Source organism: Oncorhynchus tshawytscha, linkage group LG26 (genome assembly GCF_018296145.1).
Source record: "Oncorhynchus tshawytscha isolate Ot180627B linkage group LG26, Otsh_v2.0, whole genome shotgun sequence".
Lineage (NCBI taxonomy): Eukaryota > Metazoa > Chordata > Actinopteri > Salmoniformes > Salmonidae > Oncorhynchus > Oncorhynchus tshawytscha.
In genome coordinates this window covers 53,080,144-53,224,322 of record NC_056454.1, presented here as the reverse complement: position 1 = coordinate 53,224,322, position 144,179 = coordinate 53,080,144, and the positions used below count along the sequence as shown (strand labels likewise).

Genomic DNA, 144,179 nt, shown 5'->3' with positions numbered 1-144,179 from the left:
CTGCCATGTTGTTGTCATGTTGTGTTGCTACCATGTTGTTGTCATGTTGTGTTGCTACCATGTTGTTGTCATGTTGTATTGCTACTGCCATGTTGTTGTCATGTTGTGTTGCTACTGCCATGTTGTTGTCATGTTGTATTGCTACTGCCATGTTGTTGTCATGTTGTGTTGCTACTGCCATGTTGTTGTCATGTTGTGTTGCTACTGCCATGTTGTTGTCATGTTGTGTTGCTACTGCCATGTTGTTGTCATGTTGTGTTGCTACCATGCCATGTTGTTGTCATGTTGTGTTGCTACCATGCCATGTTGTTGTCATGTTGTGTTGCTACTGCCATGTTGTTGTCATGTTGTGTTGCTACTGCCATGTTGTTGCCATGTTGTGTTGCTGCCATGCCATGTTGTTATCTTAGGTCTCTATGTAGTGTTGTGTTGTCTCTCTTGTCGTGATGTGTGTTTTGTCCTATATTTTTTATTATGTTTTAATCCCAGCCCCCGTCCCCGCATGAGGCCTTTTGGTAGACCGTCATTGTAAATATAAAATGGTTCTTAACTTGACTAGTTAAATGAAAGGTTAAATGAATCAAATACAAAGATGGTCTTTTAGCGCCCCGTACAGGTCAGATTAAGGATGTGCAGAGTGGGAGAGTTCCAGGTGGATTTAACATTCAAGACAGTCGCCTGACCCCACACTGAAGACGGCTCGAAAACACAAACCATCACAAATATGAGTTTCTCTGACCTGACTTCACCCTTCGACGTTTCTTCCATGAGCGAAGAACAACTCGAGGTAAAGGAGTCGACATTCTTCCAGTGGTGGCCGATGCTTCTGAGCAAACCTGACAAACATCAACAGATATTAGACCAGAGTTAATTGAGCCATTTATTTCCGAAATATTCTAGAGTTTGGTTGAACAACTTCAAGATGCCGTCAGTAATGTGAACGAGGAACTGAACATGACTAAGGAAGAGCGAGAGGCTGTAGATAAGGACGTGAAAAGACGGTAAGTAATCTACAATGTTTGACCGGTAGCGCAGTTATCACCTGTGAAGGGAATGTTCCTACTCGCTTTCCAACCAAGGTGGTTCATTTCAAGACCCGAAGTCAAATAAAAACTGATTTAGGCCCTATTGTTCAAAGCAAAACCAACGCCTTTCACATCTTCACCTTTTATGAGTTGAGGGTAAGTTTTATAGGTAAGAAAAATAACGAGGATTTGAACATGGCCTCCTGTTATTTGGTCTGATTTCTGCAACTGGTTTAACCCAAAACATCACGCCTGGTTTCTTTCGATGGAAACCTTCCCCTGATGAAGCTCTGAACGCACTGGTTCTAGTACTTTCTATAAGACATAACTGATACGATGTGCTGGAAGCACAACTATAGATGTCTTACATACTCGTATTATTGGATTTATTTCGCCCGCTCTAGAGCTTAAACAATTAAACCTATTAACACGAAACCAACTTCCAAATGTCCAGCTGCCCCAACTTGGATTGCTTGAGAAAATATTTTTGATACCATTTATACTTTTTAAAATAAAAACAATATTTAAATGAGCTCACAATGCATTTCAATAGCAAAAAAAAGGCCCATAGACTTCAATGGTAAAGAAATGTGGACCATCTCCTACACCGTTTAAGCCATCAACACCAAACCCGAAGTTGAGATGTCCAGACCTGGATTTGCTTGTCAAAGGATATTTGAAACTAGGTGTACTTTTGGAACTATAACATTTTTTTTTTATTTGCATGAATTACATTTGCTATTCAAAATGGTCCTGCTCATTGGTAAGTTGAGCTACAAGACCAACTGTAAAACATTCAGGCTATCCTAACTTCAAATCATCTAAAACCTTTTATAAAATTATAACGATTTGAAATAGCATAAACTACCTCCCCAACAGTAACTCTTGAACCGTTCAAGCTGGAGACACAAAACCTAAAACTACTTTTTCAACTATAACCAGTCACTACCATTACTACTGTAGACACTACCACTACTATAACTATAACCAGTCACTACCATTACTACTGTAGACACTACCACTACTATAACCAGTCACTACCACTACTATAACCAGTCACTACCACTACTATAACTATAACCAGTCACTACCACTACTATAACCAGTCACTACCACTACTATAACTATAACCAGTCACTACCATTACTACTGTAGACACTACCACTACTATAACTATAACCAGTCACTACCACTACTATAACCAGTCACTACCATTACTATAACCAGTCACTGCCATTACTATAACTTTAACCAGTCACTACCACTACTATAACAAGACACTACCACTACTATAACAAGACACTACCACTACTACTATAACCAGTCACTACCACTACTATAACCAGTCACTACCATTACTATAACTATAACCAGTCACTACCACTACTATAACCAGTCACTACCACTACTATAACTATAACCAGTCACTACCACTACTATAACCAGTTACTACCACTACTATAACCAGTCACTACCACTACTATAACTATAACCAGTCACTATCACTACTATAACCAGTCACTACCACTACTATCACTATAACCAGTCACTACCACTACTATAACCAGACACTACCACTACTATAACCAGTCACTACCACTACTATAACCAGTCACTACCACTACTATAACCAGTCACTACCACTACTATAACCAGTCACTACCACTACTATAACCAGTCACTACCACTACTAACCAGTCACTACCACTACTATAACCAGTCACTACCACTACTATAACCAGTCACTACTACTATAACCAGTCACTACCAACCAGTCACTACTATAACCAGTCACTACCACTACTATAACCAGTCACTACCACTACTATAACCAGTCACTACCACTACTACTGTAGACACTACCACTACTATAACCAGTCACTACCACTACTATAACCAGTCACTACCCATTACTATAACCAGTCACTACCACTACTATAACCAGTCACTACCACTACTATAACCAGTCACTACCACTACTATAACCAGTCACTACCACTACTATAACTATAACCAGTCACTACTATAACCAGTCACTACCACTACTATAACCAGTCACTACCACTACTATAACCAGTCACTACCACTACTACTGTAGACACTACCACTACTATAACCAGTCACTACCACTACTATAACCAGTCACTACTATAACTATAACCAGTCACTACCACTACTATAACCAGTCACTACCACTACTATAACCAGTCACTACCACTACTATAACCAGTCACTACCATTACTATAACCAGTCACTACCATTACTATAACCAGTCACTACCATTACTATAACCAGTCACTACCACTACTATAACCAGTCACTACCACTACTATAACTATAACCAGTCACTACCACTACTATAACTATAACCAGTCACTACCATTACTAACAGTCACTACCACTACTATAACCAGTCACTACCATTACTATAACCAGTCACTGCCATTACTATAACTATAACCAGTCACTACCACTACTATAACCAGTCACTACCACTACTATAACCAGTCACTACCACTACTATAACCAGTCACTACCACTACTATAACCAGTCACTACCACTACTATAACCAGTCACTACCACTACTATAACCAGTCACTACCACTACTATAACCAGTCACTACCACTACTATAACCAGTCACTACCACTACTACTGTAGACACTACCACTACTATAACCAGTCACTACCATTACTATAACCAGTCACTACCACTACAATAACCAGTCACTACCACTACTATAACCAGTCACTACCACTACTATAACCAGTCACTACCACTACTATAACCAGTCACTACCACTACTATAACCAGTCACTACCACTACTATAACCAATCACTACCACTACTATAACCAGTCACTACCACTACTATAACCAGTCACTACCACTACTATAACCAGTCACTACCACTACTATAACCAGTCACTACCACTACTATAACCAGTCACTACCACTACTATAACCAGTCACTACCACTACTATAACCAGTCACTACCATTACTATAACCAGTCACTACCACTACTATAACCAGTCACTACCACTACTATAACCAGTCACTACCATTACCATAACTATAACCAGTCACTACCACTACTATAACCAGTCACTACCATTACTATAACCAGTCACTACCACTACTTTAACCAGTCACTACCATTACTATAACCAGTCACTACCATTACTATAACCAGTCACTACCACTACTATAACCAGTCACTACCACTACTATAACCAGTCACTACCACTACTATAACCATCACTACCACTACATAACCAGTCACACTACTATAACCAGTCACTACCACTACTATAACCAGTCACTACCATTACTATAACCAGTCACTACCATTACTATAACCAGTCACTACCATTACTATAACCAGTCACTACCATTACTATAACCAGTCACTACCACTACTATAACCAGTCACTACCATTACTATAACTATAACCAGTCACTACCACTACTATAACCAGTCACTACCATTACTATAACCAGTCACTACCACTACTTTAACCAGTCACTACCATTACTATAACCAGTCACTACCATTACTATAACCAGTCACTACCACTACTATAACCAGTCACTACCATTACTATAACTATAACCAGTCACTACCACTACTATAACCAGTCACTACCATTACTATAACTATAACCAGTCACTACCACAACTATTACTATAACCAGTCACTACCATTACTATAACTATAACCAGTCACTACCACTACTATAACCAGTCACTACCATTACTATAACCAGTCACTACCACTACTTTAACCAGTCACTACCATTACTATAACCAGTCACTACCACTACTATAACCAGTCACTACCATTACTATAACTATAACCAGTCACTACCACTACTATAACCAGTCACTACCATTACCATAACTATAACCAGTCACTACCTACTACTATAACCAGTCACTACCATTACTATAACCAGTCACTACCACTACTTTAACCAGTCACTACCACTACTAACTATAACCAGTCACTACCACTACTATAACCAGTCACTACCATTACTATAACTATAACCAGTCACTACCACTACTATAACTATCAGTCACTACCACACTATAACCAGTCACTACCATTACTATAACTATAACCAGTCACTACCACTACTACTGTAGACACTACCACTACTATAACCAGTCACTACCATTACTATAACCAGTCACTACCATTACTATAACCAGTCACTACCATTACTATAACCAGTCACTACCACTACTATAACCAGTCACTACCACTACTATAACCAGTCACTACCACTACTATAACCAGTCACTACCACTACTATAACCAGTCACTACCACTACTATAACCAGTCACTACCACTACTATAACCAGTCACTACCACTACTATAACCAGTCACTACCATTACTATAACCAGTCACTACCACTACTTTAACCAGTCACTACCACTACTATAACCAGTCACTACCACTACTATAACCAGTCACTACCACTACTATAACCAGTCACTACCATTACTATAACTATAACCAGTCACTACCACTACTATAACCAGTCACTACCATTACCATAACTATAACCAGTCACTACCACTACTATAACCAGTCACTACCATTACTATAACCAGTCACTACCACTACTTTAACCAGTCACTACCACTACTATAACCAGTCACTACCATTACTATAACTATAACCAGTCACTACCACTACTTAACCAGTCACTACCACTACTATAACCAGTCACTACCATTACTATAACTATAACCAGTCACTACCACTACTATAACCAGTCACTACCACTACTATAACCAGACACTACCACTACTATAACCAGTCACTACCACTACTATAACCAGTCACTACCACTACTATAACCAGTCACTACCACTACTACTAACCAGACACTACCACTACTATAACCAGTCACTACCACTACTATAACCAGTCACTACCACTACTATAACCAGTCACTACCACTACTATAACCAGTCACTACCACTACTATAACCAGTCACTACCACTACTATAACCAGTCACTACCACTACTATAACCAGTCACTACCACTACTATAACTTTAACCAGTCACTACCACTACTATAACCAGTCACTACCATTACTATAACCAGTCACTACCACTACTATAACTATAACCAGTCACTACCACTACTATAACCAGTCACTACCACTACTATAACCAGTCACTACCACTACTATAACCAGTCACTACCACTACTATAACCAGTCACTACCACTACTATAACTATAACCAGTCACTACCATTACTACTGTAGACACTACTATAACTATAACCAGCCACTACTATAACCAGTCACTACCACTACTACTATAACCAGTCACTACCACTACTATAACCAGTCACTACCACTACTATAACCAGTCACTACCACTACTATAACCAGTCACTACCATTACTATAACTATAACTATAACCAGTCACTACCACTACTATAACCAGTCACTACCACTACTATAACTATAACCAGTCACTACCACTACTATAACCAGTCACTACCACTACTATAACCAGTCACTACCACTACTATAACCAGTCACTACCACTACTATAACCAGTCACTACCACTACTATAACCAGTCACTACCACTACTATAACCAGTCACTACCACTACTATAACCAGTCACTACCACTACTATAACTATAACCAGTCACTACCACTACTATAACCAGTCACTACCACTACTATAACCAGTCACTACCACTACTATAACCAGTCACTACCACTACTATAACCAGTCACTACCACTACTACTGTAGACACTACCACTACTATAACCAGTCACTACCACTACTTTAACCAGTCACTACCACTACTATAACCAGTCACTACCACTACTATAACTATAACCAGTCACTACCACTACTTTAACCAGTCACTACCACTACTATAACCAGTCACTACCACTACTATAACCAGTCACTACCACTACTATAACCAGTCACTACCACTACTATAACCAGTCACTACCACTACTATAACCAGTCACTACCACTACTATAACCAGTCACTACCACTACTATAACTATAACCAGTCACTACCACTACTATAACCAGTCACTACCACTACTATAACCAGTCACTACCGCTACTATAACCAGTCACTACCATTACTATAACTATAACCAGTCACTACCACTTCAATAACCAGTCACTACTATAACTATAACCAGTCACTACCACTACTATAACCAGTCACTACCACTACTATAACCAGTCACTACCACTACCACTACTATAACCAGTCACTACCACTATAACTATAACCAGTCACTACCACTACTATAACCAGTCACTACCACTACTATAACTATAACCAGTCACTACCACTACTATAGCCAGTCACTACCATTACTACTGTAGACATTACCACTACTATAACCAGTCACTACCACTACTATAACCAGTCACTACCACTACTATAACCAGTCACTACCACTACTATAACCAGTCACTACCACTACTACTGTAGACACTACCACTACTATAACCAGTCACTACCACTACTATAACCAGTCACTACCACTACTATAACCAGTCACCTACTATAACCAGTCACTACCACTACTATAACCAGTCACTACCACTACTATAACCAGTCACTACCACTACTACTGTAGACACTACCACTACTATAACCAGTCACTACCACTACTATAACCAGTCACTACCACTACTATAACCAGTCACTACCACTACTATAACCAGTCACTACCATTACTATAACCAGTCACTACCACTACTATAACCAGTCACTACCACTACTACTATAACTATAACCAGTCACTACTATAACCAGTCACTACCACTACTATAACCAGTCACTACCACTACTATAACCAGTCACTACCACTACTCACTACCACTACTATAGACACTACCACTACTATAACCAGTCACTACCACTACTATAACCAGTCACTACCACTATAACTATAACCAGTCACTACCACTACTATAACCAGTCACTACCACTACTAACAGTCACTACCACTACTATAACCAGTCACTACCACTACTATAACCAGTCACTACCATTACTATAACCAGTCACTACCACTACTATAACCAGTCACTCTACTACCACTACCATTACTACTATAACCAGTCACTACCACTACTATAACCAGTCACTACCGTTACTATAACCAGTCACTACCACTACTATAACTATAACCAGTCACTACCACTACTATAACTATAACCAGTCACTACCATTACTACTGTAGACACTACCACTACTATAACCAGTCACTACCATTACTATAACCAGTCACTACCACTACTATAACTATAACCAGTCACTACCACTACTATAACCAGTCACTACCACTACTATAACCAGTCACTACCACTACTATAACCAGTCACTACCACTACTATAACCAGTCACTACCACTACTATAACCAGTCACTACCACTACTATAACCAGTCACTACCACTACTATAACCAGTCACTACCACTACTATAACCAGTCACTACCACTACTACTGTAGACACTACCACTACTATAACCAGTCACTACCACTACTATAACCAGTCACTACCACTACTATAACCAGTCACTACCATTACTACTGTAGACACTACCACTACTATAACTATAACCAGTCACTACCACTACTATAACCAGTCACTACCACTACTATAACCAGTCACTACCACTACTATAACCAGTCACTACCACTACTATAACCAGTCACTACCACTACTATAACCAGTCACTACCACTACTATAGACACTACCACTACTATAACCAGTCACTACCATTACTATAACCAGTCACTACCACTACTATAACCAGTCACTACCACTACTATAACCAGTCACTACCACTACTATAACCAGTCACTACCACTACTATAACCAGTCACTACCACTACTATAACCAGTCACTACCACTACTATAACCAGTCACTACCACTACTATAACCAGTCACTACCACTACTATAACCAGTCATAACCAGTCACTACCACTACTATAACCAGTCACTACCACTACTATAACCAGTCACTACCACTACTATAACCAGTCACTACCACTACTATAACCAGTCACTACCACTACTATAACCAGTCACTACCACTACTATAACCAGTCACTACCACTACTATAACCAGTCACTACCACTACTATAACCAGTCACTACCATTACTATAACCAGTCACTACCACTACTTTAACCAGTCACTACCACTACTATAACCAGTCACTACCATTACCATAACTATAACCAGTCACTACCACTACTATAACCAGTCACTACCATTACTATAACCAGTCACTACCACTATTTTAACCAGTCACTACCACTATTTTAACCAGTCACTACCATTACTATAACCAGTCACTACCATTACTATAACCAGTCACTACCATTACTATAACCAGTCACTACCACTACTTTAACATTACAGTCACTACCACTACTATAACCAGTCACTACCACTACAATAACCAGTCACTACCACTACTATAACCAGTCACTACCACTACTTTAACCAGTCACTACCATTACTATAACCAGTCACTACCATTACTATAACCAGTCACTACCATTACTATAACCAGTCACTACCATTACTATAACCAGTCACTACCACTACTATAACCAGTCACTACCACGACTATAACTATATCCAATCACTACCACTACTATAACAAGACACTACCACTACTATAACCAGTCACTACCACTACTATAACCAGTCACTACCACTACTATAACCAGTCACTACCACTACTACTGTAGACACTACCACTACTATAACTATAACCAGTCACTACCACTACTATAACCAGTCACTACCACTACTATAACCAGTCACTACCACTACTATAACCAGTCACTACCACTACTATAACCAGTCACTACCACTACTATAACCAGTCACTACCACTACTACTGTAGACACTACCACTACTATAACCAGTCACTACCATTACTATAACCAGTCACTACCACTACTATAACCAGTCACTACCACTACTATAACCAGTCACTACCACTACTATAACCAGTCACTACCACTACTATAACCAGTCACTACCACTACTATAACCAGTCACTACCCACTACTATAACCAATCACTACCACTACTATAACCAGTCACTACCACTACTATAACCAGTCACTACCACTACTATAACCAGTCACTACCACTACTATAACCAGTCACTACCACTACTATAACCAGTCACTACCACTACTATAACCAGTCACTACCACTACTATAACCAGTCACTACCACTACTATAACCAGTCACTACCATTACTATAACCAGTCACTACCACTACTTTAACCAGTCACTACCACTACTATAACCAGTCACTACCATTACCATAACTATAACCAGTCACTACCACTACTATAACCAGTCACTACCATTACTATAACCAGTCACTACCACTATTTTAACCAGTCACTACCATTACTATAACCAGTCACTACCATTACTATAACCAGTCACTACCACTACTTTAACCAGTCACTACCACTACTATAACCAGTCACTACCACTACTAACCAGTCACTACCACTACTATAACCAGTCACTACCACTACTATAACCAGTCACTACCATTACTATAACCAGTCACTACCATTACTTTAACCAGTCACTACCATTACTATAACCAGTCACTACCATTACTATAACCAGTCACTACCACTACTATAACCAGTCACTACCATTACTATAACTATAACCAGTCACTACCACTACTATAACCAGTCACTACCATTACTATAACCAGTCACTACCACAGTCACTACCACTACTATAACCAGTCACTACCATTACTATAACCAGTCACTACCATTACTATAACCAGTCACTACCACTACTATAACCAGTCACTACCATTACTATAACTATAACCAGTCACTACCACTACTATAACCAGTCACTACCATTACTATAACTATAACCAGTCACTACCACTACTATAACCAGTCACTACCATTACCATAACTATAACCAGTCACTACCACTACTATAACCAGTCACTACCATTACTATAACCAGTCACTACCACTACTTTAACCAGTCACTACCATTACTATAACCAGTCACTACCACTACTATAACCAGTCACTACCATTACTACTAACTATAACCAGTCACTACCACTACTATAACCAGTCACTACCATTACATAACTATAACCAGTCACTACCACTACTATAACCAGTCACTACCATTACTATAACCAGTCACTACCACTACTATAACCAGTCACTACCACTACTATAACTATAACCAGTCACTACCACTACTATAACCAGTCACTACCATTACTACTAACTATAACCAGTCACTACCACTACTATAACTATAACCAGTCACTACCACTACTATAACCAGTCACTACCATTACTATAACTATAACCAGTCACTACCACTACTACTGTAGACACTACCACTACTATAACCAGTCACTACCATTACTATAACCAGTCACTACCATTACTATAACCAGTCACTACCATTACTATAACCAGTCACTACCACTACTATAACCAGTCACTACCACTACTATAACCAGTCACTACCACTACTATAACCAGTCACTACCACTACTATAACCAGTCACTACCACTACTATAACCAGTCACTACCACTACTATAACCAGTCACTACCACTACTATAACCAGTCACTACCATTACTATAACCAGTCACTACCACTACTATAACCAGTCACTACCACTACTATAACCAGTCACTACCACTACTATAACCAGTCACTACCATTACTATAACCAGTCACACTACATTACTACTATAACCAGTCACTACCACTACTACTAACCAACTATAACCAGTCACTACCACTACTATAACCAGTCACTACATTACCATAACTATAACCAGTCACTACCACTACTATAACCAGTCACTACCATTACTATAACCAGTCACTACCACTACTTTAACCAGTCACTACCACTACTATAACCAGTCACTACCATTACTATAACTATAACCAGTCACTACCACTACTTTAACCAGTCACTACCACTACTATAACCAGTCACTACCACTACTATAACTATAACCAGTCACTACCACTACTATAACCAGTCACTACCACTACTACTATAGACACTACCACTACTATAACCAGTCACTACCACTACTACTATAACCAGTCACTACCACTACTATAACCAGTCACTACCACTACTATAACCAGTCACTACCACTACTATAACCAGTCACTACCACTACTACTATAACCAGTCACTACCACTACTATAACCAGTCACTACCACTACTATAACCAGTCACTACCATTACTACTATAGACACTACCACTACTATAACCAGTCACTACCACTACTATAACCAGTCACTACCACTACTATAACCAGTCACTACCACTACTATAACCAGTCACTACCACTACTAACCAGTAACTATAACCAGTCACTACCCTACTACTATAACCAGTCACTACCACCAGTTACTATAAGACCAGTCACTACCACTACTATAACTATAACCAGTCACTACCACTACTATAACCAGTCACTACCACTACTATAACCAGTCACTACCACTACTACTATAACCAGTCACTACCACTACTATAACCAGACACTACCACTACTATAACCAGTCACTACCATTACTACTGTAGACACTACCACTACTATAACCAGTCACTACCACTACTATAACCAGTCACTACCACTACTATAACTATAACCAGTCACAACCATTACTACTGTAGACACTACCACTACTATAACTATAACCAGTCACTACCACTACTATAACCAGTCACTACCACTACTATAACCAGTCACTACCACTACTATAACCAGTCACTACCACTACTATAACTATAACCAGTCACTACCACTACTATAACCAGTCACTACCACTACTATAACCAGTCACTACCACTACTATAACCAGTCACTACCACTACTATAACCAGTCACTACCACTACTACTACTATAACCAGTCACTACCACTACTATAACCAGTCACTACCACTACTATAACCAGTCACTACCACTACTATAACCAGTCACTACTATAACCAGTCACTACCACTACTATAACCAGTCACTACCACTACTATAACCAGTCACTACCACTACTATAACCAGTCACTACCACTACTATAACCAGTCACTACCACTACTATAACCAGTCACTACCACTACTATAACCAGTCACTACACTACTATAACTATAACCAGTCACTACCACTACTATAACCAGTCACTACCACTACTATAACCAGTCACTACCACTACTATAACCAGTCACAACCACTACTATAACCAGTCACAACCATTACTACTGTAGACACTACCACTACTATAACTATAACCAGTCACTACCACTACTATAACTATAACCAGTCACTACCACTACTATAACTATAACCAGTCACTACCACTACTACTGTAGACACTACCACTACTATAACCAGTCACTACCACTACTATAACCAGACACTACCACTACTATAACCAGTCACTACCACTACTATAACCAGTCACTACCACTACTATAACCAGTCACTACCACTACTATAACCAGTCACTACCACTACTATAACCAGTCACTACCACTACTATAACCAGTCACTACCACTACTATAACCAGTCACACTACACTACCATTATACCAGTCACTACCACTACTATAACCAGTCACTACCATTACTACTGTAGACACTACCACACTATAACTATAACCAGTCACTACCACTACTATAACCAGTCACTACCATTACTACTAACCAGTCACTACCACTACTATAACCAGTCACTACCACTAGACACTACCACTACTATAACCAGTCACTACCACTACTATAACCAGTCACTACCACTACTACTATAACCAGTCACTACCATTACTACTAACCAGTCACTACCACTACTATAACCAGTCACTGCCACTACTATAACCAGTCACTCACTACTATAACCAGTCACTACCATTACTATAACCAGTCACTACCACTACTATAACCAGTCACTACCACTACTATAACCAGTCACTACCACTACTATAACCAGTCACTACTACTATAACTATAACCAGTCACTACCACTACTATAACCAGTCACTACCACTACTATAACCAGTCACTACCACTACTATAACTATAACCAGTCACTACCACTACTATAACTATAACCAGTCACACTACTATAACCAGTCACTACCACTAACTATAACCAGTCACTACCACTACTATAACCAGTCACTACCACTACTATAACCAGTCACTACCACTACTACTGTAGTCACTACCACTACTATAACCAGTCACTACCACTACTATAACCAGTCAACCACTACTATAACCAGTCACTACCTACCACTACTATAACCAGTCACTACCACTACTATAACCAGTCACTACCATTACTACTAGACACTACCACTAACTATAACCAGTCACTACCACTACTATAACCAGTCACTACCACTACTATAACTATAACCAATCACTACCACTACAATAACCAGTCACTACCACTACTATAACCAGTCACTACCACTACTATAACCAGTCACTACCACTACTATAACTATAACCAGTCACTACCACTACTATAACCAGTCACTACCACTACTATAACTATAACCAGTCACTACCACTACTATAACCAGACACTACCACTACTATAACCAGTCACTACCACTACTATAACCAGTCACTACCACTACTATAACCAGTCACTACCACTACTATAACCAGTCACTACCACTACTACTGTAGACACTACCACTACTATAACTATAACCAGTCACTACCACTACTATAACCAGTCACTACCATTACTACTGTAGACACTACCACTACTATAACTATAACCAGTCACTACCACTACTATAACCAGTCACTACCACTACTATAACCAGTCACTACCACTACTATAACTATAACCAGTCACTACCACTACTATAACCAGTCACTACCACTACTATAACCAGTCACTACCACTACTATAACCAGTCACTACCACTACTATAACCAGTCACTACCACTACTATAACCAGTCACTACCACTACTATAACTATAACCAGTCACTACCACTACTATAACTATAACCAGTCACTACCACTACTACTATAACCAGTCACTACCATTACTATAACCAGTCACTACCACTACTACTACTAGACATACCACTACTATAACTAGTCACCTACCACTACTATAACACTAACACTACTATAACCAGTCACTACTATAACCAGTCACTACCACTACTATAACCAGTCACTACCACTACTACTAACCAGTCACTACCACTACTATAACCAGTCACTACCACTACTATAACCAGTCACTACCACTACTATAACCAGTCACTACCACTACTATAACCAGTCACTACCACTACTATAACCAGTCACTACCACTACTATAACCAGTCACTACCCTACTACAGTCATAACTATAACCAGTCACTACCACTACTATAACCAGTCACTACACTACAATAACCAGTCACTACCACTACAAACCAGTCACTACCACTACTATAACCATAACCACTAGTCACTACCACTACCACTACTATAACCAGTCACTACCACTACTATAACCAGTCACTACCACTACTATAACCAGTCACTACCACTACTATAACCAGTCACTACCACTACTATAACCAGTCACTACCATTACTATAACTATAACCAGTCACTACCACTTCAATAACCAGTCACTACTGTAACTATAACCAGTCACTACCACTACTATAACCAGTCACTACCACTCCTATAACCAGTCACTACCACTACTATAACCAGTCACTACCACTCCTATAACCAGTCACTACCACTACCACTACTATAACCAGTCACTACCACTCCTATAACCAGTCACTACCACTACTATAACTATAACCAGTCACTACCATTACTACTGTAGACACTACCACTACTATAACTATAACCACCTACCACTACTATAACTATAACCAGTCATACCACTAACCAGTCACTACCACTACTATAACCAGTCACTACCACTACTATAACCAGTCACTACCACTACTATACATGGGGGGTCACTAGCCACCCTACTATAACCAGTCACTACCACTACTATAACCAGTTAATGAGGGGGTCAAACTCACCCCGGGTGATTTCCACATACAAAGCCACCCCACGGGTGAACCACGACATTCAGCCACCCCACGGGTGATTTGCTACAAGGGGGTCATACAATGGGTGATTTGACTGCGACTGTGTTGACATCAAAACGGGTGATGTGAACTAGGGGGTTTCTAGCCGCCCCACGGGTGATTTGACTCGACATGAGGGGGTAATGGCTCCCACGGGTGATTGACTGAAAAGACATGAAAGCTACCCCACGGGTGATTTGACTGCGACATGAGGGGGTCACAGCCTCCCCACGGGTGATTTGTCATGTCGGGGTCAGTACCACGGGTGATTTGACTCGACATGAGGGGGTCACTTTCATCCCCACGGGTGATTTGACTGCGACATGAGGGGGTCACAGCCACCCCACGGGTGATTTGACTGCGACATGACGGGTGATTTGGGGGTCACAGCCACCCCACGGGTGATTTGACTGCGACATGAGGGGGTCACAGTCGCCCCACGGGTGATTTGACATGAGGGGGGGTGATTTGACTGCGACATGAGGGGGTCACAGCCGCCCCACGGGTGATTTGACTGCGACATGAGGGGGTCACAGCCGCCCCACGGGTGATTTGACTGCGACATGAGGGGGTCACAGCCACCCCACGGGTGATTTGACTGCGACATGAGGGGGTCACAGCCGCCCCACGGGTGATTTGACTGCGACATGAGGGGGTCACAGTTACCCCACGGGTGATTTGACTGCGACATGAGGGGGTCACAGCCGCCCCACGGGTGATTTGACTGCGACATGAGGGGGTCACAGTCGCCCCACGGGTGATTTGACTGCGACATGATCACAGCCACCCCACGGGTGGGGTCACATGAGGGGGTCACAGCCCCACGGGTGATTTGACTGCGACATGAGGGGGTCACAGCCGCCCCACGGGTGATTTGACTGCACATGAGGGGGTCACAGCCGCCCCACGGGTGATTTGACTGCGACATGAGGGGGTCACAGCCGCCCCACGGGTGATTTGACTGCGACATGAGGGGGTCACATTTGACTGCGACATGAGGGGGTCACAGCCGCCCCACGGGTGATTTGACTGCGACATGAGGGGGTCACAGCCGCCCCACGGGTGATTTGAGGGGGACTGCGACATGAGGGGGTCACAGTCGCCCCACGGGTGATTTGACTGCGACATGAGGGGGTCACAGCCGCCCCACGGGTGATTTGACTGCGACATGAGGGGGTCACAGCCGCCCCACGGGTGATTTGACTGCGACATGAGGGGGTCACAGCCGCCCCACGGGTGATTTGACTGCGACATGAGGGGGTCACAGCCGCCCCACGGGTGATTTGACTGCGACATGAGGGGGTCACAGCCGCCCCACGGGTGATTTGACTGCATGACATGCCCCACGGGTGATTTGACTCACAGCCGCCCCACGGGTGATTTGACTGCGGGTGATTTGACATGCGACATGAGGGGGAGCCACCCCACGGGGTCGACATGAGGGGGTCACAGCCGCCCCACGGGTGATTTGACTGCGACATGAGGGGGTCACAGCCCCCCACGGGTGATTTGACTGCGACATGAGGGGGTCACAGCCGCCCCACGGGTGATTTGACTGCGACATGAGGGGGTCACAGCCGCCCCACGGGTGATTTGACTGCGACATGAGGGGGTCACAGCCGCCCCACGGGTGATTTGACTGCGACATGAGGGGGTCACAGCCCCACGGGTGATTTTGACTGCGGGTGATTTGACTGCGACATGAGGGGGTCACAGCCGCCCCACGGGTGATTTGACTGCGACATGAGGGGGTCACAGTCGCCCCACGGGTGACATGATGAGGGGTCACAGCCGCCCCACGGGTGATTTGACTGCGACATGAGGGGGTCACAGTCGCCCCACGGGTGATTTGACTGCGACATGGGGGTCACAGCCGCCCCACGGGTGATTTGACTGCGACATGAGGGGGTCACAGTCGCCCCACGGGTGATTTGACTGCGACATGAGGGGGTCAGCCGCCCCACGGGTGATTTGACTGCGACATGAGGGGGTCACAGCCGCCCCACGGGTGATTTGACTGCGACATGAGGGGGTCACAGCCGCCCCACGGGTGATTTGACTGCGACATGAGGGGGTCACAGCCGCCCCACGGGTGATTTGACTGCGACATGAGGGGGTCACAGCCGCCCCACGGGTGATTTGACTGCGACATGAGGGGGTCACAGCCGCCCCACGGGTGATTTGACTGCGACATGACGGGGGGTCACAGCCGCCCCACGGGTGATTTGACTGCGACATGAGGGGGTCACAGCCGCCCCACGGGTGATTTGACTGCGACATGAGGGGGTCACAGCCGCCCCACGGGTGATTTGACTGCGACATGCCCCACGGGGGACTGCGACATGAGGGGGTCACAGCCCCACGGGTGATTTGACTGCGACATGAGGGGGAGCCGCCCCACGGGTGGTGCGACATGAGGGGGCCGCCCCACGGGTGATTTGACTGCGACATGAGGGGGTCACAGCCGCCCCACGGGTGATTTGACTGCGACATGGGGGTCACAGCCGCCCCACGGGTGATTTGACTGCGACATGAGGGGGTCACAGCCGCCCACGGGTGATTTGACTGCGACATGAGGGGGTCACAGCCGCCCCACGGGTGATTTGACTGCGACATGAGGGGGTCACAGCCGCCCCACGGGTGATTTGACTGCGACATGAGGGGGTCACAGCCGCCCCACGGGTGATTTGACTGCGACATGAGGGGGTCACAGCCGCCCCACGGGTGATTTGACTGCGACATGAGGGGGGGTCCCCCCACGGGTGATTTGACTGCGACTGCGACATGATGAGGGGGTCACAGCCGCCCCACGGGTGATTTGACTGCGACATGAGGGGGTCACAGGGGGTCTGCGACATGAGGGGGTCACAGCCCCACGGGTGATTTGACTGCGACATGAGGGGGTCACAGCCGCCCCACGGGTGATTTGACTGCGACATGAGGGGGTCACAGCCGCCCCACGGGTGATTTGACTGCGACATGAGGGGGTCACAGCCGCCCCACGGGTGATTTGACTGCGACATGAGGGGGTCACAGCCGCCCCACGGGTGATTTGACTGCGACATGAGGGGGTCACAGCCGCCCCACGGGTGATTTGACTGCGACATGAGGGGGTCACAGCCGCCCCCAGGGGGTGATTTGACTGCGACATGAGGGGTCACAGCCGCCCCACGGGTGATTTGACTGCGACATGAGGGGGTCACAGCCGCCCCACGGGTGATTTGACTGCGACATGAGGGGGTCACAGCCGCCCCACGGGTGATTTGACTGCGACATGAGGGGTCACAGCCGCCCCACGGGTGATTTGACTGCGACATGAGGGGGTCACAGCCCCCACGGGTGATTTGACTGCGACATGGGGGGTCACAGCCGCCCCACACTGCGACATGAGGGGGCCCCACGGGTGATTTGACTGCGACATGAGGGGGTCACAGCCGCCCCACGGGTGATTTGACTGCGACATGAGGGGGTCACAGCCGCCCCACGGGTGATTTGACTGCGACATGAGGGGTCACAGCCGCCCCCACGGGTGATTTGACTGCGACATGAGGGGGTCACAGCCGCCCCACGGGTGATTTGACTGCGACATGAGGGGGTCACAGCCGCCCCACGGGTGATTTGACTGCGACATGAGGGGGTCACAGCCGCCCCACGGGTGATTTGACTGCGACATGAGGGGGTCACAGCCGCCCCACGGGTGATTTGACTGCGACAGGGGGTGATTTGACGGGTGATTTGACTGACATGGTCACATGAGGGGGTCCAGCCGCCCCACGGGTGATTTGACATGAGGGGGCAGTTCGCCCCACGGGTGATTTGGGGACATGAGGGGGTCACAGTCGCCCCACGGGTGATTTGACTGCGACATGAGGGGGTCACAGCCGCCCCACGGGTGATTTGACTGCGACATGAGGGGGTCACAGCCGCCCCACGGGTGATTTGACTGCGGGTGACATGAGGGGGTCACAGCCGCCCCACGGGTGATTTGACTGCGACATGAGGGGGTCACAGCCGCCCCCACGGGTGATTTGACTGCGACATGAGGGGGTCACAGCCGCCCCACGGGTGATTTGACTGCGACATGAGGGGGTCACAGTCGCCCCACGGGTGATTTGACTGCGACATGAGGGGTCACAGCCGCCCCACGGGTGATTTGACTGCGACATGAGGGGTCACAGTCGCCCCACGGGTGATTTGACTGCGACATGAGGGGGTCACAGCCGCCCCACGGGTGATTTGACTGCGACATGGGGGTCACAGCCGCCCCACGGGTGATTTGACTGCGACATGAGGGGGTCACAGCCGCCCACGGGTGATTTGACTGCGACATGAGGGGGTCACAGCCGCCCCACGGGTGATTTGACTGCGACATGAGGGGGTCACAGCCGCCCCACGGGTGATTTGACTGCGACATGACTGCGGGGGTCGGGGTCACAGCCACCCCACGGGTGATTTGACTGCGACATGATGGGGTCACAGTCGCCCCACGGGTGATTTGACTGCGACATGAGGGGGTCACAGCCGCCCCACGGGTGATTTGACTGCGACATGAGGGGGTCACAGTCGCCCCACGGGTGATTTGACTGCGACATGAGGGGGTCACAGCCACCCCACGGGTGATTTGACTGCGACATGAGGGGGTCACAGCCACCCCACGGGTGATTTGACTGCGACATGAGGGGGTCACAGCCGCCCCACGGGTGATTTGACTGCGACGTGAGGGGGTTACAGTCACCCCACGGGTGATTTGACTGCGACGTGGGTACGCTCCTTTGAATTTCCTCAAGTTGACATTCAGTGATCCGTGGGAACATAGACTTCTACGTTTTCTGGTTCCACAGCAAATCAATGGGTGTGGATGGTACTACCAACATCAGATGTCGCCCTCCCTCCCCAGACAAGCTGAAGATACCTTTCCCAACTTTTAAATTTTAATTTTTTTACCTTTTTATTTAATCAGGCAAGTCAGTTAAGAACAAATTCTTATTTTCAATGACGGCCTAGGAACAGTGGGTTAACTGCCTGTTCAGGGGCAGAATGACAGATTTGTACCTTGTCAGCTCGGGGATTTGAACTTGCAACCTTCCGGTTACTAGTCCACTAGGCTACCCTGCCGCCCCCGTAGGGCATGAGCCAGATCCATGCAATGCCCTATCACTGCGGGGCCAATAGGTTTAGTCTCCACCTTAGGAGTAATGGTTAAATTACAATTCTATTAAAATTTGAATTGTCACTACAGTATGTAGTGTATGGTATGGTCCCTAACTGCTGTTGGTGGACGTGAGGAAAACAACAGGTGAATATCCGTTGACTATCCAACCTGAATCTGTCTTTACTTGTTTTCTGGAAATGTTCACAGGATCCCGCATGTTAATCCCTAATCAGTTGGATACGTTTTTATCTGAATTTATTTCTGTAGGCAAACGGGAGGTTGTGTCACTAAGCACTTGTGTTTGTAGGGAGTAGTCCGAATGCAACTGAGTAAATAGTACAAATGGGAAAACTAGAGTCAAAGCAAAAAAATACACTTACCAAAGACAACAAATGTCTTGACTTAAATCAGCTTGAAAATCTATGACAAGAGTTGAAAATGGCTGTCTATCAATAATCAACAACCAACTTCAAAGAATTGGAAGAATTTTTTTAATAAGACAATAAAAAAATAATAACAATAATCTGGACAAAATTAGGCAGACACAAAGCACATTACGTCATAGTTTTATGTTTAAAAAAAATAATCTGTTAGAGTACTCAATTACTCACGCCCATGACCATCCCTGTTATGGTTCTCAATGTGTAGCACTGAAGACCTGAACCGGAGGATGGTGATGGCGACGCAGACAGGAGGAGTGGGTGAGGCCCTGTTGGAGCTGGAGCAACTGAGGCTGAGGAGGGCTGAGCTGGTCCAGCAACTGGAGGGGATTAATAGGTAATCTATGTTTATTGACATTATAAAGGATATAAGCCTAATAGATGTATTTATTATTTTACCAGGAAAGACCCTTGAGGTAAGACACCTTTTTTGTACTCTGTGATTGAGGTTGTTTTTAGAGTGTTTACTGTCTGATGAAGGTGTGTGACTGTCAGGGAAAATGGAGGGTTAGTTTCTTTAACAAGTAAAAAAAAAATGTCAATAAAAACATTTTGTCCTCAGGTCACAGGGTAAAGGATCAAAGAAGAAACTGAAGGATTTAGATAAAATTGACAAGGTGGCGGAGTCTCTAGCAGAGAAGGAGAAGAGTTTGAACCTCCAGTGTCTGGCGATAAGGAAGTCTCTAGCAGAGATCCAGTCTCGCTGCCTAGAAGGTCCAGTAACACACAACTATACTGTATGATGGAAATGTAATGAGTCAGTGAGAAAGAGATGGTCTGTGACTCACTGACACAGGAATAAGGCAACCTCAAGAGTTTTACACAATAGAGAAGTTTATTTCCAGAGGGAAGGGAAAGGGGGGATACCTAGTCAGTTGAATGCCTTCAACTGAAATGTGTCTTCCCCATTTAACCCAACCCCTCTGAGTCAGAGAGGTGCGGGGAGCTGCCTTAATCGACATCGAGGACATATGAGATGGATGTGGTTCTGTACAAAGAGATATGAATTAATATAATAAACAGCATGACAATGAATGGGTCATTTAAATACGTTATCACAAGAACAATAATATGGACTGTAAAAGGAGATGGTGACTATTACACATGGCAAAACTACTATGATCAATGATCAACTAATAGACAGAATGAAACCATGAAGAGTAAACACACACTCTGCGGAGGCTCTATGAAGATGTCCACACACCCCAACACACATGTAGAGAGTGATGTTGTAAGATGGCGCTGAGAGACATGACAGCTCTGCTTGTAGCTCCTAAGACATGACAGACATGACAGCTCTGCTTGTAGCTCCTAAGACATGGCAGCTCTGCTTGTAGCTACTAAGACATGGCAGCTCTGCTTGTAGCTACTAAGACATGACAGCTCTGCTTGTAGCTCCTAAGACATGACAGCTCTGCTTGTAGCTCCTAAGACATGACAGACATGACAGCTCTGCTTGTAGCTCCTACGACATGACAGCTCTGCTTGTAGCTCCTAAGACATGACAGACATGACAGCTCTGCTTGTAGCTCCTACGACATGACAGCTCTGCTTGTAGCTCCTAAGACATGACAGACATGACAGCTCTGCTTGTAGCTCCTAAGACATGACAGCTCTGCTTGTAGCTCCTAAGACATGACAGCTCTGCTTGTAGCTCCTAAGACAGACATGACAGCTCTGCTTGTAGCTCCTAAGACATGACACAGCTTGTATGACAGCTCTGCTTGTAGCTCCTACATGACATGACAGCTCTGCTTGTAGCTCCTAAGACATGACCGACATGACAGCTCTGCTTGTAGCTCCTACGACATGACAGACATGACAGCTCTGCTTGTAGCTCCTAAGACATGACAGCTCTGCTTGCTCTGCTTGTAGCTCCTAAGACATGACTAAGACATGACAGCTCTGCTTGTAGCTAAGACCTGCTTGTAAGACATGACAGCTCTGCTTGTAGCTCCTAAGACTAAGACATGACAGCTCTGCTTGTAGCTCCTAAGACATGACAGCTCTACTTGTAGCTCCTAAGACATGACAGCTCTGCTTGTAGCTCCTACGACATGACAGCTCTGCTTGTAGCTCCTAAGACATGACAGACATGACAGCTCTGCTTGTAGCTCCTAAGACATGACAGCTCTGCTTGTAGCTCCTAAGACATGACAGCTCTGCTTGTAGCTCCTAAGACATGACAGCTCTGCTTGTAGCTCCTAAGACATGACATGCTCTGCTTGTAGCTCCTAAGACATGACAGCTCTGCTTGTAGCTCCTAAGACATGACAGCTCTGCTTGTAGCTCCTAAGACATGACAGCTCTGCTTGTAGCTCCTAAGACATGACAGCTCTGCTTGTAGCTCCTAAGACATGACAGACATGACAGCTCTGCTTGTAGCTCCTAAGACATGACAGACATGACAGCTCCCTAAGACATGACAGCTCTGCTTGTAGCTCCCAAGACATGACAGCTCTGCTTGTAGCTCCTAAGACATGACAGCTCTGCTTGTAGCTCCTAAGACATGACAGCTCTGCTTGTAGCTCCTAAGACATGACAGCTCTGCTTGTAGCTCCTAAGACATGACAGCTCTGCTTGTAGCTCCTAAGACATGACAGACATGACAGCTCTGCTTGTAGCTCCTAAGACATGACAGACATGACAGCTCTGCTTGTAGCTCCTACGACATGACAGACATGACAGCTCTGCTTGTAGCTCCTAAGACATGACAGCTCTGCTTGTAGCTCCTAAGACATGACAGCTCTGCTTGTAGCTCCTAAGACATGACAGCTCTGCTTGTAGCTCCCAAGACATGACAGCTCTGCTTGTAGCTCCCAAGACATGACAGCTCTGCTTGTAGCTCCCTAAGACATGACAGCTCTGCTTGTAGCTCCCAAGACATGACAGCTCTGCTTGTAGCTCCTGACAGCTCTGCTTGTAGCTCCTGAAAGACATGACAGCTCTGCTTGTAGCTCCTAAGACATGACAGCTCTGCTTGTAGCTCCTAAGACATGACAGCTCTGCTTGTAGCTCCTAAGACATGACAGCTCTGCTTGTAGCTCCTAAGACATGAGACATGACAGCTCTGCTTGTAGCTCCTAAGACATGACAGACATGACAGCTCTGCTTAGCTCCTAAGACATGACAGACATGACAGCTCTGCTTGTAGCTCCTAAGACATGACATGTAGCTCCTAAGACATGACAGACATGACAGCTCTGCTTGTAGCTCCTAAGACATGACAGCTCTGCTTGTAGCTCCTAAGACATGACAGCTCTGCTTGTAGCTCCTAAGACATGACAGCTCTGCTTGTAGCTCCTAAGACATGACAGCTCTGCTTGTAGCTCTAAGACTAAGACATGACAGCTCTGCTTGTAGCTCCTAAGACATGACAGCTCTGCTTGTAGCTCCTAAGACATGACAGCTCTGCTTGTAGCTAAGACTAAGACATGACAGCTCTGCTTGTAGCTCCTAAGACATGACAGCTCTGCTTGTAGCTCCTAAGACATGACAGACATGACAGCTCTGCTTGTAGCTCCTAAGACATGACAGACATGACAGCTCTGCTTGTAGCTCCTAAGACATGCTCTGCAGACATGACAGCTCTGCTTGTAGCTCCTAAGACATGACAGCTCTGCTTGTAGCTCCTAAGACATGGACAGACATGACAGCTCTGCTTGTAGCTCCTAAGACATGACAGCTCTGCTTGTAGCTCCTAAGACATGACAGCTCTGCTTGTAGCTCCAAGACATGACAGCTCTGCTTGTAGCTCCTAAGACATGACAGCTCTGCTTGTAGCTCCTTGACTAAGACATGACAGCTCTGCTTGACATAGCTCCTAAGACATGACAGCTCTGCTTGTAGCTCCTAAGACATGTCAGCTCTGCTTGTAGCTCCTAAGACATGTAGCTCCAGACATGACAGCTCTGCTTGTAGCTCCTAAGACATGACAGACATGACAGCTCTGCTTGTAGCTCCTAAGACATGACAGCTCTGCTTGTAGCTCCTAAGACATGACAGCTCTGCTTGTAGCTCCTAAGACATGACAGCTCTGCTTGTAGCTCCTAAGACATGACAGCTCTGCTTGTAGCTCCTAAGACGTGACAGACATGGCAGACATGACAGCTCTGCTTGTAGCTCCTAAGACATGAGACATGACAGCTCTGCTTGTAGCTCCTAAGACATGAGACATGACAGCTCTGCTTGTAGCTCCTAAGACATGACAGACATGATAGCTCTGCTTGTAGCTCCTATGAAACTTTGCAGTATTGTGGTTTTTGTGTGTCATTTCTAACATTATTAGTCCAGAGAGACGTCAGGGCGAGGATCTCCTTCCAGAGAGACGTCAGGGCGAGGATCTCCTTCCAGAGAGACGTCAGGGCGAGGATCTCCTTCCAGAGAGACGTCAGGGCGAGGATCTCCTTCCAGAGAGACGTCAGGGACTGTAACATACTCTGTTTCACGGATTCATGGCTCTCTCTGGATATACTGTCCCGGTCCATACAACCAGCTGGATTCTCAGTTCATTGCGTAGACAGGGATGAAGAATTCTCTGGGGGAAAAAGAAAAGTGGAGGTGTATGTTGCGTGATTAACTACTCATGGTGTGATTGTGGTAATATACAGAAACTCAAGTTCTTTTTTTCACCCGACCTAGAATACCTCACAATCAAATGCTTGACCGTATTACCTCACAAGAGAATTCTCTTCGGTTATATTCACAGCAGTGTATATTCCCCCTCAAGCTGATCCCACGATGGCCTCAAGGAACTACACTGGGCTTTGTGCAAACTGGAAATCGTATATCCATCCTGAGGATGCATTTATTGTAGCTGGGGATTTTAACAAAGGAAATTAGTGGAAAAAGCTACTGAAGTTCTATCAACACATTGACTTTAGTACTGGCTTCGGAAAAACTCTAGACCACTGCTTCCTACAAGGCCCTCCCCCGCCCTCCCTTCGGCAAATCAAATCACAACTCCATTTTGCACCTCCCTTCCTATAGGCAGAAACTCAGTACGGGCACTTCCTGTTTTAAGGTCTATTAAACGCTGGTCTGACCAATTGGAATCCATTCTTCAAGATTGTTTTGCTATGCTCCGGGTTGCCTCTGAGAATAACATTGACATATTCCCGGACACGGTGACTGATTTTCATCAGGAAGTGTGTATGGGGTGTTGTTCCCACGGTGACTATTAAAACCTATCCCAACCGTGGCTAGATGGCAACATTCGTGTAAAACTAAAAGCGGGAACCACCGCATTTAACCATGGCAAGGTGACTGGGAATATGGCCGAATACAAACAGTGTAGTTGTTCCCTCTGTAAGGCAATCAAACAGGCAAAACGTCAGTATAGAGACAAAGTGGAGTCGCAATTCAACGGCTCAGACACGAGACGTATGTAGCAGGGTCTACAGACAATCACGGTCTACAAAGGGAAAACCAGCCACACTGACGTCTTGCTCCCGGACAAGCTAAACACCTTCTTCACCGGCTTTGAGGATAACACAGTGCCTCCGACACTGCCCAAGGACTGTGGGCTCTCATTCTACATGGCCGTCGTGAGTTTAAGCGTGTTAACCCTTGCAAGGCTGCCGGCCCAGACATCATCCTTAACCGCGTCCTCAGAGCATGCGCAGACCAGCTGGCTGAAGTGTTTACGGACATATTCAATCTCTCCCTATCCCAGTCTGCTGTCCCCACTTGCTTCAAGATGTCCACCAAGAAAGCAAAGGTAACTGAACTAAATGGCTACAGCCTCGTAGCCCTCACTTGTGTCATCATGAAGTGCTTTGACAAGCTAGTTAAGGATCATATCACCTCTACCTTACCTGACACCCTAGACCCACTTCAATTTGCTTTCCGCCCCAATATATACACAGATGGCGCCATCGCACTGCACTACCCTATCCCATTTGGGCAAAAGGAATACAGTGCATTTGGAAAGTATTCAGACCCCTTGACTTTTTCCACATTATGTTACATTACAGCCTTGTTATAAAATTGATTGAATTACTATTTTTCCTCAGCAATCTACAGACAATACCCCCATAATGACATCACAATACCCCATAATGACAAAGCAAAACCTGTTTTTTTAAATAAAAAAACATTACTTATGTAAATAAGGTTTCAGACCCTTTGCTATGAGACTCGAAATTGAGCTCAGATGCATCCTGTTTCCATTAAGCACCCTTGAGATGTTTCTATATCTTGATTGGAGTCCACCTGTGGTAAATTCATTTGATTGGACATGATTTGGAAAGGAACACACCTGTCTATATAAGGTCCCACAGTTGACAGTGCATCAGAGCAAAAACCAAGCCATGAGGTCAAGGAAATTGTCCAGAGATACAAGACCGGATTGTGTCGAGGCACAGATCTGGAGAAGGGTACCAACAAACATTCTGCAGCATTGAAGGTCCCCAAGAACACAGTGGCCTCCATCATTCTTAAATGGAAGAAGATTGGAACCACCAAGACTCTTCCTTGAGCTGGCCAAACTGAGCAATCGGGGAGGTGACCAAGAACCTGAGTCACTCTGACAGAGCTCCATAGTTCCTCTGTGGAGATGGAGAACCTTCCAGGACAACCATCTCTGCAGCACTCCACCAATCAGGCCTTTATGGTAGAGTGGCCAGACGGAAGCCACTCCTCAGTATAAGGCACATGAAGACTTTCAGACCATGAGAAACAAGATTCTCTGGTCTGATGAAACCGATTTGAACTCTTTTGGCCTGAATGCCAAGTGTCACATCTGGAGGGAACCTGGCACCATCCCTACGATGAAACATGGTGGTGACAGAATAGTGTTGTGGGAATGTTTTTAGGAGACTAGTCAGGATCGAGGGAAAGATGAACGGAGCAAAGTACAAAGAGACACATCACTGAAATTGGCCACACCGACAGTGAAGAAGGTGCAAGAGGAGGTTAAAGAAATGTGTCTCTGCCTCTAAGACAATCACAATCTTCTACAGATGCACAATTGAGCATCCTGTCGGGCTGTATCACCGCCTGGTATGGCAACTGCTCCGCCCACAACTGTAAGGCTCTCCAGAGGGTAGTGAGGTCTGCACAACGCATCACCGGGGGCAAACTACCTGCCCTCCAGGACACCTACACCACCCGATGTTACAGGAAGGCCATAAAGATCATCAAGGACAACAACCACCCGAGCCACTGCCTGTTCACCCCGCTATCATCCAGAAGGCGAGGTCAGTACAGGTGCATCAAAGCTGGGACCGAGAGACTGAAAAACAGCTTCTATGTCAAGGCCATCAGTCTGTTAAATAGCCATCACTAGCCGGCTTCCACCCGGTTACTCAACCCTGCACATTAGAGGCTGCTGCCCTATGTACATAGACTTGGACTCACTGGCCACTTTACTCATGGAACACTAGTCACTTTAATAATGTTTACGTACTGCTTTACTCATTTCATATGTGTACATACTGTAGTCAGTGCCACTCCGACATTGCTCGTCCTAAAATTTAAATATTTCTTAATTCTATTTTTACTTTTCAATTTGTGTATTGTTGAGAATTGTTAGATACTAACACAAGCATTTAGTTAGATACTACTGCACTGTTGGAGCTAGAAACACAAGCATTTAGTTAGATATTACTGCACTGTTGGATCTAGAAACACAAGCATTTAGTTAGATATTACTGCACTGTTGGAGCTGGGAACACAAGCATTTAGTTAGATATTACTGCACTGTTGGAGCTGGGAACACAAGCATTTAGTTAGATATTACTGCACTGTTGGAGCTAGGAACACAAGCATTTAGTTAGATACTACTGCACTGTTGGAGCTGGGAACACAAGCATTTAGTTAGATACTACTGCACTGTTGGAGCTGGGAACACAAGCCTTTAGTTAGATATTACTGCACTGTTGGAGCTGGGAACACAAGCCTTTAGTTAGATATTACTGCACTGTTGGATCTAGGAACACACGCATTTCGCTTCACTCGCAATAACATCTGCTAAGTATGTGACCAATCTATAATTAAATTTGATGATTTGATGTCCTCTTGGAGAGCGACTGAGGAGGCTCTGTGAAGGTCTCAATTGCATGCGCCTTGTGTCCTTCTCAAAACCCATTGGAGGAGGTCAGAGGGGAGTGACCTCTGGCTTTCTCATTCAATGGGTTTTGAGAAGGAGATGGGGAGCGAGGACACAAGTATGCAATTGAGATCTTCCCTCTGTCCTGAGCAGGCAAAAAGACTATCAGGTGTCCGCCCCCTAGCAACCACCTGACTCTAGCAACTAGTGGCCAAGTCAGAGGTCACTGGGGGTGTGGGTCGCCAGTATGACAACCTAGTCTGGCACTGTGAGTGGATGGGTGGCGTGAGCTGAAAGTAATGTCAGTCTGTGTCAGTCGCAGGCGGGGGAATCCGTGAGCGAGAGACTGACAATGTCTTTTTCTTTCAGCAGAAAATCAATCGCTACAAGTGAGTCAAGCCTCTGGTTGGGTGAAGTTGGAAAAGCTGGAGGAATCTACCAAGCCAGGCCCAAGGAGGGGTCTACAACCACAAGGCCAAACAGCAGACAACAAGCCAACAAAACACAGAAGACAGAAGTGACAAGCTGTTTACATTTGATTTGATTTGATTTTATACTGTTAGTAAGTAGAACTGATTACGTTATTATTGGTGAAATCTAGACATTTTTGTGGTAGACATTTAGAAAGATTTGTATTAGTAATTTTGATGGGTTGGGAATATAACTTGAGAAGCCGTGTTAATATTATCTCTGAGGGACTGAATATTTTTCAGTGAAATATTTACTGTTCAATAAATTAAAGTAATGAACCAATGTATGGTGACTTTTAATGGACTTTACAATGAAATGGTTTATCTAGGGGAACATTTATCGAGGGGAAAAGGAAATAAAGGTTTTCTGTTGTGACTCATCTTCTCGGCTTCCGTCGTGCCATTTGTTGGGACAGTGTTGCCAGAGATACTTATTAACATTAGATTCATATTAACACCCACTGTTTACGTTGCCAATGGGCCACGCGGTGCATTCTGGGTAAACTCAAGACAAATCTCCTTCAAGGAGTCAATGGTAGTCAATGCACGGAGGGACTGGAGCTGAGACACTCGCCCCGACCTGGGCTCGAACCAGGGACCCTCTGCACACATCAACAACAGTCATCCACGAAGCATCGTTACCCATCGCTCCACAAAAGCCGCAGCCCTTGCAGAGCAAGGGGAACCACTACTTCAAGGTCTCAGAGCAAGTGACGTCACCGATTGAAACGCTATTTAGCGCGCACCACCGCTAACTAGCTAGCTATTTCACATCCGTTACTTTGAGGAGGAGCAGTTGAAATGATGCAACATTTGTTCATGATGCGAACATTGGATGACTTGGTGAAGAGAGAAACTGTCTGTTTTCCTCCAACTGTGTTGCTCCTTCAACATAGCATTTGGAGAGGCCTGTGAACATCAACAGTCAGAAACAACTTCCTAATTGATAACTAAGATGAGGAGTAGGTGGCTGGTACGTTACAATAAACTTTAGTGGAATATTAACAGAATATATTTACAACAGAATACATAAAGTTTATTGCAATGTACTGCCTGCCTGCTCCTCTGCCTACCTGCCTTTAAGGCGCCTGCATTCCCACTGCCCTCATCTCACCTCTAATTGAGAACTGACATATTGGCATAATATATCTGATGGGTAACAGCATCACCCTCATAAAGACTATAGACATGCTTAAAGGCCTAGTCAAACATGTTGCCATGTGTTTGTTACTGACAAAAGGGAATATTAATCATAAACTTTGTTGATTGGCACATAATGCTGAGTGAAAGTGTTTTAGGTAAGTGGTGGATTTGGCAGTCATCAAATCATTGTAATTCAGATGTGGTCCTGATCAACTAAATATTCACATAAAGAAAAACAACATTACTCTCACTGTTCTTGTTACAACGCATGACTATTTTTCTGGTTTCAGATGACACTTGAATAAACACATGGTGATAGGCCCTGAGACTTTACAGCAGGTCCATGATGCACAGGGAAAAGCATGAGACAGATATCAATACAACACAACATGAGACAGATATCAATACAACACAACATGAGACAGATATCAATACAACACGACATGAGACAGATATCAATACAACATGAGACAGATATCAATACAACATGAGACAGATATCAATACAACACAACATGAGTAAATTATAATAGGCCCTCCCCCATCCCCAAAATCCCTTCCAACCCTGTCCAACATCAATGGGGTTGCAGGGTAGCCAAGTGGTTAGAGTGTTGGACTAGTAACCGGAAGATTGCAAGTTCAAATCCCTGAGCTGACAAGGTACAAATCTCTTGTTCTGTCCCTGAACAGGCAGTTACTGCCATTAGGTGTGATGTATTGTTAACTGTACCTTCTTGCCCTTGGTGCTGTTGTTTGTACCCTGTGTTGTGCTGCTACCATGCTATGTTATTGTCTTAGGTCTCTTATTATTTATTTAACTGTTTTTATTTTTACAGGTTAAACCACAACTGAGAGAGTCAAACTACTGTTCCTAGGTCGTCATTAAAAATAAGAATTCGTTCTTAACTGACTTGCAAAGTTAAATAAAGGTTTAAAAAAATGACCCTACACTTCAATCTTTCCCTCTCTTCAACGTACCTACAACAATATAACAACACATTCTCCACCTTGACCAGACACAAACCAATCACATGCTTGCCAACCAGTGCCACCCGGTTGATGTTGGACAGGGTTGGAAGGGATTTTGGGGATGGGGGGAGGGCCTATTATAATTTACTTGGGCTCTTTATTTTCTCAGAAGTATTGAGTTTGGTAGGAGGATTTAACCGTGATTGACCACACACTCCAGCACGGTAGGTGGCGCCATGCACTTTTAACGTTTGTTTGCGGACCGCCATTATATCATAGAAGAAGAAGTTGCTCAATCTGCCAGACAGATAGTGTAGGTAGAGCGCTATCAAACTGGTAACTAGAATTTGTCTTTATTCAACATCGACAAGACGTGGCATCATTTTGGTACGTTTTTAAAACAACAACACATCTGGAAATTAGCTAGCTACTATGTTCACACGTTGCCATTGATTGATATGGCTAATGTTAGCTAGCTAACTAACTAGTAGCAACCACCATAGCTAGCACGGGGTAGATAGTTAACTGTTTTACACGTGGTACGTTTATTCACGTAACGTTAGATAAGATTAAATAAAGTGGGTGTTTCAACATCAAGTGTAAATATGACATAGTTTGCTAGATTATAGCCAATCTCTGAATTAGAAAACAGACTAAACTCCACTCTATGGTGGAGGAAGTCCCCCTACAGAGTTAAGCAGAAACAGGGGCATCATTTGAGAAAGGTGCAATTCTGTGTGTTCCTTAATGTGGACCCTCCTGCTTCTGCAGGAACCCCTCTTTAATGTGGGCACCCCTGCTTCTGCAGGAACCCCTCTTTAATGTGGGCACCCCTGCTTCTGCAGGAACCCCTCTTTAATGTGGGCACCCCTGCTTCTGCAGGAACCCCTCTTTAATGTGGGCACCCCTGCTTCTGCAGGAACCCCTCTTTAATGTGGGCACCCCTGCTTCTGCAGGAACCCCTCTTTAATGTGGGCACCCCTGCTTCTGCAGGAACCCCTCTTTAATGTGGGCACCCCTGCTTCTGCAGGAACCCCTCTTTAATGTGGGCACCCCTGCTTCTGCAGGAACCCCTCTTTAATGTGGGCACCCCTGCTTCTGCAGGAACCCCTCTTTAATGTGGGCACCCCTGCTTCTGCAGGAACCCCTCTAATGTGGGCACCCCTGCTTCTGCAGGAACCCCTCTTTAATGTGGGCACCCCTGCTTCTGCAGGAACCCCTCTTTAATGTGGGCACCCCTGCTTCTGCAGGAACCCTCTTTAATGTGGGCACCCCTGCTTCTGCAGGAACCCCTCTAATGTGGGCACCCCTGCTTCTGCAGGAACCCCTCTTTAATGTGGGCACCCCTGCTTCTGCAGGAACCCCTCTTTAATGTGGGCACCCCTGCTTCTGCAGGAACCCCTCTTTAATGTGGGCACCCCTGCTTCTGCAGGAACCCCTCTAATGTGGGCACCCTGCTTCTGCAGGAACCCCTCTTTAATGTGGGCACCCCTGCTTCTGCAGGAACCCCTCTTTAATGTGGGCACCCCTGCTTCTGCAGGAACCCCTCTTTAATGTGGGCACCCCTGCTTCTGCAGGAACCCCTCTTTAATGTGGGCACCCCTGCTTCTGCAGGAACCCCTCTTTAGACTTCTATTGGTCCATTTAAAAAAAGTTGTACTGCAGAAATCGATCCTCCATTTCCTGGTTGCTGAAACCCTAATAGTAAGCCTGTTTTACTTTCACCTTTATTTAACGAGTCAGTTTAGAACAAATTCATATTTACAATGACGGCCTCCTGCGGGGACGGGGGCTGGGAGTAAAAATACAGGACAAAACACACATCACGACGAGAGAGACAACACTACGGGTGTAGGCCGTCATTCTAAATACGAATTTGTTCTTAACTTACTTGAATGAGTACAACCAAGATGTGTTGTTTGGCTCTCTCAGTTGTGGTTTAACCTGTAAAAATAGAGACCTAAGACAATAACATAGCATGCTAGCAGCACAACACAGGGCACAAACAACAGCAATACATCACGCCTAATGTCAGTTTGTGTCAAAATAAGAATTTAGTGGAGAATCATTATACCATCTAAACCGCTGTGATATATATTTTCCATCACCAAAAATATTGTTGATGCAGGAACCACTGGGGAGCTTGAGGGGGGTGAAGGTGTTCATGCAGGAACCACTGGGGAGCTTGAGGGGGGTCAAGGTGTTCATGCAGGAACCAATGGGAATGCCCACATGCGGAAACGCCCTGAATTGCGGGCTGCAGTTGCACACTATTGCCTAATTTATTCATGTTGCATGAAACAATTCTAAAATACTACTTAACGAACAATGTATAATGTTCATACATAGAAAGTGTGATTTATCAATCCTACGAGCGTCGTACACACACTGGTAGGAGATAACTGTTGATAAATGCCAATTGTTCTCAAACTCTGTGCTCGTGTACAATCTTGGCTAGTTGCATTTTCAAAACTCTCCCAGTGAACTATATGGTCAAAATCATACCTTTTTTAAAGTCTGTGGGAAACATGCGCCATTGCATGAAATATCCTACACCAACAAAAAACCATGCTAAAAAACCTTTTCCGAGACTGTAAAAGGTGCTCGTGTCAGATTTGAGTACAACCAGGATGTGTTGTTTGGCTCTCAGTTGTGGTTTGACCTGTACAAATAAAAACATAGCTAGAAAGAGAGGATCATTAGGACAATACAAGTTGCAATGGCAAATAACGTTTCATTTTTTCTACCTTTTAATTTAACTAGACAAGTCCGTTTTAGAACATTTTCTTATTTACAATGATGGTCCACACCAGCCAAACCCAGATGATACTGGGCCAATTGTGCGCCGCCCTACGGGACTCCCAATCACGGCCGGTTGTGATACAGCCTGGATTCGAACAAGGGTGTCTATAGTGACGTCTCAAGCACTGAGATGCAGTGCCTTAGACAGCTGCGCCACTCGAATGAATGAATGAATGAGTCGTGCGTCTTTTGCTCATAACAGTGCATTCGGAAAGTATTCAGGCCCCTTAAATTCTTCCTCATTGTTACGTTACAGCAGGGTAGCCTAGTGGTTAGAGAGTTGGACTAGTAACCGGAAGGTTGCAAGTTCAAACCCCCGAGCTGACAAGGTACAAATCTGTCGTTCTGCCCCTGAACAGGCAGTTAACCCACTGTTCCTAGGACGTCATTGAACATAATAAGTTGTTCTTAACTGACTTGCCTGGTTAAATAAAGGTAAAATAAACAGCCTTATTCTGAAATGGATGAAATAGTTTTTTCCCTCATCAATCTACACACAATACCCTATAATGAAAACAAAAACAGGTTAAGAAATGTTTGCAAATGAAATATCACATTTACATAAGTATTCAGACCCTTTACTCAGTACCTTGTTGAAGCACCTTTGGCAGTGATTACAGCCTCGAGTCTTCTTGGGTATGACGCTACAAGCTTGGCACACCTGTATTTGGGGAGCTTCTCCCATTCTTCTCTGCAGATCCTCTCAAGCTCTGTCTGGTTGGATGGGGAGCGTTGCTGCACAGCTATTTTCAGGTCTCTACAAAGATGTTTGATCTGGTTTAAGTCCGGGCTCTGGCTGGGCCACTCAAGCACATTCAGAGACTTGTCCTGAAGCCACCTCTGTGTGGTCTTGGCTGTGTGCTTAGGGTCGTTGTCCTGTTGGATGGTGAACCTTCACCCCAGTCTGAGGACCTGAGCACTCTGGAGCAGGTTTTCATCAAGGATCTCTCTGTACTTTGCTCCGTTCATCTTTACCTCGATCCTGACTGGTCTCCCAGTCCCTGAAAAACATCCCCACAGCATGATGCTCCACGGTAAGGATGGATGGTGTCAGGTTTCCTCCAGACGTGACGCACATTAATTAAGAGTGGAACCCTTTTTTGCTCCAATAGTTTAACTTGTTTTAGGAGGTTGCTTTTATGGCGATGTGGGGCCATCTATTGCGCCATTCGTATTTGGGAACCCATTGGTGGCAATGGGGAACGATTTCTTATGAGCCAATCTTTACTTTCTCCCCAAAAAAAGTCCCACCTGCCTCTTAAAAACATGCTCACTGCGAAATGCAGCGTATGCCAAATTTTACAACAGATTAGAGCCTCTGATTTAGCAAGATGATTACGTCATGTGGATAATTATCACAAGATGCACACAAATTATATATAGCCTGTAGAGATATGTTGCATGAATTCACAATGGAAATACAATTCAATCGAAAAAAATAAGTAAACAAAATATTTAAAAAGCTCTCATATTTTCGCCGTCCTATGCTTGACACGCAGTTCCCTTATCACTTGACACTGTGCGTACGCATGGGCATGGCTGTGCGTAACTACGTACACGCTCAAGCAAACGTTCAGAATTATAAATCTCACTTTCTGTGGGAATGATTCCACGCATGGCCAACTACATCGGTCAATATTTCAGTACCCATGTTTGTCTTTTGTAGTTAAGTGCTTTTCTTTTTCTGCTGAAATCCATACTTTTTTTTTTTCAAATTAAAGTTAATCAGAAACAACTACTGTTTCCTTGTTGAGATTCAATTGGCACATGCGCATTTGCGCCGTCTAGAGCTACAGCTATGAACAAACTGTTGGGAGAATGTATTAACGTTTACTGACAAAGGATGGATTTCAGCAAACAAAGAAAGGCACGCAACTACAGACAACAAACATAGGTTTACGGTATGTGTTTCATCATTTAAAATATGTACGTGTTGACCCTGTATTCGGAGCTAGATTCCACTACGCCTGGTCTCTGCTCCACTCTGGTGGAGTCACCAGACACTTCATTCACTATGGAGTTTAGTCCGCTATGATCTAGCAACTGTAGTAGTTACACGTTGATCTAGCTACTGTAGTAGTTACACGTTGATCTAGCTACTGTAGAAGTTACAGATTCTCACTCTCATGTTGAACTTCTTCAGATGTTTCAGAGTCCACAATGACCGCAGGTCCAGAACACCGCTCCGTGTTTGAGTACTGTCTTCAAGAGTCTGCTCTACAGGAGGTCAGAGAAGTTACCAGTGTTCATGAGCCTCCTGTACACACCAAGAATCCATCACACAGTCATGGTGGGTAGCTAGCTGTAAGCTGTGTCTATGGCTGTTGTACATCCTGAAAGCAGTTATTTGTGCCCCGGATGTTTGTTTGTCATGTAAATAGTCATTAATATAAACTCAACATGTAAAGTGTTTCATGAGCTGAAATAAAAGATCTCAAATGTTCCATACTCACAAAAAGCTTATTTCTCTCAAATTTTGTGCACAAATTTGATTACATCCCTGTTAGTGAGCATTTCTCCTTTGCCAAGATGATCCATCCACCTGACAGGTTTATCATATCGTGAAGCTGATTCAACAGCATGATCATTACACAGATGCACCTTGTGCTGGGGACAATGAAAAGCCACTCTAAAATGTGCAGTTTTGTCACACAACACAACGCCACAGATGTCTCAAGTTTTGAGGGAGTGTGTAATTGGCATGCTGACTGCAGGAATGTCCACCAGAGCTGTTGCCAGAGAAGTTAATGTTCATTACTCTACCGTAAGCCACCTCCAATGTAGTTTTAGAGAATTTGTCAGTACGTCCGACTGGCCTCATAACCACAGACCATGTGTAACCACGCCAACCCTGAACCTTCACATCCGGCTTCTTCACCTGCGGGATCATCTGAGACCAGCCACCCAGACAGTGGATGAAACAGATTATTTCTGTCTAATAAATCCCTTTTGTTGAGAGAAACTCATTCTGATTGTCTGGGCTTGGCTCCCCAGTGGCTGGGTCTGGCTCCGGAGTGGATGGGCCTGGCTCCCCAGTGGGTGGGCCTGGCTCCCCAGTGGGTGGGCCTTTGCCCTCCCAGGCCCACCCATGGCTGCGCCCCTGCCCAGTCATATGAAATTCATAGATTAGGGTCTAATGAATTTATTTCAATTGACTGATTTCCTGATATGAACATTAACTCGGTAAATTCGTTGAAATTGTTGCATAATTTTAGTTCGGTATAGTTTATCTCCCAGGTTACTCAAGTCCTGTATGTATGTCATCCTAACAGGAGTGACTGTGTGCCCCAAGGAGGATCTCCAGGATGATAAACAGCCAGAGAGCAGCCTGGGTAGAGATGTGTCTGACAGGATGGTGTGCTCGGCCTGCCAGTGCCCCTTCGACACCCGGGAGGAGCAGGTGAATAACTGACTGAGGGTTGGGATGGACTGACCAGAGACCATAAAGGAGAGATTCACCCATTTAGAATATTATATTGTTTTTTCGGCATCTTTGAGCCATGTTCTATCGATTCCCGGTTAGTGTTACGATACCAACATTTAACTAACGATACCAGGCCACGTATCACCACACCAACGATACGATACCAGGCCACGTATCACCACACCAACGATACGATACCAGGCCACGTATCACCACACCAACGATACGATACCAGGCCAAGTATCACCATACCAACGATACGATACCAGGCCAAGTATCACCATACCAACGATACGATACCAGGCCAAGTATATCACCATACCAGGCCAAGTATCACCAACGATACCAGGCCACGTATCACCATACCAGGCCAAGTATCACCATACCAACGATACGATACCAGGCCAAGTATCACCATACCAACGATACGATACCAGGCCAAGTATCACCATACCAACGATACGATACCAGGCCACGTATCACCATACCTACGATACCAGGCCACGTATCACCACACCAACGATACGATACCAGGCCACGTATCACCATACCAACGATACGATACCAGGCCAAGTATCACCATACCAACGATACGATACCAACATTTAACTAACGATACCAGGCCACGTATCACCATACCAGGCCAACGATACGATACCAGGCCACGTATCACCATACCAACGATACGATACCAGGCCAAGTATCACCATACCAACGATACGATACCAGGCCAAGTATCACCATACCAACGATACGATACCAGGCCAAGTATCACCATACCAACGATACGATACCAGGCCAAGTATCACCATACCAACGATACGATACCAGGCCAAGTATCACCATACCAACGATACGATACCAGGCCAAGTATCAGGCCCATCACCACACCAACGATACGATACCAGGCCACGTATCACCATACCAACGATACGATACCAGGCCAAGTATCACCATACCAACGATACGATACCAGGGCAAGTATCACCATACCAACGATACGATACCAGGGCAAGTATCACCATACCAACGATACGATACCAGACCACGTATCACCATACCAACGATACGATACCAGGGCAAGTATCACCATACCAACGATACGATACCAGACCACGTATCACCATACCAACGATATGATACCAGGCCAAGTATCACCATACCAACGATACCAGGCCAAGTATCACCATTTATCTACTGACCCAGAGTCAGATGGACTCCTTTATCTACTGACCCAGAGTCAGATGGACTCCTTTATCTACTGACCCAGAGTCAGATGGTCTCCTTTATCTACTGACCCAGAGTCAGATGGTCTCCTTTATCTACTGACCCAGAGTCAGATGGTCTCCTTTATCTACTGACCCAGAGTCAGATGGTCTCCTTTATCTACTGACCCAGAGTCAGATGGTCTCCTTTATCTACTGACCCAGAGTCAGATGGTCTCCTTTATCTACTGACCCAGAGTCAGATGGACTCCTTTATCTACTGACCCAGAGTCAGATGGTCTCCTTTATCTACTGACCCAGAGTCAGATGGTCTCCTGGATACCATTTTTATGTCTCTGCGTCCAGTTAACAGGAAGTTGCTAAGTAGCGCAATGACTTGAGGTATATTATATATTCTAGTGAATACTGTAGACTTCAAGTCATTGCGCAAACACTAGTAACCATCGGCTTGTGAAACTACCTCCAACTTCCTCCATACTGGACCCAGAGACCTAAAAATGGTACCCGTGAATTCATCTGACTCTGGGGAAGAAAATAAAAAGCCTCATGACAAAATCCTGAAGTATTATTTAATGTCCAGTGGCACAAACTAGCCTCAGAAGCCTGGATCCAAACGGAATATACAATCCTTTGGTTTATGAAACAAATCATTTTTGATCCAGTCTAGGGAAAAACATATCTCAGAATTGAGAATGTGGTACTAGTCAGTGTGGTACAAGTCAGTCAGTGTGGTACAAGTCAGTCAGTGTGGGACTAGTCAGTCAGTGTGGGACTAGTCAGTCAGTGTGGGACTAGTCAGTCAGTGTGGGACTAGTCAGTGATTTAGATGGAGGAGTGTAATTTTTACTTTCAGATGGAGCACTACAAGCTTGACTGGCACCGTTTCAACCTGAGGCAGAGACCATCTGGTAAAACACCAGCCACAGTGGAGGAGTTTGAGAGAAAGACCAGTGGAGGTGAGTCACCACGCATCTAATCTGGGCACTCAGAACCAAATCAGCAACTCTATGTTAAGGTTCAGGTTGTCATGGGAGATGGCCAGACGTAACTACCTCATCAAGGCAAAGAGTGGCTACTTTGAAGAATATAAAATATATGTTGATTTGTTTAACACTTTTTTGGTTACTACATGATTCCATGTGTGTTATTTCATTAGTTTTGATGTCTTCACTATTATTCTTTTTATAATTATTATTACTATTAATAGGTTGGCCCTCGTAGGCCCCCGATAGGTTGGCCACCCACCGTAGGCCCCCCGATAGGTTGGCCCCCGATAGGTTGGCCCCCGATAGGTTGGCCCCCCGATAGGTTGGCCCCCGTAGGCCCCGATAGGTTGGCCAGGGCCCCGATAGGTTGGCCCCGATAGGTTGGCCAGGTTGGCCCCGATAGGTTGGCCACCCACCGTAGGGCCCCGATAGGTTGGCCCCCACCATAGGCCCCCGATAGGTTGGCCACCCAGGTTGGCCCCGTAGGCCCCGACAGGTTGGCCCCCCGATAGGTTGGCCCCCGATAGGTTGGCCACCGTAGGGCCCCCCGATAGGTTGGCCACCCACCGTAGGGCCCCCGATAGGTTGGCCACCCACCGTAGGGCCCCCGATAGGTTGGCCACCCACCGTAGGCCCCCCGATAGGTTGGCCACCCACCGTAGGCCCCCGATAGGTTGGCCACCCACCGTAGGTCCCCCGATAGGTTGGCCACCCACCGTAGGTCCCCCGATAGGTTGGCCACCCACCGTAGGCCCCCCGATAGGTTGGCCACCTACCGTAGGCCCCCCGATAGGTTGGCCACCTACCGTAGGCCCCCCGATAGGTTGGCCCCCCGATAGGTTGGCCCCCCGATAGGTTGGCCCACCAATAGGTTGGCCCACCGATAGGTTGGCCCCCCGATAGGTTGGCCCCCCGATAGGTTGGCCCACCGATAGGTTGGCCCACCGTAGGCCGAACAGATATAAAGGCTACCGGTACTAATGCTTCATGAAAGGAGTGTATTTGGCCAGGCGATGTGAGTTTATACACTTACTGAATGGAGGTTTTACTCCGCTGGTCTGGGGAAGAAATGACGAGTCCTCACTGTCCGAGACAGAGTCAAGAACAAGTAGAAATGTATCTGACGCGTGACACCAAGGCAACACCGAGACAGTCAATATGTGGTCTGGAGACCGGACTCCCTACAACACTGGTGCTAGCTACGGGAATTGACCCACTACGACTTGGTGCGTCTATGTAATCTCGCTGAGTCTACCTTTAAACCTAACGTGACCTGACCCATCACCTTATGCATTATTACTGAAACTAAATTGAATTTCAAATAAAAAGTCTTAACTTAGTTTTTGCTAGACATGTATCAAATCAGTATCAACAATGGAATAGAATGAAGAAAGACTAGGGCTGTGTCTAATGGTACCCTATTCCCTCTATAGTGCACTACTTTCAACCATAAGTGCTGGTCAAAAGCAGTGCACTATATAGGGTGCAACCCTTGTCTCTTCTTCATTCTACTCTATCTGTACAAATGAATTTGTTCTGTCCACAGGAGACATGTCTAGCATCTCAGGTTCTGACTCGGAGGATGAGGAACCAGACAGTGACTGGGTTGTAGAGAACACCGAGGCTGCTCCTCTACAGAAGGACCACGGTGTTCTAGAAGCGGGATCCTTCGGTCGCCTCTCCAACCGGGTCGTGTTCCAGAACTGTCAGGGGCAGTACCTGGCTGTCTACCGCTGTGTTCTGCAGAGCAAGGTGGGACTCTTGGACAAGTGGACTCTTTTTAACACAAAATAATCAGCCTCCCTTGAGAAATGAATGAAGAATGGGTTGTATGTTATATGATTGAGTTACAGTGCTGCGAAAAAGTATTTGTAATTTGATCTACCTTTACATATTTTTGATACTGAATTATCAAACCTTCATCCAAAACCTAATAATAGATCAAGTGAACCTTAGTGGACAAATAACACAACAATGATGTACTTATTTCATAAACAAAGTTATGCAACACCCAATGCCCTTGTGTGACAAGTAATTGCCCCCTTTCACTCATTAACTGGTTGTGCCACCTTTAGCTGCAACGACTCCAACCCACCACTTCCTGTGGAGCTGTTGATCAGTCCACCTTTAGCTGCAAAGACTCCAACCCACCACTTCCTGTGGAGCTGTTGATCAGTCCACCTTTAGCTGCAACGACTCCAACCCACCACTTCCTGTGGAGCTGTTGATCAGTCCACCTTTAGCTGCAACGACTCCAACCCACCACTTCCTGTGGAGCTGTTGATCAGTCCACCTTTAGCTGCAACGACTCCAACCAACCACTTCCTGTGGAGCTGTTGATCAGTCTACCTTTAGCTGCAACGACTCCAACCAACCACTTCCTGTGGAGTTGTTGATCAGTCTCTCACGTCGCTGTGGAGGAAGTCTGGCCCAATTCCATTCCATGCAGAACTGCTTTAACTCAACAACATTTGTGGGTTTTCAAGGATGAACCTAATACCCTGACTACATCGCTCGCGTTGCAAAATAAATTTAGGAATCTGTTATTCAATTATTGCAACCACACTGCTCGTGCGTGTCAACGAGCGTCTGCGTTGCCAAGGGCTAAAATAGAAGTCTGACGCAGATTTCTGACGCAGATCACGCTGCAAGTCCTGCCTCTCCCATCTCCTCATGGGTTTATAGAAGCAGGTACCCACGTGTCATCTCCTCATTGGTTTATAGAAGCAGGTACCCACGTGCCATCTCCTCATTGGTTTATAGAAGCAGGTACCCACGTGCCATCTCCTCATTGGTTTATAGAAGCAGGTACCCACGTGCCATCTCCTCATTGGTTTATAGAAGCAGGTACCCACGTGCCATCTCCTCATTGGTTTATAGAAGCAGGTACCCACGTGCCATCTCCTCATTGGTTTATAGAAGCAGGTACCCACGTGCCATCTCCTCATTGGTTTATAGAAGCAGGTACCCACGTGCCATCTCCTCATTGGTTTATAGAAGCAGGTACCCACGTGCCATCTCCTCATTGGTTTATAGAAGCAGGTACCCACGTGCCATCTCCTCATTGGTTTATAGAAGCAGGTACCCACGTGCCATCTCCTCATTGGTTATACCCAGGTGGGTGATTGAAAGACGAACTGTGTTGCCGGTCGTCGTAGTAATACTATGAAAGTTTAGATGCCAATCACCAAATTAGCTAGCAACAGCAAGCTAGCTAGCCAAATTGCCATAAATGTTTAATGCTTTTTGACGTGTCCCTAAATGAATGTAATTTGTTCAGTTTGTTTTGATATTTTAACCTGCGTGTTGTGTAAATAAATGTATGCGCAATGGTGGTTTGGGTTCCGTGTTAGACATGACAGCTCTGCTTGTAGCTCCTAAGACATGACAGCTCTACTTGTAGCTCCTAAGACATGACAGCTCTGCTTGTAGCTCCTAAGACATGACAGCTCTGCTTGTAGCTCCTAAGACATGACGGACATGACAGCTCTGCTTGTAGCTCCTAAGACATGATCGCTCTGCTTGTAGCTCCTAAGACATGACAGACATGACAGCTCTGCTTGTAGCTCCCAAGACATAACAGCTCTGCTTGTAGCTCCTAAACAACTTTGCAGTATTATGTATTTTTGTGTTATTTCTTTGTTAGATACTTCTACACTGATGGAGCTTGGAACACAAGCATTTCACTATAACATCTGCTAAATATGTGTATGTAACCAATATGATTTGATTTGACATGGTGTGGCATCTCTACAGTCTCGTTAACAAGACTATATGCATTTCAGTCTGCCATAGAGGAAGACCTGGTGGCCTCTCTACAAAGTCTCAGTAACAAGACTATGTGGGTCATTCTGATGGCAGGTGGTGGACACTTCGCTGGAGCCGTGTTTCAAGGGTCAGTGATGAGAAGCCTGGCTTCATATTCTCTATTGCTATAGTGGTCTCAAATGGTACTATATTCTCTAAATGGTGCTCTGTAGGGCTCTGGTCAAATTGTGCAGTGGGTCCCTGGGCTCAGGTATAAAGTAGTGTCCTGTGTAGGGAATAGTGTCCTGGGTTCAGCTATAAAGTAGTGTCCTGTGTAGGGAATAGTGTCCTGGGTTCAGCTATAAAGTAGTGTCCTGTGTAGGGAATAGTGTCCTGGGTTCAGGTATAAAGTAGTGTCCTGTGTAGGGAATAGTGTCCTGGGTTCAGGTATAAAGTAGTGTCCTGTGTAGGGAATAGTGTCCTAGGTTCAGGTGGGGGGTAGTGTCCTGTGTAGGGAATAGTGTCCTGGGTTCAGGTATAGGGGGGTAGTGCCCTGTGTAGGGAATAGTGCCCTGGGTTCAGGTATAAAGTAGTGCCCTGTAGGTAGGGAATAGGGGGTGTCCTGGGTTCAGGTATAAAGTAGTGCCCTGTGGGTAGGGAATAGGGTGTGCCCTGGGTTCAGGTATAAAGGGGGTAGTGCCCTGGGTAGGTAGGGAATAGTGCCCTGGGTTCAGGTATAAGGTAGGGGGGTGTCCTGGGTAGGTAGGAAGGTAGGGGGTAGTGCCCTGGGTAGGTAGGTAGGGGGCAGGGGGTAGTGCCCTGGGTAGGTAGGTGGTGGGGGGTAGTGCCCTGGGTAGGTAGGTAGGTAGGGGGGTAGTGCCCTGGGTAGGTAGGTAGGTAGGCAGGCAGGGGGGTAGTGCCCTGGGTAGGTAGGTAGGTAGGTAGGGGGTAGTGCCCTGGGTAGGTAGGGGGGGGTAGTGCCCTGGGTAGGTAGGTAGGGGGGTAGTGCCCTGGGTAGGTAGGTAGGGGGGGGTAGTGCCCTAGGGGTAGGGGGTAGTGCCCTGGGTAGGTAGGTAGGGGGGGTAGTGCCCTAGGTAGGTAGGGGGGTAGTGCCCTAGGTAGGGGGGGGTAGTGCCCTGGGTGGGTAGGGGGTGGTGCCCTAGGTAGGTAGGGGGGTAGTGCCCTGGGTAGGTAGGGAAGGGGGGTAGTGCCCTGCAGGTAGGGGGGTAGTGCCCTGGGTAGGTAGGTAGGGGGGTAGGCCCTGGGTAGGTAGGTAGGGGGTAGTGCCCTGGGTAGGTAGGTAGGGGGTAGTGCCCAGGTAGGTAGGTAGGTAGGGGGGTAGTGCCCTGGGTAGGTAGGTAGGGGGGTAGTGCCCTGGGTAGGTAGGTAGGGGGTAGTGCCCTGGGTAGGTAGGGGGGTAGTGCCCTGGGTAGGTAGGGCACTACATTGCAAATTTATTTAAAAAAAACATTTATCACATTTACGTGATAAACGTTTACGCAAATCACATTTTACATAAGTATTCAGACCCCCAAATGAATTTACCACAGGTGGACTCCAGTCAAGTTGGAGAAACATCTCAAAGATGATCAATGGGACTCGAAATTGATCTCAGGTGCATCCGGTTTCCATTGATCATCCTTGAGTTGTTTCTCCAACTTGACTGGAGTCCACCTGTGGTAAATTCATTTGATTGGACATGATTTGGAAAGACACACCTGTCTATATAAGGTCCCACAGTTGACAGTGCATGTCAGAGCAGAAACCAAGCCATGAGGTCGAAGGAATTGTCAATAGAGCTCTGAGACAGGATTGTGTCGAGGCACTGATCTGAGGAAGGGAACCAAAACATTTCTGCAGCATATTGTGTGTAGATTGGTCAGGGGGGGAAAAAAACATTTAATCAAATTTAGAATAAGGTTGTAACAAAATGTGGAAAAAGGTCAAGGGGTCTTTCTGAATGCACTGTAGGTCTTCCTCTCAGTACTAAAAGATGATTCATCTCCCTCATCTCTGCTGTTCCAGGAGAGAGGTGTTGCAGCACAAGACGTTCCATCGGTACACTGTGAGAGCCAAGCGGGGGACAGCCCAGGGTCTGAGAGATGCTAAGAACAGCAGTCATGCTCCTAAATCAGCCGGAGCTGCCCTGAGGCGATACAACGAATCTGCGCTCGTCAAGGCAACACAACTACTCTTATTTTGATGTGTCTGGACTAACCGGGGAAACACATTTTGGTTTTCCTCTGATTAGCCAGAACTACTATAAGTTAAAGGATGATCTTCTCTTGCACACACATGAATGAACGCAATGTTTTGTTTGACCACACAGTGGCGCTATTTCACAGGCCACACCCTTTGTGTGATGATAATCTGACCTGATGGTAGCACATTGCTCCCCTTTAAAGGACCAGAGGACGTTGCAGCCACTATTTCCACGTATTGTCCAAAAGAGGACGTTTAGGTTCTACCTCCGAACAATGACGAAGGTTTCCATGGTAATATCTGGGGCGGCAGGGTAGCCTAGTGGTTAGAGCGTTGGACTAGTAACCGAAAGGTTGCTAGATCGAATCCCCAAGCTGACAAGATGAAAATCTGTCATTCTGCCCCTGAACAAGGCAGTTAACCCATTGTTCCTAGGTCGTCATTGTAAATAAGAATTTGTTCTTAACTGACTTGCTTAGCTAAATAAAAGTGACTTTTTTTTATATTGCAGAACAAAAACGTCCTGATACCAACCGTTCAGAAAGCCGATCTAAAGAACCTGGTGTTATAAAATGTTTATCAAGTCAGTTCTGTTTACGAATTAAATTCATTGTTTGTAAAATGTTGGCATGGTGATACTTGGCCCGGTATCGTATCGTTGGTATGGTGATACGTGGCCTGGTATCGTATCGTTGGCATGGTGATACTTGGCCTGGTATCGTATCGTTGGTATGGTGATACGTGGCCCGGTATCGTATCGTTGGTATGGTGATACGTGGCCTGGTATCGTATCGTTGGTATGGTGATACGTGGCCTGGTATCGTATCGTTGGTATGGTGATACTTGGCCTGGTATCGTATCGTTGGTATGGTGATACGTGGCCTGGTATCGTATCGTTGGCATGGTGATACTTGGCCTGGTATCGTATCGTTGGCATGGTGATACGTGGCCTGGTATCGTATCGTTGGCATGGTGATACTTGGCCTGGTATCGTATCGTTGGCATGGTGATACTTGGCCTGGTATCGTATCGTTGGCATTGTGATACGTGGCCTGGGTATCGTTGGCATGGTGATACGTGGCCGGGTATCGTTGGCATGGTGATACGTGGCCTGGTATCGTTGGCATGGTGATACGTGGCCTGGTATCATAGGTATGGTGATACTTGGCCTGGTATCATATCGTTGGTATGGTGATACGTGGCCTGGTATCGTATCGTTGGCATGGTGATACTTGGCCTGGTATCGTATCGTTGGTATGGTGATACTTGGCCTGGTATCATATCGTTGGTATGGTGATACTTGGCCTGGTATCGTATCGTTGGTATGGTGATACTTGGCCTGGTATCGTATCGTTGGTATGGTGATACTTGGCCTGGTATCGTATCGTTGGTATGGTGATACTTGGCCTGGTATCGTATCGTTGGTATGGTGATACGTGGCCTGGTATCGTATCGTTGGTATGGTGATACTTGGCCTGGTATCGTATCGTTGGTGTGGTGATACTTGGCCTGGTATCGTATCGTTGGCATGGTGATACTTGGCCTGGTATCGTATCGTTGGCATGGTGATACGTGGCCTGGTATCGTATCGTTGGTATGGTGATACGTGGCCTGGGTATCGTTGGTATGGTGATACGTGGCCTGGTATCGTTGGTATGGTGATACGTGGCCTGGTATCGTTGGTATGGTGATACGTGGCCTGGTATCGTTGGTATGGTGATACGTGGCCTGGTATCGTTGGTATGGTGATACGTGGCCTGGTATCGTTAGTAAAACATGTTTGTTAATAATAAACCGCTGCACATGTATTCCTCTTCATGCCCGAGAAGACCAAACAGTCCACCTGGGCCACGGAGCTAAACAGGAGGTGCAAACTTGTCCATTGGATCATTTGTCAATTATTGAGCTAGTCTGAATTAAAGATGTTTATCTGACTGTTTTAAAATCCTTTTTATAGTCTAAGGGGGGGGGGGGTTCTACTTCTAGTTGTCACCATACAATACCAGGCCAAGTATGTTGGAAACAGTCAAATAAAACCCTGAAACACAGGCTGAAAAATAATTTGTACATAACTTAGGAAACGCATTCACAATGATTTGCATGAAGTAGGCAGTTCTGATTTGCCACTTTAGAGCCCAAATATTTCAGATTTTAAAGCGATGACATATTGACTTAAATCATTGTGCAACATCGTGGGCAAGCTCTCGCCATCGTCTTTCAGCTCGAAAAAGGGGTGTGTGTTTAATGGCTGCTTGCAGCTTCATTGTTGCTGGTTGTAATTGATCTAATCAGTAGTTCCTCTGCTTGCAGGAGATCCAGGACTTACTGGAGAGCTGGTCTGACCACCTGACTGACGCCAGTGCCATCTTCCTGCGGGCGCCCAGCCATAACAAAACCCTGTTCTTGGGGGGTAAAGCGGCTCCGCTGGTGAAGAAGGACCCTCGGATCAGAACACTGCCCTTCCCCACACGCAGAGCCACCTTCAGGGAGATAAAGAGAGTACACGATATCCTCTCCACTCTAAATATATATGGTACGAGTTTCATCTACGGGACGGTTTCCTACAAGTATTAAGATCTAGATTCTCCATTTGAAAAGCAGTTTTCAGTCTTGGACCAGGCTTAATCTGTCCTACATGTACGTTGCTTTCTGGAAGTATTCAGACCCCCTTTGTCCACATTTTGTTACATTACAACCTTACGCTAAAACCAATTTTTGTTCCTCAATCTACACCCAATACCCCATAATGACAAAGTGAAAACAACAGGTTTTTACACAAGTATTCAACCCTGACACTCTAAATTGAGCTCAGGTGCATCCTGTTTCCATTGATCATCCTTGAGATGTTTCTACAACTGAATTCAGTTGATTGGACATGATTTGGAAAGGTACACACCTGTCTATATAAAGAGCTCCACAGTTCCTCTGTGGAGATGGTTGTCCTTCTGGAAGGACATCTCTTCAGCACGCCACCAATGAGGTTTTTATGGTAGAGTGGCCAGACGGAAGCTGCTTCTCAGTAAAAGGCCCATGAAGACTTTCAGACCATGAGAAACAAGATTCTCTGGTCTGATGAAACCGATTTGAACTCTTTTGGCTCCTTTTATTTTTTTACATTTTATTTCACCTTTATTTAACCAGGTAGGCTAGTTGAGAACAAGTTCTCATTTGCAATTGCGACCTGGCCAAGATAAAGCATAGCAGTGTGAGCAGACAACACAGAGTTACACATGGAGTAAACAATTAACAAGTCAATAACACAGTAGAAAACAATGGGGGAGTCTATATACAATGTGTGCAAAAGGCATGAGGAGGTAGGAGAATAATTACAATTTTGCAGATTAACACTGGAGTGATAAATGATCAGATGGTCATGTACAGGTAGAGATATTGGTGTGCAAAAGAGCAGAAAAGTAAATAAATAAAAACAGTATGGGGATGAGGTAGGTGAAAATGGGTGGGCTATTTACCAATAGACTATGTACAGCTGCAGCGATCGGTTAGCTGCTCAGATAGCAGATGTTTGAAGTTGGTGAGGGAGATAAAAGTCTACAACTTCAGCGATTTTTGCAATTCGTTCCAGTCACAGGCAGCAGAGAACTGGAACGAAAGGCGGCCAAATGAGGTGTTGGCTTTAGGGATGATCAGTGAGATACACCTGCTGGAGCGCGTGCTACGGATGGGTGTTGCCATCGTGACCAGTGAACTGAGATAAGGCGGAGCTTTACCTAGCATGGACTTGTAGATGACCTGGAGCCAGTGGGTCTGGCGACGAATATGTAGCGAGGGCCAGCCGACTAGAGCATACAAGTCGCAGTGGTGGGTGGTATAAGGTGCTTTAGTGACAAAACGGATGGCACTGTGATAAACTGCATTTGGTTTTACTAGCGTTTAAGAGCAGTTGGAGGCCACGGAAGGAGAGTTGTATGGCATTGAAGCTGTACTGCGTAAAGGGTCTGATAAAAAAAAAAAAATCCAAAATTCCAATGGGAAATAAATAATTGAGAAAAGGATTTTCGGTGACAACTGGTGAGAACTGGTGAGAAATCAGGTGAAACGTTGTCATTGTAAGCGACGGGTATAAATTTGATATCGGCGCGTTCGGAATCCAATTAGTCTCGAGAAAATATTAAAACTTTTCGCATACGACGAAAAATGAATTTTAACATTTTCGGGGTTCTCGCCTCGAGAGGCGTTACCTTGGTAAAAGGGGACCCCAAAATTTTCCATACAAAACATATGTGCTCATATGAAAGAGGAGGTCAAATAAATGACATCTAGGGTCAAAGGTCAAAATTCCAGGTAGTCCAGGTCAGGGTGTTGAACTTTATCCCTGTAAATGTGATATTTCAGTTTTTATTTTTAATACATTTGCAACAAATTCTAAAAACCTGTTTTTGCTTTATCATTATGGGGTTTTGTGTGTAGATTGATGAGGAAAAAAACTATTTCATCCATTTTAGAATAAGGCTGTAAGGAAATGTGGGGAAAGTCAATGGGTCTGAATACACTGTACTTATGGACATTCCTGAGCTTCAATTCTAAGAGGTTGACAAAGTGTTAATTTACTAATCTATCCCAAACCGCAGGTAAAGACACTGACATCTCCGACATCCTGAGTCCCTCTAACAAAGTGTGGAAGAAGGCACGTACACCTGTGGCTCAGCCAGAACCTTCCCAGGAGACAACGGCACCCTTAGTGGAGGAGGAGGAGAGTTCAGGAGAGGAGCTGGAGACGGTGGAGGTGACTCTGGGAACTCTGGACCTCCGGGAGCATGAGATCTACCCTGCCAGGAGGAAGAAGAGGAGACGCAGGACAGAGGACAGAGGTGAGGGAGACGGGTCGGTAGAGTTAGTTACGCCCTGTGTGCTGTATTGTGCCCTACTTCTGACCAGGGCCTATAGGAAATAGGGTGACGTTTAGGATGCCTGTTTAATTCTGACCAGGGCCTATAGGGAATAGGGCACCGTTTAGGATGCCTGTTTAATTCTGACCAGGGCCTATAGGGAATAGGGCACCGTTTAGGATGCCTGTTTAATTCTGACCAGGGCCTATAGGGAATAGGGTGATGTTTAGGATGCCTGTTTAATTCTGACCAGGGCCTATAGGGAATAGGGTGACGTTAGGATGCCTGTTTAATTCTGACCGGGGCCTATAGGGAATAGGGCACCGTTTAGGATGCCCGTTTAATTCTGGCCAGGGCCTATAGGGAATAGGGTGATGTTTAGGATGCCTGTTTAATTCTGACCAGGGCCTATAGGGAATAGGGTGATGTTTAGGATGCCTGTTTAATTCTGACCGGGGCCTATAGGGAATAGGGTGATGTTTAGGATATCTCCCTTTAATTCATAGAATTTCTACAACAGGACCGTCTATCACTTGATAATCTTTCAAAAGCTACAAAACCATTTTTTTTCTGTGTTCAGGTCTAAGTAACAGGGAAGCTGTGGGGTCTCCTGCTGCTCCTGAAGACAGTAACCAGGAGAGAGGAGGAGAGAAAAACCAGGGGAGGAGGAAACCCAAGGGGAAGAAGATGATACAACATGAAGAGGGTGAGGTCATAACCTAACTCTGTCTGCCTGTAGGCCGGTCTGCCTGTCTGCCTGTCTGCCTGTAGGCCGGTCTGCCTGTCTGCCTGTAGGCCGGTCTGCCTGTAGGCCGGTCTGCCTGTCTGCCTGTAGGCCGGTCTGCCTGTAGGCCGGTCTGCCTGTCTGCCTGTAGGCCGGTCTGCCTGTAGGCCGGTCTGCCTGTAGGCCGGTCTGCCTGTAGGCCGGTCTGCCTGTCTGCCTGTCTGCCTGTAGGCCGGTCTGCCTGTCTGCCTGTAGGCCGGTCTGCCTGTCTGCCTGTCTGCCTGTAGGCCGGTCTGCCTGTAGGCCTGTCTGCCTGTAGGCCGGTCTGCCTGTAGGCCGGTCTGCCTGTAGGCCGGCCTGCCTGTAGGCCGGTCTGCCTGTAGGCCGGCCTGCCTGTAGGCCGGTCTGCCTGTAGGCCGGTCTGCCTGTAGGCCGGTCTGCCTGTAGGCCGGTCTGCCTGTCTGCCTGTCTGCCTGTAGGCCGGTCTGCCTGTAGGCCGGTCTGCCTGTAGGCCGGTCTGCCTGTCTGCCTGTAGGCCGGTCTGCCCAGGCCGGTCTGCCTGTAGGCCGGTCTGCCTGTAGGCCGGTCTGCCTGTCTGCCTGTAGGCCGGTCTGCCTGTCTGCCTGTAGGCCGGTCTGCCTGTCTGCCTGTCTGCCTGTAGGCGGTCTGCCTGTAGGCCGGTCTGCCTGTAGGCCGGTCTGCCTGTAGGCCGGTCTGCCTGTAGGCCGGTCTGCCTGTAGGCCGGTCTGCCTGCCCTTTTTGTCTGCCTGTCTGTGTTTGTTGTATACAACAGCATCTTCTCTGCATCTCTCCTCAGAGGAGCCTGATGAGTCCTGGGACTATGGCCTGAGGGATGCTCTCTACACCGCCTGTAAGACTGGAGACCTGGACACCCTCATCAGACTGTTACCAGTGAGGAGGGGAGAGCAGGGTGGAGAGGAGGGGGACCAGGATGGACAGAGAAAGGACCAGGATGGACAGAGAGAGGACCAGGATGGACAGAGAGAGGACCAGGATGGACAGAGAGAGGACCAGGGAGACCGGGATGGACAGAGGGAGGACCAGGGTGCAAAGCAAGAGGGAGAGAAGAATCAGGGAGAGGTGAAGGAGAGCTGCTCTTCCAAGGCCCCTGCAGCCCAGAGTCCACTAGCCCTACTCAACCAGCCCAAAGACCCTGCAGCCCAGAGTCCACTAGCCCTACTCAACCAGCCCATAGACTCCTCAGGCTTCACTCTGCTTCACGTGGCCTCCGCAGCAGGGCAGAAAGGAGTGGTCCAGCTGCTGATGGATGCAGGCAGCGACCCGGCATGCAAGTATGAACCATACATATGTCGAAATTAGGCTTGGGCGGCATACCGTAATATGTCCTATACCGGGGTATTGGGAAATAGCCATGGGATGTTTTTTTCAATACATTAGGAGATAAAGCAGAGCGCGTTCTTCATGTCACCTCTCACATTATGAAGTTTACCGTAGTTTGCCAGAACAGAGCCAGAACAGAGCCAGAGCAGAGCCAGAACAGAGTCAGAACAGAGCCAGAACAGAGCCAGAACAGAGTCAGAACAGAGCCAGAACAGAGCCAGAGCAGAGCCAGAACAGAGTCAGAACAGAGCCAGAACAGAGCCAGAACAGAGCCAGAACAGAGCCAGAGCAGAGCCAGAACAGAGCCAGAACAGAGCCAGAACAGAGCCAGTCACCTGTTTGTAAATAGCACGGTGGGAGAAAGTGGTGCATTGACAGGGGGTTTATAATGAAAGTTAAACATGTTTGTTTTCTGTTCAGGGATGTGTAATTTTCCTTCACAGAAATAAATCACTACTGCACCACAATCGGCAGAAAATAGCTTAATTATCAGCAGATGATAACAGAAGTGCAACGCACTCATGAGTTGCAATAAAAGATAGTTAAAAAATGTAATACGCACAAAAATCTTCTTTCTATAAAATGTTGTTTTACATCCCTGTTAGGGAGCATTCCTCCTTTGCCAAGATAATCCATCCACCTGACAGGTGTGGCAGATCAAGAAGCTGATTAAACAGCATGATCATTACACAGGTGCACCTTGTGTTGGGGACAATAAAAGGCCACTCTCTAAAATGTGCAGGTTTGTCACACAACACAATGCCACAGATGTCTCAAGTTTTTAGGGAGCGTGAAATTGGCATGCTGACTGCAGGAATGTCCACCAGAGCTGTTGCCAGATAATTTAATGTTCATTTCTCTACCATAAGCCGCCTCCAAAGTCGTTTTAGATCATTTGGCAGTACGACCAACCGGCCTCACAACCGCAGACCAGGTGTGGGTGAGCGGTTTACTGATGTCAACGTTGTGAACAGAGTGCCCCATGGTGGAGGTGGGGTTATGGTATGGGCAGGCATAAGCTACAGACAACAAACACAATTGCATTTTATCGATGGCAATTTGAATGCAGAGATACTGTGATGAGATCCTGAGGCCCATTGTTGTGCCATTCCCTTGTAGAATATGAGTGAAGACATCAAAACTATGAATAACACACATGGAATCATTTAGTAACCAAACAAGTGTTTAACAAATCAATATATTTTAGATTCTTGAAAGTAGCCACCCTTTTCCTTGATGACAGCTTTGCACACTCTTGACATTCTCTCAACCAGCTTCACCTGGAATTATTTTCCAACAGTCTTGAAGGAGTTCCCACATATGCTGAGCACTTGTTGGCAGCTTTTCCTTCACTCTGCGGTCCAACTCATCCCAAACCATCTCAATTGGATGAGATGATAGTCTCACTAAGCGCAAACCAGATGGGTTGGCGTATCGCCACAGAATCCTGTGGTAGCCATGCTGGTTCAGTGTGCCTTGAATTCTAAATGAATGTCACCAGCAAAGCACCACCACCTCCATGCTTCACGGTGGGAACCACATATGCAGAGATCATCCGTTCACCTACTCAGCATCTCACAAAGACATGGCGGTTGGAACCAAAAATCACAAATTTGGACTCAGACCAAAGCTCCTGTTTCTTGGCCCAAGCAAGTCTCTTCTTATTGGTATGCTTTAGTAGTGGTTTCTTTGCAACAATTCGACCATGAAGGTCTGATTCACACAGTCTCCTCTGAACAGTTGATGTTGAGATGTGTCTGTTACTTGAACTCTGAAGCATTTATTTGGGCTGCAATCTGAGGCTGGTAACTCTAATGAACTTATCCTCTGCAGCAGAGGTAACTCTGGGTCTTCCTTTCCTGTGGCGGTCCTCATGAGAGCCAGTTTCATCATAGCGCTGGATGGTTTTTGCGACTGCACTTGAAGAACCTTTCAAAGTATTGACTGACCTTCATGTCTTAAAGTAATGATGGACTGTTGTTTCTCTTTGCTTATTTGAGCTGTTCTTGCCATAATACGAACTTGGTCTTTTACTAAATAGGGCTATCTTCTGTATACCACCCATACCTTGACACAACACAACTGATTGGCTCAAACGCATTATCTTTTAACAAGGCACAACTGTTAATTGAAATGCATTCCAGGTGACTACCACATGAAGCTGGTTGAGAGAATGCTAAGAGTGTGCACACGCTGTCATCAAGGCAAAGGGTGGCTACTTTGAAGAATCTCAAATATAAAATATATTTTAATTTGTTTAACAGTTTTTTGGTTACTACATGATTCCATATGTGTTATTTCATAGTTTTGATGTTTTCACTATTATTCTACAATGAGTAGGTGTGTCTAAACCTTTGACTGGGACTGTGTGTATGTGTGTTGTAAAACATTTTTATTTTTTTCAAGGTGATTGTCTTTAAATGAAGAGCACATACATTTGATGTGTTATTATAATGTTTATATGTTATGACAGAGAGGAAATGTGCTGTTGTTGCTTTGTGCCCACAGAGATCTGACCTGCCAGACTCCCTACATCGTTGCTCCTGACAAGGACACCAGGAATGTGTTTAGGAAGTACATGGCTGATCACCCTGACAAATACAACTACAGCAAGGCTCTGGTGAGCTGTTTGTCTAGTTATGTACCGTAGGCTCTGGGGAGCTGTTTGTCTAGTTATGTACAGTAGGCTCTGGTGAGCTGTTTGTCTAGTTATGTACAGTAGGCTCTGGTGAGCTGTTTGTCTAGTTATGTACAGTAGGCTCTGGTGAGCTGTTTGTCTAGTTATGTACCGTAGGCTCTGGGAGCTGTTTGTCTAGTTATGTACAGTAGGCTCTGGTGAGCTGTTTGTCTAGTTATGTACCGTAGGCTCTGGGAGCTGTTTGTCTAGTTATGTACAGTAGGCTCTGGTGAGCTGTTTGTCTAGTTATGTACAGTAGGCTCTGGTGAGCTGTTTGTCTAGTTATGTACCGTAGGCTCTGGTGAGCTGTTTGTCTAGTTATGTACAGTAGGCTCTGGTGAGCTGTTTGTCTAGTTATGTACAGTAGGCTCTGGTGAGCTGTTTGTCTGGTTATGTACAGTAGGCAGTCGCATTAAATCTGAGTAGCACTTTCTGTCAAAGCACTGTGGAACAACAACAAACGACCAGTCAATTGTCCAAAGACATTTTAAGGAGAGAGGACTTTGTGATAAAACTGTGAAGTGTAATCTTGTCCACTTGTATGTTTGGGCCTAAACAGACAGTTAGAGTGCACTTTCTGTCAATCAAATGGAATAAATCAATGGTAGGTGATTCTGTTGTCTAGGAGTTAGCAGAGAAGTAACGTGGGCCATGTCACATGATGAGCAAGGACACATTTCAAGCAGGCGAAAAACCGTTAATATAACTATGAGCGTGTAATTTTTCCAAAGATGTACGTAGACATTTTTTGAGCCCTTTGTGATTCAGCAGGGAAGTCTTAACGCTCTCTATTCCCTTAAGGTTCCTGGTCCGCTGACGGCCGAGTTGGAGTCCAAGAAGACGGAGAAGAAAAGGGCTCAGAAAGCGGCCAAGAAAACGAGGGAGAAAGAACAGAAAGAACAGAGGAAGAGACTAGAGATGGAGGCTGAGGAGAAGAGAAGATTTGCCTCCTTAAGCGATCGAGAGAAGGTCTGAAAACAGATTTTTTTATGCAGTAGATGAATTGTTCAATTTGGTTCAAAACGAGCGACTTGACTGTCAAATCTCCACCCGCAGAGAGCACAGGCTGCAGAGAAGAGGTTGGCAGAGCATCAGGCCTCAACAGGGGGAGACCTTTCAAACACCAGGTAACAGTACGAAGGCCTCAGTCATTAGTCAAACAACCTCTGCTTTTGACTCACTGAACACACAACAATGTTAGACAAATGAATACGACATGTTACTCAATAAATAGCAGAACAGTCTGTTTCTGTACTGTAGGCAAATGGTGTTCTGTATTGAGGAAACACATTTATTCATTCATCTAGTGTCCTGTCGTATACAGTATCATCTAGGAGTCTAGTGTCGTATACAGTATCATCTAGGAGTCTAGTGTCCTGTCGTATACAGTATCCTCTAGGAGTCTAGTGTCCTGTCGTATACAGTATCCTCTAGGAGTCTAGTGTCCTGTCGTATACAGTATCCTCTAGGAGTCTAGTGTCCTGTCGTATACAGTATCATCTAGGAGTCTAGTGTCCTGTCGTATACAGTATCCTCTAGGAGTCTAGTGTCCTGTATACAGTATCCTCTAGGAGTCAGTAGTGAATTGTATACAGTATCCTCTAGGAGTCTAGTGTCCTGTCGTATACAGTATCCTCTAGGAGTCTAGTGTCCTGTCGTATACAGTATCCTCTAGGAGTCTAGTGTCCCAGGTATACAGTATCCTCTAGGAGTCTAGTGTCCTGTCGTATACAGTATCCTCTAGGAGTCTAGTGTCGTGTCTGTATACAGTATCCTCTAGGAGTCTAGTGTCCTGTCGTATACAGTATCCTCTAGGAGTCTAGTGTCGTATACAGTATCCTCTAGGAGTCTAGTGTCCTGTCGTATACAGTATCCTCTAGGAGTCTAGTGTCCTGTCGTATACAGTATCCTCTAGGAGTCTAGTGTCCTGTCGTATACAGTATCCTCTAGGAGTCTAGTGTCCTGTCGTATACAGTATCCTCTAGGAGTCTAGTGTCCTGTCGTATACAGTATCCTCTAGGAGTCTAGTGTCCTGTCCTGTCTTATACAGTATCATCTAGGAGTCTAGTGTCCTGTCGTATACAGTATCATCTAGGAGTCTAGTGTCCTGTCGTATACAGTATCATCTAGGAGTCTAGTGTCCTGTCGTATACAGTATCCTCTAGGAGTCTAGTGTCCTGTCGTATACAGTATCCTCTAGGAGTCTAGTGTCCTGTCGTATACAGTATCCTCTAGGAGTCTAGTGTCCTGTCGTGTACAGTATCATCTAGGAGTCTAGTGTCCTGTCGTATACAGTATCCTCTAGGAGTCTAGTGTCCTGTCGTATACAGTATCATCTAGGAGTCTAGTGTCCTGTCGTATACAGTATCATCTAGGAGTCTAGTGTCCTGTCGTATACAGTATCCTCTAGGAGTCTAGTGTTTTTCTAGCTAACTCCATGTTCTCTCCTCTCTACCAGGCGGTGTTGGCAGTGTGGGGAGTCCCTGGTGGGAAAGGTTCCGTTTCAGTACCTAGACTTCAGCTTCTGCACCCCTCGCTGTGTCCAGGAGCACCGCAAGGCTAATGTGGCTAACAGGAGCAGGGCAGGAAACTGACTTTCACTTTCACAACCCTACCATACTGTTGCCACTTCACTATAGAAGCCTCAGGCCTACTAATCTATTGGTTGGTGGGGACAGAGCACGCAGACCCAGAGACCGAACTGAACCAAGCCACAGACCTCAGTCAATCTGCAGGGCCCAGTGATCTTGATGTTGCCCATCTGATAGGATTAAAATGCACAGAAATAGAATTAATGTAACATATGAATGGGGACTCCTGTTCTATTCATTATATTTCTATGCATTTAATCCCATCAAATAGACCAAAATCCAGATGGATAACTTTAGATGAACTCCGAGATGAGCAGGCTTTGTTACGATTCAGTTTAACTCAGAAGATCTGCCTTGTAGCACCGTTGGAAATCTGAAAGGTAATTTTCCGATTTGAGCCTTGAACATGCAGCGTTTACCGTGAAAGCTGGTTGCCTTTTTAAATGGAGCTGATCGTTTCAGGAAAGGAGGCAGAGCTGGGGTCTGAACCGGGTGAACTGGTGTCAAATGAAATCACTGTTGGTGTGGAATGGAATAATAAACCATATTAATTCAGCTGAACATGTGATGATGAAACTGTTTATTCATGTACACAGTGTTTTTATGAAATAGGTAAATAGTAACGTGCCAAAACATACAGTATCTGACAGAAGCACAGCAACTCATGTTATTAAATCATGTCAAAACAATGATTACCATAATACTGTCATCTATTTATTCATACCTGCGTGAGCTCAACACAGAAAACCAAACCTGAAGTTGCCTTTAAACAGATCATTCTATTTGCAGATGCAGCAGAGACCGAGGAACAGAAACTGAAAGTCTGGCTCAGAGGTTGTTTCATTTGTTATAGACTGAAGTCCGTAGAAACGAGTGCTGAAACGAATTGATACAGGATATGCTACTCATACATTGATTGATAGACAATTGGAGTGTATTAGCTCATGCTGCAGATAAGTGGTTGGACAGAGACTTATTCGGAGGGATTGATTGGCTGTCTGTCATCTGTGTCAACTATGAAGAAGCTGATTCTCTGAGGTAATGTCTTCTGTCTGTCTTGTAGCTGTGATGTCATGTCTGTCTGTGGCCTGTAGCTGTGATGTCATGTCTGTCTGTGGCTGTGATGTCATGTCTGTCTGTGGCCTGTAGCTGTGATGTCATGTCTGTCTGTGGCCTGTGATGTCTGTCTGTGATGTCATGTCTGTCTGTGGCCTGTAGCTGTGATGTCATGTCTGTCTGTGGTCTGTAGCTGTGATGTCATGTCTGTCTGTGGCCTGTAGCTGTGATGTCATGTCTGTCTGTGGCCTGTAGCTGTGATGTCATGTCTGTCTGTGGCCTGTAGCTGTGATGTCATGTCTGTCTGTGGTCTGTAGCTGTGATGTCATGTCTGTCTGTGGCCTGTAGCTGTGATGTCATGTCTGTCTGTGGCCTGTAGCTGTGATGTCATGTCTGTCTGTCTGTGGCCTGTAGCTGTGATGTCATGTCTGTCTGTGGCCTGTCAGCTGTGATGTCATGTCTGTCTGTGGCCTGTAGCTGTGATGTCATGTCTGTCTGTGGCCTGTAGCTGTGATGTCATGTCTGTCTGTGGCCTGTAGCTGTGATGTCATGTCTGTCTGTGGCCTGTAGCTGTGATGTCTGTCTGTGGCCTGTAGCTGTGATGTCTTGCCAGCAGTGTTGTTGAGCTGGGGCCGGTCCATGAAGAGGACCCTGGTGTGAGGAGGGGCCCTCTCTAGCTCCAGGACCGTGATGTTGTTGGGCTGGGTGGGGCTGAGCAGGGGCCCCGGGACGTACAGGGTCTGCTGGGGACCTCTCTTAGGCCAGTACCTGCCCAGGTTCACCCCGTTGATCCACACCTGTCCCTGTGAGCAGTGGAGAGGCAGAGGAGAGACGGTCTCAGTGGAGGATTTGACCCCAAGAAGGAACTCATAGTGAACACACGTCTGTTTGACTCTTGTTCTTCCAAGAACCATTGTGTTCATCGATCTCCATATTGGGAAAGTACTACACTAGTATTTCTGTACTTAGTGAGCCAGATGGTAAAAAGACTCAGTATTGATTATGTCCTCACCTTGGTCCATTCATTGAGCCGGAGAAAGGTGTCCCAGGCCAGACCGTTGGGAGGCAGGGTGCCCTGGTAGAAGACGGGCCCATCTGAGGGCCCTCTGACTGGGTTGGGCGGGGAGCGTCGCTGGCCTGACTGGGGCCATCCGGAGGCGATGGCTCCATCAATGTCCAGACGGTAGATCTGCCAATCTGTCAGCACATCTTTACCAAGGATCAGGTTACTCAACAGGCCCTGCAAAACACAGACATGACTGAGAAATCAACTGTAAGTCCATTCCTTAGCCTGAGTGCCAGACTGTTGGTGCTCAACTGTAAGTCCATTCCTTAGCCTGAGTGCCAGACTGTTGGTGCTTTTGCCCACTCATTGTCATTAAGGATTATCACTTCGCTCCTCTGAACTCTCCACTGGCTCCCAGTTGCGGCTCCCAGTCATTTCAACAACCTGGGCTTGCCTACAGAGGCTTGACTGTGTGTCCATTCCTTAGCCTGAGTGCCAGACTATTTGTGCTATCATGCAAACTCCTTTTTACTCATTGTCACGAGAAGTTTGGCTCGGCAAGAACACAAACCGATCTGGGATTTGGCGATCCATTCCTAGCGAAAGTTGACGAATACTTCCGTGAACATTCCTGTTGTAAACTCATAACTGAATTGTTTCTCTTTGATATTCGAGTGTGGATCCTTTATGGGACCAACGCACCTCACTTGCATAAATCTTGAACTGCTAAAACCTCTATTTTATTCAGATCAAGATATAAAACAAGTGTCTGTCTGTCTACTGAAGTTGAAGTAGACTTGCCTTGAAGTCGTTGATCTTGCTGCCAAAGTTGACTCGTCCCATGTTCTCTACTAGAACATCAACCTGGTCCCCCTGCTTCCCTGTTAGGTTCATCACCAGAGTCGTGTCTCTCTCCAGCAGCCCCTGGTACACCTGTATAGGAGCAGGACACAACCTCTACAACATGCAGACAGGACAAAACCATCACACATCCTCTCTACAACATGCAGACAGGACAAAACCATCACACAACCTCTACAGCATGCTGACCATCACACAACCTCTGAACAACATGCTGACAGCACACTTTAAAACCATCACACAACAGGCTCTGCAAAAACATGCTGACAGAAATCAAAACCATCAGCCACAACCTGCTACAACATGCTGACCATTCACACAACTCTGTGCTCAACATGCTGACCATTCACACAACCTCTGTACAACATGCTGACAGGACGAAACCATCACACTTGACTATTTGTGCTATCATGCAAACTCCCTTTTTCCATTGTCACGTGCCCGGGCAAGAACACAAACCGAGTTTGGATCCATTTAGAACACAATCAGGCCTGAACCTCTACAACATGCTGACCATCACACAACCTCTGTACAACATGCTGACAGGACGAAACCATCACACAACCTCTACAACATGCTGACCATCACACAACCTCTGTACAACATGCTGACAGGACAAAACCATCACATCCATTCTGTACAACATGCTGACCGTGAAACCATCACAAACTCACAACATGCTGACCATCACACAACCTCTGTACAACATGCTGACATGGGACGAAACCATCACATAAATCTTGAACTGTAAAACATGCTTTTACAGATCAAGAAACCATCACACAACCTCTGTCTACAACATGCTGACAGAAGTCGTTGAAACCATCACACAACCTCTGTACAACATGCTGACAGGACAAAACATCACACTGGTCCCCCTCTGTACAACATGCTGACAGGACGAAACCATCACACCCCTCTACAACATGCTGACCATCACACAACCTCTACAACATGCAGACAGGACAAAACCATCACACAACCTCTCTACAACATGCAGACAGGACAAAACCATCACACAACCTCTGTACAACATGCTGACAGGACGAAACCATCACACAACCTCTGTACAACATGCTGACAGGACGAAACCATCACACAACCTCTGTACAACATGCTGACCATCACACAACCTCTGTACAACATGCACAGGACAAAACAACATGCTGACCATCACACAACCTCTGTACAACATGCTAACAGGACAAAACCATCACACAACCTCTACAACATGCTGACCATCACACAACCTCTACAACATGCTGAACATCACACAACCTCTACAACACGCTGAACATCACACAACCTCTACAACACATGCTGAACATCACACAACCTCTACAACATGCTGAACATCACACAACCTCTGAACAACATCGAATACTTATGTAAGATTCTGGAACGGCGCCTGACATTCTGACCACCGCTCACGTTGCAAAATGAAATGTACACAGACATGTTAATAATTTCATCTAAACTGCTCACGAGCGTCTGCACAGCCAGGCACTGAAATAGAACATGGTTCTCTTAGACGCACTGCAAGTCCCGCCTCTCCAATCTCATTGGTTGTTAGGAGCATATACCCACGTGGGTGTTTGAAAGATGAACTGAGGTCCACACTCCAGTCCAGTTGGTGGTGGTAATGCACCTTAAAGTTGGTTGCCAACCGCCAGATAAAATCCACAGAAGACGACTACTGAAGAAGAGATGTTTTAGGAACTTACTAGGCTTCCCCTTGTTATCTGTGGATTAGATTACATTTCAGAGTAGAGATCACATGATTTTGTGTGACTCAAAATTCTACAAAGATCCTGTCCCCAAATTAATATAGTTTGTTCAGAGTTCGTTTTGATATTTCAACCTGCGTGTCTTGATCCCATCTGGTGTGGATGGACAAAATCAACATGCTCACGCACACGCATGTGCTCTGTATAGTCAGCAGCGTTTTCCACCACCAGTAGAGGCACCGTCTGAATGACCAGACGAGGACAGCACTAGTGGTGTGACAGACAGACACCTACCAGATTAAGACAGACACCTACCCCATTAAGACAGACAGACAGACACCTAGCCCATTAAGACAAGACAGACACCTAGCCCATTAAGACAAGACAGACAGACACCTAGCCCATTAAGACAAGACAGACAGACACCTACCCCATTAAGACAAGACAGACAGACACCTAGCCCATTAAGACAAGACAGACAGACACCTAGCCCATTAAGACAAGACAGACAGACACCTAGCCCATTAAGAAGACAGACAGACACCTAGCCCATTAAGACAGACAGACACCTAGCCCATTAAGACAGACAGACACCTAGCCCATTAAGACAGACAGACACCTAGCCCATTAAGACAGACAGACACCTAGCCCATTAAGACAGACAGACACCTAGCCCATTAAGACAGACAGACACCTAGCCCATTAAGACGGACGGACACCTAGCCCATTAAGACGGACGGACACCTACCCCACGGACGGGCGGACACCTACCCCACGGACGGACGGACGGACACCTACCCCGGACGGACGGACGGACACCTACCCCACGGACGGACGGAAGGACACCTACCCCACGGACGGACGGAAGGACACCTACCCCACGGACGGACGGACGGACACCTACCCCACGGACGGACGGACGGACACCTACCCACACGGACTACCCCACGGGCGGACACCTACCCCACGGACGGACGGACGGACACCTACCCCACGGACGGACGGACACACCTACCCCACGGACGGACGGACGGACACCTACCCCACGGACGGACGGACGGACACCTACCCCACGGACGGACGGACGGACACCTACCCCACGGACGGACGGACGGACACCTACCCCACGGACGGACGGACGGACACCTACCCCACGGACGGACGGACGGACACCTACCCCACGGACGGACGGACGGACGGACACCTACCCCACGGACGGACGGACGGACACCTACCCCACGGACGGACGGACGGACACCTACCCCACGGACGGACGGACGGACACCTACCCCACGGACGGACGGACGGACGGACACCTACCCCACGGACGGACGGACGGACACCTACCCCACGGACGGACGGACGGACACCTACCCCACGGACGGACGGACGGACGGAGACCTACCCCACGGACGGACGGACGGACACCTACCCCACGGACGGACGGACGGACGGACGGACACCTACCCCACGGACGGACGGACGGACGGACACCTACCCCACGGACGGACGGACGGACGGACACCTACCCCACGGACGGACGGACGGACGGACACCTACCCCACGGACGGACGGACACCTACCCCACGGACGGACGGACGGACACCTACCCCACGGACGGACGGACGGACACCTACCCCCGGACGGACGGACTGACACCTACCCCACGGACGGACACCTACCCCACGGACGGACACCTACCCCACGGATGGACGGACACCTACCTCCATTAAGACAGACTGACGCCTACCCCCATGCCCGGTCATGAACCAGGACAGACACCTAACCCACGGACGGACGGACAGACGGACACCTACCCCACGGACGGATGGATGGACGGACACCTACCCCACGGCCGGACACAGATGGACACCTAACCCCATTAAGACAGACAGACACCTACCCCACGGACAGAGAGACACCTACCCCACAGACAGAGACATATGCCCGGTCATGAACCCCATTCAGAGGAGAGATTAGGGGTGTGTCTTCTGGCAGGTCCCTGGGCAGCTTGGTCCGGTACAGCATGAAGCCATAGTACTAGCCAACAGACAGGTACAACATTAAACACATTAAGTCAAGTTAAAACAATGTGAATTGTTTCTTAGACCTACCTTCCATAACTATACCAGATGGTTCCCAGGATAGAGACCTACCTTCCATAACTATACCAGATGGTGTCCCAGGATAGAGACCTACCCTGTATAACTATACCAGATGGTGTCCCAGGATAGAGACCTACCTTCCATAACTATACCAGATGGTTCCCAGGATAGAGACCTACCCTGTATAACTATACCAGATGGTGTCCCAGGATAGAGACCTACCTTCCATAACTATACCAGATGGTGTCCCAGGATAGAGACCTACCCTGTATAACTATACCAGATGGTTCCCAGGATAGAGACCTACCTTCCATAACTATACCAGATGGTTCCCAGGATAGAGACCTACCCTGTATATAACTATACCAGATGGTGTCCCAGGATAGAGACCTACCCTGTATAACTATACCAGATGGTGTCCCAGGATAGAGACCTACCCTGTATAACTATACCAGATGGTTCCAAGGATGGAGACCTACCTGCTTCATCTCTTCAAAAGACAGAGGGTACAGTGACCGGACAGGACCCTGAGGTGACAGCGTGTCCAACAGGCTGCTGAGGTTCCCTACCTACCAAATAGAGCAGACGTTGAAGTCATACATCATGTTGTACTGTTATTTATTTCTCTTAGGGCATTGGTTTACAACCTGCAGGTCGTCCACACATTTCTTTGGTAGATAAAACAAACACATATATATATATATATATATACACACACACACACAGTGGGGCAAAAAAGTATTTAGTCAGCCACCAATTGTGCAAGTTCTCCCACTTAAAAAGATGAGAGGCCTGTAATTTTCATCATAGGTACACTTCAACTATGACAGACAAAATGAGGGAAAAAAAATCCAGAAAATCACATTGTAGGATTTTTAATGAATTTATTTGCAAATTATGGTGGAAAATAAGTATTTGGTCACCTACAAACAAGCAAGATTTCTGGCTCTCACAGACCTGTAACTTCTCCTTTAAGAGGCTCCTCTGTCCTCCACTCATTACCTGTATTAATGGCACCTGTTTGAACTTGTTATCAGTATAAAAGACACCTGTCCACAACCTCAAACAGTCACACTCCAAACTCCACTGGCCAAAGAACACCATACCTACTGTGAAGCATGGGGGTGGAAATATCATGCATTGGGGCTGTTTTTCTGCAAAGGGACCAGGACGACTGATCCGTGTAAAGGAAAGAATGAATGGGGCCATGTATCGTGAGATTTTGAGTGAAAACCTCCTTCCATCAACAAGGGCATTGAAGATGAAACGTGGCTGGGTCTTTCAGCATGACAATGATCCCAAACACACCGCCCGGGCAATGAAGGAGTGGCTTCGTAAGAAGCATTTCAAGGTCCTGGAGTGGCCTAGCCCGTCTCCAGATCTCAACCCCATAGAAAATCTTTTGGAGGGAGTTGAAAGTCTGTGTTGCCCAGCAACAGCCCCATAACATCACTGCTCTAGAGGAGATCTGCATGGAGGAATGGGCCAAAAATACCAGCAACAAGTGTGTGAAAACCTTGTGAAGACTTACAGAAAACGTTTGACCTCTCATTGCCAACAAAGGGTATATAACAAAGTATTGAGATAAACTTTTGTTATTGACCAAATACTTATTTTCCACCATAATTTGTAAATAAATTCATTAAAAATCCTACAATGTGATTTTCTGGATTTTTTTCTTCTCATTTTGTCTGTCATACTTGAAGTTTACCCCTATGATGAAAATTACAGGCCTCTCATCTTTTTTAAGTGGGAGAACTTGCACAATTGGTGGCTGACTAAATACTTTTTTTGCCCCAATGTGTGTATATATGCATATAGTTTATTCCAAAAATTAACATTTGGGAGTACTAAATGGTATTATAAGCAATTTTACATTTTATGTTTCACATTTTTAACAATGACAATAGGCCTTTCATCTAACATTTACTCTCTACTCTCTAAATTTAACATTCACTCTCAATTTAACATTTACTCTCTAAATTTAACATTCACTAAATTTAACATAACTGTTTTTTTATCATAAATCCAAGATATTTTATGTTAACCCTTTACACTGGGAATTGGCCTATATGGATAGGGCTACATTGAGATGTTTCTTACAGAAGAAATATGGAAAGCATAACCATGGTAGAGAGTACGAGGAAATCAAATCAAATTTTATTAGTCACGTGCCGAATACAACAGTGAAATGCTTAGTTTCAAGCCCTTAACCAACAATGCAGTTAAAAAAATACGTATAAGAAATAAAAGTAACAAGTAATTAAAGAGCAGCAGTAGAATAACAATAGTGAGACTATGTACAGGGGGGTACTGGTACAGAGGCAATGTGTGGGGGCACCGGTTAGTTGAGGTAATATGTACATGTAGGTAGAGTTATTAACATGACTATGCATAGATGACAACAGAGAGTAGCACCGGTTAGTTGAGGTAATATGTACATGTAGGTAGAGTTATTAAAGTGACTATTCATAGATGACAACAGAGAGTAGCAGCAGTTAGTTGTAATAGATAGGTAGAGTTATTAACGTGACTATGCATAGATGACAACAATAGCAGCAGCGTTGAAGATCTGCAACTAATCTGGTTAGCCATTTGATTAGGTGTTCAGGAGTCTTATGGCTTGGGGGTAAAAGCTGTTTTGAAGCCTCTTGGACCTAGACTTGGCGCTCCGGTACCGCTTGCCGTGCGGTAGTAGAGAGAACAGTCTATGACAAGGGTTGCTGGAGTCTTTGACAATTTTTAGGGCCTTCCTCTGACACCGGCTGGTATAGAGGTCCTGGATGGCAGGGAGCTTGGCCCCAGTGATGTACTAAGCAGACCACCATAGTGCCTGTGCCCAAGAACACTAGAACACAGCTGCACCAGAGAGAGCATCCTGACTGCCTGGTATGGCAACTGGGCGGCCTCCGACCGCAAGGCACTAGAGGGTAGTACGAACAGCCTAGTACATCACTGGGGCCAAGCTCCCTGCCAGTTGGTCAGCACATGCTCGGAGTACACGTCCTGGTAATCCGCCTGGCCCAGCAGCCTTGTCAATGTTGACCTGTTTAAAGGTCTTACTCACATCGGCTGCGGAGAGCGTGATCACACAGTCATCCGGAACAGCTGGTGCTCTCATGCATGTTTCAGTACCATTTGCCTCGAAGCGAGGATAGAAATAGTTTAGCTCGTCTGGTAGGATCGTGTCACTGGGCAGCTCTCGTCTGTGCTTCCCTTTTGTAGTCTAATGGTTTGCAAGCCCTGCCACATTTGGGGCGGCAGGTAGCTTAGTGGTTAGAGCATAGGGCCAGTAACCGAAAGGTGGCTAGATCGAATCCCCGAGCTGACAAGTTAAAAATCTGTCATTCTGCCCCTGAACAAGGCAGTTAACCCACTGTTCCCTGGTAGGCCGTCATTGTAAATAGAATTTGTTCTTAACTGACTTGCCTCATTAAATAAAGGTTAAAATAAAACATCCGAGCGTCAGAGCCGATGTCGTACGATTCCATCCTGTATTGATGATTTGCCTGTTTGATGGTTCGTCGGAGGGCATAGCGGGATTTCTTATAAGCTTCCGGGTTAGAGTCCCGCTCCTTGAAAGCGGCAGATCTAGCCTTTAGCTCAGTGCGGATGTTGCCTGTAATCCATTGTTTCTGTTTGGGATATGTACAGTCGTGGCCAAAAGTTTTGAGAATGACACAAATTAATTTTCACAAAGTCTGCTGCCTCAGTTTGTATGATGGCAATTTGCATATACTCCGGAATGTTATGAAGAGTCATGCTGATTGAGTTTGAAGAACAGACTGGAAACTTCAAAAGGAGGGTGGTGCTTGGAATCATTGTTCTTCCTCTGTCAACCATGGTTACCTGCAAGGAAACACGTGCAGTTATTGCGCTGCACAAAAAGGGCTTCTCAGGCAAGGATATTGCTGCCAGTAAGATTGCACCTAAATCAACCATTTATTGGATCATCAAGAACTTCAAGGAGAGCGGTTCAATTGTTGTGAAGAAGGCATCAGGGCGCCCAAGAAAGTCCAGCAAGCGCCAGGACTGTCTCCTAAAGTTGATTCAGCTGCGGGATCGGGGCCCCACCAATACAGAGCTTGCTCAGGAATGGCAGCAGGCATGTGTGAGTGCATCTGCACGCACAGTGAGGCAAAGACTTTTGGAGGATGGCCTGGTGTCCAGAAGGGCAGCAAAAAAGCCACTTCTCTCCAGGAAAAACATCAGGGACAGACTGATATTCTGCAAAAGGTTCAGGGATTGGACCGCTGAGGACTGGTGTAAAGTCATTTTCTCTGATGAATCCCCCTTCTGATTGTTTGGGGAATCTGGAAAAAAGCTTGTCCGGAGAAGACAAGGTGAGCGCTACCATCAGTCCTGTGTCATGCAAACAGTAAAGCATCCTGAGACCATTCATGTGTGGGGTTGCTTCTCAGCCAAGGGAGTGGGCTCACTCACAATTTTGCCTAAGAACACAGCATGGTACCAACACATCCTCCGAGAGCAACTTCTCCCAACCATCCAGGAACAGTTTGGTGTTCCAGCATGATGGAGCACCTTACCATAAGGCAAAAGTGATAACTAAGTGGCTCGGGGAACAAAACATCAATATTTTAGGTCCATGGCCAGGAAACTCCCCAGACCTTAATCCCATTGAGAACTTGTGGTCAATCCTCAAGAGGCGGGTGGACAAACAAACAACCCACAAACTCCAAGCATTGATTACGCAAGAATGGACTGCCATCAGTCAGGATGTGGCCCAGAAGTTAATTGACAGCATGCCAGGGAGGATTGCAGAGGTCTTGAAAAAGAAGGGTCAACACTGCAAATATTGACTCTCTGCATCAACTTCATGTAATTGTTAATAAAAGCCTTTGACACTTATGAAATGCTTGTAATTATACTTCAGTATTCCATAGTAACATCTGACAACAATATCTAAAGACACTGAAGCAGCAAACTTTGTGGAAATTAATATTTGTGTCATTCTCAAAACTTTTGGCCACGTCTGTACGTACCTGTGGGAATGACGTCATCGATGCACTTATTGATAAAGCCAGTGACTGATGTGCTGTACTCCTCAATGCCATCGGAAGAATTCCAGAACATATTCCAGTCTGTGATAGCAAAACGGTCCTGTAGTTTAGCATCTGCTTCATCTGACCACTTTTTTCAGACCGAGTCACTGGTGCTTCCTGCTTTAATTTTTGCTTGTAAGCAGGAATCATCAGTGGAATATGTTCTGGGATTCCTCCGATGGCATTGAGGAGTACAATACATCAGTCACTGGCTTCATCAATAAGTCAGGAGGATAGAATTATGGTCAGATTTGCCAAATGGAGGGTGAGGGAGAGCTTTGTACGTGTCTCTGTGTGTGTGGAGTATAGGTGGTCCAGAGTCTTTTCCCCCCTCTGGTTGCACATTTAACATGTTGATAGAAATTTGGTAAAACGGATTTAAGTTTCCCTGCATTAAAGTCCCCGGCTCCTAGGAGCCTCAGGGTGAGCAGTTTCTCGTTCGCTTTTGGTGGAATATACTGATTACACTATAAGGTGAGGAATCCAAACGACTTGCATCCACACATCACACAGTTGATTTTATGTGCATTTTACATTTACTGTACTTTTCATCACATTTGTTGATAACGGAATCTGAAAATACTCTGGATACATTCAGTAACATGACCAGAATATGTGGGGTAGGTACAACAAGAAAAAACTATGACAAGGGGTTGAATGAGAGGACTAACTGGTGTCTCCAAGTGGCCACACACCTCTCCAGACTGGGGGTTAGTGAGAGGACTTACTAGTGTCTCCAAGTGGCCACACACCTCTCCAGACTGGGGGTTAGTGAGAGGACTAACTGCTGTCTCCAAGTGGCCGCACACCTCTCCAGACTGGGGTTTGTGAGACTAACTGGATTTACTAGTGTCTACTAGTGGCGGTTAGTGAGAGGACTAACTGGTGTCTCTAAGTGGCCACACTCTAGTGCTGTAATAAGGCACTGTGGTGGTTGATGGTAGTAAAGTATGCCATAATAAGGCTGGGTCCTGGTAGTAAAGTATGCTGTAATAAGGCTGGGTCCTGGTAGTAAAGTATGCTGTAATAAGGCTGGGTCCTGGTAGTAAAGTATGCTATAATAAGGCTGGGTCCTGGTAGTAAAGTATGCCGTAATAAGGCTGGGTCCTGGTAGTAAAGTATGCCGTAATAAGGCTGGGTCCTGGTAGTAAAGTATGCTGTAATAAGGCTGGGTCCTGGTAGTAAAGTATGCTGTAATAAGGCACTGTGGTGGTTGATGGTAGTAAAGTATGCTGTAATAAGGCTGGGTCCTGGTAGTAAAGTATGCTGTAATAAGGCTGGGTCCTGGTTGTAAAGTATGCTGTAATAAGGCTGGGTCCTGGTAGTAAAGTATGCTGTAATAAGGCTGGGTCCTGGTAGTAAAGTATGCTGTAATAAGGCACTGTGGTGGTTGATGGTAGTAAAGTATGCTGTAATAAGGCTGGGTCCTGGTAGTAAAGTATGCTGTAATAAGGCTGGGTCCTGGTTGTAAAGTATGCTGTAATAAGGCTGGGTCCTGGTAGTAAAGTATGCTGTAATAAGGCTGGGTCCTGGTAGTAAAGTATGCTGTAATAAGGCTGGGTCCTGGTAGTAAAGTATGCTGTAATAAGGCACTGTGGTGGTTGATGGTAGTAAAGTATGCTGTAATAAGGCTGGGTCCTGGTAGTAAAGTATGCTGTAATAAGGCTGGGTCCTGGTAGTAAAGTATGCTGTAATAAGGCTGGGTCCTGGTAGTAAAGTATGCTGTAATAAGGCTGGGTCCTGGTAGTAAAGTATGCTGTAATAAGGCTGGGTCCTGGTAGTAAAGTATGCTGTAATAAGGCTGGGTCCTGGTAGTAAAGTATGCTGTAATAAGGCTGGGTCCTGGTAGTAAAGTATGCTGTAATAAGGCTGGGTCCTGGTAGTAAAGTATGCTGTAATAAGGCTGGGTCCTGGTAGTAAAGTATGCTGTAATAAGGCACTGTGGTGGTTGATGGTAGTAAAGTATGCTGTAATAAGGCTGGGTCCTGGTAGTAAAGTATGCTGTAATAAGGCTGGGTCCTGGTAGTAAAGTATGCTGTAATAAGGCTGGGTCCTGGTAGTAAAGTATGCTGTAATAAGGCTGGGTCCTGGTAGTAAAGTATGCTGTAATAAGGCTGGGTCCTGGTAGTAAAGTATGCCGTAATAAGGCTGGGTCCTGGTAGTAAAGTATACTGTAATAAGGCTGGGTCCTGGTAGTAAAGTATGCTGTAATAAGGCACTGTGGTGGTTGATGGTAGTAAAGTATGCTGTAATAAGGCTGGGTCCTGGTAGTAAAGTATGCTGTAATAAGGCTGGGTCCTGGTTGTAAAGTATGCTGTAATAAGGCTGGGTCCTGGTAGTAAAGTATGCTGTAATAAGGCTGGGTCCTGGTAGTAAAGTATGCTGTAATAAGGCTGGGTCCTGGTAGTAAAGTATGCTGTAATAAGGCACTGTGGTGGTTGATGGTAGTAAAGTATGCTGTAATAAGGCTGGGTCCTGGTTGTAAAGTATGCTGTAATAAGGCTGGGTCCTGGTAGTAAAGTATGCTGTAATAAGGCTGGGTCCTGGTAGTAAAGTATGCTGTAATAAGGCTGGGTCCTGGTAGTAAAGTATGATGTAATAAGGCTGGGTCCTGGTAGTAAAGTATGCTATAATAAGGCTGGGTCCTGGTAGTAAAGTATGCCGTAATAAGGCTGGGTCCTGGTAGTAAAGTATACATCGTAATAAGGCTGGGTCCTGGTAGTAAAGTATGCTGTAATAAGGCTGGGTCCTGGTAGTAAAGTATGCTGTAATAAGGCACTGTGGTGGTTGATGGTAGTAAAGTATGCTGTAATAAGGCTGGGTCCTGGTAGTAAAGTATGCTGTAATAAGGCTGGGTCCTGGTTGTAAAGTATGCTGTAATAAGGCTGGGTCCTGGTAGTAAAGTATGCTGTAATAAGGCTGGGTCCTGGTAGTAAAGTATGCTGTAATAAGGATGGGTCCTGGTAGTAAAGTATGCTGTAATAAGGCTGGGTCCTGGTAGTAAAGTATGCTGTAATAAGGCTGGGTCCTGGTAGTAAAGTATGCTGTAATAAGGCTGGGTCCTGGTAGTAAAGTATGCTGTAATAAGGCTGGGTCCTGGTAGTAAAGTATGCTGTAATAAGGCTGGGTCCTGGTAGTAAAGTATGCTGTAATAAGGCTGGGTCCTGGTAGTAAAGTATGCTGTAATAAGGCTGGGTCCTGGTAGTAAAGTATGCTATAATAAGGCTGGGTCCTGGTAGTAAAGTATGCTGTAATAAGGCTGGGTCCTGGTAGTAAAGTATGCTGTAATAAGGCTGGGTCCTGGTAGTAAAGTATGCTGTAATAAGGCACTGTGGTGGTTGATGGTAGTAAAGTATGCTGTAATAAGGCTGGGTCCTGGTAGTAAAGTATGTTGTAATAAGGCTGGGTCCTGGTAGTAAAGTATGCTGTAATAAGGCTGGGTCCTGGTAGTAAAGTATGCTGTAATAAGGCTGGGTCCTGGTAGTAAAGTATGCCGTAATAAGGCTGGGTACTGGTAGTAAAGTATGCCGTAATAAGGCTGGGTCCTGGTAGTAAAGTATGCTATAATAAGGCTGGGTCCTGGTAGTAAAGTATGCCGTAATAAGGCTGGGTCCTGGTAGTAAAGTATGCCGTAATAAGGCTGGGTCCTGGTAGTAAAGTATACTGTAATAAGGCTGGGTCCTGGTAGTAAAGTATGCTGTAATAAGGCACTGTGGTGGTTGATGGTAGTAAAGTATGCTGTAATAAGGCTGGGTCCTGGTAGTAAAGTATGCTGTAATAAGGCTGGGTCCTGGTTGTAAAGTATGCTGTAATAAGGCTGGGTCCTGGTAGTAAAGTATGCTGTAATAAGGCTGGGTCCTGGTAGTAAAGTATGCTGTAATAAGGCTGGGTCCTGGTAGTAAAGTATGCTGTAATAAGGCTGGGTCCTGGTAGTAAAGTATGCTGTAATAAGGCACTGTGGTGGTTGATGGTAGTAAAGTATGCTGTAATAAGGCTGGGTCCTGGTAGTAAAGTATGCTGTAATAAGGCTGGGTCCTGGTTGTAAAGTATGCTGTAATAAGGCTGGGTCCTGGTAGTAAAGTATGCTGTAATAAGGCTGGGTCCTGGTAGTAAAGTATGCTGTAATAAGGCACTGTGGTGGTTGATGGTAGTAAAGTATGCTGTAATAAGGCTGGGTCCTGGTAGTAAAGTATGCTGTAATAAGGCTGGGTCCTGGTTGTAAAGTATGCTGTAATAAGGCTGGGTCCTGGTAGTAAAGTATGCTGTAATAAGGCTGGGTCCTGGTTGTAAAGTATGCTGTAATAAGGCTGGGTCCTGGTTGTAAAGTATGCTGTAAATAAGCCCATACCATTGTCAGAGTCACAAAGCCATAGGCCATCTTGGGAGAGGCTGGGGGCATGGGACCCACAGGGATGTCTCTGAACTAGAAAGGGGAAAACATAGCCAGTATTAACATACATGTCATCAATACCATATATTTCAAAGGGGGGCTGCATCTGAAATGCCTCTCTGTATAGTGTGATACTTTTGACCAGAGCCCGTGCATCCTAGTATGCCCTATATAATACACTGGAGCACTATGGGTCTTGGTCAAGTAGTGCACTATATAGGGCATAGAGTGCCATTTGGGACATAACCTAAGATGAACTGAGTCCTGTGGGTTTGTCCCAGTCTTGTTACCATGGTGATGGTGTCCTGAATGGCCAGTATATTCTCTACTGGGTTAGGGCAGGTTAAGGGTTAGGCTTGTTACCATGGTGATGGTGTTCCGTATGGCCAGTATATTCTCTACTGGGTTAGGACAGGTTAAGGCTTGTTACCTTGCTGATGGTGTTCCGTATGGCCAGTATCTTCTCTACTGGGTTAGGACAGGTTAAGGGTTGTTACCATGGTGATCCGTATGGCCAGTATCTTCTCTACTGGGTTAGGACAGGTTAAGGCTTGTTACCTTGCTGATGGTGTCCCGTATGGCCTGTATATTCTCTACTGGGTTAGGACAGGTTAAGGGTTGTTACCATGGTGATCCGTATGGCCAGTATCTTCTCTACTGGGTTAGGACAGGTTAAGGGTTGTTACCTTGCTGATGGTGTCCCGTATGGCCTGTATATTCTCTACTGGGTTAGGACAGGTTAAGGCTTGTTACCTTGCTGATGGTGTCCCGTATGGCTAGTAGTTTCTCTGTAGGGTCTCCTGCCTCAGACAGAGGGGCGTTGTAGTCATAACTGGTCACTACCGACCTAAACCTGTTATCATGGTCCGCTCCTACAGGGTTAACACGACTACAGTTATACATCTGATCCTACAGGGTTAACACAACTACAGTTATACATCTGATCCTACAGGGTTAACACAACTACAGTTATACATCTGATCCTACAGGGTTAACACGACAACAGCTGCTCCTACAGGGTTAACACGACAACAGCTGATCCTACAGGGTTAACACAACTACAGTTATACATCTGCTCCTACAGGGTTAACACGACAACAGATATGCATCTGATCCTACAGGGTTAACACGACAACAGCTGCTCCTACAGGGTTAACACGACAACAGCTGCTCCTACAGGGTTAACACGACAACAGCTGATCCTACAGGGTTAACACAACTACAGTTATACATCTGCTCCTACAGGGTTAACACGACAACAGATATACATCTGCTCCTACAGGGTTAACACGACAACAGATATACATCTGCTCCTACAGGGTTAACACGACAACAGTTATACATCTGATCCTACAGGGTTAACACGACAACAGATATACATCTGCTCCTACAGGGTTAACACGACAACAGATATACATCTGATCCTACAGGGTTAACACGACTACAGTTATACATCTGATCCTACAGGGTTAACACGACAACAGCTGCTCCTACAGGGTTAACACGACAACAGCTGCTCCTACAGGGTTAACACGACAACAGCTGATCCTACAGGGTTAACACAACTACAGTTATACATCTGATCCTACAGGGTTAACACAACTACAGTTATACATCTGATCCTACAGGGTTAACACGACAACAGCTGCTCCTACAGGGTTAACACGACTACAGCTGCTCCTACAGGGTTAACACGACAACAGCTGCTCCTACAGGGTTAACACGACAACAGCTGCTCCTACAGGGTTAACACGACAACAGCTGATCCTACAGGGTTAACACAACTACAGTTATACATCTGCTCCTACAGGGTTAACACGACAACAGATATACATCTGCTCCTACAGGGTTAACACGACAACAGATATACATCTGCTCCTACAGGGTTAACACGACTACAGTTATACATCTGATCCTACAGGGTTAACACGACAACAGCTGCTCCTACAGGGTTAACACGACAACAGCTGCTCCTACAGGGTTAACACGACTACAGCTGCTCCTACAGGGTTAACACAACTACAGCTGCTCCTACAGGGTTAACACAACTACAGCTGCTCCTACAGGGTTAACACAACTACAGCTGCTCCTACAGGGTTAACACAACTACAGCTGCTCCTACAGGGTTAACACGACAACAGCTGCTCCTACAGGGTTAACATGAGGGAACAACAAGTTATACTTTGACAGTATTAAATGATTGGTATACGAGACTTAATGAAGGAAATATTGATACAGGCTATTAAACCAACCATTCCAGTAGTTTAGTTGGTCCCTCCTTCAAACATATACCTGTAGTGAGAGAATAGAACAACTGCTGTTGTTATGTTGTGGGATGATTAAAAAAAAATTAAAAGCTTATTCATTTAGCTTGTTCCTTACTACAACACCTTACCAATCACATTGTTCCTTACTACTACACCTTACCAATCACATTGTTCCTTAATACAGCACCTTACCAATCACATTGTTCCTTACTACAACACCTTACCAATCACATTGTTCCTTACTACAACACCTTACCAAACACCTTACCAATCACATTGTTCCTTACTACAACACCTTACCAATCACATTGTTCCTTACTGCGGCACCTTACCAATCACATTGTTCCTTACTACAACACCTTACCAATCACATTGCTCCTTACCAATCACATTGTTCCTTACTACGGCTCCTTACCAATCACATTGTTCCTTACTACTACACCTTACCAATCACATTGTTCCTTACTACAGCTCCTTACCAATCACATTGTTCCTTACTACAACACCTTACCAATCACATTGTTCCTTACTGCGGCACCTTACCAATCACATTGTTCCTTACTACGGCTCCTTACCAATCACATTGTTCCTTACTACAACACCTTACCAATCACATTGTTCCTTACTACAACACCTTACCAATCACATTGTTCCTTACTACGGCACCTTACCAATCACATTGTTCCTTACTACAACACCTTACCAATCACATTGTTCCTTACTACGGCACCTTACCAATCACATTGTTCCTTACTACTACACCTTACCAATCACATTATTTTCAGTGTCTTATCAGTGAATGGCTAAAACATTTCCTAATAGTTTTTTATGAAACCTTTGGCACTTCTATCATACAAAGAGGGTTCGAGGACCTACATGTTGACGCTGGCTCCCATGCTGAGCATCTCCCCAGCATCCTGCTGACCTTCTGGGTGTCCACCTGAGCATGCTGGTCCCCCAGTGGTCCAGCCACCCCGTGTAGAACTCAGAGTTCACCTGGAACACACAGGAGATTAGTCTGGTCATGTTACTACATCATCTAATAGTTTAGTCTGGTCATGGTACTACATCATCATCTAATAGTTTAGTCTGGTCATGGTACGACATCATCATCTAATAGTTTAGTCTGGTCATGGTATTATATCATCTAATAGTTTAGTCTGGTCATGGAACTACATCATCAATATCTAATAGTTTAGTCTGGTCATGGTACTACATCATCAATATCTAATAGTTTAGTCTGGTCATAGTACTACATCATCATCTAATAGTTTAGTCTGGTCATGGTACTACATCATCATCATCTAATAGTTTAGTCTGGTCATGGTACTACATCATCATCATCTAATAGTTTAGTCTGGTCATGGTACTACATCATCATCATCTAATAGTTTAGTCTGGTCATGGTACTACATCATCATCATCTAATAGTTTAGTCTGGTCATGGTACTACATCATCATCATCTAATAGTTTAGTCTGGTCATGGTACTACATCATCATCTAATAGTTTAGTCTGGTCATGGTACTACATCATCATCATCTAATAGTTTAGTCTGGTCATGGTACTACATCATCATCATCTAATAGTTTAGTCTGGTCATGGTACTACATCATCATTATCTAATAGTTTAGTCTGGTCATGGTACTACATCATCATCATCTAATAGTTTAGTCTGGTCATGGTACTACATCATCATCATCTAATAGTTTAGTCTGGTCATGGTACTACATCATCATCATCTAATAGTTTAGTCTGGTCATAGTACTACATCATCATCTAATAGTTTAGTCTGGTCATGGTACCACATAATGATCATCTAATAGTTTAGTCTGGTCATGGTACCACATAATGATCATCTAATAGTTTAGTCTGGTCATGGTACTACATCATCATCATCTAATAGTTTAGTCTGGTCATGGTACTACATCATCATCTAATAGCGTAGTCTGGTCATGGTACTACATCATCTAATAGCGTAGTCTGGTCATGGTACTACATCATCTAATAGTTTAGTCTGGTCATGGTACTACATCATCATCATCTAATAGTTTAGTCTGGTCATGGTACTACATCATCATCATCTAATAGTTTAGTCTGGTCATGGTACTACATCATCATCATCTAATAGTTTAGTCTGGTCATGGTACTACATCATCATCATCTAATAGTTTAGTCTGGTCATGGTACTACATCATCATCATCTAATAGTTTAGTCTGGTCATGGTACTACATCATCATCATCTAATAGTTTAGTCTGGTCATGGTACCACATAATGATCATCTAATAGTTTAGTCTGGTCATGGTACTACATAATGATCATCTAATAGTTTAGTCTGGTCATGGTACTACATCATCATCATCTAATAGTTTAGTCTGGTCATGGTACTACATCATCATCTAATAGTTTAGTCTGGTCATGGTACTACATCATCTAATAGCGTAGTCTGGTCATGGTACTACATCATCTAATAGTTTAGTCTGGTCATGGTACTACATCATCATCATCTAATAGTTTAGTCTGGTCATGGTACTACATCATCATCATCTAATAGTTTAGTCTGGTCATGGTACTACATCATCATCAAATAGTTTAGTCTGGTCATGGTACTACATCATCATCTCTAATAGTTTAGTCTGGTCATGGTACTACATCATCATCATCTAATAGTTTAGTCTGGTCATGGTACTACATCATCATCATCTAATAGTTTAGTCTGGTCATGGTACTAAATCATCATCATCTAATAGTTTAGTCTGGTCATGGTACTACATCATCATCTAATAGTTTAGTCTGGTCATGGTACTACATCATCATCATCTAATAGTTTAGTCTGGTCATGGTACTACATCATCATCATCTAATAGTTTAGTCTGGTCATAGTACTACATCATCATCTAATAGTTTAGTCTGGTCATGGTACTACATCATCTAATAGTTTAGTCTGGTCATGGTACTACATCATCATCATCTAATAGTTTAGTCTGGTCATGGTACTACATCATCATCTAATAGTTTAGTCTGGTCATGGTACTACATCATCTAATAGTTTAGTCTGGTCATCGTACTACATCATCATCTAATAGTTTAGTATGGTCAGAGAGCTAAATCATCATCATCTAATAGTTTAGTATGGTCAGAGAGCTAAATCATCATCATCTAATAGTTTAGTCTGGTCATGGTACTACATCATCATCATCATCATCTAATAGTTTAGTATGGTCATGGTACTACATCATAATCATCATCATCTAATAGTTTAGTCTGGTCATGGTACTACATCATCATCATCATCATCTAATAGTTTAGTCTGGTCATGGTACTACATCATCATCATCTAATAGTTTAGTCTGGTCATGGTACTACATCATCATCATCTAATAGTTTAGTCTGGTCATGGTACTACATCATCATCATCTAATAGTTTAGTCTGGTCATGGTACTACATCATCATCTAATACATGAAGTTGTTGTAAAAAACGACTTCTCACCAGAGGGCCTCTTGGTTCAAATCTCCTCTGCCGACTAAAAGCTTGGGATATGTTGACGTCTGAGTGGAGAACAAAAGAAGGGGGCTTTTAAAAACGATGTGCTGGCAACTCTGTTACAACACCTCTCTGTTCCTGTTCCTCAACTCTGTTACAACACCTCTCTGTTCCTGTTCCTCAACTGTTACAGCACCTCTCTGTTCCTGTTCCTCAACTGTTACAACACCTCTCTGTTCCTGTTCCTCAACTCTGTTACAACACCTCTCTGTTCCTGTTCCTCAACTCTGTTCCTGTTCCTCAACTCTGTTACAACACCTCTCTGTTCCTGTTCCTCAACTGTTACAGCACCTCTCTGTTCCTGTTCCTCAACTCTGTTACAACACCTCTCTGCTCCTGTTCCTCGACTCTGTTACAACACCTCTCTGTTCCTCGACTCTGTTACAACACCTCTCTGCTCCTCAACTCTGTTACAACACCTCTCTGTTCCTGTTCCTCAACTGTTACAGCACCTCTCTGTTCCTGTTCCTCGACTCTGTTACAACACCTCTCTGTTCCTGTTCCTCGACTCTGTTACAACACCTCTCTGTTCCTGTTCCTCAACTCTGTTACAACACCTCTCTGTTCCTGTTCCTCAACTCTGTTACAACACCTCTCTGTTCCTCAACTCTGTTACAACACCTCTCTGTTCCTCAACTCTGTTACAACACCTCTCTGCTCCTGTTCCTCTGTTCCTGCCTGTCCTGTTCCTACCTGTCCTGTTCCTGCCTGTCCTGTTCCTGCCTGTCCTGTTCCTGCCTGTCCTGTTCCTGCCTGTCCTGTTCCTGCCTGTCCTGTTCCTACCTGTCCCAAAGTCTACAGTGGCGTACATTCCCTCCAGGGTCCCACAGGTCATTTCCCGGTCCGTGTTCCCGTCGGTCGTGAAGAGAACAGTTTTGTCCCCCAGGAAGAACTGGAACAGGGTCCTCAGGTGCCGCATGTAGTTGTAGTCACACGTATAGTAGCTCCCATACTCATTCTCTACCTGGTGGAGTCACAGGAAGGAAGGAAAATAACTATCCGGATCAAGGATTCATTCTTGAGCATAATGACTACAGTTGAAGTCTGAAGTTTACATACACTTAGGTTTAAGATTAAAACTCGTTTTTCAACCATTCCACAAATGTCTTGTTAACAAACTATAGTTTTGGCAAGTCGGTTAGGACATCTACTTTGTGCATGACACAAGTAATATTTCCAACAATTGTTTACAGACAGATTATTTCAATTATAATTCACTGTATCACAATTCCAGTGGGTCAGAAGTTTACATACACTAAGTTGACTGTGCCTTCCAGAAAATGATGTCATGGCTTTAGAAGCTTCTGATAGGCTAATTGACATCATGAGTCAATAGGAGGTGTACCTGTGGATGCATTTCAAGGCCTACCTTCATACTCAGTGCCTCTTTGCTTGACACCATGAGAAAATCAAAAGAAATCAGCCAAGATCTCAGAAAAAAATTGTACACCTCCACAAGTCTGGTTCATCCTTGGGAGCAATTTCCAAACGTCTGAAGGTACCATGTTCATCTGTACAAACAATAGAACGCAGGTATAAACACCATGGGACCACGCAGCCGTCATACCGCTCAGGAAGGAGACGTGTTCTGTCTCCTAGAGATTAACGTACTTTGGTGCAAAAAGTGGAAATCAATCCCAGAACAATAGCAAAGGACCTTGTAAAGGAGGAAACCAGTACAAAAGTATCTATATCCACAGTAAAACGAGTCCTATATCGACATAACCTGAAAGGCTGCCCAGACTATGGTTTGCAACTTCACATGGGGACAAAGATACTTAAATGTCCTCTGGTCTGATGAAACAAAAATAGAACTGTTTGGCCATAATGACCATCGTTATGATTGGAGGAAAAAGGGGGAGGCTTGCAAGCCGAAGAACACCATCCCAACCGTGAAGCACGGGGGTGGCAGCATCATGTTGTGGGGGTGCTTTGCTGCAGGAGGGACTGGTGAACTTCACAAAATAGATGGCACATGAGGTAGGAAAATTATGTGGATATATTGAAGCAACATCTCAAGAGATCAGTCAGGAAGTTAGATTGGTCGCAAATGGGTCTTCCAAATGGATAATGACCCCAAGCATACTTCCAAAGTTGTGGCAAAATGACTTAAGGACAACAAAGTCAAGGTATTGGAGTGGCCATCACAAAGCCCTGACCTCAATCCTATAGAAAATGTGTGGGCAGAACTGAAAAAGTGTGTGCGAGCCAGGAGGCCTACAAGCCTGACTCAGTTACACCAACTCTGTCAGGAGGAATGGGACAAAATTCACCCAACTTATTGTGGGAAGCTTGTGGAAGGCTAACCGAAACGTTTGACCCAAGTTAAACAATTTAAAGGCAATGCTAGCAAATAGTAATTGAGTGTATGTAAACTTCTGACCCACTGGGAATGTGATGAAATAAATAAAAGCTGAAATAAATCACTCTACTATTATTCTGACATTTCACATTCTTAAAATAAAGTGGTGATCCTAACTGACCTAAGACAGGGCATTTGTACTAGGATTAAATGTCAGGAATTGTGAAAAACTGAGTTTGAAATGTATTTGGCTGAGGTGCATGTAAACTTGAGACTTCAACTGTACCTGCACAGTGATAATGTTCCCTCCATTTGTATACAGCCATCTCCTCATCTTTGGGAGCAGCACTGCCATCCAGGAGCTCACTGCCTCCAAGTAGTCTGGATCAAAGACACTGATTAAACACAAGCAGCCAACCAGAACACTGGATTACTCATATGTGTAAAAGGTACTGGCAGGTTTTATGATACCTGTATCTGCTGAGCGAAGTACAATGTTTGGTTTCTGGAGCAACCAAGCTGGTAAACCACCCTGAAAGAGACAGAAACTTAATGAACTTCTGTCTACAAGCATGACTCAGATATTTATGTCAGCTGACACACTGTGAGAGAAAGGGGAAGAGGAGAGTCAAAACAACATCTGTTACTCAGTGGTGCATGACACCAAAACATCCCTCCTCTTTCTAACTCTTTAGTGTCCATCCCTCTCTCTCTACAGTCCCCCAGGTGAGAATAGGACTTCCATCCCTCCCTCTCTCTCTACAGTCCCCCAGGTGAGAATAGGACTTCCATCCCTCTCTCTCTACGGTCCCCCAGGTGAGAATAGGACTTCCATCCCTCCCTCTCTCTACGGTCCCCCAGGTGAGAATAGGACTTCCATCCCTCTCTCTCTACAGTCCCCCAGGTGAGAATAGGACTTCCATCCCTCCCTCTCTCTATGGTCCCCCAGGTGAGAATAGGACTTCCATCCCTCTCTCTCTACAGTCCCCCAGGTGAGAATAGGACTTCATCCCCTCTCTCTACGGTCCCCCAGGTGAGAATAGGACTTCCATCCTCTCTCTCTACGGTCCCCCAGGTGAGAATAGGACTTCCATCCCTCCCCTCTCTACAGTCCCCCAGGTGAGAATAGGACTTCCATCCCTCCCTCTCTCAGTCCCCCAGGTGAGAATAGGACTTCCATCCCTCCCTCTCTCAGTCCCCCAGGTGAGAATAGGACTTCCCTCCCCCTCTCTCTCTACGGTCCCCCAGGTGAGAATAGGACTTCCATCCCTCTCCTCTCTACAGTCCCCCAGGTGAGAATAGGACTTCCATCCCTCTCTCTCTACAGTCCCCCAGGTGAGAATAGGACTTCCATCCCTCTCTCTGCAGTCCCCCAGGTGAGAATAGGACTTCCATCCCTCTCTCTCTGCAGTCCCCCAGGTGAGAATAGGACTTCCTCTCTCCAGTCCCCCCTCATCCCTCTCTCTCTCTACAGTCCCCCAGGTGAGAATAGGACTTTTAACCCTCCCCCAGGTGAGAATCTCTCTCTACAGTCCCCCAGGTGAGAATAGGACTTCCATCCCTAGGACTTCCATCCCTCTCTCTCTACAGTCCCCCAGGTGAGAATAGGACTTCCCTCCCTCTCTCTCTACGGTCCCCCAGGTGAGAATAGGACTTCCATCCCTCTCTCTCTACAGTCCCCCAGGTGAGAATAGGACTTCCATCCCTCCCTCTCTCTCTACGGTCCCCCAGGTGAGAATAGGACTTCCATCCCTCCCTCTCTCTACGGTCCCCCAGGTGAGAATAGGACTTCCATCCCTCCCTCTCTCTCTACGGTCCCCCAGGTGAGAATAGGACTACCATCCCTCCCTCTCTACGGTCCCCCAGGTGAGAATAGGACTTCCATCCCTCTCTCTCTACAGTCCCCCAGGTGAGAATACACTTCCCTCCCTCTCTACAGTCCCCCAGTCCCCCTAGGACTTCCATCCCTCTCTCTCTGACGGTCCCCCAGGTGAGAATAGGACTTCCATCCCTCTCTCTCTCTACAGTCCCCCAGGTGAGAATAGGACTTCCATCCCTCTCTCTACAGTCCCCCAGGTGAGAATAGGACTTCCATCCCTCTCTCTCTATAGTCCCCCAGGTGAGAATAGGACTTCCATCCCTCCCTCCCTCTCTACGGTCCCCCAGGTGAGAATAGGACTTCCATCCCTCTCTCTCTACGGTCCCCCAGGTGAGAATAGGACTTCCATCCCTCTCTCTCTCTACAGTCCCCAGGTGAGAATAGGACTTCCATCCCTCTCTCTCTCTACAGTCCCCCAGGTGAGAATAGGACTTCCATCCCTCTCTCTCTACAGTCCCCCAGGTGAGAATAGGACTTCCATCCCTCCCTCTCTACAGTCCCCCAGGTGAGAATAGGACTTCCATCCCCCTCTCTCTCTACAGTCCCCCAGGTGAGAATAGGACTTCCATCCCTCTCTCTCTACAGTCCCCCAGGTGAGAATAGGACTTCCATCCCTCTCTCTCTACAGTCCCCCAGGTGAGAATAGGACTTACATCCCTCCCTTTCTGTGGTCCCCCAGGTGAGAATAGGACTTCCATCCCTCTCTCTCTACAGTCCCCCAGGTGAGAATAGGACTTACATCCCTCCCCCTTTCTGTGGTCCCCCAGGTGAGAATAGGACTTCCATCCCTCTCTCTCTACGGTCCCCCAGGTGAGAATAGGACTTCCATCCCTCCCTCTCTACGGTCCCCCAGGTGAGAATAGGACTTCCTCCCCCCTCTCGGTCCCCAGGTGAGAATAGGACTTCCCCCCTCTCTACGGTCCCCCAGGTGAGAATAGGACTTCCATCCCTCCCTCTCTCTCTACGGTCCCCCAGGTGAGAATAGGACTTCCATCCCTCCCTCTCTCTACGGTCCCCCAGGTGAGAATAGGACTCCATCCCTCCCTCTCTACAGTCCCCCAGGTGAGAATAGGACTCCCCTCCCTCCCTCTCTCTCTACGGTCCCCCAGGTGAGAATAGGACTTCCATCCCCCTCCCTCTCTACAGTCCCCCAGGTGAGAATAGGACTTCCATCCCTCTCTCTCTACAGTCCCCCAGGTGAGAATAGGACTTCCATCCCTCCCTCTCTCTCTACAGTCCCCCAGGTGAGAATAGGACTTCCATCCCTCCTCTCTCTCTACAGTCCCCCAGGTGAGAATAGGACTTCCATCCCCCCTCTCTCTCTACAGTCCCCCAGGTGAGAATAGGACTTCCATCCCTCCCTCTCTCTCTACAGTCCCCCAGGTGAGAATAGGACTTCCATCCCTCCCTGTCTCTCTAGTCCCCGGTCCCCCAGGTGAGAATAGGACTTCCATCCCTCCCTCTCTCTCTACGGTCCCCCAGGTGAGAATAGGACTTCCATCCCTCTCTCTCTACGGTCCCCCAGGTGAGAATAGGACTTCATCCCTCTCTCTACGGTCCCCCAGGTGAGAATAGGACTTCCATCCTCCCTCCCCTCTCTACAGTCCCCCAGGTGAGAATAGGTCTTCCATCCCTCCCTCCCCCTCTCTACGGTCCCCCAGGTGAGAATAGGACTTCCATCCCTCTCTCTCTACAGTCCCCCAGGTGAGAATAGGACTTCCATCCCCTCTCTCTCTACGGTCCCCCAGGTGAGAATAGGACTTCCATCCCCTCCCTCTCTACAGTCCCCCAGGTGAGAATAGGACTTCCATCCCTCTCTCTCTACAGTCCCCCAGGTGAGAATAGGACTTCCATCCCTCCCTCTCTCTACAGTCCCCCAGGTGAGAATAGGACTTCCATCCCTCCCTCTCTCTACGGTCCACCAGGTGAGAATAGGACTTCCATCCCTCTCTCTCTACAGTCCCCCAGGTGAGAATAGGACTTCCATCCCTCTCTCTCTACAGTCCCCCAGGTGAGAATAGGACTTCCAACCCTCTCTCTCTACAGTCCCCCAGGTGAGAATAAGACTTCCATCCCTCTCCCTCTCTCTACGGTCCCCCAGGTGAGAATAGGACTTCCATCCCTCTCTCTACGGTCCTCCAGGTGATGTAGTGAGTTTCCAATGTATTGCTGAAAGGCCTGACTTTGACCAGAGAAAGTCTTACAACAAAGTGCAGGTCAAGGAAACAAAGCTCAATAGTGAAGGAAGCAGTGGGGGTCTGACTGTCTCTGGAGAGGAGCGTCTCCTTTTATGACCAAATGTCAAATGTAATGGTGGCCCTTTAAAATCGGAGGACGGGCTCATAGTAATGACTGGAACAGATTGAATTCAGCCCTTCGGCTCATAGTAATGACTGGAACAGATTGAATTCAGCCCTTCGGCTCATAGTAATGACTGGAACAGATTGAATTCAGCACTTTGAGTCCATTCCTTACTATGAACCTGTCTTCCACTCATCAGCCTCCCCTGACAGGAAGATACCTCTATGTACTGTAGTGCTTACCATCTCCCACTCTGCACAGATGTAGGGTCCGGGGCGGAGGATCACCAGGAGGCCAGTCTGATTGGCCAGATCCAGGAAGTTCTCCAGGTCTCGATCCCCAGTGAAGGTGTAAACACCTCGCTTTTCCTCATGGAAGTTCCAGGGAACATAACTGACAGGAAGGAGAAGAGTACTGGTGACATCACTGACAGGAAGGAGAAGAGTACTGGTGACATAACTGACAGGAAGGAGAAGAGTACTGGTGACATCACTGACAGGAAGGAGAAGAGTACTGGTGACATCACTGACAGGAAGGAGAAGAGTACTGGTGACATCACTGACAGGAAGGAGAAGAGTACTGGTGACTTAACTGACAGGAAGGAGAAGAGTACTGGTGACATCACTGACAGGAAGGAGAAGAGTACTGGTGACATCACTGACAGGAAGGAGAAGAGTACTGGTGACATCACTGACAGGAAGGAGAAGAGTACTGGTGACATAACTGACAGGAAGGAGAAGAGTACTGGTGACATAACTGACAGGAAGGAGAAGAGTACTGGTGACATAACTGACAGGAAGGAGAAGAGTACTGGTGACATCACTGACAGGAAGGAGAAGAGTACTGGTGACATAACTGACAGGAAGGAGAAGAGTACTGGTGACATAACTGACAGGAAGGAGAAGAGTACTGGTGACATCACTGACAGGAAGGAGAAGAGTACTGGTGACATCACTGACAGGAAGGAGAAGAGTACTGGTGACATAACTGACAGGAAGGAGAAGAGTACTGGTGACATCACTGACAGGAAGGAGAAGAGTACTGGTGACATCACTGACAGGAAGGAGAAGAGTACTGGTGACATCACTGACAGGAAGGAGAAGAGTACTGGTGACATCACTGACAGGAAGGAGAAGAGTACTGGTGACATCACTGACAGGAAGGAGAAGAGTACTGGTGACATCACTGACAGGAAGGAGAAGTACTGGTGACATCACTGACAGGAAGGAGAAGAGTACTGGTGACATCACTGACAGGAAGGAGAAGAGTACTGGTGACATCACTGACAGGAAGGAGAAGAGTACTGGTGACATAACTGACAGGAAGGAGAAGAGTACTGGTGACATAACTGACAGGAAGGAGAAGAGTACTGGTGACATAACTGACAGGAAGGAGAAGAGTACTGGTGACATAACTGACAGGAAGGAGAAGAGTACTGGTGACCTAACTGACAGGAAGGAGAAGAGTACTGGTGACCTAACTGACAGGAAGGAGAAGAGTACTGGTGACATAACTGACAGGAAGGAGAAGAGTACTGGTGACATAACTGACAGGAAGGAGAAGAGTACTGTTAACATAACTGACAGGAAGGAGAAGAGTACTGGTGACCTAACTGACAGGAAGGAGAAGAGTACTGGTGACATCACTGACAGGAAGGAGAAGAGTACTGGTGACATAACTGACAGGAAGGAGAAGAGTACTGGTGACATAACTGACAGGAAGGAGAAGAGTACTGGTGACATAACTGACAGGAAGGAGAAGAGTACTGGTGACATAACTGACAGGAAGGAGAAGAGTACTGGTGACATAACTGACAGGAAGGAGAAGAGTACTGGTGACCATAACTGACAGGAAGGAGAAGAGTACTGGTGACATAACTGACAGGAAGGAGAAGAGTACTGGTGACATAACTGACAGGAAGGAGAAGAGTACTGGTGACATAACTGACAGGAAGGAGAAGAGTACTGTTAACCTAACTGACAGGAAGGAGAAGAGTACTGGTGACCTAACTGACAGGAAGGAGAAGAGTACTGGTGACATCACTGACAGGAAGGAGAAGAGTACTGGTGACTACTGACAGGAAGGAGAAGAGTACTGGTGACCCAAATGACAGGAAGGAGAAGAGTACTGGTGACATAACTGACAGGAAGGAGAAGAGTACTGGTGACATAACTGACAGGAAGGAGAAGAGTACTGGTGACATAACTGACAGGAAGGAGAAGAGTACTGATGACCTAACTGACAGGAAGGAGAAGAGTACTGGTGACATAACTGACAGGAAGGAGAAGAGTACAGGTGACATAACTGACAGGAAGGAGAAGAGTACTGGTGACATCACTGACAGGAAGGAGAAGAGTACTGGTGACATCACTGACAGGAAGGAGAAGAGTACTGATGACATAACTGACAGGAAGGAGAAGAGTACTGGTGACATCACTGACAGGAAGGAGAAGAGTACTGATGACATAACTGACAGGAAGGAGAAGTGTACTGGTGACCCAACTGACAGGAAGGAGAAGTGTACTGGTGACTAACTGACAGGAAGGAGAAGAGTACTGGTGACTTAACTGACAGGAAGGAGAAGAGTACTGGTGACAACTGACAGGAAGGAGAAGAGTACTGGTGACAACTGACAGGAAGGAGAAGAGTACTGGTGACCTAACTGACAGGAAGGAGAAGAGTACTGGTGACCTAACTGACAGGAAGGAGAAGAGTACTGGTGACATACGGTGCACTCTGAAAGGATTCAGACCACTCCACATTTTTTTACTTTACAGTTTTCTTTACAGTTTTTCCTCGTCAAGCTAATTAATAAAAAACAGATACCTTATTTACATAAGTATTCAGACCCTTTGCTATGAGACTCGAAATGGAGCTTAAGTGCGTCCTGTGGTGAATTTAATTGATTGGACATGATTTGGAAAAGGCACACACCTGTCTATAGAAAGGTCACACAGTTGACAGTGCATATCAGAGCAAAAACCAAGCCATGAGGTCGAAGGAATTGTCCGTAGACCTCAGAGACAGGATTGTGTCGAGGCACAGATCTGGGGAAGGGTACCAAAACATTTCTGCAGCATTGAAGGTTCCCAAGAACACAGTGGCCTCCATCATTCTTAAATGGAAGAACTCTTACAGAACTCCAGAGTTCCTCTGTGGAGATGGAGAACCTTCCAGAAGGACAATCATCTCTGCAGCACTCCATCAATCAGGTCTTTATGATAGAGTAGCCAGACGGAAGCCACTCCTCAGTAAAAGGCACATGACAGCCCGCTTGGAGTTTGCCAAAAGGCACCTAAAGGACTCTCAAACCATGAGAATCATGGATACAGGTACAACCCTACTGCTGTTGTATTGGGGAATCTTCAGGAGATACATTTAATTATATTATAATAATCTCGCTCTCCCCATTATGTCTCCTGTTGAACTTACATCTGTACAGCGTTGAGTCCAGCCATGTACATCTTGAGCAGTCTGTCTTTCCAGTAGTAGTGAGGGATGCGGGAGTAGTGGATACTGCCGGAGACATACTGGAAAGGCTTCCCATCTTTCTGGAAGCAGTTGTTCTTGTAGTCTATGGAGAAGGAAGGGGCCCCGGAAACCTGTAAGAAAGAAACAGACAGGAGTCATACCGTGATATACAGTAAGCTTATAGTGTATGAACAATATGCTCTTATCAAGGTCTAGAACTGGCTCTGGCATAGATCATTTCAAGGTATATTTGATATCAGTAATAATATATGGAAAGCTGTGAGAAAGCCAGGACCTCTGTCAGACAGCTGTTCGGCCTGCATGCCTACTGTTGTTATGGATTTGTCATGACAGTAATATGTTCCTATCAAAGCCTGTTCGGCCTGCATGCCTGCTGTTGTTATGGATTTGTCATGACAGTAATATGTTCCTATCAAAGCCTGTTCGGCCTGCATGCCTGCTGTTGTTATGGATTTGTCATGACAGTAATATGTTCCTATCAAAGCCTGTTCGGCCTGCATGCCTACTGTTGTTATGGATTTGTCATGACAGTAATATGTTCCTATCAAAGCCTGTTCGGCCTGCATGCCTACTGTTGTTATGGATTTGTCATGACAGTAATATGTTCCTATCAAAGCCTGTTCGGCCTGCATGCCTACTGTTGTTATGGATTTGTCATGACAGTAATATGTTCCTATCAAAGCCTGGGTAGACAGGTAGTTCCTACTTTGCCTTTTGGACCTCGTAACTTTTTTTCCTTCTTTTTTTCCAAAGGTTTGACTTTCTTAAAGGCATATTGGTCAAACTCAGCTCCATTTTCCACCAACATTTTAGAGTTGCTAATGCCTAGGAATGCTAGTCCGGGATGTTGCGTATTGGGTTCAGCCAATCAGCTTGGAGAATGTTTTATGCAGGGGGACATCAAGGCCAGACGATAGTGGAGGTCCATAGCGCCCACTAGTGTCCGTCCAGGCTAATCAAGACCTGAGAACTGCATGTATCACAAAACCACAGTAAAAGATGGAATGGTACCTGGAGGAAAATGGGGGTGTCTGGCTTTTCAATTTCAGTCTAGGGGAGGGTTTAGTATTGCGTATCTAGTCTAGGGGAGGGTTTAGTATTGCGTATCTAGTCTAGGGGAGGGTTTAGTATTGCGTATCTAGTCTAGGGGAGGGTTTAGTATTGCGTATCTAGTCTAGGGGAGGGTTTAGTATTGCGTATCTAGTCTAGGGAAGGGTTTAGTATTGCGTATCTAGTCTAGGGGAGGGTTTAGTATTGCGTATCTAGTCTAGGGGAGGGTTTAGTATTGCGTATCTAGTCTAGGGGAGGGTTTAGTATTGCGTATCTAGTCTAGGGGAGGGTTTAGTATTGCGTATCTAGTCTAGGGAGGGTTTAGTATTGCGTATCTAGTCTCGGAGGTTTAGCGTATCTAGGGAGGGTTTAGTATTGCGTATCTATCTAGGGGGGAGGGGAGGGTTTAGTATTGCGTATCTAGGGAGGGGAGGGTTTAGTATTGCGTATCTAGGGGAGGGGAGGGTTTAGTATTGCGTATCTAGGGGAGGGGAGGGTTTAGTATTGCGTATCTAGGGGAGGGGAGGGTTTAGGGGAGGGGAGGGTTTAGTATTGCGTATCTAGGGGAGGGGAGGGTTTAGTATTGCGTATCTAGGGGAGGGAGGGTTTAGTATTGCGTATCTAGGGGAGGGGAGGGTTTAGTATTGCGTATCTAGGGGAGGGGAGGGTTTAGTATTGCGTATCTAGGGGAGGGGAGGGTTTAGTATTGCGTATCTAGGGGAGGGAGGGTTTAGTATTGCGTATCTAGGGGAGGGGAGGGTTTAGTATTGCGTATCTAGGGGAGGGGAGGGTTTAGTATTGCGTATCTAGGGGAGGGGAGGGTTTAGTATTGCGTATCTAGGGGAGGGGAGGGTTTAGTATTGCGTATCTAGGGGAGGGGAGGGTTTAGTATTGCGTATCTAGGGGAGGGGAGGGTTTAGTATTGCGTATCTAGGGGAGGGGAGGGTTTAGTATTGCGTATCTAGGGGAGGGGAGGGTTTAGTATTGCGTATCTAAGGGAGGGGAGGGTTTAGTATTGCGTATCTAGGGGAGGGAGGGTTTAGTATTGCGTATCTAGGGGAGGGGAGGGTTTAGTATTGCGTATCTAGGGGGGAGGGTTTAGTATTGCGTATCTAGGGGAGGGGAGGGTTTAGTATTGCGTATCTAGGGAGGGGAGGGTTTAGTATTGCGTATCTAGGGGAGGGGAGGGTTTAGTATTGCGTATCTAGGGGAGGGAGGGTTTAGTATTGCGTATCTAGGGGAGGGGAGGGTTTAGTATTGCGTATCTAGGGAGGGGAGGGTTTAGTATTGCGTATCTAGTCTAGGGAGGGTTTAGTATTGTGTATCTAGGGGAGGGGAGGGTTTAGTATTGCGTATCTAGGGGAGGGGAGGGTTTAGTATTGCGTATCTAGGGGAGGGAGGGTTTAGTATTTAGTATTCATACCTGTGAAAGACGAGACTGAACCATATAGGGATATCATTGGTTCATTTTTTTGTTACACCCAAGGAGACAAAACATTAACTTTGCTTGATTAAGCTATTCACTTGATGTACAATAGAATGCTCATTCAGCTTTTAGGGAAACACTTGTGACTTTCTCTCATTGGGTTAAACCACCGAAGAAGAGTAGCCAGTAGTTAGAGCTGCAATATGTCACTTTTGGGGGACCTGGCCAACTTCACATAGAAATGCACTTTCTAGATTTGTCATTCTCCTTGAAAGCAAGCCTGAGGTAGATCTGTTCTGTGTTATAGATATGTCATTCTCTTTGAAAGCAAGCCTGAGGTAGATCTGTTCTATGTGTTATAGATCTATCATTCTCCTTGAAAGCAAGCCTGAGGTAGATCTGTTCTATGTGCTCCATTTCTATGCTTCCTGTTAAGTTTAGTTTTTGCTGTATTTTACTTTAGTACACTAAACGCCTGAACATACAATATGCTGGGTTCCTGAAAATATATTTCACTGTTATTCTTTACACTTGTCTTGTCACAAACTGAAATTAGGTGGCTTGTTCAAATTTTATCAACCAGGAAAGGGCGCAGCGGTTTCTACATACATTTTTCTGCTTTGGTAGGACTACTTTGTCTGGGTGGAAAGGTAGGCCTACTCTGTCTGGGGTGGAAAGGTAGGCCTACTCTGTCTGGGGTGGAAAGGTAGGCCCTACTCTGTCTGGGGTGGAAAGGTAGGCCCTACTCTGTCTGGGGTGGAAAGGTAGGCCCTACTCTGTCTGGGGTGGAAAGGTAGGCCTACTCTATCTGGAGTTAAAAGGTAGGGGGTGGAAAGGTAGGTCCTACTCTGTCTGGGGTGGAAAGGTAGGCCTACTCTGTCTGGGGTGGACAGGTAGGGGGTGGAAAGGTAGGCCTATTCTGTCTGGGGTGGAAAGGTAGGTCCTACTCTGTCTGGGGTGGAAAGGTAGGTCCTACTGTCTGTCTGGGGTGGAAAGGTAGGTCTACTCTGGGGTGGAAAGGTAGGTCCTACTCTGTCTGGGGTGGAAAGGTAGGGGGTGGAAAGGTAGGCCTATTCTGTCTGGGGTGGAAAGGTAGGTCTACTCTGTCTGGGGTGGAAAGGTAGGTCCTACTCTGTCTAGGGTGGAAAGGGGGTGGAAAGGTAGGTCCTACTCTGTCTGGGGTGGACAGGTAGGGGGTGGAAAGGTAGGCCTATTCTGTCTGGGGTGGAAAGGTAGGCCTACAATGTCTGGGGTGGAAAGGTAGGTCCTACTCTGTCTGGGGTGGAAAGGTAGGCCCTCCTCTGTCTGGGGTGGAAAGGTAGGCCTACAATGTCTGGGGTGGAAAGGTAGGTCCTACTCTGTCTGGGGTGGAAAGGTAGGCCTACTCTGTCTGGGGTGGAAAGGTAGGCCTACTCTGTCTGGGGTGGAAAGGTAGGCCTACTCTGTCTGGGGTGGAAAGGTAGGTCCTACTGTCTGGGGTCTGTCTGGGGTGGAAAGGTAGGTCCTACTCTGTCTGGGGGGTGGAAAGGTGGAAAGAGGGGTTGGAAAGGTAGGCCTACAATGTCTGGGGTGGAAAGGTAGGTCCTACTCTGTCTGGGGTGGAAAGGTAGGCCTCCTCTGTCTGGGGTGGAAAGGTAGGCCTACAATGTCTGGGGTGGAAAGGTGGGGTGGAAAGGTCCTACTCTGTCTGGGGTGGAAAGGTAGGTCCTACTCTGTCTGGGGTGGAAAGGTAGGTCCTACTCTGTCTGGGGTGGGGTGGAAAGGTCTGGGGTGGAAAGGGGGTGGAAAGGTCTGGTCCTACTCTGTCTGGGGTGGAAAAAGGTAGGCCTACTCTGTCTGGGGTGGAAAGGTAGGCCTACTCTGTCTAGGGGTGGGGAAAGGTAGGGGTGGAAAAGGTCCTACTCTGTCTGGTCCTACTCTGTCTGGGGTGGAAAGGTAGGCCTACTCTGTCTGGGGTGGAAAGGTAGGGGGGGTGGAAAGGTAGGCCTACTCTGTCTGGGGTGGAAAGGTAGGGCCTACTCTGTCTGGGGTGGAAAGGTAGGGCCTACTCTGTCTGGGGTTAAAAGGTAGGGCCTACTCTGTCTGGGGTTAAAAGGTAAAGGTAGGGGGGTGGAAAGGTAGGTCCTACTCTGTCTGGGGTGGAAAGGTAGGCCTACTCTGTCTGGGGTGGAAAGGTAGGCCTACTCTGTCTGGGGTGGGGGTGGAAAGGTAGGCCTACTCTGTCTGGGGTGGAAAGGTAGGTCCTACTCTGTCTGGGGTGGAAAGGTAGGTCCTACTCTGTCTGGGGTGGAAAGGTAGGTCCTACTCTGTCTGGGGTGGAAAGGTAGGCTTACTCTGTCTGGGGTGGAAAGGTAGGGCATACTCTGTCTGGGGTTAAAAGGTAGGGGGTGGAAAGGTAGGTCCTACTCTGTCTGGGGTGGAAAGGTAGGTCCTACTCTGTCTGGGGTGGAAAGGTAGGCCTACTCTGTCTGGGGTGGAAAGGTAGGCCTACCTTTTGAAAGTACCATCAGATTCCAAATGAAGTCTCATATTGAATCATTTGCAAACAGGAACAGTTTAGTTGCAAAGAAGAAACGGATTTGGTATTGGAGAAATATGATGAACACCTTTCCCCCAGACGAGCTTCAATGCCATACAACTCTCCTTCCGTGGCCTCCAACTGCTCTTAAACGCAAGTGAAACTAAATGCATGCTATTCAATCGATCGCTGCCCGTACCTGCCAGCCCGTCCAACATCACTACTCTGGACGGCTCTGACTTAGAATATGTGGACAACTACAAATACATGGGTGTCTGGTTAGACTGTAAACTCTCCTTTCAGACTCACATTAAGCATCTCCAATCCAAAATTAAATCTAGAATCGGCTTCCTACCTCGCAACAAAGACTCCTTCACTCATGCTGCTAAACATACCCTCGTAAAACTGACCATCCTACCGATCCTCGACTTCGCCAATGTAATTTACAAAATAGCCTCCAACACTCTACTCAGCAAACTGGATGCAGTCTATCACAGTGCCATCCGTTTTGTCACCAAAGCCCCATATACTACCCACCACTGCAAACTGTATGCTCTCGTTGGCTGGCCCTCGCTACATACTCGTCGCCAAACCCACTGGCTCCAGGTCATCGATAAGTCTTTGCTAGGTAAAGCTCCGCCTTATCTCAGTTCACTGGTCACGATGGCAACACCCACCCATAGCACGCGCTCCAGCAGGTGTATCTCACTGGTCATCCCCAAAGCCAACACCCCCTTTGGCCACCTTTCCTTCCAGTTCTCTGCTGCCAATGACTGGAGCGAATTGCAAAAATCAACTTAAGTTGGACACTTATCTCCCTCACTAACTTTAAGCATCAGCTGTCAGAGCAGCTCACTGATCGCTGCACCTGTACATAGCCCATCTGTAAATAGCCCATCCAACTACCTACCTCATCCCCTTATTGTTGTTATTTACTCTTTTGCACACCAGTATTTCTACTTGCACATCATCTGCCCATCTATCACTCCAGTGTTAATTTGCTAAATTGTAATTACTTCACTACTGTTGTCTATTTATTGCCTTACCTCCTCACGCCATTTACACACACTGTATATAGATTTTTCTATTGTGTTATTGATTCTGTTTTGTTTATTCCATGTGTAACTCTGTGTTGTTGTATGTGTCTAATTGCTTTATCTTGGCCAGGTCGCAGTTGTAAATGAGAACTTGTTCTCAACTAGCCTACCTGGTGAAATAAAGGTGTTCTCAACTAGCCTACCTGGTGAAATAAAGGTGTTCTCAACTAGCCTACCTGGTGAAATAAAGGTGTTCTCAACTAGCCTACCTGGTGAAATAAAGGTGTTCTCTAGCCTAGCCTACCTGGTGAAATAAAGGTGTTCTCAACTAGCCTACCTGGTGAAATAAAGGTGTTCTCAACTAGCCTACCTGGTGAAATAAAGGTGTTCTCAACTAGCCTACCTGGTGAAATAAAGGTGTTCTCAACTAGCCTACCTGGTGAAATAAAGGTGTTCTCAACTAGCCTACCTGGTGAAATAAAGGTGTTCTCAACTAGCCTACCTGGTGAAATAAAGGTGTTCTCAACTAGCCTACCTGGTGAAATAAAGGTGTTCTCAACTAGCCTACCTGGTGAAATTATGGTGTTCTCAACTAGCCTACCTGGTGAAATAAAGGTGTTCTCAACTAGCCTACCTGGTGAAATAAAGGTGTTCTCAACTAGCCTACCTGGTGAAATAAAGGTGTTCTCAACTAGCCTACCTGGTGAAATAAAGGTGTTCTCAACTAGCCTACCTGGTGAAATAAAGGTGTTCTCAACTAGCCTACCTGGTGAAATAAAGGTGTTCTCAACTAGCCTACCTGGTGAAATAAAGGTGTTCTCAACTAGCCTACCTGGTGAAATAAAGGTGTTCTCAACTAGCCTACCTGGTGAAATAAAGGTGTTCTCAACTGGCCTACCTGGTGAAATAAAGGTGTTCTCAACTGGCCTACCTGGTGAAATAAAGGTGTTCTCAACTGGCCTACCTGGTTAAATAAAGGTGTTCTCAACTAGCCTACCTGGTTAAATAAAGGTGTTCTCAACTAGCCTACCTGGTTAAATAAAGGTGTTCTCAACTAGCCTACCTGGTTAAATAAAGGTGTTCTCAACTAGCCTACCTGGTTAAATAAAGGTGTTCTCAACTAGCCTACCTGGTTAAATAAAGGTGTTCTCAACTGGCCTACCTGGTTAAATAAAGGTGTTCTCAACTAGCCTACCTGGTTAAATAAAGGTGTTCTCAACTAGCCTACCTTGTTAAATAAAAATGTATAAAAATGAATTCACAATAATGTGAATATATAGTTTCTGGTTTGTGTGAAATAGTTAAGAATAATATAAAACCAGTCTGCACAGCACCAAGGTGAATTGGTTTAGTCTTGACTCTTGGTTGACAGTGTTGGGGGATGGGTAATGTAGTCTTGACTCTTGGTTGACAGTGTTGGGGGATGGGTAATGTAGTCTTGACTCTTGGTTGACAGTGTTGGGGGATGGGTAACATAGTCTCAACTCTTGGTTGACAGTGTTGGGGGATGGGTAACGTAGTCTTGACTCTTGGTTGACAGTGTTGGGGGATGGGTAACGTAGTCTTGACTCTTGGTTGACAGTGTTGGGGGATGGGTAACGTAGTCTTGACTCTTGGTTGACAGTGTTGGGGGATGGGTAACGTAGTCTTGACTCTTGGTTGACAGTGTTGGGGGATGGGTAACGTAGTCTTGACTCTTGGTTGACAGTGTTGGGGGATGGGTAACGTAGTCTTGACTCTTGGTTGACAGTGTTGGGGGATGGGTAATGTATTGATGCTCGAGTGCCAAATCAACACGTGTTTCCATTTGTCTTTTTTGGGGGGGCTGAAGGGGGGATTCGCACAGGGAGCCTTACGAGCTAGAACCACCACTTCTGCAAATATGTAAAATAACGTAGAATTGCATTAAATGTTTATAAAAGGCTATTTTTCTTCCTCGGACCTGCAAATAGGATGATCGATTCATACCATGTTTTTACTATAAATGAGATCTTTCCAGCCCTACTCCTGTCCACGGTGGTCTGTGAACCAACAACCATCTGGCCCAGAGCGCTGTCAACAACCCTGCATTGCCATGTAATGCTGACAGGACGAAGAACAGCTTCTAAAAGTGCATATTTAAGGCTCGACGTGATGGTAAATGGTAGGAGGTTTCTCTGTTATCCACTTTGTTTAAATTATTATTATTATTATTATTATTATTATTATTATTATTATTATTATTATTATTATGGGTTTAGTGGAGCGTCAATTTTTTTTTTTTCAAGCGTTCGAGTGTTTAGTTCAAATGTAATTTTCTGAATGGAGGGCTATGCATTTTCATTTCCAAGGTCCGATTTCATCCATGTAACTTTATACTTGATTATAACAATATCATGTCAATATAATGTATGTATTTACTATATTATACGCTAAAAGAAAATAGACAAGTTGCAAATATGAGTGGCGATAGATCTGATCCAGTCAGCTGGTATAATCACCTGGTAGACAGAGGAAGTAGTATTTAATATGAAATAATAAATACAGAATCAAACTTACCACAGTTCTATTCGCGGCTAAAAAGGCAAAGTAGAGTAGAGAGAAAACAGTCTTCGTATCCATTGTTTCCTGTGTGGATTTAAATACAATATAAACTTGCCATTTGCCTGGTTTAGCCTACTTTCTATATCACTTGAAACGTTACACCAGAGAAACAAGCATCATGAGTCGTCCCCGCTCCCAAAATCACTATCATGTGACGTTCACGTTGCTTTGGCTCTCTGCTGGGTCCTAAACCCCGTCTTGTCTCCTGCTCCGGTGGCATACTTTACCACGTTATAAATCCAGCATGCCTACTCACCTGACGATGAAAATATTAATTGAAATTCCGATGGATTAGGATTACATTTTTTATTGTATATAATTAATTACATTTCACAGATATTTTTCATATATTGATTTAACAGTAACCTAAATAATGCCCTACATTGATATTTTTCATTATATTGATTTAGCACAGCAGACCTATAGCATGCCTCTATAAATAATGCAGGCCTATAGCACATTGTAGCATGCCTCTATTGCAGGCCTATAGCATGCCTCTTTTTAGCATGCCTCTGTTGCAGGCCTATAGCATGCCTCTATTGCAGGCCTATAGCATGCCTCTATTGCAGGCCTATAGCATGCCTCCATAGCAGGCCTATAGCATGCCTCCATAGCAGGCCTATAGCATGCCTCCATAGCAGGCCTAACTTTACTACGTTTGAGAGATTGTAGCTGCTCCTATTCTCCCTAACTCTAACACAGTGACTCAAACTCACATCCCACCCGATGCAGTCACGGCTAACAGGACAGACTCTTGTGTAAAATGAGAATCAGGGTAAAAGGTAACAATCACTATTGTGGATAACATGGCCTGTGAACAAAGCAGGCTGTTCAGGAACAGTATTATGGCCCGGAGAGACTATGGCACCAGGTCAACATGCTGTTTTGTTCTGGGTTTGTATGCTTTTGGAATGAGGCTTGTATGAACAGACTTTCCTTAGGCTGAGGAAACACATGTACAAGGCCGGACTTTTTTTTTGCAGTTACGAGGCTTCATCCTGATTGTATTTACATATCTGTTTTAAAGATGTGAATGAGTTAAAGATGCACCATGTTGAAAACCACTATTTCCTAGTTGCTAAAATTGTAATCGTTCGACCAAATTGTCAGTTTGTGACAAAACAAGCAAGTATAGTGGAGAGAATCATCATACCACCACACATTTTGTATTTTCAACAGTTTGAAGCTGGTGTACAAAAGACACAAAAATGAACAACGGGGAGCAATAGAAATAGCAAACATAGAACATATCTACCGCTTCTTAGACTTGCTTTCAATGAGAAGGACAGATCTACAACACACATTTCTATGTGAATTTGAGTGCGGTCGACCCAAAAAGTGACATATTGCAGCTTTTAGATAGAGGTCTTTAGTTTTCATGAAATAACAAGTCAATTGATAGATTTGGTGCCACAGGCAGACCGTTGCCTGGACTGTATTGCATGAATCTCAGAACCACATTGTATCATGGCTAAAGTAAAGGGAGATTTAATAAAGGGTCTTACATGGTCCTCAGGCTGGAAATAGCTAAGAAATCATAGAACGGGTGGCAATAAGGAGGACTCCTCCCAGAAACCCAGGAGACCTGAAGCTCCACCCCTCAGTTACAGGTACAGCTCATCACCTGTGAAACCCAGAAGACCTGAAGCTCCACCCCTCAGTTACAGGTACAGCTCATCACCTGTGAAACCCAGAAGACCTGAAGCTCCACCCCTCAGTTACAGGTACAGCTCATCACCTGTGAAACACAGAAGTCCTGAAGCTCCACCCCTCAGTTACAGGTACAGCTCATCACCTGTGAAACACAGAAGACCTGAAGCTCCACCCCTCAGTTACAGGTACAGCTCATCACCTGTGAAACACAGAAGACCTGAAGCTCCACCCCTCAGTTACAGGTACAGCTCATCACCTGTGAAACACAGAAGACCTGAAGCAGTTACAGGTACAGCTCATCACCTCAGAAGACCTGAAGCTCCACCCCTCAGTTACAGGTCATCACCTGTGAAACACAGAAGACCTGAAGCTCCACCCTCAGTTACAGGTACAGCTCATCACCTGTGAAACACAGAAGACCTGAAGCTCCACCCCTCAGTTACAGGTACAGCTCATCACCTGTGAAACACAGAAGACCTGAAGCTCCACCCCCTCAGTTACAGGTACAGCTCATCACCTGTGAAACCCAGAAGACCTGAAGCTCCACCCCTCAGTTACAGGTACAGCTCATCACCTGTGAAACACAGAAGACCTGAAGCTCCACCCCTCAGTTACAGGTACAGCTCATCACCTGTGAAACACAGAAGACCTGAAGCTCCACCCCTCAGTTACAGGTACAGCTCATCACCTGTGAAACACAGAAGACCTGAAGCTCCACCCCTCAGTTACAGGTACAGCTCATCACCTGTGAAACACAGAAGACCTGAAGCTCCACCCCTCAGTTACAGGTACAGCTCATCACCTGTGAAACACAGAAGACCTGAAGCTCCACCCCTCAGTTACAGGTACAGCTCATCACCTGTGATCAGAGATTGAGGGAACAAAATTATAATACAACAAAATGATATCAATTACTCTCATTCAATCAACTACTGAAGAATAACGGGTCAGGGCGTAGTGATGAAAGCATATAACTGTAAATTGATGGTTAAGTATGGTTGATGACACTTTCCAGTATAATAAAAGATCAACAGAAACATTCATACATCCGCTCCCTCATACTCCTCCCATCTGAACGGAGATGGCAGGCACACCATGAAGGTCTCCCTTCACAATTAGGCCTACTAGTATCTGTATAATAAACCCATGAGTGTTGTACACTTAGGGTTGAAAAATTCTGTGTTTTCTTCCATAAATTCCTCGTTTTTTTCTGAAATCCTGGTTGGAAGTTTTCTGGAATAAGGAGAGAATAAGGATTTCTGGAAAACCAGGGAATTTATTGAACGTTCCCAGAATTTTGCAACCCTGTGGAGACCACAGAACAGGGCTGTTCAATGTCGGTCCTGAGGTGCCAAAACACTTTCGATTTCCATCCTCTCCTTCTAATCAGGGACCAGGTGGGACACCAGGTAGAAACAAAAAACAGATGTGTTTCTACCCTCCAGGACGGGACGTGAACTTCCCCAGAAGAATTACAACTGTATTTTGTCCTATTGAACACTAGATGGCGCTGTAACACTGAAGTATAAAGAACTCTCAAGCAGTCAGAGAGCCATCAGTCAAAGACTTTCAGGCTGCCACCATACTACGGGTGAATGCAAGCATTTTGTGAGACTGTGCCTCAAAACCTCAAAAAAAAAAACTTTAAAAAAAAAATGTCTACCTGTCCCCACCACTCCACCCTGGACTTGAACAGCCTTTACAACCAGGTCCACCTCTTCAAGGCAGCAATCCCACCTTTTGCCTGGACCCTGAACGACGTCGCCCTCAACCGTAGCCCCAGCACATCACACAGGACCACACATGTTTCGTATTGCGTCAGACAACAATATTGACGAATACGCTGATTCGGTGTGCGAGTTCATTAGAACATGCGTTGAAGATGTCGTTCCCATAGCAACGATTGAAACATTCCCAAACCAGAAACCATGGATTGATGGCAGCATTCGCGTGAAACTGAAAGCGCGAACCACTGCTTTTAATCAGGGCAAGGTGTCTGGTAACATGACCGAATACAAACAGTGCAGTTATTCCCTCCGCAAGGCAATCAAACAAGCTAAGCGTCAGTTTAGAGACAAATTCAACGGCTCAGACACAAAAGGTATGTGGCAGGGTCTACAGTCAATCACGGATTACAAAAAGAAAACCAGCCCCGTCACGGACCAGGATGTCTTGCTCCCAGGCAGACTAAATCACTTTTTTGCCCGCTTTGAGGACAATACAGTGCCACTGACACGGCCTGCAACCAAAACATGCGGTCTCTCCTTCACTGCAGCCGAGTCGAGTAAAACATTTAAACGTGTTAACCCTCGCAAGGCTGCAGGCCCAGACGGCATCCCCAGCCGCGCCCTCAGAGCATGCGCAGACCAGCTGGCCGGTGTGTTTACGGACATATTCAATCAATCCCTACACCAGTCTGCTGTTCCCACATGCTTCAAGAGGGCAACCATTGTTCCTGTTCTCAAGAAAGCTAAGGTAACTGAGCTAAACGACTACCGCCCCGTAGCACTCACTTCCGTCATCATGAAGTGCTTTGAGAGACTAGTCAAGGACCATATCACCTCCACCCTACCTGACACCCTAGACCCACTCCAATTTGCTTACCGCCCAAATAGGTCCACAGACGATGCAATCTCAACCACACTGCACACTGCCCTAACCCATCTGGACAAGAGGAATACCTATGTGAGAATGCTGTTCATCGACTACAGATCGGCATTCAACACCATAGTACCCTCCAAGCTCGTCATCAAGCTCGAGACCCTGGGTCTCGACCCCGCCCTGTGCAACTGGGTACTGGACTTCCTGACGGGCCGCCCCCAGGTGGTGAGGGTAGGCAACAACATCTCCTCCCCGCTGATCCTCAACACTGGGGCCCCACAAGGGTGCGTTCTGAGCCCTCTCCTGTACTCCCTGTTCACCCACGACTGCGTGGCCACGCACGCCTCCAACTCAATCATCAAGTTTGCGGACGACACAACAGTGGTAGGCTTGATTACCAACAACGACGAGACGGCCTACAGGGAGGAGGTGAGGGCCCTCGGAGTGTGGTGTCAGGAAAATAACCTCACACTCAACGTCAACAAAACTAAGGAGATGATTGTGGACTTCAGGAAACAGCAGAGGGAACACCCCCTATCCACATCGATGGAACAGTAGTGGAGAGGGTAGCAAGTTTTAAGTTCCTCGGCATACACATCACAGACAAACTGAATTGGTCCACTCACACAGACAGCATCGTGAGGAAGGCGCAGCAGCGCCTCTTCAACCTCAGGAGGCTGAAGAAATTCGGCTTGTCACCAAAAGCACTCACAAACTTCTACAGATGCACAATCGAGAGCATCCTGGCGGGCTGTATCACCGCCTGGTACGGCAACTGCTCCGCCCACAACCGTAAGGCTCTCCAGAGGGTAGTGAGGTCTGCACAACGCATCACCGGGGCAAACTACCTGCCCTCCAGGACACCTACACCACCCGATGTTACAGGAAGGCCATAAAGATCATCAAGGACATCAACCACCCGAGCCACTGCCTGTTCACCCCGCTGTCATCCAGAAGGCGAGGTCAGTACAGGTGCATCAAAGCTGGGACCGAGAGACTGAAAAACAGCTTCTATCTCAAGGCCATCAGACTGTTAACAGCCACCACTAACATTGAGTGGCTGCTGCCAACACACTGACACTGACACTGACACTGACTCAACTCCAGCCACTTTAACAATGTTAATTGATGGGAAATGATGTAAATATATCACTAGCCACTTTAAACAATGCTACCTTATATAATGTTTACATACCCTACATTATTCATCTCATATTCATACGTATATACTGTACTCTATATCATCGACTGCATCCTTATGTAATACATGTATCACTAGCCACTTTAACTATGCCACTTGGTTTACATACTTATCTCATATGTATATACTGTACTCGATATCAGCTACTGTATCTTGCCTATGCTGCTCTGTACCATCACTCATTCATATATCCTTATGTAGATATTCTTTATCCCCTTACACTGTGTATAAGACAGTAGTTTTGGAATTGTTAGTTAGATTACTTGTTGGTTATTACTGCATTGTCAGAACTAGAAGCACAAGCATTTCGCTACACTCGCATTAACATCTGCTAACCATGTGTATGTGACAAATAAAATTTGATTTCAAACTAGAATGCTATTTGGCCCTACACAGAGAGTTCACAGCGGCAGAATACCTGACCACTGTGACTGACCCAAACTTAAGGAAAGCTTTGACTATGTACAGACTTAGTGAGCATAGCCTTGCTATGGAGAAAGGCCGCCGTAGGCAGACATGGCTCTCAAGAGAAGACAGGCTATGTGCTCACTGCCCACAAAATGAGGTGGAAACTGAGCTCCACTTCCTAACCTCCTGCCAGATGTATGACCATATTAGAGACACATATTTCCCTCAGATTACACATATCCACAAAGAATTTGAAAACAAATCCAATATTGATAAACTCCCATATCTACTGGGTGAAATTCCAGTGTGCCATCACAGCAGCAAGATGTGTGACCTGTTGCCACAAGAAAAGGGCAACCAGTGAAGAACAAACACCATTGTAAATACAACCCATATTTATGCTTATTTATTTTCCCTTTTGTACTTTAACCATTTGTACATCATTACAACACTGTATATATACATAATATGATATTTGTAATGTCTTTGCCTGGGCTGTAATGTCTTGGCCTGTGCTGTGGGGCTGTGTGGCTGTGTGGCCTGGGCTGTGTGGCTGTGTGGCCTGGGCTGTGTGGCCTGGGCTGTGGGGCTGTGTGGCTGTGTGGCTGTGGGGTTGTGTGGCTGTGGGGCTGTGTGGTTGTGGGGCTGTGTGGCCTGGGCTGTGTGGCATGGGCTGTGGGGCTGTGTGGCCTGGGCTGTGGGGCTGTGTGGCTGTGTGGCTGTGGGGTTGTGTGGCTGTGGGGCTGTGCCTGGGCTGTGTGGCCTGGGCTGTGGGGCTGTGTGGCTGTGTGGCCTGGGCTGTGGGGCTGTGTGGCTGTGTGGCCTGGCTGTGTGGCCTGGGGCTGTGGGGCTGTGTGGCCTGGGCTGTGGGGCCTGGGCTGTGTGGCCTGGGCTGTGGGGCTGTGTGGCTGTGTGGCCTGGGCTGTGGGGCCTGGGCTGTGTGGCCTGGGCTGTGTGGCTGTGTGGCCTGGGCTGTGGGGCCTGGGCTGTGGGGCTGTGTGGCCTGGGCTGTGGGGCTGTGTGACCTGGGCTGTGTGGCTGTGTGGCCTGGGCTGTGTGGCTGTGTGGCCTGGGCTGTGTGGCTGTGTGGCCTGGGCTGTGGGGCTGTGTGGCTATGTGGCCTGGGCTGTGGGGCTGTGTGGCCTGGGCTGTGGGGCTGGGCTGTGGGGCCTGTGGCTGTGTGGCCTGGGCTGTGGGGCCTGGGCTGTGTGGCCTGGGCTGTGGGGCCTGGGCTGTGGGGCTGTGTGGCCTGGGCTGTGTGGCCTGGGCTGTGTGGCTGTGTGGCCTGGGCTGTGTGGCTGTGTGGCCTGGGCTGTGTGGCTGTGTGGCCTGGGCTGTGGGGCTGTGTGGCCTGGGCTGTGGGGCTGTGTGGCCTGGGCTGTGGGGCTGTGTGGCCTGGGCTGTGTGGCTGTGTGGCCTGGGCTGTGTGGCCTGGGCTGTGTGGCTGTATGGCCTGGGCTGTGGGGCCTGGGCTGTGTGGCCTGGGCTGTGTGGCTGTGTGGCCTGGGCTGTGTGGCCTGGGCTGTGTGGCTGTGTGGCCTGGGCTGTGGGGCCTGGGCTGTGGGGCTGTGTGGCCTGGGCTGTGGGGCTGTGTGGCCTGGGCTGTGTGGCTGTGTGGCCTGGGCTGTGGGGCTGTGTGGCCTGGGCTGTGTGGCCTGGGCTGTGGGGCTGTGTGGCTGTGGGGTTGTGTGGCTGTGGGGTTGTGTGGCTGTGTGGCTGTGGGGCTGTGGGGCTGTGTGGCTGTGGGGTTGTGTGGCTGTGGGGTTGTGTGGCTGTGTGGCTGTGGGGTTGTGTGGTTGTGTGGCTGTGGGGCTGTGTGGCTGTGTGGCTGTGGGATTGTGTGGCTGTGGGGCTGTGTGGCTGTGGGGCTGTGGGGCTGTGTGGCTGTGTGGCCTGGGCTGTGGGGTTGTGTGGTTGTGTGGCTGTGGGGCTGTGTGGCTGTGTGGCTGTGGGGCTGTGTGGCTGTGTGGCCTGGGCTGTGTGGCTGTGTGGCCTGGGCTGTGTGGCCTGGGCTGTGGGGCTGTGTGGCTGTGTGGCCTGGGCTGTGGGGCTGTGTGGCCTGGGCTGTGGGGCTGTGTGGCCTGGGCTGTGGGGCCTGGGCTGTGTGGCCTGGGCTGTGGGGCTGTGTGGCTGTGGGGCTGTGTGGCTGTGTGGCTGTGTGGCTGTGGGGTTGTGTGGCTGTGGGGCTGTGTGGCTGTGTGGCTGTGTGGCTGTGGGGTTGTGTGGCTGTGGGGCTGTGGGGTTGTGGGGCTGTGTGGCTGTGTGGCTGTGTGGCCTGGGCTGTGTGGCTGTGTGGCCTGGGCTGTGTGGCCTGGGCTGTGGGGCTGTGTGGCTGTGGGGCTGTGTGGCTGTGGGGTTGTGTGGCTGTGGGGCTGTGTGGGTGTGGGGCTGTGTGGCCTGGGCTGTGGGGCTGTGTGGCTGTGTGGCCTGGGCTGTGTGGCATGGGCTGTGGGGCTGTGTGGCCTGGGCTGTGGGGCTGTGTGGCTGTGGGGTTGTGTGGCTGTGGGGTTGTGGGGCTGTGTGGTTGTGGGGCTGTGGGGCTGTGTGGCTGTGGGGTTGTGGGGCTGTGTGGCTGTGTGGCTGTGTGGCTGTGGGGCTGTTGCAGATGAGTGCTATGCTAACATCATGAACCCAGTGGTTCTACAGAGGAGTGCTATGCTAACATCATGAACCCAGTGATACTACAGAGGAGTGCTATGCTAACCATAGAGCATGTTTTTCTTCTCTGGATGGTCACTGGCCAGTGAGTCAGATGAGCTGAATCCATCTTACTGGCCAAGTAGTGACTGAGAGACCAGATTACTGTCTGACCTCCAACATGAACCAGAGCTATACTCTAATAACTTTAAAGCTCAGGACAAACAGACAGGCTGTTTGGGGCAGTTCAGGGCTGTTTGGGGCAGTTCAGGCGGCAGGTAGCCTAGTGGTTGAGAGTGTTATACCAGCGAAAGGGCGCTGGTTTCGAATCCCCGATCCGAGTAGGTGAACAATCTGCCGATGTGCCCTTGAGCAAGGCTGATGTTATTGGTCACATGGTTAGCAGATGTTATTGGTCACATGGTTAGCAGATGTTATTGGTCACATGGTCAGCAGATGTTATTGGTCACATGGTTAGCAGATGTTATTGGTCACATGGTTAGCAAATGTTATTGGTCACATGGTTAGCAGATGTTATTGGTTATATGGTTAGCAGATGTTATTGGTCACATGGTTAGCAGATGTTATTGGTCACATGGTTAGCAGATGTTATTGGTTACATGGTCAGCAGATGTTATTGGTCACATGGTTAGCAGATGTTATTGGTTACATGGTTAGCAGATGTTATTGGTTACATGGTCAGCAGATGTTATTGGTCACATGGTCAGCAGATGTTATTGGTCACATGGTTAGCAGATGTTATTGGTTACATGGTCAGCAGATGTTATTGGTCACATGGTTAGCAGATGTTATTGGTTACATGGTTAGCAGATGTTATTGGTTACATGGTCAGCAGATGTTATTGGTCACATGGTCAGCAGATGTTATTGGTCACATGGTCAGCAGATGTTAATTGGCACATGGTTAGCAGATGTTATTGGTCACATGGTCAGCAGATGTTATTGGTCACATGGTCAGCAGGTGTTATTGGTCACATGGTCAGCAGATGTTAATGGTCACATGGTTAGCAGATGTTATTGGTCACATGGTTAGCAGATGTTATTGGTCACATGGTTAGCAGATGTTATTGGTCACATGGTCAGCAGATGTTATTGGTCACATGGTCAGCAGATGTTATTGGTCACATGGTTAGCAGATGTTATTGGTCACATGGTTAGCAGATGTTATTGGTTACATGGTTAGCAGATGTTATTGGTCACATACACATGGTTAGCAGATGTTATTGGTTACATGGTTAGCAGATGTTAATGGTCACATGGTTAGCAGATGTTAATGGTCACATACACATGGTTAGCAGATGTTATTGGTCACATGGTCAGCAGATGTTAATTGGCACATGGTTAGCAGATGTTATTGGTCACATACACATGGTTAGCAGATGTTATTGGTCACATGGTTAGCAGATGTTAATGGTCACATGGTTAGCAGATGTTATTGGTCACATGGTCAGCAGATGTTATTGGTCACATGGTTAGCAGATGTTATTGGTCACATACACATGGTTAGCAGATGTTATTGGTCACATACACCACATGGTCAGCAGATGTTAATGGTCACATACACGTGTTTAGCAGATGTTATTGCAAGTGTAGCAAAATGCGTGTGTTTCTAGCTCCGACAGTGCAGTAATGTCTAACAATTTCAACAACATATACCCAATACACACTAATCTGGTAAAGGAATGGAATTAGGAATATTTTACATATGGATGAGTAATGTCAGAGTGGCATAGACTAAGATACAGTAGAATAGTATAGAATACAGTATATAAATATGAGATGAGTAATGCATAGACTAAGATACAGTAGGATAGTATAGAATACAGTATATAAATATGAGATGAGTAATGCATAGACTAAGATACAGTAGGATAGTATAGAATACAGTATATAAATATGAGATGAGTAATGCATAGACTAAGATATAGTAGAATAGTATAGAATACAGTATATACATATGAGATGAGTAATGCATAGACTAAGATACAGTAGAATAGTATAGAATACAGTATATACATATGAGATGAGTAATGCATAGACTAAGATACAGTAGAATAGTATAGAATACAGTATATACATATGAGATGAGTAATGCAGAGACTAGGATACATTAGAATAGTATAGAATACAGTATCTACATATGAGATGAGTAATGCATAGACTAAGATACAGTAGAATAGAATACAGTATATACATATGAGATGAGTAATGCATAGACTAAGATACAGTAGAATAGAATACAGTATATACATATGAGATGAGTAATGCATAGACTAAGATACAGTAGAATAGTATAGAATACAGTATATACATATGAGATGAGTAATGCATAGACTAAGATACAGTAGGATAGAATACAGTATATACATATGAGATGAGTAATGCATAGACTAAGATACAGTAGGATAGTATACAGTATATACATATGAGAGATAATGTCAATGGCATAGACTAAGATACAGTAGGATAGTATACAGTATATACATATGAGATGAGTAATGCATAGACTAAGATACAGTAGGATAGTATAGAATACAGTATATACATGTGAGATGAGTAATGCATAGACTAAGATACAGTAGAATAGTATAGAATACAGTATATACATGTGAGATGAGTAATGCATAGACTAAGATACAGTAGGATAGTATAGAATACAGTATATACATGTGAGATGAGTAATGCATAGACTAAGATACAGTAGGATAGTATAGAATACAGTATATACATATGAGATGAGTAATGCATAGACTAAGATACAGTAGGATAGTATAGAATACAGTATATACATGTGAGATGAGTAATGCATAGACTAAGATACAGTAGGATAGTATAGAATACAGTATATACATATGAGATGAGTAATGCATAGACTAAGATACAGTAGGATAGTATAGAATACAGTATATACATATGAGATGAGTAATGCATAGACTAAGATACAGTAGAATAGTATAGAATACAGTATATACATATGAGATGAGTAATGCATAGACTAAGATACAGTAGGATAGTATAGAATACAGTATATACATATGAGATGAGTAATGCATAGACTAAGATACAGTAGGATAGTATAGAATACAGTATATACATATGAGATGAGTAATGCATAGACTAAGATACAGTAGGATAGTATAGAATACAGTATATACATATGAGATGAGTAATGCATAGACTAAGATACAGTAGGATAGTATAGAATACAGTATATACATATGAGATGAGTAATGCAGAGACTAAGATACAGTAGAATAGTATAGAATACAGTATATACATATGAGATGAGTAATGCATAGACTAAGATACAGTAAGATAGTATAGAATACAGTATATACATATGAGATGAGTAATGCATAGACTAAGATACAGTAGGATAGTATAGAATACAGTATATACATATGAGATGAGTAATGCATAGACTAAGATACAGTAGGATAGTATAGAATACAGTATATACATATGAGATGAGTAATGCATAGACTAAGATACAGTAGGATAGTATAGAATACAGTATATACATGTGAGATGAGTAATGCATAGACTAAGATACAGTAGGATAGTATAGAATACAGTATATACATGTGAGATGAGTAATGCATAGACTAAGATACAGTAGGATAGTATAGAATACAGTATATAAATATGAGATGAGTAATGCATAGACTAAGATACAGTAGGATAGTATAGAATACAGTATATAAATATGAGATGAGTAATGCATAGACTAAGATACAGTAGAATAGTATAGAATACAGTATATAAATATGAGATGAGTAATGCATAGACTAAGATACAGTAGGATAGTATAGAATACAGTATATACATATGAGATGAGTAATGCATAGACTAAGATACAGTAGGATAGTATAGAATACAGTATATACATATGAGATGAGTAATGCATAGACTAAGATACAGTAGAATAGGATACAGTATATACATATGAGATGAGTAATGCATAGACTAAGATACAGTAGGATAGTATAGAATACAGTATATACATATGAGATGAGTAATGCATAGACTAAGATACAGTAGGATAGTATAGAATACAGTATATACATATGAGATGAGTAATGCATAGACTAAGATACAGTAGGATAGTATAGAATACAGTATATACATATGAGATGAGTAATGCATAGACTAAGATACAGTAGGATAGTATAGAATACAGTATATACATATGAGATGAGTAATGCATAGACTAAGATACAGTAGATAGTATAGAATACAGTATATACATATGAGATGAGTAATGCATAGACTAAGATACAGTAGGATAGAATACAGTATATACATATGAGATGAGTAATGCATAGACTAAGATACAGTAGGATAGAATACAGTATATACATATGAGATGAGTAATGCATAGACTAAGATACAGTAGGATAGAATACAGTATATACATATGAGATGAGTAATGCATAGACTAAGATACAGTAGGATAGTATACAGTATATACATATGAGATGAGTAATGTCAGAGTGGCATAGACTAAGATACAGTAGGATAGTATACAGTATATACATATGAGATGAGTAATGCATAGACTAAGATACAGTAGGATAGTATAGAATACAGTATATACATGTGAGATGAGTAATGCATAGACTAAGATACAGTAGGATAGTATACAGTATATACATATGAGATGAGTAATGCATAGACTAAGATACAGTAGAATAGTATAGAATACAGTATATACATGTGAGATGAGTAATGCATAGACTAAGATACAGTAGGATAGTATACAGTATATACATATGAGATGAGTAATGCATAGACTAAGATACAGTAGAATAGTATAGAATACAGTATATACATGTGAGATGAGTAATGCATAGACTAAGATACAGTAGGATAGTATACAGTATATACATATGAGATGAGTAATGCATAGACTAAGATACAGTAGAATAGTATAGAATACAGTATATACATGTGAGATGAGTAATGTAGGGTATGGAAACATATACAAGTGGTATTGTTTAAAGTGGCTAGTGATGCATGTATTACATAAAGATGGCAAGATGCAGTAGATGATATAGAGTACAGTATATACGTATAAATATGAGATGAGTAATGTATAGACTAAGATACAGTAGGATAGTATAGAATACAGTATATACATATGAGATGAGTAATGCAAGATATGTAAACATTATATAAAGTGTCTAGTGATCCATTTATTAAAGTGGCCAATGATTTCAAGTCCTATGTAGGCAGCAGCCACTCTGTTAGTGATGGCTGTTTAACTATCTGATGGCTCCTTGAGATAGAAGCTGTTTTTCAGTCTCTCGATCCCTGCTTTGATGCACCTGTACTGACCTCGCCTTCTGGATGATAGCGGGGTGAACAGGCAGTGGCTTGGGTGGTTGTTGTCCTTGATGATCTTTTTGGCCTTCCTGTGACATCGGGTGGTGTAGGTGTCCTGGAGGGCAGGTAGTTTGCCCCTGGTGATGCGTTGGGCAGGCCTCACTACCCTCTGGAGAGCCCTGCGGTTGTGGGCGGTGCAGTACAGGGCAGGTTATGACAGTACAGGGCAGGTTAGGGCAGTACAGGGTAGGTTGGGGTAGTACAGTACAGGGCAGGTTAGGGTAGTACAGTACAGGGAAGGTTAGGGCAGTACAGGTCAGGTTAGGGCAGTACAGGGCAGGTTAGGGCAGTACAGGTCAGGTTAGGGTAGTACAGGGCAGGTTAGGGCAGTACAGGGTAGGTTGGGGTAGTACAGGGCAGGTTAGGGCAGTACAGGGTAGGTTGGGGTAGTACAGGGCAGGTTAGGGCAGTACAGGTCAGGTTAGGGCAGTACAGGTCAGGTTAGGGTAGTACAGGTCAGGGCAGGTTAGGGTAGTACAGTACAGGGCAGGTTAGGGCAGTACAGGTCAGGTTAGGGCAGTACAGGTCAGGTTAGGGCAGAACAGGTCAGGTTAGAGCAGGGCAGTACAGGTCAGGTTAGGGCAGTACAGAGCAGGGCAGTGCAGGTCAGGTTAGGGTAGTACAGGGCAGGTTAGGGCAGTACAGGTCAGGTTAGGGCAGTACAGGTCAGGTTAGGGCAGTACAGGGCAGGTTAGGGCAGTACAGGTCAGGTTAGGGCAGTACAGGGCAGGTTAGGGCAGTACAGGTCAGGTTAGGGCAGTACAGGGCAGGTTAGGGTAGTACAGGGCAGGTTAGGGTAGTACAGGGCAGGTTAGGGCAGTACAGGTCAGGTTAGGGCAGTACAGGTCAGGTTAGGGCAGTACAGGGCAGGTTAGGGCAGTACAGGTCAGGTTAGGGCAGTACAGGGCAGGTTAGGGCAGTACAGGTCAGGTTAGGGCAGTACAGGGCAGGTTAGGGTAGTACAGGGCAGGTTAGGGCAGTACAGTACAGGTCAGGCCAGGGCAGGTCAGGTCAGGGCAGTACAGGGCAGGTCAGGTCAGGGCAGTACAGGGCAGGTCAGAGCAGTACAGGGCAGGTCAGGTCAGGTCAGGGCAGTACAGGGCAGTACAGGGCAGGGCAGTACAGGGCAGGTCAGGTCAGGGCAGGTCAGGGCAGTACAGGGCAGGTCAGGGCAGTACAGGGCAGGTTAGGGCATGGCAGGTCAGGTTAGGGTAGTACAGGTCAGGTTAGGACAGTACAGGGCAGGTTAGGGCAGTACAGGGCAGGTTAGGGTAGTACAGGGCAGTACAGGGCAGGTTAGGGTAGTACAGGGCAGGTTAGGGCAGTACAGGGCAGGTTAGGGCAGTACAGGGCAGGTTAGGGCAGTACAGGTCAGGTTAGGGCAGTACAGGGCAGGTTAGGGCAGTACAGGGCAGGTTAGGGTAGTACAGGTCAGGTTAGGGTAGTACAGGGCAGTACAGGGCAGGTTAGGGTAGTACAGGGCAGGTTAGGGCAGTACAGGGCAGGTTAGGGCTGTACAGGGCAGGTTAGGGCAGTACAGGTCAGGTTAGGGCAGTACAGGTCAGGTTAGGGCAGTACAGGTCAGGTTAGGGCAGTACAGGTCAGGTTAGGGCAGTACAGGGCAGGTTAGGGCAGTACAGGGCAGGTTAGGGTAGTACAGGTCAGGTTAGGGCAGTACAGTACAGGTCAGGTTAGGGCAGTACAGGGCAGGTTAGGGCATTACAGGGCAGGTTAGGGTATTACAGGTCAGGTTAGGGTAGTACAGGTCAGGTTAGGGCAGTACAGGGCAGGTTAGGGTGGTACAGTACAGGTCAGGTCAGGGCAGGTCAGGTCAGGGCAGTACAGGGCAGGTCAGGTCAGGTCAGGTCAGGGCAGTACAGGGCAGGTCAGGTCAGGTCAGGGCAGTGCAGGGCAGGTTAGGGCAGTACAGGGCAGGTCAGGTCAGGGCAGGTCAGGGCAGTACAGGGCAGGGCAGGGCAGTACAGGGCATGTTAGGTCAGGGCAGTACAGGTCAGGGCAGGTCAGGGCAGTACAGGGCATGTCAGGGCAGTACAGGGCAGGGCAGGGCAGTACAGGGCAGGTTAGGGCAGGGCAGGGCAGTACAGGGCAGGTCAGGGCAGTACAGGGCAGTACAGGGCAGGGCAGGACAGGTCAGGACAGGACAGGTCAGGGCAGGGCAGGGCAGGGCAGGTCAAGGCAGTACAGGGCAGGTCAGGGCAGTACAGGGCAGTACAGGGCAGTTCAGGTCAGGGCAGTACAGGGCAGGGCAGTACAGGACAGGGCAGGTCAGGGCAGGGCAGTACAGGGCAGTGCGGGGCAGGTCAGGGCAGTACAGTGCAGGTCTGGTCAGGGCAGTACAGGGCAGGTCAGTACAGGTCAGGGCAGGTCAGGGCAATGCAGGGCATTACAGGGCAGGTCAGGGCAGTACAGTACAGGGCAGGTCAGGGCAGTACAGGGCAGGTCAGGGCAGTACAGGGCAGTACAGGTCAGGGCAGGGCAGTACAGGTCAGGTTAGGGCAGTACAGGGCAGGTTAGGGTGAACAGGGCAGGTTAGGGCAGTACAGGGCAGGTCAGAGCAGTACAGGGCAGGTTAGGGCAGTACAGGTCAGGTTAGGGCAGTACAGGTCAGGTTAGGGTAGTACAGGGCAGGTCAGGTCAGGGCAGTACAGGGCAGGTCAGGGCAGTACAGGGCAGGTTAGGGTAGTACAGTACAGGTCAGGGCAGTACAGGGCAGGTCAGGGCAGTACAGGGCAGGTTAGGGTAGTACAGGGCAGGTTAGGGCAGTACAGGGCAGGTCAGAGCAGTACAGGGCAGGTTAGGGCAGTACAGGTCAGGTTAGGGCAGTACAGGTCAGGTTAGGGTAGTACAGGGCAGGTCAGGTCAGGGCAGTACAGGGCAGGTCAGGGCAGTACAGGGCAGGTTAGGGTAGTACAGTACAGGTCAGGGCAGTACAGGGCAGGTCAGGGCAGTACAGGGCAGTACAGGGCAGGGCAGTACAAAGCAGGTTAGGTGGACGTGGTCTTCTCAGTCACTGAGTGGTCACCGGCCAGTGACTCAGAGATGATCCCAGCTTATTGGCTGAGCTATAAACTACCAGTCAGACAGGCGACTCTCAGGACCTCAGGGTCGTCACAGTGTTGTGTTCATGATCCTCAGTTAGCTCTGGGAGACACAACAATACCTATAACACAGCCGGGTGGCTCATGATTCAGACCTACTTGAATGGATATCCTGTAGGTTATAAAGTCGGTCTTAACGTGTTTAAAGTTGTTTATATTTCCTGTACATGACTGTTTCCTCTCATTCCTGGTTACCATGGTACTATGAAAACAATGCTACAAAGGCTATGATTAGACTGGGGGGCTGTGCTGTCTGTGTGGGAGAGAATATGTGGTCTAAGTAAACAGGATGTTGCCTTGATGAGGGACAGACCATGGGAAGAGAATAAGAGGATGACTGGTCCTAATGGTTCCTGGTGGTTCCGTCCCAAATGGAACCCTATGTAATGTTACCATGGTTCCTGGTCTAAAGTAGTGCACTACACAGGGATGACATTTGGGATGCAAACCCAATGCCTCAGCACGGAGGAAGGTACGGTATGCTGTGTGAAAGTATGCAATAGGCCTAAATGTGGTGAGATAGTGTGACAGTCAACCTCTTAGAGGCCTGTTTACCATGCTGATGGACTGAATGCTGGGTGTCTGTTTACCATGCTGATGGAATGTTGGGTGTCTGTTCACCATGCTGATGGACTGCTGGGTGTCTGTTTACCATGCTGATGGACTGCTGGGTGTCTGTTTACCATGCTGATGGACTGCTGGGTGTCTGTTTACCATGCTGATGGACTGCTGGTTTACCATGCTGATGGTGTGGGTGTCTGTTTACCATGCTGATGGACTGCTGGGTGTCTGTTTACCATGCTGATGGACTGCTGGGTGTCTGTTTACCATGCTGATGGACTGCTGGGTGTCTGTTCACCATGCTGATGGACTGCTGGGTGTCTGTTTACCATGCTGATGGACTGCTGGGTGTCTGTTTACCATGCTGATGGACTGCTGGGTGTCTGTTTACCATGCTGATGGACTGCTGGGTGTCTGTTTACCATGCTGATGGACTGACTGCTGGGTGTCTGTGTCACAAATGCCACTGTATTCTTTATACAGTGCTATATTTTTTTACCAGGTCCCTGAGGGAACAGGAAGCCCTGAGGGAACAGGAAGCCCTGAGGGAACAGGAAACCCTTAGTGAACAGGAAGCCCTCAGGGAACAGGAAGCCCTCAGGGAACAGGAAGCACTCAGGGAACAGGAAGCCCTTAGGGAACAGGAAGCCCTCAGGGAACAGGAAGCCCTCAGGGAACAGGAAGCCCTCAGTGAACAGGAAGCCCTCAGGGAACAGGAAGCCCTCAGGGAACAGGAAGCCCTCAGGGAACAGGAAGCCCTCAGGGAACAGGAAGCCCTTAGGGAACAGGAAGCCATTTGGGACACATCCTGTATGGATGCATCAATCAATCCCATGTATATTTATAAAGCCCTGTCTACATCTACTAAGTATCAAATCAAATGGATTTATAAATGGATTTGCCAGTAGATTGAAGACTGCTAGCTAAGATTTTGAATGTAAGATGTTGACATGATCAGTCCAATCAAAGCTACTGTAGATATAACGTGATTTGAGGTCATTTTATCTGTGGCCAATGACCTTGAGCCTTCTTCAAAGGCCACTTGTAGCATAACTCAACGGCAGGACCCAAAGGGCTGACATTTTGGATGTTTACCTTTACTAAGCACTTAAACTTGGCGATGACATACTGTCCTCATGAGTGACAGAACACTGAGCCAATCACGGCGCAATGCTCCTACTTCCTGCTGGTTCGCCCCACCACCACAGAAAGCACTGAGCCGGGCTGAATCACCTGCATTTTGGAGCTGCTTTACTCAAGAAAACAAAGAAGAGACCATGTTTGTATGCGGCTTTATTAACTCAATGATATATATTATTTTTTGACATTGTTTGCAAACTGATATGTGACACGTATTAATTCCAAAATTACATGAAAAACAGGCAAGCCCCCAAAAATATTTGTATTTTTATTTATTTTTACTAAACATGTGGCCAGTGGCTACACCCCCAGTCAAATTCCACGTGACCGTTTATTCACGGTAATTCGTCTTCTCCAAGCTCTGATGCTGCTGATGGTCATTAGTAGCCTACCAAACTGGCTAACTGCCTGGTACTCAGCACTCTATTGTCTCACTAATCCCTCTGACGTCAATACAAATGGATTAGAAAATCTAATCAAACACTTCATGAGAGCCCATGAGCTCATGTTGCACAACATTTATATAGGCTATGCAATTGCGTGAGAAAACAGTGTGTTGATGGACTTTATTAAAAATGGTGTGTGCAAATCAATATTAGGAAGGTGTTCTTTATGTTTATACACTCAGTGCATATGATGGAATGTATAGACATTATGGAGAGTATATGAATAGAAAAGGTGTGGACAGCAGTAGTTATATAGGATGAACCATGACTAGAATACAGTATATACATATGAAGTGGACAGCAGGATGAACCATGACTAGAATACAGTATATCTGCTAGCCAGCACCTCTCCTAAATAGGTGTTCTACTCTGCTAGCCAGCACCTCTCCTAAACAGGTATAGTTACTCCCAGACTAATATGAGTCACCTCACAGACACACGTTAGTTAGCTACCTAAAACACACAGGTATAGTTCCTCCCAGACTAATATGAGTCACCTCACAGACACACGTTAGTTAGCTACCTAAAACACACAGGTATAGTTACTCCCAGACTAATTAATATGAGTCACCTCACAGACACACGTTAGTTAGCTACCTAAAACACACAGGTTTAGTTACTCCCAGACTAATTAATATGAGTCACCTCACAGACACACGTTAGTTAGCTACCTAAAACACACAGGTTTAGTTACTCCCAGACTAATATGAGTCACCTCACAGACACACGTTAGTTAGCTACCTAAAACACACAGGTTTAGTTACTCCCAGACTAATATGAGTCACCTCACAGACACACGTTAGTTAGCTACCTAAAACACACAGGTTTAGTTACTCCCAGACTAATTAATATGAGTCACCTCACAGACACACGTTAGTTAGCTACCTAAAACACACAGGTATAGTTACTCCCAGACTAATTAATATGAGTCACCTCACAGACACACGTTAGTTAGCTACCTAAAACACACAGGTATAGTTACTCCCAGACTAATATGAGTCACCTCACAGACACACGTTAGTTAGCTACCTAAAACACACAGGTTTAGTTACTCCCAGACTAATTAATATGAGTCACCTCACAGACACACGTTAGTTAGCTACCTAAAACACACAGGTTTAGTTACTCCCAGACTAATATGAGTCACCTCACAGACACACGTTAGTTAGCTACCTAAAACACACAGGTTTAGTTACTCCCAGACTAATATGAGTCACCTCACAGACACACGTTAGTTAGCTACCTAAAACACACAGGTTTAGTTACTCCCAGACTAATATGAGTCACCTCACAGACACACGTTAGTTAGCTACCTAAAACACACAGGTTTAGTTACTCCCAGACTAATATGAGTCACCTCACAGACACACGTTAGTTAGCTACCTAAAACACACAGGTTTAGTTACTCCCAGACTAATATGAGTCACCTCACAGACACACGTTAGTTAGCTACCTAAAACACACAGGTTTAGTTACTCCCAGACTAATATGAGTCACCTCACAGACACACGTTAGTTAGCTACCTAAAACACACAGGTTTAGTTACTCCCAGACTAATATGAGTCACCTCACAGACACACGTTAGTTAGCTACCTAAAACACACAGGTTTAGTTACTCCCAGACTAATATGAGTCACCTCACAGACACACGTTAGTTAGCTACCTAAAACACACAGGTTTAGTTACTCCCAGACTAATATGAGTCACCTCACAGACACACGTTAGTTAGCTACCTAAAACACACAGGTTTAGTTACTCCCAGACTAATATGAGTCACCTCACAGACACACGTTAGTTAGCTACCTAAAACACACAGGTTTAGTTACTCCCAGACTAATATGAGTCACCTCACAGACACACGTTAGTTAGCTACCTAAAACACACAGGTTTAGTTACTCCCAGACTAATATGAGTCACCTCACAGACACACGTTAGTTAGCTACCTAAAACACACAGGTTTAGTTACTCCCAGACTAATATGAGTCACCTCACAGACACACGTTAGTTAGCTACCTAAAACACACAGGTATAGTTACTCCCAGACTAATATGAGTCACCTCACAGACACACGTTAGTTAGCTACCTAAAACACACAGGTTTAGTTACTCCCAGACTAATATGAGTCACCTCACAGACACACGTTAGTTAGCTACCTAAAACACACAGGTATAGTTACTCCCAGACTAATATGAGTCACCTCACAGACACACGTTAGTTAGCTACCTAAAACACACAGGTTTAGTTACTCCCAGACTAATATGAGTCACCTCACAGACACACGTTAGTTAGCTACCTAAAACACACAGGTATAGTTCCTCCCAGACTAATATGAGTCACCTCACAGACACACGTTAGTTAGCTACCTAAAACACACAGGTTTAGTTACTCCCAGACTAATTAATATGAGTCACCTCACAGACACACGTTAGTTAGCTACCTAAAACACACAGGTTTAGTTACTCCCAGACTAATATGAGTCACCTCACAGACACACGTTAGTTAGCTACCTAAAACACACAGGTTTAGTTACTCCCAGACTAATATGAGTCACCTCACAGACACACGTTAGTTAGCTACCTAAAACACACAGGTTTAGTTACTCCCAGACTAATATGAGTCACCTCACAGACACACGTTAGTTAGCTACCTAAAACACACAGGTATAGTTACTCCCAGACTAATTAATATGAGTCACCTCACAGACACACGTTAGTTAGCTACCTAAAACACACAGGTTTAGTTACTCCCAGACTAATATGAGTCACCTCACAGACACACGTTAGTTAGCTACCTAAAACACACAGGTTTAGTTACTCCCAGACTAATATGAGTCACCTCACAGACACACGTTAGTTAGCTACCTAAAACACACAGGTATAGTTACTCCCAGACTAATATGAGTCACCTCACAGACACACGTTAGTTAGCTACCTAAAACACACAGGTATAGTTACTCCCAGACTAATTAATATGAGTCACCTCACAGACACACGTTAGTTAGCTACCTAAAACACACAGGTTTAGTTACTCCCAGACTAATTAATATGAGTCACCTCACAGACACACGTTAGTTAGCTACCTAAAACACACAGGTTTAGTTACTCCCAGACTAATTAATATGAGTCACCTCACAGACACACGTTAGTTAGCTACCTAAAACACACAGGTTTAGTTACTCCCAGACTAATATGAGTCACCTCACAGACACACGTTAGTTAGCTACCTAAAACACACAGGAGTCACCTAGTTACAGGTTTAGTTACTCCCAGACTAATATGAGTCACCTCACAGACACACGTTAGTTAGCTACCTAAAACACACAGGTTTAGTTACTCCCAGACTAATATGAGTCACCTCACAGACACACGTTAGTTAGCTACCTAAAACACACAGGTTTAGTTACTCCCAGACTAATATGAGTCACCTCACAGACACACGTTAGTTAGCTACCTAAAACACACAGGTATAGTTACTCCCAGACTAATTAATATGAGTCACCTCACAGACACACGTTAGTTAGCTACCTAAAACACACAGGTATAGTTACTCCCAGACTAATTAATATGAGTCACCTCACAGACACACGTTAGTTAGCTACCTAAAACACACAGGTATAGTTACTCCCAGACTAATTAATATGAGTCACCTCACAGACACACGTTAGTTAGCTACCTAAAACACACAGGTATAGTTACTCCCAGACTAATTAATATGAGTCACCTCACAGACACACGTTAGTTAGCTACCTAAAACACACAGGTTTAGTTACTCCCAGACTAATATGAGTCACCTCACAGACACACGTTAGTTAGCTACCTAAAACACACAGGTTTAGTTACTCCCAGACTAATATGAGTCACCTCACAGACACACGTTAGTTAGCTACCTAAAACACACAGGTTTAGTTACTCCCAGACTAATATGAGTCACCTCACAGACACACGTTAGTTAGCTACCTAAAACACACAGGTTTAGTTACTCCCAGACTAATATGAGTCACCTCACAGACACACGTTAGTTAGCTACCTAAAACACACAGGTTTAGTTACTCCCAGACTAATATGAGTCACCTCACAGACACACGTTAGTTAGCTACCTAAAACACACAGGTAGTTACTCCCAGTGAGTCACCTCCCGTTAGTTAGCTACCTAAAACACACAGGTTTAGTTACTCCCAGACTAATATGAGTCACCTCACAGACACACGTTAGTTAGCTACCTAAAACACACAGGTTTAGTTACTCCCAGACTAATATGAGTCACCTCACAGACACACGTTAGTTAGCTACCTAAAACACACAGGTATAGTTACTCCCAGACTAATATGAGTCACCTCACAGACACACGTTAGTTAGCTACCTAAAACACACAGGTTTAGTTACTCCCAGACTAATATGAGTCACCTCACAGACACACGTTAGTTAGCTACCTAAAACACACAGGTTTAGTTACTCCCAGACTAATATGAGTCACCTCACAGACACACGTTAGTTAGCTACCTAAAACACACAGGTTTAGTTACTCCCAGACTAATATGAGTCACCTCACAGACACACGTTAGTTAGCTACCTAAAACACACAGGTTTAGTTACTCCCAGACTAATATGAGTCACCTCACAGACACACGTTAGTTAGCTACCTAAAACACACAGGTATAGTTACTCCCAGACTAAGTTAATATGAGTCACCTCACAGACACACGTTAGTTAGCTACCTAAAACACACAGGTTTAGTTACTCCCAGACTAATATGAGTCACCTCACAGACACACGTTAGTTAGCTACCTAAAACACACAGGTTTAGTTACTCCCAGACTAATATGAGTCACCTCACAGACACACGTTAGTTAGCTACCTAAAACACACAGGTTTAGTTACTCCCAGACTAATATGAGTCACCTCACAGACACACGTTAGTTAGCTACCTAAAACACACAGGTTTAGTTACTCCCAGACTAATATGAGTCACCTCACAGACACACGTTAGTTAGCTACCTAAAACACACAGGTTTAGTTACTCCCAGACTAATTAATATGAGTCACCTCACAGACACACGTTAGTTAGCTACCTAAAACACACAGGTTTAGTTACTCCCAGACTAATATGAGTCACCTCACAGACACACGTTAGTTAGCTACCTAAAACACACAGGTTTAGTTACTCCCAGACTAATATGAGTCACCTCACAGACACACGTTAGTTAGCTACCTAAAACACACAGGTTTAGTTACTCCCAGACTAAGTCATGAGTCACCTCACAGACAGACACGTTAGTTAGCTACCTAAAACACACAGGTTTAGTTACTCCCAGACTAATTAATATGAGTCACCTCACAGACACACGTTAGTTAGCTACCTAAAACACACAGGTATAGTTCCTCCCAGACTAATTAATATGAGTCACCTCACAGACACACATTAGTTAGCTACCTAAAACACACAGGTTTAGTTACTCCCAGACTAATTAATATGAGTCACCTCACAGACACACGTTAGTTAGCTACCTAAAACACACAGGTTTAGTTACTCCCAGACTAATATGAGTCACCTCACAGACACACGTTAGTTAGCTACCTAAAACACACAGGTATAGTTACTCCCAGACTAATTAATATGAGTCACCTCACAGACACACGTTAGTTAGCTACCTAAAACACACAGGTTTAGTTACTCCCAGACTAATTAATATGAGTCACCTCACAGACACACGTTAGTTAGCTACCTAAAACACACAGGTATAGTTACTCCCAGACTAAGTCACCTCACAGACACACGTTAGTCACCTCACAGACACACGTTAGTTAGCTACCTAAAACAGACACACAGGCTACCTTTAGTTACTCCCAGACTAATATGAGTCACCTCACAGACACACGTTAGTTAGCTACCTAAAACACACAGGTTTAGTTACTCCCAGACTAATATGAGTCACCTCACAGACACACGTTAGTTAGCTACCTAAAACACACAGGTTTAGTTACTCCCAGACTAATTAATATGAGTCACCTCACAGACACACGTTAGTTAGCTACCTAAAACACACAGGTATAGTTACTCCCAGACTAATATGAGTCACCTCACAGACACACGTTAGTTAGCTACCTAAAACACACAGGTTTAGTTACTCCCAGACTAATTAATATGAGTCACCTCACAGACACACGTTAGTTAGCTACCTAAAACTAAAACACACAGGTTTAGTTACTCCCAGACTAATATGAGTCACCTCACAGACACACGTTAGTTAGCTACCTAAAACACACAGGTAGTTAGTTACTCCCAGACTAATTAATATGAGTCACCTCACAGACACACGTTAGTTAGCTACCTAAAACACACAGGTTTAGTTACTCCCAGACTAATTAATATGAGTCACCTCACAGACACACGTTAGTTAGCTACCTAAAACACACAGGTTTAGTTACTCCCAGACTAATATGAGTCACCTCACAGACACACGTTAGTTAGCTACCTAAAACACACAGGTTTAGTTACTCCCAGACTAATTAATATGAGTCACCTCACAGACACACGTTAGTTAGCTACCTAAAACACACAGGTTTAGTTACTCCCAGACTAATATGAGTCACCTCACAGACACACGTTAGTTAGCTACCTAAAACACACAGGTTTAGTTACTCCCAGACTAATTAATATGAGTCACCTCACAGACACACGTTAGTTAGCTACCTAAAACACACAGGTTTAGTTACTCCCAGACTAATTAATATGAGTCACCTCACAGACACACGTTAGTTAGCTACCTAAAACACACAGGTTTAGTTACTCCCAGACTAATTAATATGAGTCACCTCACAGACACACGTTAGTTAGCTACCTAAAACACACAGGTATAGTTCCTCCCAGACTAATTAATATGAGTCACCTCACAGACACACGTTAGTTAGCTACCTAAAACACACAGGTTTAGTTACTCCCAGACTAATATGAGTCACCTCACAGACACACGTTAGTTAGCTACCTAAAACACACAGGTATAGTTACTCCCAGACTAATATGAGTCACCTCACAGACACACGTTAGTTAGCTACCTAAAACACACAGGTATAGTTACTCCCAGACTAATTAATATGAGTCACCTCACAGACACACGTTAGTTAGCTACCTAAAACACACAGGTTTAGTTACTCCCAGACTAATATGAGTCACCTCACAGACACACGTTAGTTAGCTACCTAAAACACACAGGTTTAGTTACTCCCAGACTAATATGAGTCACCTCACAGACACACGTTAGTTAGCTACCTAAAACACACAGGTATAGTTACTCCCAGACTAATATGAGTCACCTCACAGACACACGTTAGTTAGCTACCTAAAACACACAGGTTTAGTTACTACCCCAGACTAATATTAATATGAGTCACCTCACAGACACACGTTAGTTAGCTACCTAAAACACACAGGTTTAGTTACTCCCAGACTAATTAATATGAGTCACCTCACAGACACACGTTAGTTAGCTACCTAAAACACACAGGTTTAGTTACTCCCAGACTAATATGAGTCACCTCACAGACACACGTTAGTTAGCTACCTAAAACACACAGGTATAGTTACTCCCGGACTAATATGAGTCACCTCACAGACACACGTTAGTTAGCTACCTAAAACACACAGGTATAGTTCCTCCCAGACTAATATGAGTCACCTCACAGACACACGTTAGTTAGCTACCTAAAACACACAGGTTTAGTTACTCCCAGACTAATTAATATGAGTCACCTCACAGACACACGTTAGTTAGCTACCTAAAACACACAGGTTTAGTTACTCCCAGACTAATTAATATGAGTCACCTCACAGACACACGTTAGTTAGCTACCTAAAACACACAGGTTTAGTTACTCCCAGACTAATAATATGAGTCACCTCACAGACACACGTTAGTTAGCTACCTAAAAGTCACACAGGTTTAGTTACTCCCAGACTAATTAATATGAGTCACCTCACAGACACACGTTAGTTAGCTACCTAAAACACACAGGTTTAGTTACTCCCAGACTAATTAATATGAGTCACCTCACAGACACACGTTAGTTAGCTACCTAAAACACACAGGTTTAGTTACTCCCAGACTAATTAATATGAGTCACCTCACAGACACACGTTAGTTAGCTACCTAAAACACACAGGTTTAGTTACTCCCAGACTAATATGAGTCACCTGACAGACACACGTTAGTTAGCTACCTAAAACACACAGGTTTAGTTACTCCCAGACTAATATGAGTCACCTCACAGACACACGTTAGTTAGCTACCTAAAACACACAGGTTTAGTTACTCCCAGACTAATATGAGTCACCTCACAGACACACGTTAGTTAGCTACCTAAAACACACAGGTTTAGTTACTCCCAGACTAATATGAGTCACCTCACAGACACACGTTAGTTAGCTACCTAAAACACACAGGTTTAGTTACTCCCAGACTAATATGAGTCACCTCACAGACACACGTTAGTTAGCTACCTAAAACACACAGGTTTAGTTACTCCCAGACTAATATGAGTCACCTCACAGACACACGTTAGTTAGCTACCTAAAACACACAGGTATAGTTACTCCCAGACTAATTAATATGAGTCACCTCACAGACACACGTTAGTTAGCTACCTAAAACACACAGGTATAGTTACTCCCAGACTAATATGAGTCACCTCACAGACACGTTAGTTAGCTACCTAAAACACACAGGTTTAGTTACTCCCAGACTAATATGAGTCACCTCACAGACACACGTTAGTTAGCTACCTAAAACACACAGGTATAGTTACTCCCAGACTAATATGAGTCACCTCACAGACACACGTTAGTTAGCTACCTAAAACACACAGGTATAGTTACTCCCAGACTAATTAATATGAGTCACCTCACAGACACACGTTAGTTAGCTACCTAAAACACACAGGTTTAGTTACTCCCAGACTAATATGAGTCACCTCACAGACACACGTTAGTTAGCTACCTAAAACACACAGGTTTAGTTACTCCCAGACTAATATGAGTCACCTCACAGACACACGTTAGTTAGCTACCTAAAACACACAGGTATAGTTACTCCCAGACTAATTAATATGAGTCACCTCACAGACACACGTTAGTTAGCTACCTAAAACACACAGGTTTAGTTACTCCCAGACTAATATGAGTCACCTCACAGACACACGTTAGTTAGCTACCTAAAACACACAGGTATAGTTACTCCCAGACTAATTAATATGAGTCACCTCACAGACACACGTTAGTTAGCTACCTAAAACACACAGGTTTAGTTACTCCCAGACTAATATGAGTCACCTCACAGACACACGTTAGTTAGCTACCTAAAACACACAGGTTTAGTTACTCCCAGACTAATATGAGTCACCTCACAGACACACGTTAGTTAGCTACCTAAAACACACAGGTATAGTTACTCCCGGACTAATATGAGTCACCTCACAGACACACGTTAGTTAGCTACCTAAAACACACAGGTATAGTTCCTCCCAGACTAATATGAGTCACCTCACAGACACACGTTAGTTAGCTACCTAAAACACACAGGTTTAGTTACTCCCAGACTAATTAATATGAGTCACCTCACAGACACACGTTAGTTAGCTACCTAAAACACACAGGTTTAGTTACTCCCAGACTAATTAATATGAGTCACCTCACAGACACACGTTAGTTAGCTACCTAAAACACACAGGTTTAGTTACTCCCAGACTAATATGAGTCACCTCACAGACACACGTTAGTTAGCTACCTAAAACACACAGGTTTAGTTACTCCCAGACTAATTAATATGAGTCACCTCACAGACACACGTTAGTTAGCTACCTAAAACACACAGGTTTAGTTACTCCCAGACTAATTAATATGAGTCACCTCACAGACACACGTTAGTTAGCTACCTAAAACACACAGGTTTAGTTACTCCCAGACTAATTAATATGAGTCACCTCACAGACACACGTTAGTTAGCTACCTAAAACACACAGGTTTAGTTACTCCCAGACTAATATGAGTCACCTCACAGACACACGTTAGTTAGCTACCTAAAACACACAGGTTTAGTTACTCCCAGACTAATATGAGTCACCTCACAGACACACGTTAGTTAGCTACCTAAAACACACAGGTTTAGTTACTCCCAGACTAATATGAGTCACCTCACAGACACACGTTAGTTAGCTACCTAAAACACACAGGTTTAGTTACTCCCAGACTAATATGAGTCACCTCACAGACACACGTTAGTTAGCTACCTAAAACACACAGGTTTAGTTACTCCCAGACTAATATGAGTCACCTCACAGACACACGTTAGTTAGCTACCTAAAACACACAGGTTTAGTTACTCCCAGACTAATATGAGTCACCTCACAGACACACGTTAGTTAGCTACCTAAAACACACAGGTATAGTTACTCCCAGACTAATTAATATGAGTCACCTCACAGACACACGTTAGTTAGCTACCTAAAACACACAGGTATAGTTACTCCCAGACTAATATGAGTCACCTCACAGACACACGTTAGTTAGCTACCTAAAACACACAGGTTTAGTTACTCCCAGACTAATATGAGTCACCTCACAGACACACGTTAGCTACCTAAAACACACAGGTTAGCTCCCAGACTAATATGAGTAAAACACACACAGCTACCTAAAACACACAGGTTTAGTTACTCCCAGACTAATATGAGTCACCTCACAGACACACGTTAGTTAGCTACCTAAAACACACAGGTATAGTTACTCCCAGACTAATTAATATGAGTCACCTCACAGACACACGTTAGTTAGCTACCTAAAACACACAGGTATAGTTACTCCCAGACTAATTAATATGAGTCACCTCACAGACACAGACACACGTTAGTTAGCTACCTAAAACACACAGGTTTAGTTACTCCCAGACTAATTAATATGAGTCACCTCACAGACACACGTTAGTTAGCTACCTAAAACACACAGGTATAGTTACTCCCAGACTAATATGAGTCACCTCACAGACACACGTTAGTTAGCTACCTAAAACACACAGGTTTAGTTACTCCCAGACTAATTAATATGAGTCACCTCACAGACACACGTTAGTTAGCTACCTAAAACACACAGGTTTAGTTACTCCCAGACTAATTAATATGAGTCACCTCACAGACACACGTTAGTTAGCTACCTAAAACACACAGGTATAGTTACTCCCAGACTAATTAATATGAGTCACCTCACAGACACACGTTAGTTAGCTACCTAAAACACACAGGTATAGTTACTCCCAGACTAATTAATATGAGTCACCTCACAGACACACGTTAGTTAGCTACCTAAAACACACAGGTATAGTTACTCCCAGACTAATTAATATGAGTCACCTCACAGACACACGTTAGTTAGCTACCTAAAACACACAGGTTTAGTTACTCCCAGACTAATATGAGTCACCTCACAGACACACGTTAGTTAGCTACCTAAAACACACAGGTTTAGTTACTCCCAGACTAATATGAGTCACCTCACAGACACACGTTAGTTAGCTACCTAAAACACACAGGTTTAGTTACTCCCAGACTAATATGAGTCACCTCACAGACACACGTTAGTTAGCTACCTAAAACACACAGGTTTAGTTACTCCCAGACTAATATGAGTCACCTCACAGACACACGTTAGTTAGCTACCTAAAACACACAGGTTTAGTTACTCCCAGACTAATATGAGTCACCTCACAGACACACGTTAGTTAGCTACCTAAAACACACAGGTTTAGTTACTCCCAGACTAATATGAGTCACCTCACAGACACACGTTAGTTAGCTACCTAAAACACACAGGTTTAGTTACTCCCAGACTAATATGAGTCACCTCACAGACACACGTTAGTTAGCTACCTAAAACACACAGGTTTAGTTACTCCCAGACTAATATGAGTCACCTCACAGACACACGTTAGTTAGCTACCTAAAACACACAGGTTTAGTTACTCCCAGACTAATATGAGTCACCTCACAGACACACGTTAGTTAGCTACCTAAAACACACAGGTTTAGTTACTCCCAGACTAATATGAGTCACCTCACAGACACACGTTAGTTAGCTACCTAAAACACACAGGTTTAGTTACTCCCAGACACACAGGTATAGTTACTCCCAGACTAATATGAGTCACCTCACAGACACACGTTAGTTAGCTACCTAAAACACACAGGTTTAGTTACTCCCAGACTAATATGAGTCACCTCACAGACACACGTTAGTTAGCTACCTAAAACACACAGGTTTAGTTACTCCCAGACTAATATGAGTCACCTCACAGACACACGTTAGTTAGCTACCTAAAACACACAGGTTTAGTTACTCCCAGACTAATATGAGTCACCTCACAGACACACGTTAGTTAGCTACCTAAAACACACAGGTTTAGTTACTCCCAGACTAATTAATATGAGTCACCTCACAGACACACGTTAGTTAGCTACCTAAAACACACAGGTTTAGTTACTCCCAGACTAATATGAGTCACCTCACAGACACACGTTAGTTAGCTACCTAAAACACACAGGTTTAGTTACTCCCAGACTAATATGAGTCACCTCACAGACACACGTTAGTTAGCTACCTAAAACACACAGGTTTAGTTACTCCCAGACTAATATGAGTCACCTCACAGACACACGTTAGTTAGCTACCTAAAACACACAGGTAGTTAGTTACCTAAAACCACAGACTAGTTACTCCCAGACTAATTAATTGAGTCACCTCACAGACACACGTTAGTTAGCTACCTAAAACACACAGGTATAGTTACTCCCAGACTAATTAATATGAGTCACCTCACAGACACACGTTAGTTAGCTACCTAAAACACACAGGTTTAGTTACTCCCAGACTAATTAATATGAGTCACCTCACAGACACACGTTAGTTAGCTACCTAAAACACACAGGTTTAGTTACTCCCAGACTAATATGAGTCACCTCACAGACACACGTTAGTTAGCTACCTAAAACACACAGGTATAGTTACTCCCAGACTAATTAATATGAGTCACCTCACAGACACACGTTAGTTAGCTACCTAAAACACACAGGTTTAGTTACTCCCAGACTAATTAATATGAGTCACCTCACAGACACACGTTAGTTAGCTACCTAAAACACACAGGTATAGTTACTCCCAGACTAATATGAGTCACCTCACAGACACACGTTAGTTAGCTACCTAAAACACACAGGTATAGTTACTCCCAGACTAATTAATATGAGTCACCTCACAGACACACGTTAGTTAGCTACCTAAAACACACAGGTTTAGTTACTCCCAGACTAATATGAGTCACCTCACAGACACACGTTAGTTAGCTACCTAAAACACACAGGTTTAGTTACTCCCAGACTAATTAATATGAGTCACCTCACAGACACACGTTAGTTAGCTACCTAAAACACACAGGTTTAGTTACTCCCAGACTAATTAATATGAGTCACCTCACAGACACACGTTAGTTAGCTACCTAAAACACACAGGTTTAGTTACTCCCAGACTAATATGAGTCATATGAGTCACCTCACAGACACACGTTAGTTAGCTACCTAAAACACACAGGTTTAGTTACTCCCAGACTAATTAATATGAGTCACCTCACAGACACACGTTAGTTAGCTACCTAAAACACACAGGTTTAGTTACTCCCAGACTAATATGAGTCACCTCACAGACACACGTTAGTTAGCTACCTAAAACACACAGGTTTAGTTACTCCCAGACCTAAAACACACAGGTTTAGTTACTAGATATGAGTCACCTCACAGACACACGTTAGTTAGCTACCTAAAACACACAGGTTTAGTTACTCCCAGACTAATATGAGTCACCTCACAGACACACGTTAGTTAGCTACCTAAAACACACAGGTTTAGTTACTCCCAGACTAATATGAGTCACCTCACAGACACACGTTAGTTAGCTACCTAAAACACACAGGTTTAGTTACTCCCAGACTAATTAATATGAGTCACCTCACAGACACACGTTAGTTAGCTACCTAAAACACACAGGTTTAGTTACTCCCAGACTAATATGAGTCACCTCACAGACACACGTTAGTTAGCTACCTAAAACACACAGGTATAGTTACTCCCAGACTAATTAATATGAGTCACCTCACAGACACACGTTAGTTAGCTACCTAAAACACACAGGTTTAGTTACTCCCAGACTAATATGAGTCACCTCACAGACACACGTTAGTTAGCTACCTAAAACACACAGGTTTAGTTACTCCCAGACTAATATGAGTCACCTCACAGACACACGTTAGTTAGCTACCTAAAACACACAGGTTTAGTTACTCCCAGACTAATATGAGTCACCTCACAGACACACGTTAGTTAGCTACCTAAAACACACAGGTATAGTTACTCCCAGACTAATATGAGTCACCTCACAGACACACGTTAGTTAGCTACCTAAAACACACAGGTTTAGTTACTCCCAGACTAATATGAGTCACCTCACAGACACACGTTAGTTAGCTACCTAAAACACACAGGTTTAGTTACTCCCAGACTAATTAATATGAGTCACCTCACAGACACACGTTAGTTAGCTACCTAAAACACACAGGTTTAGTTACTCCCAGACTAATATGAGTCACCTCACAGACACACATTAGTTAGCTACCTAAAACACACAGGTTTAGTTACTCCCAGACTAATTAATATGAGTCACCTCACAGACACACGTTAGTTAGCTACCTAAAACACACAGGTTTAGTTACTCCCAGACTAATTAATATGAGTCACCTCACAGACACACGTTAGTTAGCTACCTAAAACACACAGGTTTAGTTACTCCCAGACTAATTAATATGAGTCACCTCACAGACACACATTAGTTAGCTACCTAAAACACACAGGTTTAGTTACTCAAAGTCATCAAGCCAAAGTCATTCCTTTACTCTTTGTCATCACACGTTAGTCAAAACATCCTATTGAGAGGCACTGAGTCACTCTTTGTCAAACATCTCTCCAGTTTTGCTCCTAATGAGAGGCACTGAGTCTAGCTAGGCTAATTAGCTATCTAGTTGTAACATTAGACTACAGTACATTTTTGGTATAGCAAACACAACTAGCTATCTAGTTGTAACATTAGACTACAGTACATTTTTGGTATAGCAAACACAACTAGCTATCTAGCTATAATGTTAGACTACAGTACATTTTTGGTATAGCAAACACAACTAGCTATCTAGTTGACTAAGTACATTGTTGGTTAGACTATTACATTGTTGGTATAGCAAACACAACTAGCTATAAGTACAGTACATTTTTGGTATAGCAAACACAACTAGCTATCTAGCTATAATGTTAGACTACAGTACATTTTTGGTATAGCAAACACAACTAGCTATCTAGCTGTAATGTTAGACTACATTACATTGTTGGTATAGCAAACACAACTAGCTATCTAGCTGTAATGTTAGACTACATTACATTGTTGGTATAGCAAACACAACTAGCTAGCTAGCTTTTTAGTAATGTAGCAGACACTCTTATCAAATCAAATAATTTAGCAGGCGCTCTTATCCAGTGCGACTTATGTGAGTGCATACATTTTCTTACTGAAACACCTCTCATCACTAATCATTATGTCTGAAACACCTCATCACTAATCATTATGTCTGAAACACCTCATCACTAATCATTATGTCTGAATCACCTCTCATCACTAATCATTATGTCTGAAACACCTCATCACTAATCATTACGTCTGAAACACCTCTCATCACTAATCATTATGTCTGAATCACCTCTCATCACTAATCATTATGTCTGAAACACCTCTCATCACTAATCATTATGTCTGAAACACCTCTCATCACTAATCATTACGTCTGAAACACCTCTCATCACTAATCATTATGTCTGAAACACTCTCATCACTAATCATTATGTCTGAATCACCTCTCATCACTAATCATTATGTCTGAATCACCTCATCACTAATCATTATGTCTGAAACACCTCTCATCACTAATCATTATGTCTGAAACACCTCATCACTAATCATTATGTCTGAAACACCTCTCATCACTAATCATTATGTCTGAAACACCTCTCATCACTAATCATTATGTCTGAAACACCTCTCATCACTAATCATTATGTCTGAAACACCTCATCACTAATCATTATGTCTGAAACACCTCATCACTAATCATTATGTCTGAAACACCTCTCATCACTAATCATTATGTCTGAAACACCTCTCATCACTAATCATTATGTCTGAAACACCTCTCATCACTAATCATTATGTCTGAAACACCTCTCATCACTAATCATTATGTCTGAAACACCTCATCACTAATCATTATGTCTGAAACACCTCTCATCACTAATCATTATGTCTGAAACACCTCTCATCACTAATCATTATGTCTGAAACACCTCTCATCACTAATCATTATGTCTGAAACACCTCTCATCACTAATCATTATGTCTGAAACACCTCTCATCACTAATCATTATGTCTGAAACACCTCTCATCACTAATCATTATGTCTGAAACACCTCTCATCACTAATCATTATGTCTGAAACACCTCTCATCACTAATCATTATGTCTGAAACACCTCTCATCACTAATCATTATGTCTGAAACACCTCTCATCACTAATCATTATGTCTGAAACACCTCTCATCACTAATCATTATGTCTGAAACACCTCTCATCACTAATCATTATGTCTGAAACACCTCTCATCACTAATCATTATGTCTGAAACACCTCATCACTAATCATTATGTCTGAAACACCCTCTCATCACTAATCATTATGTATGAAACACCTCTCATCACTAATCATTATGTCTGAAACACCTCTCATCACTAATCATTATGTCTGAAACACCTCTCATCACTAATCATTATGTCTGAAACACCTCTCATCACTAATCATTATGTCTGAAACACCTCTCATCACTAATCATTATGTCTGAAACACTCTCATCACTAATCATTATGTCTGAAACACCTCTCATCACTAATCATTATGTCTGAAACACCTCTCATCACTAATCATTATGTCTGAAACACCTCTCATCACTAATCCTTATGTCTGAAACACCTCTCATCACTAATCATTATGTCTGAAACACCTCATCACTAATCATTATGTCTGAAACACCTCTCATCACTAATCATTATGTCTGAAACACCTCTCATCACTAATCATTATGTCTGAAACACCTCATCACTAATCATTATGTCTGAAACACCTCATCACTAATCATTATGCCTGAAACACCTCTCATCACTAATCATTATGTCTGAAAAACCTCATCACTCATCATTATGTAGGGAGACTGTAAAAACAGTTTCCCTTTAAGTGGCTCGGTCTTGGACAGAGGAACGTCATTTGTGGTTAACACATGTTGGGCCACATCAGAGATGGACTATAAATGTTGCAACAGGCTTTGACCAATCTGACTGCAGTAGGCTCCATCAGCAGACCCACAGCCGTTACAGGGAATCAGTCAACAACAGGCTTTGACCACTGACTGCAGTAGGCAGTATACCAGTATACCTACCTGATAGTTCCTATTCCTACCTGATAGCTCCTATACCTACCTGATAGCTCTTTTACCTACCTGATAATTCCTATACCTACCTGATAGTTCCTATATAGCTACCTGATAGCTCCTATTCCTATATACCTACCTGATAGTTCCTATTCCTACCTGATAGCTCCTTTACCTACCTGATAGTTCCTTTACCTACCTGACAGCTCCTATACCTACCTGATAGCTCCTTTACTTACATGATAGCCCCTTTACCTACCTGATAGCTCCTTTACCTACCTGGCACTGACACATGTACTGTTGCCTATATTCAGACCGCTTCTCAGAGTGCCAGTGCTGATCTAGGAACAGTTTTGCCTTTTAGGTCATAATGAATATGATTATAAGGAAAGGGGGTACCTGATCCTAGATCAGCACTGCCACTCTGATATGCTTTATGAATATGGGCCCATAGCCCTGACCCTGATACCTACCTGGCATGGGAACATATGTGGGATTCCTTCATATTTACCTCTGATGGCATCTGGTCATGTTGATAATTGTATTCTGCTAAATTGAAGACAACAGTTTAGTGAACGAGACCACACAGCGAAAGAAGGAGAAACACATTAATGGAGCACAGGTCCACTCAGGTATGCAAAGTAAGACAGGAAATTCTCTCTGAGTCTCTGCCTCCATTTATTATGATAGAAAAACAGTTTATCTGGCGACTTGGTGTTTGGATACAGCCAACAACATCCCCACCGCAGACAGCACACAGGTCAGCACAGGTTATTTCAGCCAATATTCGCTACAAATCACATGCAATGAGCATGACAACTTCAACAAGCAGACAGTTATTATGGTGTTGGAGCATCCAGAGTCTGATAGTGGATCCATACAGACTACTCCATTGTGGTGTTGGAGCATCCAGAGTCTGATAGTGGATCCATACAGAGTACTCCATTATGGTGTTGGAGCATCCAGAGTCTGATAGTGGATCCGCACAGACTACTCCAATATGGTGTTGGAGCATCCAGAGTCTGATAGTGGATCCGCACAGACTACTCCATTATGGTGTTGGAGCATCCAGAGTCTGATAGTGGATCCGCACAGACTACTCCAATATGGTGTTGGAGCATCCAGAGTACGATCTGGGAAGAACTGTTGTTGTGTATTAAGGGCTGAGGTATTTATCTCTGTCTCTCCACCCTATGCTCACTCTCCCTCTCCTATGCTCTCTCTCCATCTCCTATGCTCTCTCTTCTATGCTCTCTCTCCCTCTCCTATGCTCTCTCTCTCCTATGCTCTCTCTCCCTCTCCTATGCTCTCTCTCTCTCCTATGCTCTCTCTCCCTCTCCTATGGACTCTCTCTCCTATGCTCCTCTCCTATGCTCTCTCTCCCTCTCCTATGCTCCCTCTCCTATGCTCTCTCCCTCTCCTATGCTCTCTCCCTCTCCTATGCTCTCTCTCCTATGCTCTCTCTCTCCTATGCTCTCTCTCCCTCTCCTATGCTCTCTCTCCCTCTCCTATGCTCTCCTCTCCTATGCTCTCTCTCCTATGCTCTCTCTCCCTCTCCTATGCTCTCTCTCTCTCCTATGCTCTCCTATGCTCTCTCTCCCTCTCCTATGCTCTCTCTCCCTCTCCTATGCTCTCTCTCCTATGCTCTCTCTCCCTCTCCTATGCTCTCTCTCCCCCTCTGCCTATCTCCTCTCTCCTATGCTCTCTCTCCCTCTCCTATGCTCTCTCTCCTATGCTCTCTCTCCTATGCTCTCTCTCCCTCTCCTATGCTCTCTCTCCCTCTCCTATGCTCTCTCTCCTATGCTCTCTCTCCTATGCTCTCTCTCCCTCTCCTATGCTCTCTCTCCCTCTCCTATGCTCTCTCTCCTCGCCTATGCTCTCTCTCTCTCCCTCTCCTATGCTCTCTCCCTCTCCTATGCTCTCTCTCCTATGCTCTCTCTCCTATGCTCTCTCTCCCTCTCCTATGCTCTCTCTCCCTCTCCTATGCTCTCTCTCCCTCTCCTATGCTCTCTCTCCTATGCTCTCTCTCCCTCTCCTATGCTCTCTCTCCCTCTCCTATCCCTCTCCTATGCTCTCTCTCCTATGCTCTCTCTCCTCTCCTCTCCTCTCCTATGCTCCCTCTCCTATGCTCTCTCTCCTATGCTCTCTCTCTCTCCTATGCTCTCCTCTCCCTCTCCTATGCTCTCTCTCCCTCTCCTATGCTCTCTCTCCCTCTCCTATGCTCTCTCTCCCTCTCCTATGCTCTCTCTCCTATGTTCTCTCTCCCAGTTCTTCCAGTGAAGTAAGTCAATGACCTGGTCTCCTTTACAGCCCTGGATAACCCTGACTCTGTCCATTGAGGTACAATAACATATGCTTAAAAAATCAGGACCGTTTTACATGTAGCCTAGTGTCACGTGGACACCTGCTAATCGAACACCTCATTCCAAAATCATGGACATTAATATGGAGTTGGTCCCCCCTTTGCTGATATAACAGCCTCCATTCTTCTGGGAAGGTTTTCCACTAGATGTTGGAACATTGCTGCGGGGACTTGCTTCCATTCAGCCACAAGTGCATTAGTGAGGTTGGCACTGATGTTGGGCGATTAGGCCAGGCTCAATACTCAAAGGTGTTCGATGGGGCAGAGGTCAGGCCTCTGTGCAGGCCAGTCAAGTTCTTCCACACCGATCTCAACAAACCATTTCTGTATGGACCTTGCTTTGTGCATAGGGGTATTGTCATGCTGAAACAGGAAAGGGCCTTCCCCAAACTGTTGCTACTCCAGCCGACGCTTGGCATTGCGCATGGTGATCTTAGGCTTGTGTGCGGCTGCTCTGCCCTGGAAACCCATTTCATGAAGTTCCCGATCAACTGTTATTGTGCTGATGTTACTTCCAGAGGCAGTTTGGAACTCGGTAGTGAGTGTTGCAACTGAGGACAGACGCTTTTTTGTTTGTTTGTATTTTTACATGCTTTAGCACTCAGCAGTCTCATTCTGTGAGCTTGTGTGGCCTACCACTTCACGGCTGAGCCGTTGTTGTTCCTAGACATTTCCACTTCACAATAACAGCACTAACAGTTGATAGGGGCAGCTCTAGCAGGGCAGCAATCTTACAAACTGACTTGTTGGAAAGGTGACATCTTATGACAGTGCCACGTTAAAAGTCACTGAGCTCTTCAGTAAGGCCATTCTACTGTTGATGTTTCTCTGTGGAGATTGCATGGCTGTGTGCTTGATTTTATACACCTGTCAGCAAGGGGTGTAGCTGAAATGGACGAATCCACTCATTTGAAGGCGTGTCCACATACTTTTGTATATATAGTGTACTAAACTACTAATAATTGAAATGAAAATGATAACAAACGTATCATCATCAGTTCATTAGATTTACGCTGCTGTTACATTGTTCCAATAAGGGCGTGGTTCATGGGCGAGTCTACGGTTTCAAGCTCCGCCTTCAGTGATATACCGGGCTCATTCATATCGGACTCATTCATATCGGACACACTACACGAGTCAAACAGACGGACGCTGTGTCTATTTGTGTTGAGGTGTTTTAAATCCCGTTTACAACTGATTTCTGACTGGGACGCTAATAGGAATTCCCTGGTTTATTTGGTGTGTGTTCCCGTTAGGAGAAGAAAGAGAGCGAAGGAAACGTCTCTCATCTTGACCTCTGCTCGCGAATGGAAAGCATCAGGAAATACATGTTCGTCCTCCGCTCCACTGTGGGACCTGGAATCTAAGATCAGAATAGTTTCTTGGAGGATCATTCATTGTAAATGGATTCCTTCTTTGTAGAGGTAAGTCAAAGTCTCTACATGTTATGTTTTTGGGAAGATGTTGCGGCTCCAAAACATTGTTTCATTCCAAAGTGATTGTAGGAGACGGGACCGTCTTTTGTTACACCTTTACGAGCAGTGAACACTTATGTCCAGCAGTTTTTGGGTGGTATAATTAATTACTTTTTTTGCGGTCCCTTTCGCCTGCGAAGTGAAATGATCACTGGTTATTTCTCAAGGAGTAGATGCAGTTGAGCAACACATGTTTCCAGTAGTTTGTGTATAACAGGCTGCTGCTGTCTTCAGTCAGTCACCAGCATGCTGCTCTGGGACCAGTAACGAGTCAATGTGCAGGGGTACAAGGTAGATGAGGTACACAGGACAGCTCGACCACTAATCAGACCTTATTTCCTATATGCGCAGAATCAGACCCGTGTAGACTTTTACCGAGAAATGACTTACTTACGAGCCCCTTTCCAACAATGCAGAGTTAAAAAGTAAGGAAATGTAACGAACAAAAATGTAAAATAGTAACACAATAAATAACAACAGCGAGGCTATATATAATATGAGTACCCGTAACGAGTCAATGTGCAGGGGTACAAGGTAGATGAGGTACACAGGACGCAGCTGGACCGTCTGTCGATCGGGATGACAAGTTTACAGACACATAGTACACTCTTCTTCTGACTCGTCACACCGCTGCTGCCCCTGTTTAATATCTATCCTGCTGCCTAGTCACTATCTCTACCATATGTACACATCTACCTCAATTACCTGGTATCCCTGCACATCGACTCAGTACTGGTGCCCTGTGTATATTGCCTGGTACCCCGTGTATGTAGCCTGGTACCCCGTGTATGTAGCCTGGTACCCCGTGTATGTAGCCTGGCACCCCGTGTATGTAGCCTGGCACCCCGTGTATGTACCCCGCCTGGCACCCCAGCCTGGTGCCCTGTGTATATTGCCTGTCGCCTGGCACCCCGTGTATGTATATAGCCTGGTACCCCGTGTATAGCCTAGCCTGGTAGCCTGGCGCCCTGTGTGTATATAGCCTGGTACCCTGTGTAGCCTAGCCTGGTAGCCTGGCCCTGTGTGTATATAGCCTGGTATAGCCCCCGTGTATATAGCCTGGTAGCCTGGCGCCCTGTGTGTATAGCCTGGCGCCCGTGTATATAGCCTGGTAGCCTGGCGCCCTGTGTATATAGCCTGGCGCCCTGTGTAGCCTGGCGCCCTGTGTGTATAGCCTGGCGCCCTGTGTATATAGCCTGGCGCCCCGTGTATGTAGCCTGGCGCCCCGTGTATGTAGCCTGGCGCCCCGTGTATGTAGCCTGGCGCCCCGTGTATGTAGCCTGGCGCCCTGTGTATATAGCCTGGCGCCCTGTGTATATAGCCTGGCGCCCTGTGTATACAGCCAATATATTGTTACTGAACATCGATCCATAAGGGCATTCTTTTTAGGGGCATACCTAGTTACCTGTGACTCAAAGGACTACAGGCATGTCGATAGCCATGTGATAACCCTAGTCCTATAAAACAAACAGATTTAATTAATCTGTAATCCAACAAGGCAAGGGAGTTAAAGAATAGCATTGCATGTAAACTCCCTCACTGTGACTCCATGGAATGCAGAGATGACTAAAAGATCAGGCCTCATTGGCCACTGTCCCATTTTGGTATTACATGTCCTCTTAAAGGAACGTAGATGTAACAGACAAATTAGTTTTGTTATGCTCTTTTGGACCCTGATATGCAGCTGTGTGGCCTGAGGAACGTACTGCTGTAAGGATGGGTTATCCTCTAAGCTGTGTGGCCTGAGGAACGTACTGCTGTAAGGATGGGTTATCCTCTAAGCTGTGTGGCCTGAGGAACGTACTGCTGTAAGGATGGGTTATCCTCTAAGCTGTGTGGCCTGAGGAACATGCTGCTGTAAGGATGGGTTATCCTCTAAGCTGTGTGGCCTGAGGAACGTACTGTGGTAAGGATGGGTTATCCTCTAAGCTGTGTGGCCTGAGGAACATGCTGCTGTAAGGATGGGTTATCCTCTAAGCTGTGTGGCCTGAGGAACGTACTGCTGTAAGGATGGGTTATCCTCTAAGCTGTGTGGCCTGAGGAACATGCTGTGGTAAGGATGGGTTATCCTCGAAGCCCTCTCTGTGCCTACTCACATTCTCATCTGAGCCGTCCTCCTCTCAGCAGCCTCCATGTTAGTCATTTAGCAGACGTTCTTTTCCAGAGTGACTTACAGGAACAGCTAGGGTTCACTGCCTTGCTCAAGGGCACATCAGCAGATTGTTCACCTAGTCGGATCAGGGATTTAAGCCAGTGACCTTTTACTAGCAAAACGCTCTAAGGATGGGTTACCTCTAAGCTGGCCTGAGGAACCTGCTGTAAGGATGGGTTATCCTCGCCCTACTGTCTGCTCTAACCGCCAGGCTACCTGTTACCCTACTGTCTGCTCTAACATGCTGCTAGGCTACCTGCCACCCTACTGTCTGCTCTAACCGCTGGCTAAGGATGCCACCCTACTGTCTGCTCTAACCTGCTGTAAGGCAGGCTACCTGCCACCCTACTGTCTGCTCTAACCGGTAAGGCAGGCTACCTGCCACCCTACTGTCTACTCTAATTCTCATCTGGCAGGCTACCTGCCACCCTACTGTCTGCTCTAAGTGCTACAGGAACAGCAGGCTACCTGCCACCCTACTGTCTGCTCTAACCACTAGGCAGGCTACCTGCCACCCTACTGTCTGCTCTAACCGCTAGGCAGGCTACCTGCCACCCTACTGTCTGCTCTAACCGCTAGGCAGGCTACCTGCCACCCTACTGTCTGCTCTAACCGCTAGGCAGGCTACCTGCCACCCTACTGTCTGCTCTAACCGCTAGGCAGGCTACCTGCCACCCTACTGTCTGCTCTAACCGCTAGGCAGGCTACCTGCCACCCTACTGTCTGCTCTAACCGCTAGGCAGGCTACCTGCCACCCTACTGTCTGCTCTAACCGCTAGGCAGGCTACCTGCCACCCTACTGTCTGCTCTAACCGCTAGAGGCTACCTGCCACCCTACTGTCTGCTCTAACCGCTAGCAGGCTACCTGCCACCCTACTGTCTGCTCTAACCGCTAGGCAGGCTACCTGCCCCTACTGTCTGCTCTAACCGCTAGGGCAGGCTACCTGCCACCCTACTGTCTGCTCTAACCGCTAAGCAGGCTACCTGCCACCCTACTGTCTGCTCTAACCGCTAGGCAGGCTACCTGCCACCCTACTGTCTGCTCTAACCGCTAGGCAGGCTACCTGCCACCCTACTGTCTGCTCTAACCGCTAGGCAGGCTACCTGCCACCCTACTGTCTGCTCTAACCGCTAAGGCAGGCTACCTGCCACCCTACTGTCTGCTCTGTCTGCTCTAACCGCTAGGCAGGCTACCTGCCACCCTACTGTCTGCTCTAACCGCTAGGCAGGCTACCTGCCACCCTACTGTCTGCTCTAACCGCTAGGCAGGCTACCTGCCACCCTACTGTCTGCTCTAACCGCTAGCAGGCTACCTGCCACCCTACTGTCTGCTCTAACCGCTAGGCAGGCTACCTGCCACCCTACTGTCTGCTCTAACCGCTAGGCAGGCTACCTGCCACCCTACTGTCTGCTCTAACCGCTAGGCAGGCTACCTGCCACCCTACTGTCTGCTCTAACCGCTAGCAGGCTACCTGCCACCCTACTGTCTGCTCTAACCACTAGGCAGGCTACCTGCCACCCTACTGTCTGCTCTAACCGCTAGGCAGGCTACCTGCCACCCTACTGTCTGCTCTAACCGCTAAGCAGGCTACCTGCCACCCTACTGTCTGCTCTAACCGCTAAGCAGGCTACCTGCCACCCTACTGTCTGCTCTAACCGCTAGGCAGGCTACCTGCCACCCTACTGTCTGCTCTAACCGCTAGGCAGGCTACCTGCCACCCTACTGTCTGCTCTAACCGCTAGGCAGGCTA

General features: G+C 45.5%; 4 protein-coding genes and 1 long non-coding RNA gene across 6 annotated transcripts in view; 2 read left to right on the top strand and 3 right to left on the bottom strand.

The window, feature by feature from the left end:
* LOC112219207 (hatching enzyme 1.2-like) overlaps nt 1–978 on the bottom strand; it is a 29,096-nt gene extending 28,118 nt beyond the window's left edge. The window contains exon 1 of the mRNA XM_042306939.1: nt 740–978. Coding sequence (XP_042162873.1) covers nt 740–803 — 64 coding nt within the window. The 5' untranslated portion in view covers nt 804–978. The remainder of the gene's footprint in view (nt 1–739) is intronic.
* A 31,736-nt stretch (nt 979–32,714) lies between these two features.
* Nucleotides 32,715–59,748, top strand: ankzf1 (ankyrin repeat and zinc finger peptidyl tRNA hydrolase 1). 2 transcript variants are annotated; one of them, XM_042306830.1, is made up of 15 exons: nt 32,715–32,855; nt 37,414–37,560; nt 38,543–38,670; nt 40,774–40,876; nt 42,453–42,658; nt 44,692–44,801; nt 46,679–46,832; nt 49,166–49,388; nt 51,445–51,684; nt 52,283–52,408; nt 53,244–53,739; nt 56,297–56,408; nt 57,267–57,434; nt 57,522–57,592; nt 58,924–59,748. In XM_042306830.1, the coding sequence occupies exons 2-15, from the start codon at nt 37,431–37,433 to the stop codon at nt 59,057–59,059; spliced, it is 2,403 nt and encodes an 800-aa protein (XP_042162764.1). In that variant the 5' UTR covers nt 32,715–32,855; nt 37,414–37,430; the 3' UTR covers nt 59,060–59,748. The 2 variants fall into 2 exon arrangements, with proteins under 2 accessions (XP_042162764.1, XP_042162766.1); XM_042306832.1 differs by lacking the exon at nt 32,715–32,855 and adding an exon at nt 37,017–37,171.
* Nucleotides 59,749–60,569: 821 nt separating this feature from the next.
* glb1l (galactosidase, beta 1-like) lies at nt 60,570–99,805 on the bottom strand. Its single transcript, XM_042306829.1, is given in 19 exon segments — nt 60,570–60,915; nt 61,125–61,352; nt 61,920–62,051; nt 65,633–65,746; nt 66,291–66,380; nt 75,223–75,297; nt 76,018–76,136; nt 77,517–77,531; nt 77,534–77,556; nt 78,408–78,444; nt 78,447–78,488; nt 78,491–78,527; nt 81,024–81,082; nt 81,861–82,041; nt 83,666–83,760; nt 83,851–83,911; nt 87,802–87,952; nt 90,992–91,161; nt 99,621–99,805. Coding segments are annotated over 19 exon segments (2,010 nt in total). The 5' UTR covers nt 99,684–99,805; the 3' UTR covers nt 60,570–60,597.
* On the bottom strand, nt 62,168–62,842 carry LOC121841019. The gene is made up of 3 exons (XR_006080055.1): nt 62,814–62,842; nt 62,477–62,544; nt 62,168–62,179 (listed from the first exon to the last, which is right to left on the bottom strand). It is a non-coding gene; the product is annotated as an uncharacterized LOC121841019 (long non-coding RNA).
* Nucleotides 99,806–139,807: 40,002 nt separating the features above from the next.
* The window catches only part of myo10l3 (myosin X, like 3), a 278,527-nt gene continuing 274,155 nt past the window's right edge, over nt 139,808–144,179 (top strand). Inside the window, exon 1 of the mRNA XM_042306828.1 lies at nt 139,808–140,225. Coding sequence (XP_042162762.1) covers nt 140,205–140,225 — 21 coding nt within the window. The 5' untranslated portion in view covers nt 139,808–140,204. The remainder of the gene's footprint in view (nt 140,226–144,179) is intronic.

What these genes read in the sequence shown, in the direction of transcription:
- ankzf1 (XM_042306830.1), top strand. Translation starts at nt 37,431, where the DNA reads ATGACCGCAGGTCCAGAACACCGCTCCGTGTTTGAGTACTGTCTTCAA. An exon ending in TGAGAGAAAGACCAGTGGAG is followed by an intron (nt 40,877 to 42,452) that starts GTGAGTCACCAC and finishes TTCTGTCCACAG; the next exon opens with GAGACATGTCTAGCATCTCA. An exon ending in CCTTAAGCGATCGAGAGAAG is followed by an intron (nt 57,435 to 57,521) that starts GTCTGAAAACAG and finishes CTCCACCCGCAG; the next exon opens with AGAGCACAGGCTGCAGAGAA.